General features: G+C 38.2%; 4 protein-coding genes across 6 annotated transcripts; 2 read left to right on the forward strand and 2 right to left on the reverse strand.

Annotated features, from left to right (window-relative positions):
* Positions 1-1,501: 1,501 nt before the first annotated feature.
* On the forward strand, positions 1,502-67,107 carry LOC105390409 (myosin heavy chain, non-muscle). 3 transcript variants are annotated; one of them, XM_048626997.1, is made up of 32 exons: positions 1,503-2,305; positions 30,479-30,635; positions 32,499-32,617; positions 36,263-36,286; positions 38,393-38,485; positions 38,776-39,004; positions 45,195-45,328; positions 45,641-45,707; positions 46,485-47,824; positions 48,194-48,364; positions 48,818-48,985; positions 49,359-49,505; positions 49,977-50,105; positions 50,523-50,643; positions 51,213-51,446; positions 51,910-52,080; positions 53,047-53,209; positions 53,469-53,607; positions 53,947-54,078; positions 54,559-54,724; positions 55,715-55,818; positions 56,319-56,447; positions 56,945-57,193; positions 57,825-57,995; positions 58,673-58,807; positions 59,266-59,385; positions 60,179-60,298; positions 60,744-60,893; positions 61,439-61,621; positions 62,386-62,549; positions 64,422-64,553; positions 66,545-67,107. In XM_048626997.1, the coding sequence occupies exons 1-32, from the start codon at positions 1,961-1,963 to the stop codon at positions 66,555-66,557; spliced, it is 5,919 nt and encodes a 1,972-aa protein (XP_048482954.1). In that variant the 5' UTR covers positions 1,503-1,960; the 3' UTR covers positions 66,558-67,107. The 3 variants fall into 3 exon arrangements, with proteins under 3 accessions (XP_048482955.1, XP_048482954.1, XP_048482953.1); XM_048626998.1 differs by lacking the exon at positions 45,641-45,707 and having other exon boundaries at positions 1,502-2,305; positions 45,195-45,395; positions 64,425-64,553; XM_048626996.1 differs by lacking the exon at positions 45,641-45,707 and having other exon boundaries at positions 45,195-45,395.
* A 6,226-nt stretch (positions 67,108-73,333) lies between these two features.
* On the forward strand, positions 73,334-74,633 carry LOC105390408 (inositol monophosphatase 1). Its single transcript, XM_011561708.3, has one exon. The coding sequence runs from the start codon at positions 73,496-73,498 to the stop codon at positions 74,315-74,317; it is 822 nt and encodes a 273-aa protein (XP_011560010.3). The 5' UTR covers positions 73,334-73,495; the 3' UTR covers positions 74,318-74,633.
* A 313-nt stretch (positions 74,634-74,946) lies between these two features.
* Positions 74,947-84,080, reverse strand: LOC105390427 (peroxidasin). The gene is made up of 11 exons (XM_048626923.1): positions 83,989-84,080; positions 83,157-83,291; positions 82,426-82,765; positions 82,115-82,334; positions 79,301-79,478; positions 78,727-78,854; positions 78,408-78,590; positions 77,978-78,305; positions 77,769-77,900; positions 75,978-77,657; positions 74,947-75,888 (listed from the first exon to the last, which is right to left on the reverse strand). Exons 1-11 carry the CDS (start codon positions 84,078-84,080, stop codon positions 75,732-75,734), a joined length of 3,573 nt encoding a protein of 1,190 aa, XP_048482880.1. The 3' UTR covers positions 74,947-75,731.
* A 36,056-nt stretch (positions 84,081-120,136) lies between these two features.
* On the reverse strand, positions 120,137-122,636 carry LOC125488437. The gene is made up of 3 exons (XM_048626924.1): positions 122,395-122,636; positions 120,869-121,869; positions 120,137-120,273 (listed from the first exon to the last, which is right to left on the reverse strand). The coding sequence occupies exons 1-3, from the start codon at positions 122,406-122,408 to the stop codon at positions 120,137-120,139; spliced, it is 1,152 nt and encodes a 383-aa protein (XP_048482881.1). The 5' UTR covers positions 122,409-122,636.
* Between the last annotated feature and the right edge of the window lie 14,502 nt (positions 122,637-137,138).

Raw genomic sequence — 137,138 nt, forward strand, 5'->3', positions numbered from 1 at the left:
CTCAACTGAAACCAGATGAAACCTACAATCAGTGGTATGTAAACAATGTTCGACTTGGGCTCTTAACCTAGGTTTATCCATAAATGAAGCGTTGGTACTAATAAAAAGTTAGTTATTACAATTTGTGCAATGCTACATACCCGTCATACACGCTGTACGAGCGTAAACATCCTCCGAATTCGACAAAATGTGTCCAGCTTGATGTTCCGCTAAACATTGTATAAAAACTCGATAAATAACTTCACTAGCTTGACTACGAATATTTTTCTTCATCTTCCTAATTGCAACCAAGCGTAAATTGTTGCTTTTATCTAGATTATCCTTATAATTAATAAGAAAATTCAAAAAAACAGCCAACCGCCTATTGACATAAACAATTGTTATGACTTTTATGTTTCTTTTCTAATGGTGCCAGGCTCCTGAAAATTTTAGTTCCTCAAACATTAATTTCAGGACTTTATAGTTTCACTGTATTAACGAACACTAACGAGCATGCGGAGGCCAACGCTAGCGAACGATAAATATCCTTCGTTGGCCTGTCGTTGGCCCGGTGTGTACGCAGCTTAATAAAACTGCTCCGTTAAGGCGCCGACACACTAGCGGACGCGGCTTAAGCCGCGTACAGACCGGCCCAACGAACGTCAACGAACGGTTTTCGTTGACCTTCGTTGCTGCAATCTGCGCTGTATTATGTATGATAAATATCCATCGTTGGGATAACCATTGGCGTTCGTTGGCCCGGTCTGTACGGCTGTACGGCAGCTTTACGGACGCGGCTGTCAGCCGCTACTGATAAGTCTGCACGGTCTTCTGGGACAGTTCGTGCCAAATCGCTCTCGCACATCTGAAAGCTGAAGGTCAGTCCAAGGTTGCGACCGTGAGTTACGTCCGATAGTCTGAACAGCGTAGTGTACATGTACATACATTCCTTACCTAGATACCTTTAAAGCCGCGTACACACCGGGCCAACGAACGCCAACGAACGTTTTTCGTTGACCTTCGTTGCAGCAATCTGCCCTGTATTATGTATGAATAATATCCATCGTTGGGATCACCGTTGGCGTTCGTTGGGCGTTCGTTGGCCCGGTGTGTACGCGGCTTAAGACTCGGCTGACAGCCGCGCGTCCCTAAGCCGCGTCCGCTAGTGTGTCGGCATGTCGGCATCTATACGATGTATATACAGGGTTTCGGCTTAGTATACCCTTTTTGCAACACTCTGTAAATCTATACCCAGCATAAAATCTATAAATACAGAATAGAATTATTGACAGGAGTAAAAAACACTTTTGACGTTTATAACATCGTTCTCTTTTTTGCCGCTAGAGGCGCTGCGGTACATTTAATTCTGTTTTCATTTACTGTTTTGTAGTTTTGTTTCACTCACATGCGTAGATAGATTATGATTGGCTCCCAAAGTAACTTAACTTTAAATTGACCAATCATGATAAAGTTTTAAAACGTATATTCGTTGCTTAGATGTAATAGAGAACAATTTAAGTATCAACAAAAAGAAAAGAGTCGTTAGCTCATGTGAAGATTTTACGTATTTTTTAAGTTATATCGCATTTAAAAACTTATGGTGCAGTGAATTTGTCAATTTTGCCCCCTATTTATAAGCTTGTACAGTTTATTTATATATTTGAACAGAAGTTTTGAAGTTGTTTGCTACTCAGGCAATCTGATCGTCGGGCGTCGACCGGTCCTCCCTCCTCGTCTACCCGCCCGTAACCGCCGTCGCCGCGGCCTGTCAGTCGTTGTCGTCATTTTGTGTGCAACAGTGCCGTGCAAGTCACGGCTACGCGAGGGAAAAAACAAATCGACTTGCGGGGTGCGCCTGCATTCTATGCAACGTTGCCAGTAGTGTTGTGAGCTGAAGTGTCGGTCGGCGCGACCGTTTAATGTGGTATACAGTGCCGGTGTTAGGTTATCGTGAGTCGCGGCGCGCGGCGTGATCGGCGCGATGGTTGACATGGATAGGAACGACCCGGAGCTGCGGTACCTGTCGGTGGACCGCAACAGTTTCAACGACCCGGCCACGCAGGCGGAATGGACGCAGAAGCGGCTGGTGTGGGTGCCCCACGAGACGCAGGGCTTCGTGGCGGCCGGCATCAAGGGCGACCGCGGGGACGAGGTCGAGGTGGAGATCGCCGAGTCCGGCAAGCTCATGCTGGTCCAGATAGATGACATACAGAAGATGAACCCGCCCAAGTTCGACAAGGTGGAGGACATGGCCGAGCTCACCTGCCTCAACGAGGCCTCCGTGCTGCACAACATCAAGGACAGATACTACTCCGGACTCATCTATGTAAGTATGCTCTGCATGCATTGTCTCACTGTCTTCCTTATGTGACTTGTCATACATATCTCACTGTTTGTTTTCAGTATAAGTTATTGTTACTTCATTCAATTTAACACACCAGGTAAATGTTTACAATCAGGTAACTATGTGTAGTTTTCTGTGTGTGTGTTAAAAACAATCACATAATAAATAAATAGTCCTCTACAAGACATGGGATGCCCCCAAGACTGGAGGGTCATTGAAATAATCTGCATGCTTTACAGATGAGTTGCAGATACCGCACAACATAATGCCTGAGAACAAATATCTGTATTTATGTAATAAAATGTAGTCAGTGTCACTAACCACTACTCCTAGCATAAGTAAAGTAACAGACACTTTGTAGTTACTGAAAGGCAACATGTATTGCGTACATCTGAAGGCAATAATGAGATCTACATTAAATATTATTTTGTAAAAGTATATGTAATGAAAAGTACATGTGCTAAATATACTTCATAATTTATAATGTTAGCAAGTATACCAGGGTCTGATAAGTTGTGGCTGGATGAGGGAGACCAAGAACAGAGTGGTCTCCTGAGATCTATGCGCTATGTTGAGTGAGAGATGTAACATATAAGAAAATTTGCTTCTACACTGGTTTGTTTTTCTAATTGACTTATTTTAGTGTTGCTTTAAAGTAACAACTTTAAAAAATATTAAAAAGTATGTAATTCTGTAAATTTCATTTTACATAGAACACTATGTAAAATGAAATTTACAGAATTACATACTTTTTAATGAATCACCATAGTATACTGAGTCATTATCAAATTTTTGAAACAGTTAAGGAAAAACTTGTTCAAACATTAATTACAAAAATAAGTCTTAAATTACTTGCCTCTCCATGAGTTTCAAAATATAATTTAAAAAATACCCAGTAACTTTTTTGGTACTTACCAAACAGAATGTAACAAATGTTCCTTGATACTGACAACAAATGACATGCTTACAGTCACCATACCTTTCATAGCATGTCCCCAATTTGCCTCTACTTATATGGAATAGAATGGCTCATTTAATCTTCTGGCAGCATGTCATAGCTAGCTATTTAATATAATTCCTGAATGACATACTTAAATGTTTGCTAATTTCATGCCTAATATGGCAGGATTAAAATGTCTTCTACGGCCACTTTATGCTTAAAGGACTTATGGCTTATCTTGTAATTGCTTTCCTAATAGCATAATTTTTAACATACCATGAGAAACTTATTTTCTATGCAATTTAAAATTTTGCATTTTATACTCGGCTACAATTTTATTTGTATTCCTATCCGACATTCTTGACATGGCAGGCTCTGTCTATAACAGATAGGGTAATATTTTTCTGGAACAGATTAATTCCATTTTGAGTATACAACAAACAGGCCATACTCAAGTTTGATAATATTCTATATTTCTTATACCTTATCTTTTCTCTGCCATATTTAGCTATCTATTGTATCTTCATGACGTGGTCATCTTATCAGATAAGGCTATGAGAGGGCTGTAAGACTCACACATTGTTATTTTTCCTTAAAGATAATCTAAATTTGGACTCATAAAATGAGTAATCATAAGTTTACTGTCCAGTTACATATATTTTAAACACATATGTTTATATGACTTGAATATGACTAGTTATGCTGAAAGTATGTTTTTAAAAGCATCTGAACCTACAATTAAATATAATTATTGTACTTAAAACACTCTCTTTCATATCATATTATTGGAAATGATATAAATAAATGATTCATTCTATTTCCCACATAGGGACTGGCAGTCTTTGATTAGGTATAAAAAGTTCACTGAATCCATTGTGTAATTGACACTATCATGTTACAATGACGAGCAAGTACCTACCGGGCTGGTAGGTGTGAATATTTCTTTGAAACATTGATAGGTACTTATTTAATTAGTGTTACAGTTACTCTAGTTAAATATAGTCCATGGGCTAACTCCACTAGCATGTTGGATCCTCAGGTAGTAGAAGATCCACAATCAACATTTTGTCCGCTATCTCTGCATGATAAACTCCTAATATAGAGAAGAAGTACTTTAGATCTCTACTACATTGATTAATTATTAAAATACGTTATCGAAGTTCTTGATCGGATCACTGGGTGACGGGTTTGCGAACCTTTTGTTATTCAAATTAAACGGATTTCATGCGCCATTAGGTAGCATACACGTCATTGATTGATGGTGCCCACTCCGGCTGTTACTAACTAATGCTGAGCAGTTTTTTTATCCCGGCCAGTATTGAATGTTGAGCAGGTACTCGTAGGTATTGGCAACAATGACGCCGTAGGTCACGTTTTGGGTATCAAACCATAAGCAGAAACATTCAGTTTGTTCTATTCTGTTGGCTGGACATGTTCGTGTCCAATCAATCGTTTCCTATTCAGGTTGAGCCAATTTCTTTATGTCAGTCTTGTAAAGTTGTAACTGACTCATTCCGAATCATATAACATGTTGCTGACAAACCGAGCCTTTTCAAGACTACTTGCACGTTACGTAAATCGCCATCCACATAATAATGTCTCTGCCTAATTGTGCTATTTCTGCCTAGCCATATGTAGTAACAACGTGTGTTATACGGTGGTGTTGGTTTAAAAAACCTCGCTTATATGGCGATGGATTGGCAAATACATGGCATATGGCTGACTGTTACCGGCTCGCCGTGTTCGTAAAAAATTAAGTGCTATTCCGTCGTCTTTTTATTTTTTTCATGTACGTTATGCCGTACCGGTGTTGGTTTCGTTTGTTTAAATTGTCTGCCCTTTTATAAACTTTCGTAGACAGTCTAAATTTTTCAGAACCGCATGGGTAGTATTCTGTAGCTCCGTGTAGAGTAGCGTTCGTTCCTGTTAGTGTTGTAGAAATTATGGTTCTCCTAGTGTCCGAACATATTTTTTTTTATTTTCGTATGTTCGGTACATAAAGTTGATTACAATTGTTTATTGTTGGCAATCAGAAGCAAGCACCTAGTGGATGTTGACCTCAGCCAATGGATGAGCTCGTAAGCCGTAACGAAATCCGAGTCTAGACGTGGCTACAATACGTTAATATGATTTAGTATTTTAACAGTAACGGCTGCCTAACGGTCTGGTTTTATGTCGGGAAAATTATTTTAACCGTAAATAATATATTTTGAATAATATAATAATGGAGACAACAGTGGTCCTTCCAGAAAGCTATCGGAACCCAAACTAGGCTCTCCTGTGAGTCCGACAGCTGATGTTAAATATTTATTTATCAATTAGTATACCACAGAGCAAACACAAGTTCTCGTAACACCAATGATTTTCCTGGATGGGATCCTAACCCGCGGCTCCGTGCTCCTAAAGTCCTAAAGCAATAGCAATTTAAAAAAATTAAGTACCTATTGACTTATGTAATTAAAAAATATTTTTTATTGTTTAATCATCAACGCACTAAGTAGACATCTCATTCTATACTATACTCCTAGAAAACCAGAAAAAATACAGGAATTCCAGGATCATCATTCTAAATCATGCCCATTTTCGGAAGAAAATACTCAAAATAATCCTAACTTTCAACTCCGAAGAGCGTTTGAGATGAATGTCAAGGTGAGGCGCGCGCCGGCCGAATCGGCCGCCGGTCGTTGACCCGCGCGGGGAGGGGCGGGGGGGCGACCCACGCGAATATACTCCGTCTAACCTTCACCGGTGTTCTGGCGACCTGGTACCTACTGGGTGCTAACTTTGTCTTTCTGTAGCTGTTTGTTTTTTTTCATTCTACAAATTCAAATCAACACGGCCGTTAGAATCTCCTGTGATCTTCTGACGACCTAGTAGGGCACTAAACGATCTTATTTTTTTCTTTGAATCACTTTGTTGTCTCACCAACAACGCAACGGTGATAAAAAGAATTCAAATAAATAGAGCACTTGAGACCATAAATATGAGCAACAAAGCAAATGTAGAGGTGTAAAGTAGTAATTGTTTATGAAAGCTTGCCAAGTGCAAGGCGAGGGGGTATTAGCCAGATCATAACTAACGTTTAGTGCCGCATGAACTTGCATCATCTGAAATATTCCCTATAAATTTGCATAGTCCTTTTTATTATAGCTTTCAAAAATCATATTTCAAGCTTTAATATTGTCTGTGAGATAAGTTGTACATGTTCATATTTATAAATGTTTTATTGTTATCTAAATGTCGGCATGTTGCCCTCAATGACCTCCTAAATTATTGAAAGTGTTTTAATTAAAACAGTTAGAATAATTTTGATTTTTGAAGTAAATAAATGAGAATTTCGGTAACGGATCCGATGCCGAAGTATTTGTGTTATCTAGTCAGCTGTTCTAAGGTCAAATTCGGTGTTCAAATAATCAAACGAGCATTGTTATCAAATTTGTATCATTGGTATCACTTTATTTACGTCCATACATTACATTAGAAAACTTTCGTTTGTCAACTTTTCCTTAACATCGCTCTTATCACTTCAAAGGGAGGAATCACTACAAAAGTCTGGCTGAACTATTATGCTATTGAAAGCTCTCCCCAAGCTATTGCAATGCAAGCCACTTGAAATAGCAGCCTCCATGGCTTCGAGCTAGACGAAAAACCTTAGCCACTGTGAAAATTTCTGTCTCGAAGACTCTGTCGTAGCTACCGGTAGTGTGGAGTGAGTATTCAATGGCGTTCTGGTTTCTTCAATAGGCCCTAGACTAGCTCTCGAATGCACTCAGGTCCCAGATGAGGCTGCGTCGACCGCGCCGAGGAGTTTCGTTAGGGATTTCAGTAATTATGTTGTATATTTCAGGGAAAGACTTGCTTCATCATTAGCATTTTTAATAATTACTGGTGGAAACAATCGAAAAATCTATATATTTTTTGCATTGTCAATATTTTCGATGCTATGACTAATAAAAATAATATTATTGAGGACCCGAAGTATGACATCACAGTCAACATCGGCGGTAGCATACGATACGCATCAAACATTAAAATATCCCATTTCGTCCACCATTATAACTTTCAGACTTCAGGAAAGCGGCGGTTGACGAGGTAACCCCAATGCGGAGTTTAACCCCAAGGGGGGTTTGTGTAGTGTAGAGTGGGGGATGCGGCAGACGGGGTTGAGCGAAACTGCAGACGGGCGCTAATAAATTGTTAGCGCCGGAAAATGTGTCTGGTTGACTTATTTGACGACGTTATGCGACAGGAGATTGAAATCTTACGGATCGTAATGTCATGTGTTTTAAAGGGTTCGTTTTTATAGAATTTAATAATCTAGGAATTATAGGCAATATACCTACTGTACGAATGAAAATATAGACGGCTGCATTATCCAGGGTTAGACAATGTTCCTAGAAGACTACACATAATATGATTATGCTTTATTCAATAGACAGTAAGCCAAGTCTATTAATATATGTATATGCTTGTATTTAACTGAATTCCTGTCCAGGTAGGTAGAATCAGAGTCCAAAATATCTAATACCGGTTGGAGATGTGCAAATCTTTGCGGTCACATTCTTAGATTAACAATATACGAGCAAGACGGTGATTCCCATGCAAAAACAAAGCAAATAACTGTTTACATTTTATTTACTGTCAAACAGTTTTAAGTTCAACCTAATGACAACCATTGTACCAATGAATTAAGTCACAAATTTTCTGACCGAACTAATTCAAAATATGAGCTCAGTGGTAGAAGTGGAGTGCTATTTGTCGACATGTTTCTTTTGGACTGACACTCCATCTAGTTCGTATATTGTTAATACAAGGTCACATTGGACAGCGTGTCGACGTCTCGTCTGATTAAACGAAAGAATATTTGTTTTGGCAAGTGCCCGTGTTCGCTAATGTATGGTGTAACTTTATACGTAATTTGTGCTGTCACAGAGTTAGAAGATTTATTTTAAAAAAAATACTGGCGAAGTTAGGGAGGATGATGAAGGCCGTTGTTACAGTATGGCAGTCTATTGCTTCAAGATGATGATGGGAAGCAAAAATGATCATAGTCTATATCATATTATACACTAACGAGCAATGAAAAAGTTCCAGTGAGAAAAGCACCAACATTCTCCGAATCGGAAAAATGCTAGCCAAAGCAAATGTTATTAAAGTACATTTAACAGTGCGTCAGATTATTACCAAACAAAAACGTAAATATTTTGTTCGAATATCAACTAAATGTACACAGACAATGAAAAGGTTCCATCCCTCTTAAATAAGAAAATAAAGCCTTTAATGCTACGAATGGGCCCAAAGTTTGAAGCAAGTGTCTATTGCAATACGGTTACGCTATTTATAATGCCTCCCCCTATTGAAATTATTTTTATAACAACGAATTGGCGTGGTTGAATTTCAATAAAATATGGTTTGTGTTCCAGCGCGACAACGTATGATTGATATAACATTAACAAACAACGTGGAAATGTTATGCTAATTTGTTTTTGATGAATTTTAAAGGCATTTAATGATGATTCAGTTGGCCTGTAACTTCTGATTATAAAGACGCATTTGCCTAGAAACTAGCGAGACATATTCTAGCTCAATTTGAGATAATTAGAGGCTACATTAGGAATGATGTAAATAAGTACGATTAGAAACCTGTGATTATTTTAAATATCTTAATTGTCGTTAGTTAAAATTCTTAGGGTAGTCTCCTAAATAAACAAAAAACTTGTGGGTATGCAATTTTTTTATTTAGGTACCTAATAGTATAATGAGCATTTTAGTTTATGAATTTATTTCTATCGGTAGTACCTTATTAAATTTAAAGTAATATACTAAAAAAAATTGTAATCGTTTATTATAGGTATAGAATAGTGAGATGACGTCACGGGTCTACTCGCATTACGCTACATCTTCCGCGCGAGTACAATATCAATGAAGCACATTCAACAACAGTGTTGCTGTTGCACTCTGTACAATCATGTATAGTGAGTGAATACACACAAATATAGCACTTGGTTCAAAAATAACTCTATACTCGTAATTATGAGCTTGCAATTCAGATCATAGTGTGTGTGCCGGTACTAAAAAATATGGAAAAATATGGTTACTTGTGCATAAAACAGCCACAAAACATCAACCGTCTACTTTGATTTGATGCATTGCCCAAGACAATTTAATGTACATTTCTGGTACGACTCTTTTCGGGACAGAGAGGCAATTAATCATAAAAACATCCATCTCAGATTGGGTCTGAATTTTCGAAATTAAAATTTCACAAGATTTAAACGCCGAACAATTATCGCCGATTACTCATTGGCGATAAATGAAAGGCCTCTCCATATTTGTGTGAATACTTGTTCAGCTGCATGGCAAGATAATAATTTTCTGTTGATCTAAATGAGACCCGGCTAATAATGTACGTTCTTGGGCCTTCAGACTTATGTTAGTTGTTTGTTGTAGTTATTTTCCTCAAGACACAACGGAGCGACGGTATAAAATCATTTTGGAGATAAAGCTACGAACATGGTAGAAAAAGGAGTCATGGGATCATATTTTAACTCTTACGCACATCAACTTGGAGCTATTATTGTATTTTGAAATTCTATGACATCTGTTATATTATAACACTGTTCCTATCGAGCGAATATTTAGCTTTGGGCAAATTATACATCGACGCGGGAGGTTGGCGTCATCACAACAAAGCATCTGCGTTGCTGATTCCAGAGGGTCTTGACCTGACAAACAAAGCTCCAAGCGATTCAGCCCCTTCCGACCAGGGCATACCCACCCATTTAGCATAACAAGCATTACTCGATGATTTAGGTACAATCAACTCGTCTCTTTGTGTTTCAACATTCCAAAGATTTTATATGCAAGAACTTTTTACGACTGAAGGAAGGGCTATTAAATATGAAATGTACTTTTAATTTGTGCATGCAATCAGAAATTCAATATCTCGATATCCGGTTAGAGTTCTCGTTTGAAACGTAGACATACGGTTTCGCTAACTTTTGTACAGAAAAAAGTAGTCGCCAGTAACAATGTGTCCAAATCCGTGACGTGCGGTGACAGGTCATCACGGCGCGCATATGCGCCGGCCATATTAGGCCGTGCTCTGCGCCATATGCGCGCTGCCCCGCGACTCCACGCTGCGAAGCCTTCACATGGCTATCCATTATAAATGTTGTACAGCATTGATTAACTGTAAACGGCTTTGGATCGCAATCAATGCGCTCATTGAGGCCGTAAAAAGCAATTTTTTGTGGCCGCCAGATTGAAAGTGGACATTTCGTCCTACAAATACCTTGCATATGAATTTATCTGTGGAGCATTCCGTCTATCCCACATTTTATAGCACCAGTTGTTATCAGGCGTTTTATCTTGAATTTAATTAGTCGGCCGGACCGTCCGGAGGAGCTTTTGTAGTGTACTATAAGGATGGTTTTTCCGAGTGCGAGTGCCGGTTTGCGTAACCCTGCACTTCCATACAAGGCGGCGCGGGCTGGTCAGGGGGACCTTCGCGAAGTGGGTCAGCTCCTCGCCGCCACCTGGCCGGCGCTGACGCGGCGGTGGCGTAATGTCTTGATAATCGCCATGTAACGGTGCCTCTTACAGAACACTTGAAAGTTGTAGCTCCTTTAATGGAAGAAATACCAGATTCCTTAAAAAATCAAAGGTCTCTTCGCGTTTTCATAACTGTAACATAATCGTGTGGCTATTTGACCGACAGATTAAAGTTTCTCGGCTAAATTTATTGCACTCGTTAGGTCTTGATCAAGTTTAAAATGGGTCCTCCATGGCCATTTTGGGTGTTCAAAATAATGAGAACGTCGCAACTTAGCGAGATTGTTGTAGTTATAGTGCAGTTGTGTGTAGATGTAACGCACTATCACGTAACACCGGTGTTTTGGTTTCAGGGTCTATAAGTTGAATGTTTTTTTCAGTTATTGTTGATAATGTGATGGGGTGTTACATGTTGTATGTTGGGTGACATCACTGTGTTGATGTTACTATATTACGAGCTCGTTCTCAGCCATTGTGCGGGGATGTGTGAATATCCGTGTTTTATTATTGCCATTTGCCCGCATTTCGTAACTTTCGTCTAGTAATTTTAAAATATTGAATTTGACTACACATAATATAAATGTCGATTCTCCGAGCATTCACAGTCATAAAAATATGCTCATAAGGTTATCAGTTATCAACCAATCTTGATGAGTAATATTTTCCTTTTCAGATATATTATTACCGCTTGTGTGTGTATCGATTTCGTAATTTCAATAGTTTATCTTCTCTTCCAGGTAAGTGAATTATAAGATGACGTATGATTACTAGTGATCCATCATGATGCGTAAGTTATTCGTACCTAAGAACTATCAACACATGATACAACTATAATTAAACGATAGAAGAGATGTATCGAATCCATAATCCTATCAACGTTACGATAAAAATGTTTATAGGTAACTAGCTGTTCCCGCGCGCTTCGCTTCGCCTTTAAAAGTTTTCCCGTGGGAATTCCGGGATGAAAAGTAGCCTATGTTCTTTCTCAGGGTCTAGACCGTATGTATACCAAATTTCATTAAAATCCGTTCAGTAGTTTTGGCGTGAAAGAGTAACAGACAGACAGACAAACACAGTTACTTTCGCATTTATTTATTTATATAGCTGTTCCCGCGCGCTTCGCTTCGCCTTAAAAAGTTTTCCCGTGGGAATTCCGGGATAAAAAGTAGCCTATGTTCTTTCCCAGGGTCTAGACCGTATGTATACCAAATTTCATACAAATCCGTTCAGTAGTTTTGGCGTGAAAGAGTAACAGACAGACAGACAGACAGACAGACAGACAGACAGACACAGTTACTTTCGCATTTATAGTATTAGTTAGGATTAGGATGTAATGCAGTAACAATAAAAACTTACCCGCGATAAGATTTTGCATTAGGAAACATAATATTTGTTCTTTTTATAATTGAATTCTGCTGTTGTTGATGTTATAGGGAGGTTCGATTAAATTAATCTCTCCGCATGTTATCATACTGCCTCACATGATTAACTATTACAACAAAGGTATAAGACCGAGTTACCCTGATTGTGTGTATCGGGACCGCCCCGGCCGGGTCTCGCCGGGACCAACCGGTTGCCGTGTACCGTTGTCCGTGGCATTTCCTTTATGGGTCACAGACTCCGAACCCAAACTCACTGAATAAACCTCTTCTGTACGCACTCAATTTCGGATGACGACGTTACCTTAGATTCGTCTGATCGATAACAAATTTGGCTTCAGATTTAATTAACGGGGACAGTTGCCTTAAAAGGACCTCTTTAAGATCAGACAGCATGATAACAAATTCACAGTGACATTGAATACCAGAACCGTTTAATTTGTGTACTTCGTTTTGAAATTATATATTTTAACGACTCGGCAGTGCCTCGTGTGTGACGCAATTTGTCGAAAATAACTATTGCCAGCTTATCGTTCGTCTGTCTTGCTTACATTGGGTTCCTTTCATTATCGTGACATATGTTTCTTGTCCGTCCAGTCCAGCCGATCCTCCGTTGTTATGTAACCTCATCTCTACTTTTTGTCGAGTATACGCGCACTTGTTTTCATCTTTAAGTTTACTAAGTAGTACTCCTAGTCATGCGACCTACTAGTCGATGACTTTAATAAGTTTAGTTCAGGTAAACCGGAGTAATGCCGGAGTTTGTCATAATTGCAGTGTTCCGTTAGCGGTCATTGTCGCCATTGTGTCGAAACCTCTCGGGTCGGAGGTGGCTCGGCCTCTTCGCTCTTCATTCTCTCCTCGCTCACAGCCTTTGTTTTCATTTCACTCATTTAAATTCCACACAGCCATTAGCGATTTATTACCATCATTAACGACATTCCACATATTATTACGTTTATCACTTACATTATGTCTACTATTTACCTCTTCGACGAAACGACAATCTTCAGGTTTAACGACCGAGCGTATTCCGTATTTAGTTGGGATAGATGTTCATTCTTAATGCATCTGCGTGTACCGAAGTAGATGTTACTAATCCCTTGAAGCATGCGAGGCAGTGTGGCACTCCCTGCCCGGAATTCTAATGTTCGAGGTGCGTCAAGGACGGCGCTTAACATCATCTTGCTCCAACGTTTTTTTCTTTGACCTGTTCGGGGATCCTACCTCCCCCCCACTTCCGAATGTCCTCTAGATGTAAGGTGGTCTACTCACGCGCACGTTCCATTTTCAAATTTAAATTCCGAAGTCCGAACTCCTCTTTAACGTTGTAAATATGGCGGAGATCCGTTGCCGAATATGTTTGACACATTCGCAAATACTAAAATGGAGGTCTTTCAACAAGTGTTTCTTCTGCATTATGGGCTGTAGCGAATTTGAGTATTGGAGGCACGGAGTCAATGCTCTCTATATTGGACGAAATAAACATTTTGCAAGTGTAATTTGTTAAGGGGCTAATGACTAGAGTGCTTGTTATTTAAATGTACTTAGCTGATAGCAATTAAATAATGTGTTCTCGCATTTTGTTGCGAATTGTCGATATATTAACTAGGAACATGTTAAGTGTTTATAATGTTGAATACATTATAGATAATGATTCAATATGCCTAATACACGTTCCAAAATAGTTTTTAGCTTAACGAAAACAGGAAAACTGAAGTTTTTGTCACTTAGATATTAAATTAAGCTATTATTTGTTTTCAATTGTCCTGTTGGCTGACGAATGTGGTGCGCGATGACATTAGCGCATTTCCCGCTGGTTGTTGAACCCACTGCCATCGAGTGGGTGGCCCGATTATTAACTTGTCGATCGGTTTCTCCTTTGAGTTTACTTATCTGATTTTCTGTTTTGACAGCCATTGGTTTATATTTTGAGAGTTGAGATAAATTATTGCAACAAACAACCCACACTACGGTTTTAGAGGTGTAAAAGCTATAGATAACTAGCAAGTGAAAATTGTTAGCTGGAGAAAAATGGTCAATTCATAGAAAAGCTTTGTAGACGATGTGAATATCGCAGTACAAGCTGGTTATTTATGTGATTTATGTTAAGTGGTTTTAGAGCTTTGTTAGACAAGGTAAGCTAATAAAAATTGCTGTGCTGTATAATTGATTTGTAGAACTTCCATATTATGAAACAAGAGAGTCTCATATTATTTATTATCATATCGTCGTGATCTAGAATCTTGCGTTATCTTTGAATCTAGATATCCTATTGTGGCCTTTATTATGATCAGTTTTCCTTATCTCCGCTGCAACAGAGGTGGAGTTTACCTAAACCATCACGTAAGGCACGTAATAGTAATAACATGTTCTGGTTTATTATCGTGGGAATCTGATACAAAATATATGTCTTTGAGTAGCTTAGGTGGTTTTTATTGTTCGCTATGAGTATGCAATTATATCGGAAGCCAGTTTTCCTACGGGAAGTACGGAGTTTCTTTGAATTGGTGATACGCAATAATTATCCTCATGTTCTCGTACTATATCATAGTCCCATTCTCAATTAATTTCATTCTCTTCGAGTCCAAAATGTTCTAGTTCATCGAAGTATTTAATTTTGCAAGCAACGGTAAATGAAAACGCAATTCTAAACCAATCATCGTGATTACCAGTGCCAGGCACAATCCATTCAATATCGAAGTCCAAGAGCAACACAAAGCTGAGCTAAGAACTAAGAACCGTGACCTCAATCCTTAACGGCGCCGGCGAACCTACTAACACACACCCTACAAAGCATTCAATCCAATTTGTCCCTCAACCACACCACAGAAACAGATCCTAATGTAAAGGTACGAAAGACCAAGTTTATGATTTAGAGCTCGACGTAAGGGACAACGGTACGGTGAATGGTCTTATTACAAGTCGGCTAAGCAGCAAGTTCATACAACTGACTGACAGAAGAATTACAATAATTGCTCTCGGCGGATCTTTGTTCTAATCACTTATGCTTAGCGATTGATTGACTGCGATTGAGAAACAGAAATGTGGGTTTGTAATTTTGTATTATTGGCACAGCATTTAAATGATTAAGACCAACTTGATTTAACGTACAAAAACCATGTACAAAACAAGCTCTATTTCGTCTATGTAGGGAGTTCAGTTTCGATTATTAAAAAGTCAGTGCATCGACGAGCCGCGCCTGTCTCCATAACTTATGTGTTGCAAGTCCTGCCAGCTTGTGAACAGAGTTCTGAATATCTTATACAGTTGGTCGATAACTTACAATTTCGTCTTTAGTTTATAGGAATATCAAGGGAATATCAATAACAAAAAAAACCGCTTAAACTTATGAATTTAAATTCTGAAGATCTGTTTCTTTTCTCCTTGTTCTTAGGTAATTAAACATAGCTGTTTACTTTACATATTATACAGTGCAGTTTCATCTTTATGCAATGTGGATGCTTGACCATTGCCAACGTGTGGTTTTTACCAGCTCTTTGTTAAACTTATACAACCATCTTACAATAATGCTGTTATTACTAGTAGCTAATGCTTTTTGTATTCCATTGCTATAAAATGTCTAGGAGTTTCCTGGCTCTACTCTGTATCTGGCAATGTGCCACTATCAAACTCCTTGTAAGCTTTAAAGGATAGAGTTGGCTGTTTATTGCACTCATAAAAAATATTAATCCCTTGAAAGTATTTATACATATAAGCGTTCGTGAGCCGTCTTGTATCGATAAAAAAAGTTTATTTAAACGTTAACATTAGTATTTTTTTGCCTCAGATTTATTTATTTTTATTACTGTATCTTTTGATGGTGTATTGGTGGTTTCTTTGAATGTATCGTGACCCTCCTCCGTAGTGCGGCATCATCATTACCGTCGTCCAAGTCAATATTAAATGAATTCAAAACAAAAGGTTTTCAAATTATCTTTACTTAATACTTATTTTGTTTCAAACATGATAAATCCATTCTTCAATCTTTCATTTACATTTAAGAAATTAATAAAAAAAATATGGTAGAATATAGACCACAACTCGTCTTCAATAATAAGAGTGTATTTTTCGGGTAACGAATCAATCCAGAAATAGATGTTGACTAATTCTACATAAGTATATTAGCAATAATGGAAGTTCGTTAACTATGACTCATTCTATAACACATTTTGTGTGGATGATAAGCTTCAATTAAACATACTTATATATTTTCCTTCATTTGCTATTTTCATGTTAGAAATGAAATCATTATTTAGTGCAGCTAGTATGAAATGTTGCATGTTTAATACTAAAATGATTTTCCATCGTGTTCGAAATCCGGTGAAGAATGATGATGTCATTGTTCGATTATTTTTATCGTTTAATTGTTTTTGAGGTGAAAATGCAAATTAGTAGCTAATTGACCCCGTTTTAGTTGTCACGAAATGGCAGCTCTGCCACAAAGAAGTGCAATTTAGCACATTTGGCACATCTGATGCAAATTTTATACTTGTGGTTTTAAAAATGCGATAAAAATACGAGTTTTTATAAATATCTGTGAATAGTTAGCTTTTCATTAGCAAGGGCGTTAGGGGTCATTCAATTAGACCGTCGTCGCCGCAAAATATGTTGTTCTTTTTTATTATTATTTTGAAAAGCACATATCAATATGGATTTATAGACCACTCTCACACTTATTTATATGACTAAGCCCACCACCTGCACTGATGGATGAGGGGTGTAGAGACAAACTGTTATATCACTCGCTTCTTTAAAGGGGCCTACGTAATGAAGGTTGCACGCTTGCACGGGAAATGAAGCCTGTATTATTATTATTACGTAAAGTGAATTTTTCGCAGCAGAGTATCATTATTGGACGATGGTGCTAGCAATAAGGTATATATCTCTGATCAAAAACCTAAGGTAGCTGTGCTCATTAGTGAACTATAAACAGCTGAAGAAAGGGAGAGACATCAAACACCGCAGTTCACCGGGCAAACGAAAAAATAAGTGCAGAAAGTGCGACAAGTTGTAATTCAATCAGGCAATAAATCAAGTCATAGCTACTGGACTTGGCGCAAATGGAAATATACGACGACTACTACTAAATAGGTTATTGACAAGGTAAATTCGCATAACTATGATTCCACCCGTGAGTAGAACGTAGTGTGGGACACCCTCAGCTGGACAGCCAGTAGTGGGTAGCGGCGTGAGGAAATCTAAGGAAATCTGTGGTGTTACTACTCCATGTGTTGGCCCTTGAAGCTGATAAATCTGATGATAAATACAATTATACGTTTATATTTGCGTGGTAACAAGACATTGCGATTTGGCATTAAATAAATAATAGGCTGAACCAGAAATTACGGGAGTACGTAAGCAGTATTGGATTTGAAATGCTGAAAAATATGTAAATTCAACTAATACGCTTATTGCGAAATGTGACGAAGTCTACCAAAGATTCGTTCTAACATAAACATTGAAAAGATGGTTTTCGAAATCTTTTAAGGTTGTTCACCTACATACCGTTACTGACGTAATTAAAAGGTATATTGAATACTAGCTGTTCCCGCGTGCTTCACTTCGCCTTAAAAAGTTTTCCCGTGGGAATTCCGGGATAAAAAGTAGCCTATGTTTTTTCCCAGGGTCTATACCGTATGTATACCAAATTTCATTCAAATCCGTTCAGTAGTTTTGGCGTGAAAGAGTTACAGACAGACAGACACAGTTACTTTCGCATTTATAATATTAGTAAGGATGTAATGAAAACATTATGTTACCAACTTTTTTTACTTTTTTTCAGTATTTAGTCGGCAGTTGGTGAAGTCCACAGCATGAATAATTCTACAAGACTGTAACTCGAATTTGGGTCAGAGCATAAATTTTTGATTATTTCGTGGCGGACATACGTACCTACGTGCGTAGCTACGTCAGAAGGTTTTTATAATGGTGTCATGTTACTGCGAAAGGCTTCTTGGGTCGCATGAGTCAAATTCCAGTGAGCTGGATCGTTGACCCGGTGAATCATGGAATCTGTTTTTGCTGCGATGATCCTTCCCTTTTCTTTTTGCGGAAAGCTGAGCTATGCAGTTTACGCCCTGCTAACTCTTAGTCATCAGTGGTAGAAAGAGTGATCGTAATCCCTCTTAGATTCGATACTTTAGCTTGTAATATATGTGCTTGGTTTTAAGAATAAAGCGTGTACCTACTCCTGAGCTTGTAATATAATCGTTCTTGCAAATTGCATAATAAAATGTACTGTATCTAAAAAAACATAATCTTAATTAAATTAATTTAAATTCATCTAAGTCCCTACAAGAATTCAGAGACGTTGCGCCTTCAATTAAATCATTGTTGGAATTGTTGTGGAACAATAGGGTCAAATACCATTGATTTGACATTTGAAATGTCTCCTATGCGTGTGGTCTTCGCTCTGCCTTTCTAGATACTGCTATAGTTTTTTTTATTATTTTTCTGTCTACTCCAAATTTTAACACCTGCATGAATGTATGTACACTCACGAGCAAAGAAACAGTTCCACTTAGGTACAAAATGCAGACACCAAAAGGGACCTTATTATTTTAAACATATCATAGGGAATATGAACAAAATATTTACGTTTTTAGTTAATATTCTGATGCACCGTTAAATGTGCTTTAACATTGCAGAAGGTGTCATTAAGTTAGTATTTTACGTTTAGAAATAATTTGGTGATTTTCTAAATGGAACTTTTTCATTGCCCGTGAGTAATGATACTGCATATTTCAAAGTGTAGGATATTTTTCACTTTCATTTAGTGACTCATCTACAGCCTCTTAAACATTTATGATGACGATGATTACGAATTGGTTTCCAATGAGTCATTGACATCCTTGACCACTGCATCACTTTCAACAGTGATCCAGATTCAGTTGATTTTATGACGTCAATCATACTAGAATTTACCGTAGTAATAACTTTAATACAAAATCATAATAACATTATAATAGTAATAACTTTATTAAAAGAATCAGAAACATTGCACAAAATTAAAAACCAAATTCACAGACAACACCAACAGTGAACACTGTATTTTTATAGGATATCCATTTATTAGCATACTTACTGATAATGCAATTCCATCGTACAATACCTGAACCAATTGCTGTAAATAACAAAAACAATATAATAACTGTAATATCGGCAAAGTAATTGGCCATTATAACACTAGTCCTGTTTAATGAAGTCCTAGTGTCCTATTAGTCGGTTATAAAACTTGAAATTCTTCTCTATTGTCTCGCTCAATTTTCCGGTCTGCTGAGAAACCGGTTCCGATTTAGATATCCTCGACTGCAGTGCATGTGAGGAATAAACGGGATGGTTAAGAAAAGGGATAGGTGGCATTTATGTGACAAAGATAATAATATATAATACATATTTAAAGGAATTGTTTTGATCGCCTAAAATATCTAAAGAAAAGAATCCAAATTCCTCAAACAATTTAAACTAATTTGCAAAGGATAACACTAAAAGAGTGTTACAAAAAATAAATGTGAAAACTAAAACCAGTTAGTTTTTTGGCAAATTATTAAAAAAACACGATTGAGGTGACATTAACTGTACCGATAAATCAAGAAGATCTTAATTTGATTCTCGCCAGCTATTTGTTTAACAAGACAGGTTTCTTGGGACACCTATCTAACTTTTGAAACAGATTAAATATGTACTACAAAATGTAAATTACCTCTGGTTTGTACTTTACACTTTGTTCCACAATTTATCCTACACTACAACCTATTGCGTACGTCTACATTCTAATTAAAAGACACTGACTTGAAACCCCTACCGTGGAAAGTATTTTTGCCACAGTTAACATTAGATACTGATGATAAAATTACCAAAAAGCGTTTTAATATAAAACGGCCGTTGCCCGTATTGGCGACAGGTGTTGCCTGGGCAGGTGCGTCGGCCCCCGCACGAAGTGGCTCCAAGAGAATACTCAATTTAAACTTAGTTTAATTTCGGTGGCCATGCACCGTGGCAGTAGAATTTACGAGGGCGATACCGAAATGATCGGGAATAGAAAAAAGTACAAAGATATCATAATATTATTTACTTTTATTGTTTTTCAAAGTAGTCTCCGTGACATTCAATGCACTTTTTCATTCGATTAAACCAATCATTGAAACAGTAATTCCAGTCTGAAGTGGATACTGTCAAAACAGCTGATTTGTAAGCTTCGACCGCCTCTTCTGGGCCGCTAAACCGTTGACCACGTAGCATATCTTTAATTCTTGGGAATGTAAAATAATCATTGGGGCTCAGATCAGGGCTATACGGAGGATGGTCCATCAACGCCACGTTTTCCATATTTAAAAACGTTCTTGTTTTGCGAGCGGTATGAGAGCTTGCATTATCGTGGTGAAGGATTATACGACGATTCGGGTTAGTTTTACGAAGTTCTCTTACGACTTCCGGCAAACAAACTGTTGTGTACCAATCAGCAGTAACTGTCCTTTATTCTTGTAATGGAATCGTAGCCACATGGCCAGTTTTCGATACAAACGAAGCGACCATTTTTTTCGACACGCTGCGTGAGCGAATAACTTTTGTTGGCTTGACCTCACCTTCGAAGACCCAAACTGCCGATTGATGTTTTCTTTCGGGCTCATATGAATAAATCCACGATTCATCACCAGAGACGATATTATGTAGACAGCATTTGAACTGCCTCCATTGAACCGTTGCAGAGCAGATCGACACCAATTAACACGAGCCGACTTTTGTTCCTCGGTCAAACGGTGGGGCACCCAGCGCGAAACTAACTTCTTGACACCCAGTTCTTCATGTAAAATGGTTTGAATGGTTGTCATACCAATGCTGAGAGAAGCCCGAATCTGCTCGTATGTCACATGTCTATCTTCTTTTATTAACTGGCGTACAGCATCGATGTTATCTTGTGTTACCGCTGTTTTTGGCCGACCAGTAGAAGGGACTGTGGTAAGAGAGGAACGTCCACGGCGAAACTCAGAATACCAACGATATATAGTCGTTTTACTTGGTGCTTCAAGTTTATAAATAGAAACAAGCTCGGCGAGACATTGTTCTTGAGATAAACCTCGACGAAAGTTGTGAAAAATTATTGCACAGAAATGTTCCCGCGTAAGCTCCATTTTTTACACCGACTTGTCAAATTCAAATGGTCAATACTCTTTTATTTTTTACTTTTTTTAAAATTCGAAAATGGAATTATGTTTGAAAAAACACTACATTTGATACACCAAAAAGGTTTCACTCTAATTTATTCCTAAGTATTCTATTCCCAATCTTTTCGGTGTAGCCCTCGTAGTAAGGGTTTTTGTAATGAAAAAGTCATCCTGGCTACTACAAGTACAACTACTTGTAGTAGCCAGGATGACTTTTTCATTCTAAAGAAGTAAGTATTCTATTTAATACATCTATTGTTATTGTTATACATCGGCGACAACGGTTGCTCCAAGGTCTTTCTCTCGGTGTGGTCATCCGCCTTCCATCAAGACCCGCAAATAAACCATAGACCTATGACGTCACTGTCGAATAGTACGGGAAGCCATAGGGCCGGTTACATCAGTGATCTAATCTCCGTGATTCGAGATTACGACACCAGCCAACGCATTCGGCAAATAAACATTTGAGACCTTGGCGCAAAAATTAATTTTTTATTTTAAATGAAACTTCTTTCCACCAAAATAAAGAAAATGTAGGAGATTAAACTATGTATTTACTAATGTGCACACCCGCAGGGCCTCAAATGTTTGCTCGAATCTACATATACTGCTATTATCTTTATCAAATTAAAATAACACCAATAAATAAAATAAAATAGCCAAGATTATTTGAAGGCATGGGTATATTTTATAATACATAGATACTCGGGGACTAAAACACAGTACAGTATATTGATTTTCAACTAACTGTACTTGCATCTGTTACGCCAATTCTATGAATAGTTTTTAAACTGCCTCCATTTATCAGTATGGCTCTGAGCATATTGAAAAAGCCATTGTGCTAGCGCGGTTCTAAGAATATTGTATGTAATATCAATTGATTTCTATTTCTAGGAACATACGTAAGTATTATAAAGACATTTTGACTTACGTAATAACTTTAATTAGAATTTATTAACATGCGATGTCCTAAAATAGCAATTCATGTACGAAGTTCATATCAATTAGTTTGTGTTGCTTTTGACGCTCATTTTGCACTTAATCAAGTGGTTGCTCACAATCGAATGAGAGACAGCATCACTGATCGTATCGTAACCAACTTCATCCAACATATTGAAATGTGATTTGTGCTTTTCTCTGCAAAACTCTTTGTTTATGTAAATTTTAATTTACTTACCAAATTCAGTGTTAATTTTGCCATCATCATATATATTCGGATGTTCACACTGATCCATTACTCATAACTCATTATCATTAGGTCCATTAAGCTGATAGTTTTAATTAAATTAAAAAGTCCGATATAACAGAGAGTTTGTTTGGTTCGTTCAACCCTCGGACAGGATGTTCGTCTCGCCTATCGGTGCATCCGTGGTCTGCAATTGTATTTCCTATATGAAAAGTTCATTACCAGTTATTACAGGATTCATATGGGAATTTTCCAATGTAATAATTATATGATGATGATGATGTCCTCTTCGTCGTATCCGACAACAGCGACTCTTGCTACACTCTGTTATGTGCTCTTATGTGGCTGGCAAGTCCGAACTTCGTCTTGAACACCCTGTCACACTGAGCACAGTAGAGCTGTCCCATCCTGTTGTATGTATAGTTGTAGGAGGGCTTAGGGAAATGAAATGAAATGAAATGAAATGAAATGAAATGAAATGAAATGAAATGAAATGAAATGAAATGAAATCAAACTTATATGAAATTATATTGAATGCTTAGGAAACCCTGCGGTGCGATACCCAATTACACAAATACTGCTAAAGTCACCAACCACATCAACATACCATTAAAACTGTCTGAAAACGCGTTTAATCTTGATACATAGCTAATGAGACCTGTATACGGCGTTCAAAGTGTACACTATAACCATTCTGGGTGTTTTCTTTCTGGAACCCAGTCTCACCAATATTGACTCTTGCACATTTGTAGCTCTGGCAAATAAGGCGGTTGCTATATTTGATGGCTCGACTCCACCATTGTCACACATGACTCATACATAGACTATATGCTGGAATATGTATCATGTGGTCTGGGTAATATGAAATGTTTTCCAACAAAACTTAAATCGTATGTGTTCATGTGGGCGATAGATAAGGCTGCACACGATACCTCTACTACACAATTTCTGCTGTTTGAAAGGTATCCTAAACCGGTATACTTTTTTTTCTTTTATCAATATCGTTCTGAATCCGGAGTTGGAGCAAATGGAACCATTAACATAGTTGAAGTTCCGCAGACAGATAACATGTTTATGTGTTGACTTGATATTTTCCCCACAAAAAATATATCAAAATTCTTGTTAACCAGACACAAATTACACATAGGTGCTGTAAAACAAAGCTAAGTATTCAAAGTAGGTAGGTAGGTAATTGAGGTAGAGTTGTGATTTTTAGATGATTTTATACCAATTGCTAGCTGAAAACGCCGTAGCAAGAAAACGGACGGAGTGGCATCATGATGTATAGGAATCCGGAGATAAAGAAAGCGATAAAACGTCGAGTAAGGTAGCTCAGTAACGGTAGGAGAAGTTATGGATGGTTTTATAGGTAAGTGATTAAAAGCGTCGGCCTCGCGCGGCCTTGCGGTGCGTTTGAACAGTTGCGCGCGCGCAGGTCGCCGCGGTGACTCAGCGTGGCGCGGACGAGCAAACTGCCATTTAGATCTTTACCATACCTTCGTAATTACGGCACGCTATCCGAAGGTTTCTTAGAAAGCATGCTATGGAGGACTCTGTAGTGGTGTACCTCTAGGCAAAATGGTTTTTGTTGGTGTAGAATTGATAGGAACATAGGTAGTCCGCAATTTGAGAACCAAAGTAGAAATAAGGGATTCTGGATTCCTGAGTATCTGCATCAATTCTTCGCTAGCGTTAATGGAAATATTCAGAATTCTGATGTAAATGTATGGAGCTGTAAGGTGGATAGTTTTTTCATACAGATTTGACCACTAATTTGGTTGCTACAAGTAATAATAGTGACTTACTCAACTCTAACGATGTTTGTCTTCAATGAGCTCATAAAGACACGAGCTTCGAATTTTTTGTGCTCTTCACTTCAAGGCTACGCGTGTCCTACATGAAAATAGCAATTTTTGATGAATCGCAAGACAAAAATGTATTATGTAGGTATATCATAGTTTTGTGATTGTATAAATTCGTGTATTTATGGTGTTGGAAGCTCCAGCCGGGTATTTTCTAGAGAGAGGATATCTGTTTTCTCCTCCTATATTTTTAATTGAAGACAATAACCTCGTTACTCATATCATTTACCTCTTCGCTAATAGCCATCATCATAGCGTTGCGTTATTCATTATTCAAGTGGCGAAAAACCCAAAATTTCTCGGTAGTGCCGCCAAACCGCCATGTTGTAAGTACCAAGTACGTGCGGTGTATTGCGATGACTCACGCTCTGACTTCCACGACGACGTCTGTTGGATCACATGGTGCGTGCGTATGCGCAGGTTATGGGGAATGGTTGGATCATCTGTGTCTTTGTATAGATTTATGATGGTTTATAGAAGAGTCTGTATAGCCTTGCCAAGATATGATGGTTAGTACTGCGTTAAGTTTCACCTGGTTACCCATTTTAGGTCAAACTCAACCATATGCCAACATAAGTTTCCGTGTAAGCACAAATATTTCAAGAGATTTTCCTTGCGGCGCCAGCACAGAGTTAAGTCAACTTTATGGTCTATTAGCCGCTGCTATTTATTAGTACCTCCAATTGCGGAATGAGCCGTTTCAATAATGAATCGAAGTGGACAAATAAGGTTGGCGACTCGTGGAAACTGTGTCAATGTAGTTTTTGTACAGCGGTCCACCACCTGGCTATGGCTCATTTCAACATCGGACGGAGTGTGTCCACTCGCATTAATCATCCTTTCTTGTATGACGCCTTGACTTTTGAGATGGCGATTTGTCGCCTCTGACGGGAAAAATATGTACGACCTAATATAGATGCTATTTGAGATTTGAGTGTAGCTGTTATGTTCCATCAATGTAGTATTATTCACTGAAGAACTTCGATTGCGTAACGTAGAGCTTTAGGGCAAATGCAGTTCAAATTAAGTTTTGTATCTGAATTCAAATTGGTTTAGCATTCGCCGTTTGAGTAAACAACTCGTGATCTAAAACCTATTATGGCGGTATTAGGATTAGGAATATCACGACGAAATTCTCTTTAACTCAATTACTGTATTGATACAGTAGAAATAGTGGAAATGTGCAGTAATGGCCACAATATTCCAGATATTAAATCTTATTACCTAGTTACCAAGCACCAATAAACTTTATATTCCAAAGCAGTTCAATAATAGACCAAAACTTTGAAAAGGAGACCCTTCTATATTCTTTCCCATAAGTCTGATGTTCAAGTACAGTTTATTATACGTCACTCAGAGATGGCCCCTTGTCCGTCACTATTCAGAAACGAAACCTAAACGGTAATTTGATAAAATCTAACTGAACCAAACATAGAGTCTAGTTTTCGTAGGAACTCACTAATGGGGCGATCCAAAAAGGTTATCGTCAAGTTAAACGTGGGTGGCATAGGTACTCACTAACATTGTAACTATTTGATATGGAAATGTTTGACAAATACCGGCTCTAAGTATCTTTAATTGCGCTTTTATTCAAACCTAGCTCACCTAGTAATCGCACCAATTAATTGAACTCGAAGATAATTCGTAAAGAAGAATATGTAAATTTGTGACTTATTTGGAAGTGTATGTCAAATTCAAATGTAGATACATAATACTTCTTAAAAACTGTTTTTATAAAAGTAGGAACATCCAGAACGCTTTTCGTAGTTAGATGACACGAACAACACACACCCTGAACATGCGAGGCCAAATCTGTTTTAAAAACTATAAGGAAATATTATGGAGCAACTCCCGGTATTCGAACCCCCTTCGATGACACGCAATGAAATGAAAATATTGCTTAACATTTTATCCTTCTCTTTTTCCGAAAAGAAATACATACTAAATACATATAACTCCTGCAATATCTCCAGTAAAAATGCAGTGAAGAAATCTCAGCGGGTGTTTAGTCCGGCGAGACGATACGCCATTACAATATTGGAACATCGGAAGGCTGTATGAACGTGTTCTTGAATAACCTGAGCGGCCGGTGTGACGTCACGACGTGAGCCTCCCAGAACGGATCCAACCGGATTACCGGCGCTGGCCACTTGCGCCTCGTGGTATACTCCGAATCTTGGCTGTGAGAGAAATAAAATATGCTGTATGGTCGATTTGAAGACCTGTAGATGAACAGTTTTATTAAGGCTGGATCAATGGCCAATCAGTTTTCGATGGTGTTAATCATGCATCAATTTAGTACCTGGGTGACGTTTTCGGTCCCTTTTGGTTTCTTTAATTTCCATTAAAACAAGCATATTATTATTATTAATAACAATGCAACCGTATGTTGTAAAAGTAGACTACATTTTATCATTGTTTTCATCAGAAGAAAGTAATTCTTGAAAATTCCTAGTGAAAAGTGCAACCCACCAACATTCTACAACAGTGTTGCGAGACAAAAACGACATTACTTCATAATGTGATTTACTGAACGAGTTTCTTGCTCTCCCTCGTAACTCAAAGGAGAATGTCACGTTTTGTTATGTCTTGAGTCTTTACTTCAGCCTCTTCTTGAATTGTGCGAGCCTTGCACTCCTTCTTATGTAATCCTGGCCCTAGTGTATGTCTTGTATTATTTATAATAATTGCTGTTAGTTTCAGCTCAGATTTTATAAAACTAGGTCCCTTGCTATTGCAAAGACACTGATATTAGTTCTTTATTTTGTTATTTTTTACCTCTTTATTATTTAATTATTTTATTGCACGAATACACTATCCAAGACAAATAATGGATTATCCAAGACAGGACATTGCCACAAATATATTCTATCACGCTTATTAAGACCTCACAGATCTACTGCCTGAGATCCTTGACGATCTGCGTACGTGCTCCGGCGCATATTCCCGACTCTACATTATCACAGCGGCCGTAAATTGCATATTCTAATTAATATTTACAAACATAACGTCGTCCTCTACTACATATCGGCGGGTCAGACGGTTCTAATTGATTATGATTCGCTCTGCCCCCGCTATCAGCTGTTTATGGATATAAATTGCGTTATCGTTGTGTTGGCAGTTTGCGTTTGCTTTGATGTCGCCGCCGTGTGGGTAAACAGTGGAGGGCGCGAGTTGCGTAACATTGGCCGTGCAGGGCGTGTCTGGAGGGCTACTCTATACTGATGAGAAACGAACGAACGAGAGCTGTCGTGCGATCGGCACGTTTAATATAACTAGATAGAGTCGTGGCTCGCACAGCGGCGTTCCGAGACTTGATTTTGCGTCTTATAAAGTGACCTTCTGGGAGACGCTTGGCGCGTCCATCCGAGTCCGATGAAAGTTTGTAATTCGAGCTTTGCGCCTGTCGAAGTCTCCGTTGTGGCATTGTCTTGACGGTTTTGTGGATACAATGTAATTACACGAAATAAGTTCGGTGTAGATACAGGTCACCTTTCTTGGTTCCGTTAGATGAAATAAAAAAAAACTTTCCATCTAGTTGTCGGGTTGTGTCAGGGTAGTAAAATCTACATGACCACAGCTACCCTCTAAACACGTTAATCACGCGATAACTTTTGATTTTAAACATCATTGATGACAATGTCGATCGATACTAAGATAACTTCATTATACCTATCAGCTAACAACTTAAGGTACCAGGCAAGCAGAAGTATATAGCAAGCAAATATGGCGTTCGTTTTGCAAAAGAACAAGCACTTCCATACTTATGCGGATTTTAGATAGTTTTGGTTATTAAAGAGGATCTATTTCTTCGATCACCATTCAAGTAGCGACACAGAAAGGCCGGAATGTTAATCCAATTAAGCCTATTATGAGATATCTAGTTGAACCTTTCCGCAATAAAACAAGTAGTTAACTATGGTTTTATTGCCTCGCACAATCTATCCAATAAGAAAACAATCGTAAAATCTAGATCCGTAATTGTTTACTAATAATCTGCCTACTTGTGGTGACAGTTATCTAAGTACAGGGTGTTACAATAATCTTCATTATCCTTTTTCCTGTAGAAGGGTCGTCAGGGGTTATTTTTCAGTTGTCCTGTATTTTGTTGCCTATAGATATAACAATGGCAACATGCTGAAACAAACTTTGAATAAATACACCTAAAAGTATCTAGAGATATATGATATACTGTGGAGGTGCATATGTCGCAGGCATCTGGTTTAATCTCCTGTTTGATTGAACCGCTAGCCCGTTCATTGGATGACGCTACTCAGTTGAATGACTAAAGAACAACTCGTCAAGTGGTTGACTGTAACGTCCAACGTCTTGACTGAACGTTATTCAGCGAAGTCGTTAAATGGGATATACTCGTAGTATAGCAACTTTGTAATGTCTGGTTAGGATGAACATGACCAGACAAGAGTCAACAAAAATATATGTTACAAAGCTCTCATCTCACAAATTAACTAAACAATAACAATAAACGTACCTTGATATTGTTGTTCATAATTATCCAGTTTCAGCACATTTTTTCCTTTGGAACTATCCGCCGGCGGTGTAATAATAGGTAAATCCATGTTGTCACACTATTTTAACATAAATATCGCACTTTAAAGGTAATTTATTTGCAAAAAATAACAATACAAGTGCTTTTTGTGTCAGCTGTTCGCTGTTAGACGCCATATTTGTTTTATTCACCACCTGACTGATTTTAAGTCCGCTAACTAGTTGGACGTTTTGTGACGCTTGTACAATCAACGTTCGGCCTAGTCATACAACTGAATAGCGTCATCCAATGAACGGTCTAGCGGTTCAATCAAACAGGAGATTAAACCAGATGCCTGCGACACATACATTATTAGCTTCACTAAAGATACAGCGCAAACAAAACCAACAAACCGAACCTGGGGGGTCACTCTATACTGACGTAAAACTAAGTATCGGAGCGTTCCTACGCGTGCCACGACTCTATCTCGTTGTTATTAATCGTGCCGATTGCGCATCAGCTCTCGTTTGTTCGCTTTTCGTCAGTATAGAGTAACCCTCCTGCGCAAGAGCAATAAGAATAACTTCGCAATTTCTTCCTAACAGCGGATGTGATACGATTGTTGCGCGTGATTCACACTCTTGCGCAGCGCGAGGCGGATACGGAAGTGCTTGTTCTTTTGCAATACGAACGCCATATTTGCTTGCTATACATCTCTACCTTAAGTTATAATTCGATAGGTACAATTAAACTTAGTATCGATCGACATTATCATCGGTGGTATTTAAAATCGAATTGCGTGGTTAAGGATTGAGATTGGTAGCGAGTTTGGTGGTTTTCAGGATGAAATCTTTTGAATAATGTGTTAATACACAAAGTAAGTTCACATGATTCTTTATGGGCCATTGGTCATTAACAACCACCCCATTTTGTCAACACATCAATAAAGTCGAATTTGGGCGCATCAATAACTAGAAATTACACTAAACAAGACGGTGACATGTGGGTATCAGCACACAACTCATCGACTGTACTCTTTTTAAAATCTACTTTACATTTTGACCCTTATATTGAAAACTGTAAGGCCCACACATTGAAGAGTTTTTTAAACTTTGCGTCGGAGTTCGATTGAGTCCAGTTAAATGGGAATTTGATACGCACTACAATACTTAGGGTTGATAAAGATGGTGCTTTCATTTATTGGACGAGTTCTTTAGGGCTTAATTTGTTATGGTTCTTGTGTGGGGCAAATATATTTCAATATACTATTTAATGGTCAACGAGAGCTACAAAGCCAATGTAAAAGCGTTCTTGCAGGAGTTATTTAAAATACGGTATTAAAAATACTGTAGTTACTTATAAAATTTTAATCATGCTATAATATGATTTATCGGAACCTATCAAAAAGACCTAATATAAAAAGTAGTTTTTTAAATAACTCCTAGTTTCAAGGTTTAATTATTATTACTACGTCAAAAAATACATTATATCTCTCTCCCGGTTCCCGCAGACACAGATCATCTACACGAACAAACACTGTCTCCATTCTTTCTAACCCTCTCCCTCTCTCTCCCGCAGACATACTCGGGCCTTTTCTGCGTGGTGGTGAACCCTTACAAGAAGCTGCCGATCTACACGGAGAAGATCATGGAGCGGTACAAGGGCATCAAGAGACATGAGGTGCCTCCGCACGTGTTCGCCATCACGGATACTGCCTACCGCTCTATGCTGCAAGGTAATGTGGACAGAGGGAGAAGGAGCTAGAGTATGTCTCGTTTTTACACTGCTTTAGCCCTGCCTTAGATGCAGGAGGCCTTAGCACGTCTAGCCCGTAATGGCTGCAGGACATGCTGGACATGAGCCTCCTCCAATAATGAAGGGTTTTTACATAATCTCCCTCGACCCTCGGACCTCGGGACAGAAGCCCTGTGGCGCTATGGATATCACTGTCTATGGATAGTGATATCCATAGCGCCATTTGGTAAAATTACCCTGCTACAGGCCATCAGAGTTAGTGACTTCGATCATCAAGAGGCGTGAGGTCTCGCCACATGTGATCGATGTACTAGCTGTAATAGGGTATGGAATATTCTACAAAGTTTACAAGTACCTATATTAATTAAGATTTTCATATCTTTCATCAGCATTTATTTTAATGAAGTTGTGGCGTTTTAAAACACCCTATAAAACCAGCGCCACATTTGGTAATTCAAGATAATTACAACGCGCCATATTCTAATGCATATCCTTATTGGTGCCATATTGAACCACGTCGTATCTCTGTGGAAATTATTTACATCGATAACTTTAATTAGTTGACCTCTCTAGATTAATTAACCTACAGGCACTGGCCTTACAGAGAGTAATGGAAGAAAAAGTTACTCTTCGATTTTCAAATTCGGATCATAATAACGTTCCGAACCTAAATATTTCCATCAATGGAATCTGCGGTCAATGAGTTGAGAATATGGTTGGTTGTTGTTTATCGTGTCTCGTTTATCTTCCGTACATTGTGTTGTGTTTGGAAACAGCCGGCTGTGGGCGTTTCCGCCGGTACCTGTGACTTGTCATTAGTTCTGTGTAAGTACGAGACGCGATATCTCGAGATAGCACTCGGGCACCATGGGTTTAGGGTTGTGTAGAGGTGAATGTGTTGTTGGCCTTTTAGGATTGCCCCTCTGATAAGATCCTAAATAATTTATTTTAATAATATAGTCATGTCAGTTTGTATTTCTATTTAGCAACACTAACTTTACCTACTTAATTGTATTTAAGCTTTATTTCACTTGGTACAGACACTCTTCTTACTTGTGTATGCATAATCAATATTTCATGTTCTACTAAAATTATTTAAAACCTGCAGTTTTGGGACTAGGTACATTTTTGAAATATGGTTTGTGTTGTGTCTAAACTCTGTCCCATCCCTATTTCCTAGGCGATATCTCGTCGACATAGCGGGGCCATTTGTCTAATTGTCTCGTAATGGCCGCGATAGTGTTGCCTTGTAAACCTTTGCGGTTTGACGCATTCTCTCGTTTCAAGTCTAATGGCTTTTTACAACACGGAGACGGCAGAGGTGCGGCGTGTATGTCTGGTGTGACTAAAACGTAGCCGTAGCAACAAATGCATAATGTTTTCTTTAAGGATAGTGAATCTATCAACATATATTATGAAGTAGTGTAGAAAGGGTGGCGATGGTGGTGCAATCGTTAAATTATTTTATTAGCAAGTTGATAATACCTACAAATGAATATAGTAGGTATAGGTATATGCTCGTTTAAATTTTTCACCTTCTTTTCACTACCATAGTCATGTAAAAATGTAAATACTGTTTAATAGATATCTTATAGAGATAGAGTTCGAATCCAGCCTAGGGTAAACATTCGTGTGATGAGCACTTTTGTGGTCTATTTACTTTTGTGTCTTTTATGTGGATATAATAAATATCTGTCTATGTATTTTTCTACATTATATCAGCTGCCCGACACCCATATAACATGCTCTGCCTAGTTTATTACCGAAGCCGTGTGTGAAATGAGATGTCCCCACATATTTTTATTATTATTTTACTTAAAGACGTCTTGTAATGGTGTTCCAGACCGCGAGGACCAGTCGATCCTCTGCACAGGAGAGTCCGGCGCCGGCAAGACGGAGAACACCAAGAAGGTGATCCAGTACCTCGCGTACGTCGCCGCCTCCAAGCCCAAGGGATCTGCGGTAAGCGGTAGATGACTCCGTATTCTAAGGTTCAGACGACGTTGTTATGTGTATTATGAAAGAAGAAGAAGTCCGAATGTAGGTAGTTAGAAAATATGGAGAAATACATTTTTGCTTAATCGATCTTTCGAAATTTTAAAAATTATATTATTTAAAGTTTTTTCAGGAAAAAAATATACTTATAGTTTGTTATATATCGTCCTTAATAATAATAAATCATCATTCTCTTCTCTAACACAACTTTTCTATATCATTCCAATTTATAAGAAGATGCCGGGAAGTTTACTTTGTTGCTGCAACAAGTATTCCATTGCCGGCTAGATCAATTCCTACTGAAGCTCTTATGCCTACAACAACAAGGGCTAAATAACGTTCCATATAAAAAACTTAGTTGATTTAATTTGATAGGTCTAGATTTCCCCTCATCCAGACGCGGCGTTTTTAATTAGACTCTTCGCACTTCTAGTCTGTGAAATGACCATATCAGTAGTGTTAATATGGGTGTTCATTATTATTAGCCGGGTAATGATATGCCTGCACGGTAGCGGCGCGCCGTTTATGGCAACTGGCAGCGCGGTGAGGTAATGGCAAAAAGATATACGACCTCATTGGAATTAACCTCTTTGCTTTTTACTTATCTTGTTCTCTTTTTAAATATTGTCGGATGTTTGGCGGCAATTTTTAACATTTTGGGTATTTTGCATTTGTTTTGGGGAAAAGAAGTACAAATACTGTAGTAGTAGTTTTTTAACTGTAATATTACCGAATATGTATCATAATTATTTTTATATAACCTGATTCAGTCAGTAGTTAAACAGTTTTGTAAATAAGGCATTTTAGCTGTCGCTTTCTTAAAATATATTTTATACAATAATTTAATTTTTACATACTTAACTTTTTTTTCAAGCATGGATATTGGTTCGATTACCGCTTGCGGGTAAGAATAGTGCGTAGTGACTGCGCTGACAACGCGATGTCGCAACTGTCTGCTAGTCGCCATACAATAGTCATCAATTTATGTTTATTATCGCTTACATATACATAATTTAATTAAAAAACAATTATACTTACTAGTCGCGACCTAGTTCTTGATGCTAGTCCCTTCTTTATACCTACATTTATTATGTGTATGTGTTGGCTTGATTGTCACAATCATGTATGAGCTAGAGTTAGTTCATTCATTTGTGTAATTCAATTGTCTTGTATGTACATATTATATGTACCTATGCATCATTACATCAATATCAAAGTTAGTTAAAAAGCTTTCGATTCAAATAAATATATAATAAATATTGTAGGGAAGGTAGTTAGGTACTTCCCCTCTGGGAGACAGGCGTGAGCATGTATGTATATGTAGTTCTTTAGAGTTTAAACCTGGCGTTATTGACTCGTGCCTTTCTCAGACATCCTTCGCATTCCTAGCTCTCTTAATGCGCTATCGTTAAATTTACATAAAGCAAATATTGTTGACATTCGCACGGTGTTTGAAGATTCTCACATTCCTGTAATTTTCAGCCCTATTGTTCCGCTAGGTGAGTCACGTTTGAGCGAGTGCCTTCGGGGTGACTCACCCAAACAGTGAAGTCGGTAGTAGGGTAAACATATGTATAGTGATAAGTGTGATTATGTTATCTTTAGGTGTTCGATTTAGGTCTGTATAAGTCGGTATTTCCTTGGAATGTTTGTACAATTATTTTCAATGATCATCATTCAACTTCAAGTCCACCAACCCGCACTTGGCCAGCGTGGTGGACTAGGCCTAAACCCTTCCTTCATTGGAAGAAGACCCGTGCCCCAGCAGTGGGGACGTGATGGGTCGTGATGATGATCATTCAACTTTGGCTTTTACTTGTTAGATTTAAAAGTCGTACGGACAGAAAATAATTTAGTAGAATAGTTCATTTATTTTCTTGAAAATAGGTAGGTACTAAGATTTTAATACAATTTTAATTCTGCTATATTCTATGCACATTAATAATACATTTAAAAAAGTTTCAAGTGAAACTTCGCTAAAGTATGTCTTGTATATTTTAGTACGAAAAACTGAAAACCTAAACAAAATACAATTAATTAATTACTTCAGCAAATACATTAGGTACTTAAGATTTGGCATGAAACAAACATTACCCAATATTCACGTTCAGCAGTTTAGTCTAAACATTGCGAGGAGTTTTATCAAACCCGCTAGGGCCATTGTGCTGCATAATATTCTAATTAATCATACTAATGAGTAATACGTTAGGGAAATGTATTCTAAATTACGAATACATGTTTGAAGAGATCGTAATAGCCTATTTTGCATAGCTTTATTGGAATGCAATGGAATGACGTTCAGAAATAGCTTATTATTCTAAAAGAAATATTTAAGTTTCATTCATTTATTCCAGATATAAAATCCATAAATTGTTTAAATAATTTAATAATTGTTTATAATATGTTTTCACTTAGTTCGTAATGGACAACATTTCATTTTCTTTACCCTATATTTTTATTAGCTATTCGGAAAGGTTATAAAAAATTAGAGGACCCGTATTTTTTTATTTTGTATATACATGAATTTTTGCATGTTATTTTTAACTTTAAAGTTATTATTTTAAAACCGGAAGTGACATCACATATTAGGCTCAATTTTTTTTTGTCTATTGCCTTAGTCTCGAAAAAAAACATAAATGACACTGACAAGTGACATTTAAACTTTGTTTACATGCCAACCAACAAATGGGTCATTTTCAAATGACATTGATATTTCTGATGATACAAAGTAGGTACTTATCATGTAAAAAAATAAGCAGAAGCATTTTTTCAACTATGTAGGCGGTGGCATGCTCTGGGACATATTAAATAGAGGTCATCTCTTAATAAGTACTCACCATTTTATATGATAAGTTAAAAAAATAGTCAGAAAGTGTCAGAACAGAATTTATGAAAATGACCCAAATAAACAACAACGACTCGATAAAACGTCAACGTCAATCAAAAATTAAAGTGACAGTTACTTTGTTTTTAAATCTATAGGCTTTGATCATCAAAATGCATCGCACCTGATGCATGACGTCATCAGCACTTTTTTACTATTTTATGATTTTCTCGAAAATGATACATCCAAAAAATACAAAAACATTTTTTTTGTGGGCTTGAGAGCTAAATCTCGAAATGGTTTTCGATTTATAGCAGCTTTAGTTTTTTGAAATGTTGTCCATTGAAGCTAAGCTGTTGGTAATTAGTAATACAAAATGCGCATAGAACGTAAGCTAAGTTCTATAATAATATCATCTAGCATAGCTTTTTCAGTCATTAATTGAAATATAGAAATTGTTATAAGATTACAAATATAATTATAAAATTTTTGTACGTATCATCCTCATCAGCTAATATTTATATGATTGATTATAAGGAAGGAAGATTCTATAATGTACAGCCAGAATTTTTAATACAAATTACAAATAATTTTTCCTTTTGCACATAAATTATAATTTTTACACTATTCAATCACGAACCCACTTTATCTGCCTCCACTTTGAACCTACTACAAATCCTTTAAAAGCTGAAACACTTTTGTAATATATAATTTGTTTTTCATTTCTATTTCTCCTCTTCACTGCACCTGGTCTCCACTACGACATGACGTCACTCTGGCTGCCACAGGGTCCCACACCGGCGCTGATCATAGTAAGTTACTAGGGAAATATCTCGTTTGTACAACTTTGTCACAGTAACACGTAGCTCGGACATTTGGCTATACAAGTATACAACTCTGCCATCTGGTTCCAGGGGGTCACTCTATAGGGTTCCGCTCATCTGGCATAATCTTTATTGACCAAAACTCATTTCGCATAACTCGTATGGTCTAAACTTTTTTGGCCGAACCATCACTTTGCCAAGACTTATGTGGCATAAGGCTCGTTTCGTCTAAAACTCTTTAGGCACAATCTTTAAACACCTAAGTTTCGTTTGCTCAAATTTATGTTCGTCTATACCTATGTATAATCTTGTTTCTCGTAATGTTATCTTAATAAATAATATATTAAGTATGTAGTAAATGTACAAATTGTGGTATTTTTCTCCTACATCCCGAAAATCACGATATTGTATGATCAAAAAATCGAAAGTTAACGACCAATATAATTATTACAAACCCCATGAGATCGAAACCTAAAAATAGGTGCGACGACGAGCAAAGCGAGGATGAGCGTGTTAGGTGCACATGTTCATCAAAACCAAAGCGGAGCGCAGCGAAGCGGAGCGGAGCGTTTTCCAAACAGCGGAAACAATACAAGGCACCAGTTTGCGCTATGTAGGGAGACGCTCCGTCAAAGTTAAAGCCAAACGAATATTATTACTTTGTATAAACCTATGCCATAGCATTATTAGGCTATTCAAGATTTGACCATACCATTATTAGGCTAAACAATGTTATGCGAAATAACTTTTTACTAAACGAGATTTATGCCATACGATTTTCGGCGTAACGAGACTTTGACCAAACGTTACTATGCAATACGAGATTAGGCAAAAAAATCTTATGCCATAAAAGGTAGAACCCACTCTATATGATGAAAAACAAAGTTACGGGGCGGTGCTGCGCCAATTTCACGACAGCTCTCGTTCGTACGTGTTTCGTCAGTATAGAGTAACCCTCCAATCCTACGCAGATCATCTTGTCCTATGACTTCATGAACAATAAGTACGGTCGGGAAATCGCCCAGCCTTATATTTATGGATTTCCCCGATGGTACATTCATGATGGTCAATTGCAACCAATTTATGTACATAGTCCTCATTATAAACTTGCCATGCATTTTTGGAACTAAAAATGTACTTATTGTCATACATACCTCATACCCAATTACCCATTGCACTACCTAGTCACTAGAAATCCTAGCGCTAGAAAATATTTTTCATATCGTCTTAATTAATTTTGTAAACAAAAACATTTCATTCCACGCCTCCCGTAGAACACCGGTGGATTTGAGGTAAACCCGTACTACACAATCATGTATTATAGTCACCACATTTAAAAAATCATTTGAACTATTTTGGACCTTCCACACTGACTAACGGACAATTTATATGTGTATTGATGTATATCCAGCAAATCATAGAATAACATGCCTAGCGTTTTGCTAACAATAATTGCACAAAACAGATAGCAGGGTGCGTCCAAACTCGTTCAATTTTAAAGCGAGGGAACATGCAAAGTTGGCATAAAATGCCGCACTGATTTACAAATTGATGCATTTTAATTAGACTAATGCAGGGGGTGTGGGCCGCATTGTTGTTAGAATTACAAAGTGCAGGCGAAACCCAGTTTCATCATGTTATAAAGATGTAAATTTGGAATTTATGTTTTCATGAAGTCATCCTTTTGGTTGCTAGGCACTTTGCATGCCTCCTCCATAAAATGAATATTATTTTTATGGTAATAGTATTATTTTTTACTTTGTAAGTAGAGTTATTTTAATGACAATGATAATAATGACGACCGAATGGCGTAGTGGTTAGTGACCCTGACTACTGAACCGATGGTCCCGGGTTCGATTCCCGGCTGGGGCAGATATTTGTTTAAACACAGATATTTGTTCTCAGGTCTTGGATGTGCCCGTATAATGGCAATAGGCCCGCCCCCTATTACATTGGGACTAACATAACACTCTGGCGAAAAGTGGGTGCAGCAATGCACCTCTGCCTACCCCGCAAGGGAGTACATTAGTACAAGGCGTGAGTGCGTGTTTTTTTTTTTTTTTTGATAATAATATTGATTTTTTCAAATTTTAGGGTGAATTGGAACAGCAACTGCTGCAAGCCAACCCCATCTTGGAAGCCTTCGGTAACGCAAAAACCGTCAAAAACGACAACTCATCCCGATTTGTAAGTATTTTTACTTTAATCTTAATATAACATGTTAATCAGTAGCAGCCATATAATTATTGTTTATTTAAAAGCCATATATCGTTTACGTAACTACAACATATCAAATTTTGTATAATATTGGGCTAAGTAAGTATATCAAAAATATTTCATATCTTTTTTTTGAACATTCGCCGAATTCTTTCGACAGCGCTTCCGAAAGAGCTACAGTTTGGGAATCAGAAAGCAGAAGTTTCTGATTCCCAAACTGTAGCTCTTTGCCAACTAAAATTTACCTCCTAAAATTCCAGGGTAAATTCATCCGCATAAACTTCGACGCGTCCGGCTACATAGCTGGCGCGAACATCGAGACGTACCTGCTGGAGAAGTCTCGAGCCATCAGACAGGCCAAGGACGAGCGGACCTTCCACATCTTCTACCAGCTCCTGGCCGGCGCCACGCCCGAGCAGAAGGCCGAGTACATTATAGAGGATGCTAAGAGCTACCCGTTCCTGTCGAGTGGGGCTGTGCCGGTGCCAGGTGAATATCTATGGGTCTTACACCCAGTTGCAGAAACGTCCTTTAAGTTTTAAAAACATCATTAAACCTTAAAGTCCAATTAAGTCGTTGCAGAAAAGCACTTTAATGTGACGTTTTATGAGACTTTTAAAGGAGAATGGCGATTTCTCTATGGCGCCATGACCCAGAGCGGCCATTGATGAAACATACACTGGTGTGTAGTCCGTGACTACAGCATATACTGGTATTAATTTTATTATTATGAGGCATGGGAGAACGAAGATATAGGTGCTGAAAGATCAAGTCTTTCTACTGTACTAGATGTTACCCTCGAGTTAAAAATTGATTTTAAAAGTGTTCCCGTGGGAATTCCTGGATAAAAAGTATTTTATGTTACTTCGGGATAACGAGAACTTGAATAGAATGAAATAATTTTTGAAATTGGTCTCTTTATAAAAATAGGTTTCTGAGTGTGAAATGTGCAAAAATAATTATGATATTATTTGCATAAATAAAATCATGTAATACATTCTGTGATGCGCTATGTATTGGGAATCCCATGATTTAGATTATAAAACTTATTTGTGCTTGTACCATTCATCAAAACCTTAATTAACGAAAAAAAAATCTTTAATTAATTTACTTTTGAACCCTAATATCTCAAGAACCCCATGGTTTAGATTTTTTAAAATATTTTTCCCTGATAACAGTCATTTTTATCAATAACTTAAAATAGGTTTGGTTAGTGGCTGCTAACTTATGCAAAGCGGGTCAGGTTTCGCCATTCTTCTTTATCTAATGAAATGTCAAATTTACCCTAATGAAATGTCAATGTCGCACAGGGGTATAATCGTGACAGTTCTGACATTGCGAAAAAGAGACGCTTAGCTACATTAAGCGTAAGAAAGAAACGGTAAGCTGTAAATGTTTTTTGTCCTTTTTGCTGTGGCGCCTGTTTACGTCAGTTCTCTGTGCCAAACAATGAAACAAATGAAAAATCTGTGCCAAACAAAGGCTGACAGTTACAACAAAATTTTCTAAATGCTATTTATTTTTGATTTGCTAGTGATTTGTGGGTGTTTATTAAGTTTATTAGACTATTATCATCACTTAACGAGTGTGTGACATGGGTGGGTGGATTTTGTTCGGTTGTATAGAGCATATTGAACGAAAACACGATGGAATGATGGATGAGATATATTTTCACATGTAAGTAGATACTATCAAGTTTAACAAGCTTACATTCATCATAGTACTATCTATTGGCTCGATTTTAATATAAAACGATACTAATTTTAATACTGTAAGGTCTTTTAGTATCAGTTTTAAGTAAAAATTACGAGGTACCATATCATAACAAATCACATGGTGTTGCAAGTTATTGAAAATTTATTTTACCCACAAATATTATAGTATGCAAAGAAAATACTAGAAATTGTAACGGACTGGGGTTGGGTTTACAAATGGGGCGCACGAATTCGGTTTTTGTGAAGATTGTATTTTGTAGAAGTCATTCTCCTCTTTCAAATGAGGTGCCTCTCATTGTGAGGAAACGTTCGTTTCGTTTTTTTCTTCTATGTGTGATTTCTTCTGTATAATATAAAGTTTATTGTATTGATACGAAATGCGTGTTTCCTTTAAAAAAAACCCCATCACATATTTGGCCCACGATTATAATGCTCATGCTCATCCATTTATCTCTGCTTCATAGGTTTCCGACAGAAAAAAAAATATCAAGAAAATGGATAGACATTACCGGTTGCACAAATTGGGAACCAAAGAAACATACAAAAATTGTGTTCGGCACATTTTGAAGAGGATTGTTTCGACTGGACGAAGACAATGAATCATACAATCCACTCAGTTTGTGTATATTAAATAATTATATTAAAATCAAATAAGTATGAGTAAAGTTTTTTTTCTTATATCGTCGGTTGACAGGAAAAACTCACTAAGGCTGATTTTCCAATATTCAGATAAATGTTATCTGGGTAATACAAACATTGAGAAACATTGAGACGCAACAGCATCAAAATTATTTCCCAGCAAAATTTTTATCTGGCTATTGAAAAATTAGCCTTTAGTGTCTTTTTCCTATCAACCGACGATATACTCAAGTTTTGTTTTTGTTATTATGATAAGTTAAATTTCCCCATATTTAGGTTTAATTTTTTTGTCGGCAACATCTATGGTTTGAGTGAGAAAGAGAATAGTGCACACGGCGATTGCCAGTCTAGAGGTAGTAGGTCTATGCAATGTCGTTTTTTCTTCACTTTTGCGTTGCACAAAGCCACATTAGCCACTAAAGTGACTTTATTTTGACGTTTGGTCCCTTCAAATATACTTCAAATCTAATGAGCCAAAAAGCATCCATTATAACCAATTTTAAAATTATTTTCTTATAATAATTTATGTATTTGAAACTATTTCAATCAGTGTAGTGTCTTAAACAGAATTGTAATCGTTATTATAGCAGAGGAAAACATGTATGTGCTTGAATCGGAACCAATACACAAGTACTCATTCATTACCAAAATTTCGCAATCTATCTATGCAGTGCTATCTCTTTATAAATAAAAAACAGTATTTAAAAATTGTATTTTTAATGTTTAATATTACTACAATAGTAGGTAATTCATATTTATAACTATGATTGTTGAATAAAAGTTATCTATTCAATTCTCTGCGGGTTGTTAGTGCCTGCACCTCTGGCTCTCTGATGAAACCTGCCCAGCCTGCGTCTGCATATCCACAAAGCGGCTTTCCTGTACTTCTTCAATACGTAAGGCACTGGTCTTCCAGAGACTCTGGGTGTAGCAGCATCTAACATACCAGTTAAAACAGTAACGAATAACGCGTTTTCTTCCGCAGTTTATTTCAGGTCACACCTGCATTTTTCACTTGTTTATCTTCCAGTATCAGCATAATTTTGCAGTTATGTAGTTAAGTAGGTAACACAAAATTGTAATGGACAACATTTCATTTTCTTTACCCTATATTTTTATTACCTATTCGGAAAGTTTATAGAAAATTAGAGGACCCGTATTTTTTTATTTTGTATATACATAAATTTTTGCATGTTATTTTTAACTTTAAAGTTAATTATTTTAAAACCGGAAGTGGCGTCACATATTAGGCTCAATTTTTATTTTTGTCTATTGCCTTAGTCTCCAAAAAAAACATAAATGACACTGACAAGTGACATTTAAACTTTGTTTACATGCCAACCAACAAATGGGTCATTTTCAAATGACATTGATATTTATGAAGTACTTATCATGTAAAAAAATAAGCAGAAGCATTTTTCAGAAGTATTTTTTCAGCTGCGTAGGCGGTGGCATGCTCTGGGACACATTATATAGAGGTCATCTCTTAATACGTACTAACCAATTTATTTAAATAATAAATCCAATAATAAAATAATCCAACAGCAATCCAATAATCAACATGGAAAACTTAAAGGATCACTTTGATAAGTTTTTAGACGATGATACAAGACGAAGCTGCAGAGTTTGACGAGTCAGTGAAAGCCCATTTGGGAGATCTGCCTTGTTGTTCTGCCCCCCCCCCCAACAGTTTAGATCAGTTATGTCAGTCTCAGGCATGCTATACTCCTGATCTCGACCTGTTAGATAACGAGTCTTTAAGATCTACAAGTCCGTCCGTGGCTGATCCACTGGATGACGAAACTTACTCTCTAGTGGGAGATTTGGAAAGAGTGATACTCGGTCCAGAACAGACGGGGTGGGATGGGTCGGCTCGTGTCATCTGGACATCCCCAGGTCCCTACACAGATCCAGGAGAATTTAAACAAGCGAGAAATCTTATATCATCTGTCTTGAAGAATCTGGATCTAACTACATGTTGAATTATGGAAACACTGATGTCTTGTTCATTACTAGGGGAGACTCCTTGACATTACGTCCAAGGCGCAAAAGGTCTCCTCAGAGGGAGGTCACTGTCGACGAGGACACCCTAACATCACTCATAGCTCACTTCCGGCAAGGGATCAAGTTAGACGATCTCGATGAACCAAACAAGCATATGATAATATCCACTGCGACTCCCGGATTCAGCGAAAAGGAGATCAGACAGGCATTCAACTTGGGCCACGTTACGGTTCGGGCTGTGTCCGAATATATACTAAGGGGAAAGAATCGTTGGACCTATATTGCATCTGCTTACAATATAAAATGTCTTACATAAAAAAAATTGTCAGAAAGTGTCAGAACAGAATTTATGAAAATGACCCAAATAAACAACAACGTCACGATAAAACGTCAACGTCAATCAAAAATGAAAGTGACAGTTACTTTGTTTTTAAATCTATAGGCTTTGATCATCAAAATGCATCGCACCTGATGCATGACGTCATCAGCACTTTTTTACTATTTTATGATTTTCTCGAAAATGATACATCCAAAAAATACAAAAACATTTTTTTTGTGGCCTTTAGAGCTAAATCTCGAAATGGTTTTCGATTTATAACAGCTATAGTTTTTTGAAATGTTGTCCATTATAAAGAAAAACGATGCGGTGGTATTGTTTGTTTATTTTTATTTGTTGACATTTCATTTTGCGTTTTGTTATAGGTGAATCAAATCTCAGAATAATGTAGAATTTCTTTGATTATTGTAATTTTATGCCAAACTTTATGATTTTTGCATGATCAAAACGCATTCCTTCACTCACTTCTACTCCTTAGTTCATTCATTTCCTAATGAGCACAGAGTAGATATTTTTAACTGGTCATTACTTAAAGGAGAATTGTCTATGTCTAAAAAAGTTTTGTGCAACAACTTTAAAATAATGGAATCATTCGTCGTAATGACACTTTAGCAAAAGTGATATTTTAATGAAGCTTTCTGCAACTGGGTGTTAGCGCAATAAGTAGACAAATATACAGGGTTATTTGCAAGTAGACCTGATCCTTTCAGGAGGTGATAGAGGAAGGCATTTCCAGTCGATTATACCCTATAATGCATTATCCGAAACTTCTAAGATATTTAATATTTAAAGATTTTTTGAATTTTTGCCAAAATTTCATGTTAAAAACCGAAAATAAAAAAAACTAGCCATATTTCAATACTTTTTTTGTTAGTTTAGCATTAGTAACATCTTAATAAACTAATTAAAATAATCAAATGTGCATTGTTCGACTTAAATTAGACACAATACCTCAAAATAGATAAACATTTTTAAAAAATATTCAAAACCTAAAAACAAATAAGTTAAATTAAAAAAGAATTTCATATAACATTTTTTTGTGCACTTCAGCTTAAAAACATTGTTAACTTATAAGCTTTCAAATGGCATATTTCAATATCAAATCGATTTAGGTATCACCAAGATATGGCCAAAACAATCAGAGAAGGCGGAGAAAACTCAACAGGGGTTTCCATACTAAAGTGAACAGGACTGAAAACCATCACACTTTTTACCTTTAAATTGCGCTAATTTTGTTAGTTTTTCTGTTGAATTTTGTCCGCCTTCTCTGATTGTTTTGGCCATATCTTGGTGATACCTAAATCGATTTGATATTGAAATATCTCATTTGAAAGCTTATAAGTTGACAATGTTTTTAAGCTGAAGTGCACAAAAAATTGTTATATGAAATTCTTTTTTAATTGAACTTATTTGTTTTTAGGTTTTGAATATTTTTTAAAAATGTTTATCTATTTTGATGTATTGTGTCTAATTTAAGTTGAATAATGCACATTTGATTATTTTAATAAGTTTATTAAGATGTTAATAATTCAAAACAAACAAAAAAAGTATTGAAATATGGCTAGTTTTTTTTATTTTCGGTTTTAAACATGAAATTTAGGCAAAAATTCAAAAAATCTTTAAATATTAAATATCTTAAAAATGGTTAAGTTTCGGATAATGCATTATAGGGTATAATCGACTGGAAATGCCTTCCTCTATCACCTCCTGAAAGGATCAGGTCTACTTACCAATAACCCTGTATAAATATAAAGAGATTTTATGTGTTTTAAAATACCACATTTCAATAACACATGGTGTGACGAAAACTAGAGTGATTCTAGTTTTTGCTACTGAAGTGTAAGGATTATCCAGTCAGAATAGTCCCTGACTATCCTGGCTGCGCCGGACGTCATATAAAGTAGTAGTTGGTTCCCTAAAATTTGTGTCTGTTTTATCAACAACAAATAAAATAAAGTTAATAATAACAACCTTTTTCACCCAGGTATCGACGACGTGGCCGAGTTCCAGGCCACCATCAAGTCCATGAACATAATGGGCATGAACATCGAGGACTTCAACTCGATCTTCCGCATCGTGTCGGCCGTGCTGCTGTTCGGCTCCATGCAGTTCAAGCAGGAGCGCAACTCGGACCAGGCCACGCTGCCCGATAACACTGTTGCACAGAAGATTGCGCACTTGTTGGGTAAGAATATATGTTTTATGGGACTATTGACGGTGTTGCTCGGTGAAGCAGACGTGTGTAGTTATGAGCAACAACCAACGTTGTGTTAATAAAATGGAGCCGGATCTATTTCCGTCCTTCGGACCGGACGCTAGGACGCGAGTAAAAATATCTGCGTTAAAACACACCTGTCTCGGCAACCAAGCAGTAGTCAGTGTCGTGTCGTGTCGGCCGTGCTGCTGTTCGGCTCCATGCAGTTCAAGCAGGAGCGCAACTCGGACCAGGCCACGCTGCCCGATAATACTGTTGCGCAGAAGATTGCGCACTTGTTGGGTAAGATATATGTATAATGTTTATGCTATACGGGATTTAGATGAATAGATGGTGCAGCGGTAGTAAATACTCCCTTGTGAGGTACAATATGTTTGGAGTAATGTTGCTGCAATGCATATTCGGTGGACCTATTCATGTCAATTCGGACCGGACATTAAAAGATCGAGTAAAAATATCTACGTTTAAAATAAAAATATTGAGTGTGTTAAGATGAAGGTACCTACAAGATCAAGTCGAACTGGTTTTCAACTACACGTACCTAAAGCTAACACTAACTATAGGCAAAATAGTTTCTTTGTACGGGTGAGTAGACAGTTCAATGCTATGGCAAATGAGATTGACTTTTTTAACTGTAGTTTATTATCGTTGAAAAGAAATTTGGCATCGGAGTACTTTGGTTCCCAGACAAACGATTAGCTTTAGTATTCTTTATTAAAATAACAATATAAGTTCTTATTCTCACTGTTAGCGTAATTTAATTCTTGTAATTGCTTATTGCGTAGTTTTACGAAATGTGTAAATTAGACTTACCATAACTGTTTTTCTTTTTGTAATAATTTACTACCATATGCGAAAACTATTAAATGGCTCTTAGATGCATCATATAAATGTAAACTAGTTTAAGATAGCTGTAAGTTTTCCGAATACGATAAAATAAAATAAAATAAAATAAAAAATAAATATCCGTCGCGGCAATGTACCTAGTCAGAAACAGTCGATTCATAGTAATTTATTAAAAGGGATAAATATAATAAAATGTGATTATTCTGTTTGCAGGTCTCTCAGTAACCGAAATGACGAAGGCCTTCCTCAAGCCGCGCATCAAGGTCGGACGAGACTTCGTGACGAAAGCCCAGACCAAGGAACAGGTGGAATTCTCCGCCGAAGCCATCGGCAAGGCTTGCTACGAGCGCCTATTCCGCTGGCTGGTCAACCGCATCAACCGCTCTCTCGACCGCACCAAGAGGCAAGGAGCCTCGTTCATTGGCATCCTCGATATGGCAGGGTTCGAGATCTTCGAACTGAACTCCTTCGAACAACTCTGCATCAACTACACGAACGAAAAGCTGCAGCAACTGTTCAACCACACCATGTTTATACTCGAACAGGAGGAGTATCAGAGGGAGGGTATCGAGTGGAAGTTTATTGATTTCGGACTGGATCTGCAGCCGACAATCGACCTCATTGACAAGCCCATGGGTATCATGGCTTTGTTGGATGAGGAGTGCTGGTTCCCCAAAGCTACAGACAAAACCTTTGTGGAAAAGCTGGTGTCCGCCCATTCTGTTCACCCTAAGTTTATGAAGACAGACTTCCGTGGCGCGTCCGACTTCGCCATCATTCACTACGCGGGTAAAGTGGATTACTCAGCTGCTCAGTGGTTGATGAAGAACATGGACCCTCTGAACGAAAACGTGGTTTCGTTGCTCCAGTCCTCTCAGGATCCCTTCGTGTGCCACATCTGGAAGGACGCCGAGATCGTGGGCATGGCGCAGCAAGCCATGACCGACACGCAGTTCGGAGCGAGAACCCGCAAGGGAATGTTCAGAACCGTCTCCCAACTATACAAGGAGCAACTGACCAAGCTGATGGCAACTCTACGCAATACCAACCCCAACTTCGTCAGATGTATCATTCCTAACCACGAGAAGCGAGCGGGGAAAATCGAAGCGCCATTAGTGTTGGACCAGCTCCGTTGCAATGGTGTGCTTGAGGGCATCCGTATTTGCAGACAAGGGTTCCCCAACAGGATACCCTTCCAAGAGTTCAGACAGCGATACGAGCTCCTCACCCCCAACATCATCCCTAAAGGCTTCATGGATGGCAAGAAAGCCTGCGAGCAAATGATTGAGGCTTTGGAACTTGATCATAACTTGTACAGAGTCGGTCAGTCCAAGATTTTCTTCCGTGCCGGGGTGCTGGCCCACTTGGAAGAGGAGAGGGACTATAAGATCACGGATCTAATAGTGAACTTCCAGGCCTTCTGCCGAGGGTACATGGCCCGGAGGAACTACCAGAAGAGGCTGCAACAGCTCAACGCGATCCGGATCATACAGAGGAATTGCGCTGCGTACTTAAAGCTCAGGAATTGGCAGTGGTGGAGGTTGTATATAAAGGTGTGTAGAGCTTTATTTATATATATTTGATCATAGGTACTTACACAGTTATTCAGCGTCCCTCAATAATTTGATTGTAGTTTATCACCATTATCAGCCCATAATCGTCACTACTCGACATGGTCCACTCCCATAGAGCGCCAGAACCTTCTGACTATTCTTCACCCGGCCACTTCACTTGGAAGTCTTGGAAGACTTCACATGTGACTGTTTTCTTTTTGTTTATTCACAAAAGCTAGTTGTTAAATGTCTGATCATAACTATCATCATCATCACTGGCATCTACGCCTATTACAGACGATTTATTCATTGTCTGATACACTTTCTTTGGTAGCTGTAAGGTTACTAACACTACCATCTTCTCCCCAGGTGAAACCCCTGCTAGAAGTGACGAAGCAAGAAGAAAAACTAACCCAGAAGGAGGACGAGCTCCGGCAGATCCGGGACAAGCTGGACACGCAGATGAAGCGCTGCCAGGAGTACGAGCAGAAGTTCCAGCAGGCCAGCGCTGAGAAGACACAGCTTGCCGAGCAGCTGCAGGTGAATATAAGGCTGAAGACGTGTGTTTCAGGAACGCTCGTTTTCAGCGCCGTAGATGCTGATTGTTGCGTTTGCATTAGTGATACAAAATAGATACATGTGGACGGGATAAGGTTCATTGTAGACTGCAGATGAAGCGTTCCCAGCAGACACAGCTTGCTGAAAAGTTTCAGGTGAATATTGGACTGATTGCGGAGGAGGTTCATTTTCAACTGCAGAAGTTATGCAAAGCTAGGTGACTGCTTCTAAAGTTTGGTTCCCTCGATACGCTAATTTGCGGATGATCATGCACAGCTGACTACCACGGATGACAACGAAAACATGCAAACGGTCTGTGCTACAACGGGCGACAAGACTATGCGCGACATTCTGCGTAAATACTGTTTTACGATAAATTTTATTTACACTACATTTTTCTGTCCATTCTCATAATAAATGTATGTTTACCCCCAGGCGGAACTCGAACTGTGCGCCGAAGCAGAAGAAAGCCGCGCCCGCGCCGCCGCGCGCAAACAAGAGCTAGAAGAGTTGCTGCACGACCTCGAGGGGAGAATTGAAGAGGAGGAAGAGAGGTGTAACGCACTGCAGCAGGAGAAGAAGAGACTGCAGCTGAATATACAGGTGAGTCTAACAATATGAATACAGTATAAACGAAAAAAATATGATTTTACGTGTTGTGTAATTTGCCGGAAAATGGTTCTGACTCAGCATGTGCTATATGGAAATTTTATACAACGCCAGTAATTCTGCGAGAACCAGTGAGTAGGGTGATACATACGGTAATGTAACATAAAGTCGATTTGAGATCTAATCTAGCCATATGGCTAGTTCCTCTATATAAAGCATTCTTATGTAAAAATCTGTATCGGCAACCTAGTACTTCTCTAAATTATAACCTTATTTGTGACGCGATCACTTATAGACCCCACGTATAGCATTATCCATTCCACTATATTTATACTCCACAAACTGACCCCCTTTATCCCCCTTCCAGGACCTAGAAGAGCAGCTCGAAGAAGAGGAAGCAGCTCGCCAGAAGCTGCAGCTGGAGCGCGTGCAGTGCGACGCCAAGCTCAAGAAGTTAGAAGAAGACCTGGCCCTTAGTGAGGATACTAACCAAAAACTGGGGAAGGAGAAGAAGGTATGTGAAGCGGTTTTTATGGTTTTTGCTGCGTTTTTTTCGATATCGACGTAAATAAACGTTACTACTATATGGGTACTTATACTACGCTACTAATATATGGCGATTCGCAATAAATACAGCGCTGTTATTGTTGGAACGCGTATTATACGAGATTGACGTCGATAACAGACCCGCGGTCTAGGTACTTTGTTATAGATAGGTCATTGTCAGCCAGTGATCGTCCCCTGTTGGATATAGGATTCTTGAAAGAATTACCACAGCAAAGACCAATATATCTCGGAAATCCTCATATAACAATGCCGGCAGCCTGTCTGAAGCTTAGCGAGTCTTTTAAAGCGAGAAACTTTGAATATTTTTCTGCGTCTATATTATTCTGATTGTAGGGCGATTACTCTCTGTAATTTTCAGAATAATTCTAATACACGTACCTAATTTACCGTTCACTAAAATATTATCCACATTTTACAGATACTAGAAGAGCGTGCGAACGACCTCTCGCAAGCTCTAGCGGAGGAGGAAGAGAAGGCGAAGCACCTCAGCAAGCTCAAGGCCAAGCAGGAGGGCGCCATCGCCGAGCTAGAAGAGAAATTGCTCAAGGTAAGCGTTTATTACATTGGGCTAAGGAAGGCATAATGGTGAGGTGTACAGTTTTATGTCATGTCTTCTTTCATCCATATTTGGTGTCCAATCTGGTTTGTCATTTTGTCAAATTCATGAACAAAAAAGCACCTTTACTGTCGTGTTGCTTGTTCAGGCATCGGCATCACTTCTTTGACATATATCGGAAGCCACGCTGCTTCCACGACGCCAGTGGGCGTAGCGGCGGCACCAACTAGTAGTATTTACTCTATGGCGGGGATTTGTGCTTAATTCTCCGCCATAGAGTAAATAAACACTGCTCGCCCGCTGGCGTCGTGGACGCGGCCTAAGAGTTGGTTAGGAGGCTCATAATGGCTATACACAAATTCCCTATTACGTGTATGGGCGGTATATTAACTTGACCATCCCTTCCAGGACCACCAATTACGCCAAGAGGCGGACCGCTCCAAGCGCAAGCTGGAGACAGAGCTGCAGGACGTGCGCGAGCAGCTGGCCGAGCGCAGGGCGCAGCTCGACGAGCTGCAGACTGTACTCAGTAAGTGTTGTACTCACACCGGCAGCGGCAAGAGGGGATTGTACTCAGGAGGAGCTGCAGGACGTGCGCGAGCAGCTGGCCGAGCGCAGGGCGCAGCTCGACGAGCTGCAGACTGTACTCAGTAAGTGTTGTACTCACACCGGCAGCGGCAAGAGGCGGACCGCTCCAAGCGCAGATTGTACTCAGTAAGTGTTGTACTCACACCGGCAGCGGCAAGAGGCGGACCGCTCCAAGCGCAGATTGTACTCAGTAAGTGTTGTACTCACACCGGCAGCGGCAAGAGGCGGACCGCTTACTACCGCTGAGTACCGTTACTTAGGACCACCGGCTCCGAGAGGCAATTGTACTCAGGAGTAACTGCAAGAGCTAAAGTTGTACTAGTAAACTTCCCATGTGAAGATAAATGGACAAGAAAGAGTAGTCTGTGAATGTACACAATGTTCCATCTACTCGTTCGTTATGGGTTCTGTCAAGTCAGAGTATATTTAAAAAAAAAACTGTACTATATTCCGTCTTAGCTAATGTAAAATACATTCCTCTTATGTGCTAACAACCATCTCCCCTTCCAGCGAAACGCGAAGAAGAACTAGCCGCAGCCGTGGCTCGAGCCGACGAAGAAGGCGCATTACGTGCCGCCGCCCAGAAGGCCGCCCGAGAAGCCGAGTCCGCCCTGGCTGACGCCCACGAGGACTTAGAAGCCGAGAGGGCGGCTAGAACCAAGGCTGAGAAGCTGAAGAGGGATTTGAACGAGGAGTTGGAAGCGCTGAAGAGCGAGTTGTTGGACTCGCTGGATACTACTGCTGGTATGTTTTGTTTATATGATTAGGATTACATAGATTAGTTTGATAAGATATCTTTATTTATTACAGCTGTAAAGTGCTTTGGGTAAATCATTTTTAGATTGGTTTACTGTTCTTGCTGGCCTTAGCGTCCATGCAAAACGATTTATCAACTGTTTGTCATACTTATTATTTTATCCCTAAGACGCCTATATCATTTTGGCCATAACTAATATTATCCCTAATATGGATTTCACTCAAGGTCCGGAAGGTACACATCCGGAGGGGCGTCATCAAGACCGGACGGATTTTTAAATACATAGCTTTCCAGGGATGTCATATGGAATTCCGTGTATTAAACACGCTAGCGCCACGTAGTTAGGTCGCCGTCCCTCCCTGCTGCCTGCTTTTCAATACCTTCCAATCACTTACAACAAATGTATCCACTGTTCTAAAGCCCAACCTTAACTACAATTTCTCCCCACAGCCCAGCAAGAGCTCCGCTCCAAACGCGAACAAGAAGTCGCCGTCCTCAAACGAAGCATCGAAGAGGAAGCTGTCACACACGAGGCGGCGCTCACGGACCAGAGACACAAGCACTCGCAGGAGCTGCAGCAGCTCATGGAGCAGCACGAGCAGATCAAGAAGGCCAAGGCTGGTGAGTGCGAGCGAGACAGTGCTAGCTGGTAGCGGGGGGATAGAAGGAGATGCAGTAAAGAGGCCATAACTCTTGATGCTTTTTATAAAGGAGATGATAATTTTACAAAACCTCGACTTTTATTTTCCACAACAGCGCTCCCATATACCAACAGTAGGTGGGTTTTCAGGTTCACTTTGGATTTTTAAAGATTAACGTTATAGTAAAGAAGGTCAGGCATCAACAGGCCTCTTTGGTTTGCGTGTAAACCAGGAATAATCATTCCAAATTGAAAACTGACACTGACATTCGAAAATAGATTGTCAAACCTGTCAGCTGAGAAGCGCATTTTCTGTGCGCATTTTTGTCAGTTTACAAATATTTTGGAGTGAAAATTTATTATTAGTTTATATTTGTATCATGTAAATAAAAGCGGCATATTAAAAATGGCTGCTAACAAGCCTGAGCGGCGGCAGAAGTACGTGAAGTTTGGGCTGTCTAAAGACGATAGCTATAAGGTGGAGAATGCGAGCATCTTGCCCCCCTGCGATGGAGATGAGAGTAACTTCCACTCGGCAAGGGATTACTGGCAACATATGTGCGAGAATGAGCTCGGCCAACGCAACCAGGACTCGTCTATTATTTGTAAATATTACCTACAATTATTGGTAATCTTAGTTGAAATAATGCTTTTTCTGGAAGATACTTAGGTTTTCTAAGCTTATTTGCAGCTAGTAGGGGTAGTCTTTTATAACTGACTCGCTTAATTTTAATACGGTTGCCACTTTTATGCATAAAGCTGTCACAACTACTGCATCAACATACTTGAGAAATTAACGAATTTTTACCTGACCATGACCACCACTTGTATAATTCAATGACGACATATTGAATACCTGTAAAACTTATGGATGCAATAAATGATTGAGTATTGAGTAAATAATACAATCAATACACTAAATTTAACAACAAAATCTCCCTTCGCAGGCCTAGAGAAAGCGAAGCAGAGTCTGGAAGCGGAGAACGCGGACCTCGCCACAGAGCTGAAGAGCGCGGCGGCCGCCCGCGCCGACGGCGAGCGCCGCCGGAAGCAGGCTGAAGCACAGCTGGCGGAGATAGCGGCTAAGTTGCATGAGATTGAACGCTCTAAGTAAGTTGTTAACAGCGGCTACATTACAGGAATATGTATAAAGAAGCGTGAAAGACTACATTGACGTGGTTGAATTGGATATTGATGGTGAACTGCTGGTGCTGCCAAGTTATATGAGCTGTAGCAGTGCGATTAATAGCTATTTGATAGTGGTCAATTTTATATTTGTATTGTGTAATCATCTGTGCACTCTGCTTAAAATATTTAAAAAAGTCCGCTTATATACCCTCACTATACTAACATACCTTTCTACCGACAGAGTGGAGATCCAAGAGAAGTGCGTCCGTCTACAGAGCGAGGCCGAGACAGCTCTGCAACAACTTGAACAGGCGGAACTCAAGGCTTCTGCCGCGGGCAAGCAAGCCGGTACTATCGGCGCTCAACTCACCGAGGCTCAGGTGAATATCGCTAGTGGTTGTGGGTATTGCTGCGTGGGTATGGGGCGTTGGGTTGGAGGATGATGAAGAGGTAGCAATGAATGTTAGGTCGGGCTTCGCATGCACAAGAGGCGCAAGGCGCAAGTGAATATCGCTAGCGGCAGTAACTGTTACTGCGGGCTGATGCATAGTTGATGCACGGTCATCAATTATCTAAATAGCTTTACCTTTAAACGTATACCTATAACAAATAAACGTATATTTAAACAATCTACTAGTTTTTAAGATTACTCTTTACAAACGTTCATGTTATTCTTCTCAGGTATAAAATGTAACTATAACCTTATCATTTCTCTACAGGCCCTCCTAGAAGAAGAGACGAAACAGAAGCTAGCTCTCCAGACCAAGCTGCGTAATGTGGAGCAGCAGCTGGAGCAGGCCAAGGACCAGTTGGACGAGGAGGAGGAGGCCAAGGCCAACTTCGAGAAGCAGGTGAGGGGTGGGGATACTGTAGGATTCACGAGAGATGACCAGGAGGGGGCTAGCACGGGGCGCATTTAAGAAGTAACAAAAGTTCTCCATCGCGCTCCGTCTTGAGGTTGACGTTGAAACGAGAGCTGACCAAAATGGCTTGTAGTGTACAAGGAAGGAATGATAGGAGTCGGAGCGTGTTATTGACAAGCAATTGCGTTACGTTTAGAGAGACATGTGTGCAAGAGGACCTAAACATGCGTTCTGACTGGTCAATATAAAAAAATAACCTGTTATATATCCCTTGCGGCGTAAGCATACATGCTACACTCACTTTTCATCAATATTGTCCCGTAAAGTCTCATCCAACATCGGTAAACCTGCTCTGGCAGGGTTTTTACTTGCCCATTGTTATCCATATCGTAATCATGTTATATTACTATCCCCTTGGAAGACATTCACACTTTTCGAGTAGCTTAAACAACAACCCATCACCCCCAGGTGGTAGCCCTGACCCTGCAAGTGGCTGACGCCAAGAAGAAGGCGGAAGAAGAGGCGGAGGCGGCGGCGGCGTTGGAGGAGCAGCGCAAGAAGCTCAGCAAGGACATCGAGGCGCTGCACCGGCAGATCGACGAGCTGCAGCAGGCCAACGACAAGCTGGACAAGAGTGAGTACAGTGCAGGTGGCAGCCCTGACTCTACAAGAGTGAGTATAGTGCAGGTGGCAGCCCTGACTCTACAAGAGTGAGTATAGTGCAGGTGGCGGCCCTGACTCTACAAGAGTGAGTATAGTGCAGGTGGCAGCCCTGACTCTACAAGAGTGAGTATAGTGCAGGTGGCAGCCCTGACTCTACAAGAGTGAGTATAGTGCAGGTGGCAGCCCTGACTCTACAAGAGTGAGTATAGTGCAGGTGGCAGCCCTGACTCTACAAGAGTGAGTATAGTGCAGGTGGCGGCCCTGACTCTACAAGAGTGAGTATAGTGCAGGTGGCAGCCCTGACTCTACAAGAGTGAGTATAGTGCAGGTGGCAGCCCTGACTCTACAAGAGTGAGTATAGTGCAGGTGGCAGCCCTGACTCTACAAGAGTGAGTATAGTGCAGGTGGCGGCCCTGACTCTACAAGAGTGAGTATAGTGCAGGTGGCAGCCCTGACTCTACAAGAGTGAGTATAGTGCAGGTGGCAGCCCTGACTCTACAAGAGTGAGTATAGTGCAGGTGGCAGCCCTGACTCTACAAGAAGCTCAGCAAGGACATCGAGGCGCTGCACCGGCAGATCGACAAGCTGCAGCAGGCCAACGACAAGCTGGACAAGAGTGAGTATAGAACCCTTAGTGGCAACCCTAAGTGTGCAAGAAGAAGGCGGAGGCAGTGGCTGCTGGTAGCCCTAACTCTGCGTATAGTAACCGCAAGTGGCAGCCCTTAGGGGGGGGAAAGGGATTAGAAAGCTGAACAATTTTACTCAGAGTTCATAGTCTAACTAAAGACAAAGGTCTTTAATCATCAAGGTGATGTAAGTGATGATGACGTTTCAAACGTAGACACTGGCGGTTGGAATGATCAACTCCTTGCTACAAAAGCTTTGATCCAAAGGATCATACCAGAAATGAGGCAATTTATAAATTAACTAACTAACCTATGAAATGTGACCTATTCTCCAGGCAAAAAGAAGATCCAGGCGGAGCTGGAGGACACGAACATCGAGCTGGAGGCGCAGCGCGGGAAGGTCATGGAGCTCGAGAAGAAGCAGAAGAGCTTCGACAAGGTAACGTTGAGAGGCAGGCTATTCATGTAGATGTAGAGCCTGGCAAAAAGAGCAGGACATTTAAAAAGACCAATTTGTAAATTTTACCTTCACTCTTTATTATTGACTGATTGACTGATAGTTAAATAAATATAGAAAATACAGCATTAAGCCCACCTTTTGTGCATTTATTATATATTTGTGCAATAAAGAATTAAATAAATAAATAAATACCTATATAACATACCGTTTCATGATCTCTTATTATTCGGTTTATGGTTAACTTAGCAAAGCGTCAACTGAAAGTTTCTTGTGGAATATGTAATTTAATTTGTGATCAACCAATATTTATCAAAAAAATATATTCAGTATGCTTAGATTGCTTAGAATCTAATCTTATTATTGATTCCGTTTAAGTTTACCCTCAGCATATCACCCCTATCGTAATAAAATAACAAATCGCTACACCAACCTTTTATCACGTTTTCCATATTATTTTGTTAACTTATAACTTTGTTCAGGTTGTTGCGGAAGAGCGGGCAGTAGCTGAGCGGTACGCAGCCGAACGAGACCAGGCGGAGCGCGAGGCGAGGGAGAAGGAGACTCGCGTGCTCTCACTCACTCGCGAGCTGGACGACGCCGCCGAGAAGGTAAAACTACTCTTATATAATATGTTTATACATAACTTACTCGCAATAGTAAATGGGCTGAAGAATGGGCGGTGGTAGAGTGGAGCGCGACCAGGCGGAGCGCGAGGCGAGGGAGAAGGAGACTCGCGTGCTCTCGCTCACTCACGAGCTCTCGCTCACTCGCGAGCTGGACGACGCCGCCGAGAAGGTAACATTACTTTTACAATTTTATACACAAGATTACCTTTTTAGGTGTCGATCTTAAGGCGAGAAGAAGGACTGAACGACGGCACAGCGTAGATAAAATAGCGTTGTAATAGCATTAAATTAAGCTTTGATTACATAATACTTTCACCTTATAGTTTTAATGGACAGGATACTAAAGCAATTATTGATAAACCCCTCCAGTTTTCATAAGACCACGCTTTGTGTTCCATGATAATGCAGGGCATAATACTATTCTAGCTATTCTTAAATACATGAATATGACTAAACTACAAAAAATCTCTCCTCAACAGATCGAAGAACTAGAACGCAGCAAACGCCTCCTCCAATCAGAGCTGGACGAGCTCGCCAACACGCAAGGCACCGCCGACAAGAACGTCCACGAGTTAGAGAAAGCAAAGAGGGCGCTAGAGTCGCAACTGGCGGAACTGAAGGCGCAGAATGAGGAGATTGAAGACGATCTGCAGTTGACTGAAGACGCCAAGTTGAGGTTGGAGGTTAACATGCAGGCGATGCGCGCGCAGTTTGAGAGGGATCTGCAGGTTTGTGTGTTTGGTTTTTATTGAAGTGAGTTGAAATTGTACGAATGTGTTCGTGCTGGATTGAGCGATTATTAAGTTTTTTATTTTTGAGGTTACCTGCTGTGAGCGCTATAGGTTACGTCTTATCAAAATCAGTACGGAAAATATGTTTTTTTAATTGTGTATGTAGAGAAAAATACAGTTTATTTTGTGAAATTTGTTGTTTTAACTATGTTTACGTTAGCAAATGATTAGTAAACTCACATTCATCATCATCATCACGACCCATTACGTCCCCACTGCTGGGGCACGGGTCTCCTTCCAATGAAGGAAGGGTTTAGGCCTAGTCCACCACGCTGGCCAAGTGCGGGTTGGTGGACCCCAACACAAGCAAGCTTGTGCTGAGAGAGTTGTCGGGTAAGTGGGCAACCCGACTGTCAGATGTTTTCAAGCCGCCCGAAGGCCTCTGACTAGGCTTAACGACTGCTGCCGAAGCAGCAACCGGGACCCACGGCTTAACGTGCCGTCCGAAGCACGGAAGCGTCCAGAAAAGCACCACTTGAAGTAAACTCACATAATTATGAGTAAATATCGTTTAGCCCACATAAATCACGCCTATAAGGCTCCTAAATACCCAATCCCAATTTCCCAGGCTAAAGAAGAGCAAGGCGAGGAGAAGCGGCGCGGCATAGTCAAGCAACTTCGCGACTTAGAAGCGGAGTTAGAAGAGGAGAGGAAGCAGCGCGCCGCCGCCGTCGCGCTGCGCAAGAAGATGGAGGCCGAGCTGAAGGATGATGAGCAAGCACTGCATCTAGCCAACAAGGTATGTGTGCCATATAGCCTGGATATAGTACAGTAAGGTGCAGATAAACCTGACCCCCTCAGAAGCATTGTTAGTATGAGAGGGGGGTCAGGTTTCTTTGCACCTGACCGTACATAAATATAAGCACCGTCGCGCTGCGCAAGAAGATGGAGGCCGAGCTGAAGGACGACGAGCAAGCACTGCATCTGGCTAACAAGGCATGTGCTCTACAGGGTGATGCAAAAAGGGTATACTAAGCTGAAAGAGGGTGACTCAGAGGGTCATTCTGAATAACTTTTGTTCTAAGAGTTTTGGAAATTCACGAATATACCGTTTCCTTTCTTAAATAGGGCCTTTAGTGACCAACAACAGAACAAACGGATTTACTAGGTGAAGCCATAATATACACGACCAGTATGTGACATTTGAAATATACTATGCCCAAGTTTTCTGGTGGTGGATGTTGATAAATTTGATAATAAACAAGTTTTCCATATGCATGTACCGTCAGCTGCAGAATGCATAAGTAGATTTACACTTTTGCACTTTGTTAAACAAAGAAACTGTCAATGTTTGCATGAATAGGAGTAATTTAGTGTGACAAGATACAAAAACGGCTGTATTTGATGTCCCCATTTTTTTACATTCTATCCGTCGTACCTATATCTAACAATTATCTCCATCTCTCTTTATTTCAGGTGAAAGAAGACGCGCTGAAGCAAGTGAAGAAGCTGCAGCTGCAGCTCAAAGAGTCTCTTCGCGAGGGCGAGGAGGCGCGCGCCGCCCGCGACGAGGCCGCCGCCACCGCAAGAGACGCCGAGCGTCGCGTTAAGGTAACATTCATCATCATCATCAACCCCCGTACATTGGTTGCAGAATGACCGCTTCACAAATTCTTCTAATCGAACACCCGGGAGGGCTACTCTGTAATGTCGAAAAACGAACGAACGAGAGTATCGTTCGCGCAGTAGCTCTCGGAATCTTAGTTTTTCGTCGTACAAAGTGAACCCCCCCTAGAGAGTGTATATATGCCACTCCCAAGAGGCACCATGAAGTTTAATCAAAATTGTAACCTTGTGCATGTGATTTGTACGACACAGGTTCACCTAGTGTAAGGATCAAATAATAATAGTTATCTTTTGGACAAGAACGTACTAGATATAACAAGAACATATGTTTTTTTAGTTGCCTTCAATTTATAATGTAAATGTATTCCTCTCCCACGACACTTCCGAACTCTAAGAGTTTGTAAAAAAAAAACGTTCATGAATGTTTTTTTTTACATTTACAGGTTCTGGAGGCAGAAGCGATGCAGCAGGCCGAGGAGCTGTCCGCGAGCGAGCGCGCGCGGCGCCAGGCCGAGGCGGAGCGCGACGAGCTGCTGGACGAGGTCAACAACACCAGCAGCAAGGTAAGATATTCTATTCTCTGTGGGGCGAAGTACCTGGAGAGTTACTGTAAACTGACGAAAATCGAACGAAAGAGAGGTTTCGTGTAATCGGCACATTTATTACAATGAGATAGAGTCGTGGCTGGCGCAGCAGCGCCAAAAAACTTCGTTTTTCGTCATATAGAGTGACCCCTCTGCACCTGGCTCTCTCGAATGGAACCTTTGTGCATATCCTCTGGAGCGACGCAGCGGGGAGGGGGGTCTGTCACACTGGAGCCAGTCCTCGCAGGTCCTGGAAGCAGAAGCGATGCAGCAAGCCGAGGAGCTGTCCGCGAGCGAGCGCGCGGCGCCAGGCCGAGGCGGAGCGCGACGAGCTGCTCGACGAGGTCAACAACACCAGCAGCAAGGTATAGATACTTATTTTATAGGGGAGGGCAACCAGTGCCTTTTCGCCATTGCCATTCCCTTCACGCCATTCCCTAAAAGATCTAGGTTCCAAGCATAAACACGCGAGTCCCCAGCTACTGCAGCTAGGCCGACGACGTCAATAACACCAGCAGCAAGGTATAGTTATTTGCAACCAGTGCCTATTCGTCACTGCGAGCTAAAGGATATTGTGACTTTCCTTGCCGAGTCAAAACTCATTCTCCAGGTCCAGGTAAACTTTTGAGGCGGTTTTAAACAGCATGCATTCCGCAAGTAATAAGGCTCCCTTTTGTTCTATTTCTGTAAAATTGCTGAATGAAGAATATTGTTTTGTAATACTTACCTATGTATATGCAACTTGGTGTACTAAAATAACGTTACATTTCAGGGCACCCTCCTCATCGACGAGAAGAAGCGTCTGGAGGCGCGGATAGCGGCGCTGGAGGAGGACCTGGACGAGGAGCAGTCCAACAACGAGATCCTCAACGACCGGCTCAGGAAGTCACAGGTAACGTGACAAGCGGCTTATGGCGAAGGGGATGGGTTAGGAGGCGCAGATGCAAGGTTATCTCTCACGCGCCACATTGGCCATCGATTCGGGTGGATGAGTGAGCGGGATAGATGATTATCATGATAAGATTTTATCGATGACTATCTAAGTAAGATACAGTCTTTTAGGGTCCGTACGCTAAATAGCGAATAGGTGGCTCGCAACACGGTGTAGTCACGCTCTCTCCTATAGGACACCTATCAGTGCGAGACGCGTTTGCAATACGACGTACGCTCAGTTCCATACTCTGGACTAATGTAATTTGTCAAAGTATTAAACCATCAATATTTTCATAGCAGTTTTGAGAGCTTCAAAAGAAAAAAAATGGTATTGGTACTGATGAAGCGGACAATTTTTTTTGTTTTATTCATCACACTATAATACCTCATTTCCCTCCCCACAGAACCAAATCGACCAGCTCACCATGGAGCTGGGCACGGAGAAGTCGGGCACGCAGAAGCTGGAGAGCGGCAAGCTGGTGCTGGAGCGCCAGAACAAGGAGCTCAAGGCCAAGCTGGCCGAGCTGGAGACCGCCACCAGGACGAAGACCAAGGTATGTGGCTACAGAACAGATTAATGAATAGTAATCCTTCAGGGGCACCTGTCCACTTTCCTATTTCGGAGTATGTCTCTCGGACATTTCCGATATTGAAAGAGTGACATGGGTCATAGTAAGGACCAATAGCAATGCATCAATAAATTACGTGGAATAATATCAACGCAGAAAAACTATTTCACTAATTTTGTAATATTTTGCTACATTTACCCTCTGTTGTATGTGGAAGTGACATTTGAAAGTATTAGGAGTAAGAGGATTCAGACGGTTTTTATAAAGCGCGTAATGTAGAACGCATTTAAGCGCGTAGTCTAAAACGACCGTATACGCGATGAAAAATACGCCAGTTTGAAACCGCTCTTAGTGACCTATTCATCTACAGATGTTGCAAAAAGTGGTATGATATACTGAAAGTCGTTTACTCAGTGCCTTATTTTGAACTAAGATACTCGCCTTTGACTAAAAATTACGGTTTTCAAAAGCCATAAATATATACATAATTTACCAATGTAAAATCGACCATACCCCACTTTTACTTACAGAGCATGATAACATCGCTCGAGCTGAAGGTGGCCAACCTCGAGGAGCAACTAGAAGCGGAGTCCCGCGAGCGCCTCGCGCAGCAGAAGGCCAACCGCAAGATGGACAAGAAGATGAAGGAGCTGGCGCTGCAGCTGGATGAAGAGCGGCGTCATGCCGACCAGTACAAGGAACAGATTGAGAAGGTGAGGGGCTGATTGGTGTCTGACCGGATAATAGTAATAAGCGCGGCGATGATTGGTTAATGGCCGGCCAATCGTAACGCGCGAATGCCGCGAATGAAGACATCCGTTCAAGGCGTAAGCACTCCAGCTAGGTAGGTAGGAAAGGCTTCTGCGTTACGATTGGTCACTTGCTTTTTAAATGCGGCCAATGGCAAAGCGTGAACCGACACGCGGGTGTCTTCGAATGTTCTGCTATTCACTGAAGCTATGTATTAGATTGAGCTCAGGAGTAGGCACACTGCAAGATGGACAAGAAGATGAAGGAACTGGCGCTGCAGCTGGATGAGGAGCGGCGCCATGCCGACCAGTACAAGGAACAGATTGAGAAGGTGAGGGGTTCGAAGTGATGATTGGTCGATGGCCGGCCAATCATAATAAGCGCGGCGATGTTTGGTCAATGGCCGGCCAATCGTAACGAGCGAATGCCGCGCTATGTGTAGGGAAAATTAAGAGATCCCTTCAACGAGTAAGCGCTCCAGCTCGGTAGGAAAGGCCTTTCTGCGTTACGATTGGTCACTTGCTTTTTCAATGCAGCCGGTAAAGCGTGAACCGACGCGTGAATGGCTGAATGAAAAGGGTGCGCCAGACGTGTATAAAGTACAGTTTATACGTCATTCGTTAAGGGTCCTTTTGTGTACCCTCGTGTATAGATATTAGGATGAAGCTAAATATCATGTCTACTGCCTCATTCAGATCGTATAAGTAACTTTAATTCCCTCCCACAGATGAACAACCGCGTGAAAGCGCTCAAGCGTCAGCTGGACGAGGTGGAGGAGGAGGTGCAGCGCGAGAAGGTCGGCAAGAGGAAGGCGCAGCGCGAGCTGGAGGACATCCTCGAGACGCACGAGACCCTGTCGCGGGAGTGCACCAACCTGAGGAACAAGCTCAGGTGAGGATAGACATTTGCCCTGAAAAACTGTCAAAACCGCCTCAGTTTTTTGCGATCCGACGTCGCAAAAAACTCGATCGCAGTTTAGTATAGAAGCCCTAAATGCTTGTAGGTCAAAGGGTAGGCGTACATGTTTTGTGTGCTGTTGTAGGCTAACTGTGATGACACTGAGCGCACTTTTAGCAGGAGTGACCATACTGTATGGTAGTCTCTTGATTATCGTTCTCGTGCGTTGACGTACGAACGCGTTGCGTACGCGTCCACTGGTATAGTTTATAGTTGCTTAAGATGCGCCATTTTACATAAGTTCATATATACCTTTGACAATCGTCCTCTTTGGTTCTCATTTACCCTTATTAACCTTTCCTATGCCGAACGGCCGCGCACACATGTAACTGCCGTCTGCCGGCGCTTTTTGACAGAAGAGAGCGCCCGCGCGGGAATCACATTTATATGAATATTTGGGTATTATTGTTTGGTACTCAATAATGTATCGATTGTAATTTATTGTCAGATAGCTAATGAACGTGTTACAATGAATTTTATTGGTTATAATTGTTTTATTTGATTTCTATGGGTCATTGATTACAGATTTTTGCTTGAAACTGCACCCATCACAGAAAAATACCTCTATTTCAATATAATTATAGTTTCAATCCAGGTTTTTTTATATTTATTACTTGGAGAGATTATATAGCTATCAACTGATATCAATAAAATATGAACTCTAGAGTAAATAGATTCATAATTTACATTTTGAAAACTGATCATAATTTGCTTTATTTCAAAAGACTCCATTTTCTGTACATGTGCATGTGTGCGTGACAAGAGCTTGCTCCAGTGCGCCGTGTGACAGATCTGTCCCAAATCAAGGGTGTTCACTTTTGATGAAGTAAAACATGAATGATAATATTTTTATAATGTTTCGTATTTTAGCGTACTAAATTATAAAAACTTAAAAGTAAGTTACTTACTGCATCATATTTAGTTATTTGTTAACCTACTTTTCACAAATATGATACTATAAATATATACATATATAAACACATATATTTATTTATATAAATAGGACAGGTGATCACCCTCTCAGACTCATCTACACATCGATATCATTCTAAAGAGCCTAAACTTCACGTTCACTAGACCGATGATCCTAAAAAATAAAACACGCTGTATAACAACCCAACGCGCTTCGTGTACATACACGAGCGGCGGCCATTTTGTTTGCGTATGTGTGTGTGTGTGAATTTTGGATGCACCTTGATAAATATAGATATTCTCTAATATTTTGGCTATTTATTGAATAAACTGATATAAATATGTATTATCAATAAAATTATCTTTATAAATGAAATAAATTATTTATTGATGTTTTTACATAAAAGACTAGAAAACAGTTTTGAAAGTTACGCACCCTTCAGGCAATAATTCGGTACAATTTTAGATCGATAAAAACTTCATTTTTTGTAATTTTTTATATTATTGATTTATCACTATACCTTCAAAATTGAATAAATAACAAGAAAACATAGTATTTACTTAGCTTTTGACGTTTTTCCATACGAAATCACTATTTTATTACCAACAGTCGCGAGTACAAGGATTGTTCAAGGTACCAAAATTTGAATTTCGCGCTACTAGTAAACAAGTGAAGTTTTTGACTCAATGAATGTTGTCGATGGTTGTTTCATTCATATAGAATAAATTACAGGTGATTTCATACTCTATTTTATGGTAATTAATAACTAAAATCACAAAAATCGCGATGAAGTGCTCTTGGGACAGATCTGTCACTAGGCAGACAAGGGGGGTTGGGACAGATCTGGCACACGGCATTCTAGAGGTTAACACGGCATTAAATCTAATTTCCAGAAGGCAAGGCGCCCCGATCGGCCTGTCTGGCTCGTCCACGTCATCGCGGCTAAAGCGAGGCTCGCTGGCGCCGGGCGCGGGCTCCGGCGACGAGTCTCTGGACGACGTCAACGAGAGCACCAACAGCGTCGAGTAATGCAACGGAGCAACCTCGCGCGCGACGTAAACCCGGGGGTTACTCTATACTGGCGAAAAACGAACGAGAGCTGTATAATCGGCACGTTTAATACAACGAGCAGCAGCGCAACGAAACTTAGTTTTTCGTCATATATAGTGACCCTCCAGAATCTAACGATGCGACGCCATGTTTTTGCAGATGTTATAATGCGCGTGCACGTTCTGTAAAGAGGTTTTGGAGCGCGTGAGGTTGCCCAGATAAGGATTGGATTTGTGCGACGCTGACAGGAGGCAATAGGGGAATTTGTTGCATGATTTATAATTTTAATATACGTTTGCCGGTCCACCGCAAGATATTTTTTTAATAATTTACTCGTTCTTTTTTATGGATACGGTTGCCTCCTGTCATCGTCGTTTATTCAACATCAGTGTCAAATTTTAACATTAATAGGCCAAGTTAACGTCGCTTGAATGCTAAGAAATTGTGGATGTATCAGCCTTGTATTGTATTGTTATCGCTCGCAATAAATTTTACAATAATGGAAAACAATGTGTGATTATCGTAAACTATACTTTATAAATTTCTTGAATAGTATTTAAGTATTGAGCAGTTAGTCTCGTTATACAGTCAGTAAAGCAGACAATGTTAAAGTGAATGGAAATAACCGGTGCTTTTAATAGCATTTATGGATAATTAGAATCTCTTAACAAATCGGAGCATTTTAATTCAGTATTAACAACGAAACATTCCTGTCATTTGAGTTTACAATTTTACCAGCTGACGTAGTCTAGCGTAAAATGATAAATTTACTCATTGGTGATATTATTATGAAATTAAAATTTAAAGTATTACTTATTGTGGCTAAAGTACTTCGTAGAAACACGGTTTGCAAACCAATTAGCCGTTTCGCTCGGCACTGTGTGAACAGTCCAAGCTATAATGAACCTAATGGTGTTTGAACTGTGGTAATAATGGACAACATTTCATTTTCTTTACCCTATATTTTTAGTAGTTATTCGGAAAGTTTATACAAAATTAGTGGACCCGTATTTTTTTATTTTGTATATACATAAATTTTTGCATGTTATTTTTAACTTTAAAGTTAATTATTTTAAAACCGGAAGTGACGTTACATATTAGGCTCAATTTTTATTTTTGTCTATTGCCTGAGTCTCGAAAAAAAACATAAATGACACTGACAAGTGACATTTAAACTTTGTTTACATGCCAACCAACAAATGGGTCATTTTCAAATGACCTTGATATTTCTGATGATGGAAAGTAGGTACTTATCATGTAAAAAAATAAGCAGAAGCATTTTTTCAGCTGTGTAGGCGGTGGCATGCTCTGGGACATATTATATAGAGGTCATCTCTTAATAATAAATAAAAAAAATAGTCAGAAAGTGTCAGAACAGAATTAATGAAAATGACCCAAATAAATAACAACGTCACGATAAAACGTCAACGTCAATCAAAAATGAAAGTGACAGTTACTTTGTTTTTAAATCTATAGGCTTTGATCATCAAAATGCATCGCACCTGATGCATGACGTCATCAGCACTTTTTTACTATTTTATGATTTTCTCGAAAATGATACATCCAAAAAATACAAAAACATTTTTTTTGTGGCCTTTAGAGCTAAATCTCGAAATGGTTTTCGATTTATAGCAGCTTTAGTTTTTTGAAATGTTGTCCATTCGATCGATCCGTGCATTTAATACGACTGAGTGAGAAAGACTGTTGTCGATATACTACTGTAACTCGTTGGCTCAACTGTTGCTACACCATCCTTCACCATGTAAATACATCAGTGTCTCGATCGCTGAACGCTTAGTTGCCATACAAATATTATTGATAGTTAAGTAAGGACATAAGCTATTTTTACTGTAACAGTATAATTTCTCTTCAACTGGTAACACTGTCATGCTTTTTTAACGTTTCAATAACGACTGATGTTTCAGTACAAATTTTCGTAGTTACTGACCGGTTTTTGGTTTAACAGTTCTTGGACGTGACTTTCTGCCGGAGTAGACGGGTGTCCCGCGCCGAATCAACTCAACATCGCAAATGGTCGTATTAATTGGTCTTTTTAATGAAATTTTGTATGTTAACGGCTGTTTCTCTGTTAAAGCTCTTGGGAAGGTATTTAAACTTGTTCGCAATGTAAATACAACTTCGCCAATCATGTATCGCTGAGATGCTGTCGTAATAGCATAGACTTAGGTAAGATTGGTAGTAACAAAACGTGGCCTTAGGTTTTTTACGGACTAGAGGGAAGGCGGCCTAAAACTTTTGTATTTGATATTGAACATTGTGTATCGTGCGAGCATTTTTATCGCTATATCTACCGAAGTCTATTGTAAAGACCTCTTTTTTAATTATTTACCTAGTTTTTTTCTGAATAATAATAATATAAAATTAATGTAAGTAAACCATTGAGCATAAACATATTTTACATAAATATTATATTTAATTATTAACAATATTGATAATTGTAAAATTGGCCATAGGTTGTAACAAGTTATCAGTTGGTATGCCAATTAAACAATTTTTCATGATTTTTAACTGATTGTTTTATTTGATCTCCCCTGACGAACTGAATCCTATCGAAATACGTACTTATATAGGTAGGTTCAAGTACAAGGTACGCAGGGAGACCCGCACACGATGGACAAGTGTCCTTGTCGATAGTTCCTTCTATCCGACTTTTTATTGCACTTATTGCAATCTATTGCAATATATTGTACGTTATACTTACATAATTATTTTCCTTTGTTCCCAGCCAGTCACACCTCAACCAGTCACACTGTTACTCGTTGGGAATTTTATGTTCAAAATTCCCATCAGTCCACACTCTGTTACTCGTTGAAACACCCTTTTCCTTCATTCCCAACGTGTCACATACAACTGTAACACTGTAACTAGTTGGGACTATGAAAATAAAAATTCCCAACAAAAATGTAATCTATATATGCCTGTTTTTATAAATAAATAAAATAATAACAAGTCACAGTAACTTGTTGGGATTTTCAATGAAGAATTTTCCACCATAGACCAAACCGATTATAGAATAGAATAAGTACACTTCATTTGTACACCCCAAAAGAATAATAAAATATATAACTGAACACAAAAGAGTAGAGATTAATGTTTTTGGAACTAAACAGATTTAAACCTGGCAATTAAAAAAAACTTGTGATTTGTGGTCTGTTTCTATGGTTTGAATGTCAAACTCGCCCTGTTCCTGTATAAACAAATCGAATTTTGCTTAATTTTGGAGTTTTGTGGATTGTTGAGTTTGTTCACGAAGTGAAAATGAATAAAACCATTCGCAGCGAAGCTAGACAGATGATTTACAGCGTTTACCTACGATGTTTGGCGGAGAATGAGGCTGGAGAAGTATTAGTCAATATATACGATGTTTATGAAAGAGCAGCGTTTTATACTGGTGAGTAGGTACTTAATTTCTAACCATTAACATACATTGCTTATATTTCTTGTAAAAAAGTACTATTTTGATGTAATAGAATGCCTTTCAATGTGTATTTGTTATTCTTATAGAGGTTAGAAAATACTAGTGTCAAACGTTACATGACATCAGGGTCTGGATGCTAATGTTGTTAAAACATCAGGTCTAGATACTTTTTTACTAAGCCCCGACTCAAAAAGGGTATCGATAAGTTTTACAGCTGTGGGTGTCTATGTGTGTCGGTCTCTCCGTGTTAGAGTACCTATTGTAAAAATATGTGGAAGAATAAAATATGTAATGCCGAGTTGCAGAAAGGGACTTTAAGCTAATGTGGACATTAAATCTATGTCTGTCTCTTTCTGTCCGTATACTGTCAAAGCAAGGCAACAATACATTTAATGCCGACATTAACTTAAAGATCCTTTCTGCAACTCAGTGTAAGAGTCGGTATAAATTCCCCAGACATAATAATTTGCAAGTCACTGCTTTTCTGACCAATTAAATAATTTGTTACAGGAAAATCGGTAAACACAGTTTTAGAAGAATTGCCGAGGCACATTTGAACTTTTTCCTGAGCAAGAAAAAACTGTAATAAAATATTGATGTGTGATTTTTATTTTTATTTATTTTTTTTTTGTTTTAAAAGAATTGCCGAGGCACATTTGAACTTTTTCCTGAGCAAGAAAAAACTGTAATAAAATATTGATGTGTGATACTATCACTTTTCTCCTATAGTAATTACATAATGGGATAACCAACACGTGTTTCAGTGCAAAAAAACATTATGAAATACACAATGAAATAAAAGTTACAGTTGATTTGATTTAATGAAATTCATTCAAAACTGCCCCCCTCCCCCCTATTAATTTCTTCTCTTAACATAAACCTCCCCAAAAAGTAGGATTTAATAATTAGTAAATTTTTGAAACATTTCTCGTTTTGATTTATTCTGCTAAAGTATCGTGATACTTTTGTCCGTTTTCTATACTATAATAGTGTGGCCACTTTCTTAGATTGCCACGCCCTCAATTATTCTCTACTCTTTTATGTTCAGCTAATACAAGTTGTAACTTAATTTGGATGCGGAAAGCTAAATATCACATCCAGTGGCGTGCTTTGGGAGAGGCCTACGTCCAGCAGTGGACTGCTATAGGCTAAAGATGATGAACCTAATTAGGGTACAAAAGGCGGTCCTATCACTAAAAGCGATATCTGCCAGACAACCTTTGGATGGAGCGAATAAGAGATTAAGGTAGATGGCGCTAGTGAAACCTCATCAAGTCTTTTGAGCCAATACAAGAGTCCAATGGATCTGAATTCCACCATATATTATATCATCGAGAAAAGACCCCCATCTAAGTAACTTAAATTACATTTTCTTCTTCGTTTAGAAAATCATCTCGAGATTTAAACGCCTTACGGACTTGAAATAAAAGGCTATTATCCGCAAAAAGTCATCTCTATTCATTTAAAATATTCACAACTGCTTAAAAGTTACATAAAAAAAGTTCAAAGCAACTTTAAAATGGCCGCCATTTCTAGAATATTGAGATTTGACCCCACATATGGGGGTTTTTTCTCGATGAAATTACTCATAGAATCCACCCTTAAGGTTTGTCGGGTCCGAAAAACAACACACTGTATAAGTCACAGTACCTAACTATCACTGGTTAGGCATCATCATCATTCATCATCACTGAACAAATCTTAACGAGTAACGGGAGAACAGTTGGGAATTTTCTAGTTTATGTTCCCATCCAGTTACAGCGGCTGGTTTGGAATTCAGAAATAAATCATTCCCAACGAGTAACACTCCCATCGGGTAACACTGTGACTAGATGGCAGACTTTTCATGAAGAATTCCCAACTGTATACAGTGTGACAGGTTTGATGTGTGACTCGATGGGAACAAAGGATTATTTTCCTCATACAAATTGACGGTCGTTTGCGGGCACCCTTTCGAACATTCGTGGAGGGGTAAAGGGTCTACTTGCACAAGGAGGACAAGGGAGTGTTCTGTGGGTCAGGGACACAAAGCAAATACGTCAGGGACCATGTGGCCTAGTCAGCCGCTCAGAACGAAAGCTACAACTATAAACGCTGACAGTAGGATAGCTATTGCGAGTCAGAGTGACTCGTATAAGGGTGCTTTTCCACCAGAGATGTGCTATGCTACGATGCTATGGATGCGTTTGATATCCACCAATCATATTATTGGTGCACATAGCTTAGCACTGGTGGAAACGGATTCAACTAAGATATGTTTTTTGTATGGAATGATGCGTGCTATGGATGTGTGCTATGGATGCGTGCTATGGATATGTGCTATGGACCATCGCGAGTGATGTAGCTATGTATGTGCAGAGCAGACCTACAGTATGCCCGCGTTAAAGACAGTAAGTATACACACTTTTATTTAAATACATATAGGTAGGTAGGTATTTCGGTAGTAGGTAGGTTGTTAACAACTATTTAAACGCAATATTTGAATATTTGTCATTCAGGAGGTATATTAATTTCTTTGAGCGAGTCGAGATGAAATTCGAGTGTCTTGCCATGACACCCTTCCCTCGTTATTGAAGTACGAGCAATATATATCTCTAACTTGATAACTTCCAAAATTTGATATGTCATTGTTGTAACTAAGATTAGTAAATATTGAGGTATCACTTGTAGTAGAACCACTAAGGTAATCAATTTCTGTTTGAATTAAATAATTATGCAACACACACGATGCTTTTACAACTTTATCTACTGTTTCCACTTTGCACTCGAAATCTTTGCGATACACGTACCATTTCCGCGCTAGTACACCAAATGTTGCTTCGACTATGCGACGGGCCCTTGATAATCTGTAATTAAATATGCGCTTTTGTGGATCTAATTGATCACGTGGGTATGGTCGCATAAAATTTTCCATCAAAGGGAAAGCTTCATCACCTATGAAAACAAAAGGTACTGGTTCTCCGCCTTCATATAATGGTTCGGGTTGAGGAATATTCAGTCTCTTTTCTCGCAGACGTCTTCCAAAACTACTGTCATTGAATATGCCTCCATCACTAAATCTGCCCATTGACCCTACGTCAACCATTATAATTTTTCTCTTAGCGTCAGCTAAACACATAAGGACAATGGAAAATCGATGTTTATAATTGAAAAAAGAGTATCCTGTATTTGCAGGACACGTGATGTAAACATGTTTTCCGTCAAGAGCCCCCAAACAATTCTTGAATTGCCATAGATCTTCAAATTCTTTTGCAATTCTTCTCCAATCATTTTCAGAAGGTTCTGGCATAACAAAAGGCTGCAGTACATTCCATAGGGCCGTGCAAACTTCATCAATAATTTTCGACACGGTTGATATTCCAATTCTGAAATTTTCTGCCAATTTCGTAAATGAGAGACCCGTTGCTAAATACCTGAAAAAAGAAATATGATTTTGATAAATATGAAAATTCAATGTTTTTTTTACTTATTACCACCCGTATTCTTTTAGGTAAAACCGCGAAAAATCGGTGGAAACAGTTGCGAGACAGCCACCGCGAAGTATTGAAGAGGATAAAATCCAAAAAAAGTGGTCAAGCTGCACCTAAAAAAAAAGAATGGAAGTATGATAAACACATGGAGTTTCTTTTGCCTTATATGGCAAATAGAGATCGGACATTAAACTATGGCGACGAAACATCTACAACTGATGAGAGAAATAATGATGATTCTACGCAAAGTTCAGTGCTATCAGATAAAAGCCTAGATCAAAACCAATTTGAAGATCTTCTGTTGAACTCGGAACAAGAAGAAACTGCCAATTTGATGGAATCGATACCACCACCTTCTAAGAAGAAAAGAAGTGACTTAACAGAGTTACTGCAACTTCATCGAGAAAACCAAAAACGACACCAACAACAACGCATTGAATTAAAGGAAATGCTAAGTAGTGCAAAAGATGATTATGATGAAATAGACCACTTTTTCTTGTCGCTGGCGAAAACCACTAAGAAATTTCCCGGTTACTTACAAGCACGAGTAAAAAGAAGTTGTTTCAACGCAGTAGCAGATGCCGAAGATTCGCATCTCTATAGTCAGCATACCTATGGTTATTACACAAACACTGGTGAATCAAGCTCACAACAAAATATTAGCAATTCCCAACAGTTTGAGATGATACCGCCACAGACACTGCCTTTTTCTGAACCGCAAAGCATTCAAGAAAATACGAACAATTTAACAGAATCAGCACCGACAAAATCTTAACTAATTTTAAAATTTGAAACGTTGATTTATCTCTATTTTCTTTAATATTTCTAAAGTATTCTTAGTGTTAAATAAATGATAAAAAAGCTGTATTATTAATGACTGATTATTAAACTGTACTTACTTTAAACAAACCGCTAATCTTTCCTTAGAACTGATACATTTTCTGTAGTGAGTATCTTCCTTCTTGATATATGGTTCGATCAAATTATGTAATGATTCAAATGTACTTCTTGTCACTCTGTAAGAATTCTGGAACGTCTCATCGTCAGCTGTTTGGAATAGTGTAAAGAATTCTGAGTGTATTGAGTGATATTTAATATGATTTCGTAACCAGAATCTATGTTTTCTTCGTCGGAGTAAAAAGCTGAACAACAATTCATCTTCCTCCATGAGTTCTTCTTCGCACATTGCGAGATACAAAATAACTTTTTGCTTCCACGATGGCATGTCTACTTTCAGTGAAAAACGCGGGCATACTGTAGGTCTGCTCTGCACATACATAGCTACACCACTCGCGATGGTCCATAGCACATATCCATAGCACGCATCCATAGCACACATCCATAGCACGCATCCATAGCACACATCCATAGCACGCATCATTCCATACAAAAAACATATCTTAGTTGTATCCGTTTCCACCAGTGCTAAGCTATGTGCACCAATTAATATGATTGGTGGATATCAAACGCATCCATAGCATCGTAGCATAGCACATCTCTGGTGGAAAAGCACCCTAAGGCTGTCGGTATACCTAGCATGGAGCTCACGATGCGCAAGACAAGACGAGGGAAACGACACAACCCTCCTTCCTACATTGAGTATGAACTTGGTATGTATGGTCCCCCGAGCCCGCCTTGTTCTATTTCTATATTCCTACCATGGATCCTACACATAATGCTACACATGCAGAAACAATAGTGGTATGTAGAAGTGGCATAGAAGTGAAAAGAAGGCTCGAAGAAGGGTACCTACGTGAGGGTAGGAGTACAAAAAAAAATACGCACAGATTAGAGATCCTTCCATTCTTTGTCATTGTCAAATCAAATGTCAACCAAACTTCAATGTCAAAATAGAAACTGTCACTGTCACTCAGTTTCAGAATTCAATTATGAAAAATTAATTTGTTGGTGTTTTCCTGTAAAAGTATTAACATTTTCTTATATTACGTGTAATACCTAGTGTAACCGTCATTATTTGGTGAAATCCTAACCAAACACTTACCACAGAATGGGCGATTCCATAGACGAGTACTTCGAGGTAGCACTGGATCTGGTCAAGACCGCCGGAAACCTTATAAATGATCATGTAAGTGGATGTAAAACCTTCGAATTGAAGTCTTGTGATATCGATTTAGTCACAGAAATAGACAAGAAGGTAGAAGACACTCTAATAGGTGGCTTATCTAAGAAGTTTCCAACACACAAGTTCATCGGCGAAGAAACAGTGTCCGCAGGCGGCAAGTGCGAGCTGACGGACGAGCCGACGTGGGTCATCGACCCTGTGGACGGCACCATGAACTTCGTCCACGGGTTCCCTCACAGCTGCATCTCTCTTGGCTTGCTCATCAACAAGGAGTCAGTGGTCGGTATCATCTACAATCCAATCCTTAACCAGTTGTTCACTGCGCAGAAAGGTAAAGGAGCATTCTGCAACGGCCGACAGATCCATGTGTCTCAAACCAAGGAAATCAGTAAGGCTCTAGTAACCACAGAAACTGGCACAAGCAGGGATGAGGAGAAACAGAAGGTTGTGTTTCAAAATCTTCAAGTAATGATTGCCAAAGGGCACGGTATCAGATGCTTGGGATCTGCAGCGTTGAACATGGCCATGGTGGCACTGGGAGGAGCTGATGCCAACTATGAGTTTGGTATTCATGCGTGGGACATAGCTGCTGGGGACATCCTGGTACGGGAGGCGGGTGGTGTCTGCATCGACCCTGCGGGTGGACCATTTGATGTGCTGTCACGCAGAGTCCTCTGTGCAAGCACACCTGAATTGGCTGCTGAGATGGCAAAAGTGTTAGTTCAATTCTACCCTGAAAGGGATTAAATTTTCACCAAAGAATTATTTATGGGTTATCTTATTCAGATTAAATGTAGATTTGTATGCTGCTGTATCTTTCATGACAAGTTAGTGAATGTATTTATTATATCTGAATCTCTTAATAAGAAGTAGAAACTATGGGTATACTTTATGGGTATGATTCAGTGAAACAATTAATCTCTGTTGTTATACAATTTATTGAATCACAGAAAAATATTTAAAGTTTTATGTGATAATGTATCTTACAAAATGTTTACCTATATTACATAGGAATTTATGTACTTAAATATTTAAGTAAATTACATGTATTTATTCTAAAAACTACTTTCTTTATTTATGTTGTCCTTAGTTATTCAGTCTAGTCTAGTCTTTAAATCTAAAATAACTTAGGTTTTTAGTCATAAGTTGGTGGTTTTCTTCTAGTCTAATAAGGTAAGTTTTATATTAGATCAAAATTATTTTCAGATTCAGTGAAAGTATTTTTTATATCTAAATACTTGAGTAGTCATCAATAGGAGATACATACTACAGTATACATTATTGTTAAGTAAGTAATAAAATTGTGGAATATTTCGACTATAAAAACATATTTTAAATAGTCTTATCTCCTATTTGTAAAATCAGAATTTTCCAAGTTAAAAGTCAATAGTCAATTTGTTTGTAATCAGTCGTTTTTTTTGTTCCATTGTCTAGTCAGTCACATCCACATCACATATCTCGACAGCACCCAGCTCTGCAGTAAACAGAGCAAGCATTGTTGTTTCCTTCAGGACGATAAGGCGGTCACGACATAGTTGTTCATTCATTGAAATTATATGTTTATAGTGTAGCTACATATGTATCCTTCATGGTAGGTATTCTGAAGTCAGTCAAGTCAAGTCAAGTCAACTGTGTAAAGTTTTATTAATGAGTCAAAGTTTCAAAGTAGGTTTCAAGTCGTTTTATCAAAATTTCTGGTCATTTTACTACAGTCATTAATAATATTTAGGTAGGTTATACAATTAAGTTATACATAACGTATAGGGTGTCGGTGTATAGTAACACATTTTCAACTATGTTGTTTATTGTCATGTCTTGTTCTAAGTCACGTCATTTTGTCTTGTTTTGTTAGCAGCACCATAGCCCGCTGGGCGTTAACGCATCAAGTTGCATGTCTAACCAATATCGTTGTTTGAGTATCATGTATCATAAAATCAAGCTTTACCTTACCTATCCTATTGTCTGACAAGAAACTCGATGTATTAATCGTTGCGGGGCATAGTTGTGCTCTACGTACGTATCAAAGTAATGAAGTCGTCAAAGTCGTGAGTCAAAGTCGTCGAGTCTTCGAAAGTCTAAGTCATTTTCATATACCTACTTACAATATTATACGTATCAATATTATGAGAAATCACAAAATTTGCTAAAGTTTTCAGTCAGTCTACGCTCTTCCTCGGCGTCTTTTCTTGAGCTTCCTCAACTTCATGGGCCTTGGTATTTCCTTCAAGGAGTAGGGGTCTGTCTGAGCGGTGGGCATCACGTGAGGCAGGCCATCTTGTAGCTCGACGTCTTCTTCGTAAACAGCCCACTGCGTTGGACTGAAAGTTTACAAAATTATGTTAAAAAGCTGAAATCTATAAACTCTACTTTCCATCGATTAATTTTTTATTAAGATTGGGTCTCTTACCTATTCTCACTGGGCATAACTTGGAATGCTACTGATGGTGTCTTTGCTGTGCTTTGTTGTGGCTTCTTTCGTTTGGCAGCCAATGAAGATTTGGCCCCTTGCGCGTCTTCTAGTAGCGCCAGTTTGTCCAACGATGTCCTTTCTTGCACATCCAAGTACGAGGGCCAACCGGGGCTGTTGTAATTCTCTTTCAAAATTTGCTCCTCGTCTACAGCTAGAGTTTTGTCAGTCAAAGTCGAGTCAGCGGTAGGATATTTATGCAATACATTTCTTACATAGTAATATTTGTCATTTGTACCGTCAGTATTTGGTATCGGTTCCTCTTCTTTTCTAGTCGATCTTTGTAAGTTATAAGGTTTAGTCGCAGATTCATAGTGGAAGAAAGTCGATAGTTTCATAGAATTGTCTGAGTCTTTATTAGAGTTAGGTCCAGATTTATCAATGTTATAAGTCGAAAAGTCTCTGCTAATGTTAGAGTCGTTAGTTTTGTCACTATCACTGCCCTTGTCAGAGGGCATCGTAGCGTCAGTATTTTCTTTAGTCAGTGGTTGGTCATGTTTAGTCAAGTCACCTTTATAAGTCCCAACGTAACCAAAAGTCACAAGTTTATGTAAATTGTCTGTAGTACTAAATAAGTCTTTTGTCTTGTCAGTATTTTCGTCATTAGATCTAGCAGACGAATGATTGTCATCGCTATTAGTCGTATATCTGTGAGGTCTTTGTCGAAAGTCAGAGTCTGGAGTCAGTGGTATGTCGTCTTGTCGATTGTAATAGTAAGGGTTGTTCGGTCGTCTGTAAGTGTCGTCGTACGTCTGATAGGTAACTTTAACCACGTCTCTGTCAGTGTAAGTTCGTCTAGTCGTCCGCTCGGGTCGTCGGGTCGTCCGTTCAGGTCGTCGCCAAGATTGTGTAGGTCTTGGGACATAGTTAATTAAATAAGTGTATTTGTCAATGTTCTCTGTCACAGCTATAGGTCTATTGTAAGTGGGTCTGTTGTGTGAATTGGACAAGGAACTCGGGCGCTTGTGGGATAAGTTATTGATAACTACAGATTGTACGCTCTGTGTGTCATCGTCGTCGTCATAGTCGTCATTGTATTGTGATTTAGTCATAGTCGGTCTGTTTCGTCCATCGTCAATTCTGTCTACATTGTCAAATCGTTTACTCTTGTTCTTAAAGTCAAGTTTATCGTCAATTTTCTGTACAGTCCCTTTATGTTTATGAGTCATGTTTGTTTTATCTGTTTCAGTCGTGTTTAGCCTATTAGTAATAGTCGTATTTGTAAAAGCTAATGTCGGTTTAGTTTTTCTTTTACTAGCTTTGTCTGTCATGTTCGTTATTGGTTTTTGAGTTGTTGGTTGTTTTGTTGTAGTTAGTGAAGGTGTTGTTGAAGTCTTAGTTATTTCAATATCCCTATCGTCAGCGTTGTCGTCAGACTTCCGAATGTCATTGTTAGAGTTAGAGTCAATTTCTATCCATGGGGATAGGTCAAAATTATTAAGTATTCCATTGGAACAGGATATTCTTTGGTTTTCAGGGCTGTTGGGGGATAGGAAGACAAAAGGTTGGATGTTGTCTATGTTATCAAGAGTCCTGCATAATACTTGTGCAAAAGTTATTCTTCTTATTTGCTGCAATTGAGCTGGAGTAAATGACGAATCTAAACCTCCATTTTCATACCTGAAAAAGAATAAAAATCTGTTTTATTTTATAACAATTAAATATATAACATAATTATGTAATAAGTATAAAAACTATACAACAACCAAATTAATATGTATAATGTCTCACCAAAATCTGTCTCCTTTGCGCAGATTTGAGAATTGTTGGGCGATGATGCAGGCAAACGTTGGCCCCACCAATCCTCCGACGACCGGCCTCTCTGCCATCCCTCCAGTGAACAAGTCAATATCGTCTACATTTCTGTAACATTTTAAAATTAATATTAGTTCCTCCACATTGCTAGTTTCACAGTTTTTGTTAGCTGATATAGCACTAACCTATAAATTGCCTGTAGTTTCCTAACAGTTCTTGCTGGTATGACCCTAAAAAGGTCCTCAAACTCAGTTATTTGAGTCAAGCCACATGGTTCTCTAAAAGCGGTGTATGGTGGGACTCCATGGTCCCTTCCTCTTTGAATATTAATTGCGGCAAGGTCCATTCCAAAGTCAAATTGTGGGGTTTGAAAGAGGTGATTGGTTAATTCCTCTGTTATGAACTCATCTCGTTTCTGGCTGGGCTGGTTCATCATTCCTAGAAGGAGGCGGTCCACAGCACCCATGCTCCAAATGTTAGAAGGGTTAGTCAATTCGTTATGGAGGGACACATCTGAAAACAAGATTATCCGTTTTAGGTAGGTACTTACTAACGTGGTATGTTTTGGTTGCAAAATTAAAGTCTATTCGAAATGTAGGTATGTAAGGTACTCACTGTTGTTGATTGGCCTGTGAAAGCGGTCATATCGCACCATTGATGGCTGAACTAAACTATGTCCGAATCTGAAAGCAGCTGATCCAAAAGAACTAGCTGGACTTGGATTTATCTTCGGGTTGTAGTTCTTGTAAAAACCTTTCTTTTGGGGGTCCAAATCAAAGAGTCGCATCACATCCACACCTGCAATAAAATAATTATTTTAAAAGTAGTTATAGCCGAAAATAGCGAGCCGGATGTAGCTCTATCAGACATGAATCGCTTACATTGGTAAGGAAATATCAGGCTAATAAAAATAACATGTACGGGTATGGCTTACCTAATACAATCGGCAGGAACTCCTTATAAGTGATGTGTTGCACCATAGCTCCGACAATTTTGCGAGTTTCTTGGTAAATTTTCTCATCGCTCCATTGCGGATTTAGATGTGCTAGCTCCTGGGCCATCCTAAAAAGTAAATATTTGATTTAATAAAAGGTTGCATAAAATGTGGCTTATATTGACTTGAAATAAAATTAGGAAGCTGCTCCTCTTAGGTAGGTACCTACTGTACCATCTTCTATCGTAGGTTGGCTATCACCCCTTGCGGACAGGTCTTCCTTACCCTGTATTTCCCCTTGCAGTATCAATTTCATGAGGGTATGTTTGTCATTGCGCACGATATGACCTAAGTACTGCAGCTTACTTTTCTTAGCTAGTTACCTAATACATACTAAGTGCCAATTTCTCCATAGTCGGTTATCTAACCGACAGGGATTGATTTATAAATTAAACGTCATCGCCATATAAAATTCATGACAGATGTGTCAAAAGTCAACCACTACTCCCTGGTTATGTTCTAACCGACTATGGAGAAATTGACACTAATAAGTATTAAATAATCAATCGCTTACCTGTTGTGCTGCCTTAGCCACAGTATATGAGCAGCCACCAAGCCGGGGTGCTCGTTGACCCTGGCGTCTCCGGACTTGAAGCAGTCGGTGGAGACTGCACCGCCGCGGCAGAGCTCGTCGCGGCGCTCCGGCGGCAGGATCGGGCGGCGCTGCTGCACGCGACCGTATTGGAGCATTCCTGCATGGAGACCAGACAGGGATGATAGTGATGCTTATTTCAGTTGTGAAATGACTTAGTGAAATTAGTACATGTACCTCATGAAGTTCCATTTATCCAAGTTTCACTGTAACTATAGTCAACTTCCAAGATATTACTTATTTTCTTTTGTAGATTTTATAATAATATGCTTAGGCTTAATTTCACAACATTCGGTTAGGTTAAAAATACCTCGGTTTGGTTACATGTTGGACCGTTAAAGTTAGTGAGTGTCCCACCATGCTAAATCACGGGGTTAACTCCCTTGATCGGGTGATAAACTTGATTGCTGCTGTGGGGTTCCGCTAAGACTTGGTTACACAGGGGTATAATCGTGACAGTTCTGACATTGCGAAAAAGAGACGCTTAGCTACATTAAGCGTAAGAAAGAAACGTTAAGCTGTAAATATTTTTTGTCCTTTTTGCTGTGGCGCCTGTTTACGTCAGTTCTCTGTGCCAAACAATGAAACAAATGAAAAATCTGTGCCAAACAAAGGCTGACAGTTACAACAAAATTTTCTAAATGCTATTTATTTTTGATTTGCTAGTGATTTGTGGGTGTTTATTAAGTTTATTAGACTATTATCATCACTTAACGAGTGTGTGACATGGGTGGGTGGATTTTGTTCGGTTGTATAGAGCAAATTGAACGAAAACACGATGGAATGATGGATGAGATATATTTTCACATGTAAGTAGATACTATCAAGTTTAACAAGCTTACATTCATCATAGTACTATCTATTGGCTCGATTTTAATATAAAACGATACTAATTTTAATACTGTAAGGTCTTTTAGTATCAGTTTTAAGTAAAAATTACGAGGTACCATATCATAACAAATCACATGGTGTTGCAAGTTATTGAAAATTTATTTTACCCACAAATATTATAGTATGCAAAGAAAATACTAGAAATTGTAACGGACTCGGGTTGGGTTTACAAATGGGGCGCACGAATTCGGTTTTTGTGAAGATTGTATTTTGTAGAAGTCATTCTCCTCTTTCAAATGAGGTGCCTCTCATTGTGAGGAAACGTTCGTTTCGTTTTTTTCTTCTATGTGTGATTTCTTCTGTATAATATAAAGTTTATTGTATTGATACGAAATGCGTGTTTCCTTTAAAAAAAACCCCATCACATATTTGGCCCACGATTATAATGCTCATGCTCATCCATTTATCTCTGCTTCATAGGTTTCCGACAGAAAAAAATATATCAAGAAAATGGATAGACATTACCGGTCGCACAAATTGGGAACCAAAGAAACATACAAAAATTGTGTTCGGCACATTACAACAAGAGGATTGTTTCGATTGGACGAAGACAATGAATCATACAATCCACTCAGTTTGTGTATATTAAATAATTATATTGAAATCAAATAAGTATGAGTAAAGTTTTTTTTCTTATATCGTCGGTTGACAGGAAAAACTCACTAAGACTGATTTTTCAATATTCAGATAAATGTTATCTGGGTAATACAAACATTGAGAAACATTGAGACGCAACAGCAAAATTATTTCCCAGCAAAACTTTTATCTGGCTATTGAAAAATTAGCCTTTAGTGTCCTTTTCCTATCAACCGACGATATACTCAAGTTTTGTTTTTGTTATTATGATAAGTTAAATTTCCCCATATTTAGGTTTAATTTTTTTGTCGGCAACATCTATGGTTTGAGTGAGAAAGAGAATGGTGCACACGGCGATTGCCAGTCTAATGCTTGGTTAAGACCGGTAACCAGGCAACGGGTTGTTTATATGTCACTCATTCTGTCAAGATTCAAGATGGAAAAATGAACAGAGCCTTTGATAAACAATATACGCACTAGATGTTGTGTGACATAAAAAATGAAGCGAAATACTGTCTGGGTTTTATATAATGTCAAACCGAGATAAAAGTTTTAATTTAATGTCCTAACCTAACTTGGAACCGCAATATAGAAACACAAATTGATGGCCCTACCTGGAAATCGAACCCGGGATCCCTGGGTGATGAAGCTGAGCTTCTACCACTAGACCACAGAGGTAGATATAAGAAGTTAAACCTAATGACTTAATGAGAACTATTGAATTAAGTGAAAAATCTACTAACAAAATATTTTAAAATAAGACCTTACTTAGAAATTGAGGTGTTATTTGTTGAGTCCTTTCTTTTGCACTGACACTCCATCTAGTTCGTTGTATTGTTTTTCAAAGGCCATGGCGTAATGATATTATTTTCAATGACGGATGTCAAAAAACAACCTCGATAGAAATAGTAACCATGGCAACCTCAAAACCAAAAAGTTTGGTTGTTTGAGGTTGTTTGACATTATAGAGACATAGACACCAATTTTAATGAATATGACAGAATATTGAATGAAGTGTGAGTGAATGATTCACATAATGCTTGATTTATGAATGGTCTATTAGATTTTCGTCATGGGACTCATCCAATTAACAAGGGTAATAATCCTTAAACGCGTCGTCAACAAATCCGTTATTGAGACTGTAACTAACAGAATAATGAGAAACCAGGTCTTAGGCTTACTGAAACCTTAATTTAGTTAAACGGGAAAATTACTCGTAACATAATCAAAGCCTATCACGTTTATTCTTATTCTTATAACTTCGCTCACCGTTCCGAAACAGCCTCAGCTTGTCCGACTTCCTCGCCGAGCTCCCATACAGCGGCGACGCGTCGATGTACGCCGACACCTGGTTGAGCTGCTCGCGCCAGCCCAGCGCGCAGTCGTCTCTGGGCGCCGGAGACGACCGCACGAAGTCCAGGCACCGCACCCCGCGCGGCCCGTAGAACGGGTCTGATGCTGGCACCGCTATTGGCAAGCATTCTGGGTGCTGGGAAAGGAGAAAGAAGTCATCTCGATTTGTTAGACCAGAATACACATGTCAGATAATTTTATCTTACGGGAATGGTGATTCCACTTACCATAAACTCTTTCGGAACAAAATCCCTCCCTCCGTCTTTACAGCACCGCGGCACAGAGCCGTTGAACCCACGGGACTGAGAGGACGAAGTGACGTCATGGTCCAAGAACTGCCCCCACTGCATGAGCAGATGCGTGATGCCAGGCGCTTCGATGTTCTGGTCCTCGTGTATGAGAGAGCTGATCTCCCGCGCTGAGGGTAGCTGGGAGCCGGAGACGGAGCGCCGGGGAGCTTGGAGACCGTCGGAGTAGACCGGCGTCAGGAACCGCTGCACGGGAGTCATGGTGGAGCCCCAGCGCGGGCGGTTCAGGTTGTTGCATGTTCCGTCGTGGGTTCGGTATCTGTTTATGAAGATAAGACGCATTTTAATACCTATAAGCTAGAGCTTGGCTAAGAAGTGATGCTAGGTAAGTGGCTTATACATATGTAATCTTCTCAGGTACCTAAGTATGGTTACCTAGTTAAGATCTCCTTACCCGATATTGATGCTTTATCAATACGGTAGGTATAACTCGCGAGACGCGACTGATCACGTGAGTGTAGATTTATACAGCGAAAAGCGGGTGGCTTGCTTGCGAGTCACGTCTGAATTCCCTTTGGGGATTACAATCGTGAGCAGTGTATAGTGTATGTATACTATATGTACCTATGTATAATGAGGAGTTGAATATTACTGCAGAACATAAGAATCGACATTCACTCGCAACAAACTAGTTCAGTTAAAGTGCTCACCTCTTCGAGGCCGGAGGACACTTGGGCGCGCCGCGGATGGGGCAGTGCTGCATGAGCGCCGACTGGCGCAGCGCGCTGACGCTGGGGAACTGCGTCTCATCCGTGCGACCCTCGAGGCCATCGGGGCGGCTGGCGCTGGGGACAACAATTGTAGTTACTACTCGTGCGAATTAACTGTGCACCTGGCCAGCAAGAACCAGGGGTCACACCGGGTACGCAAAAGCTAGTTAATATGACCTCTGGTTTTTGTCCCTCAGGGTACAGTTATTTCGCACAAGTTGTAGATATGGGTCCACGACCCACACTAGGCCAGCGTGGTGGACTAGGCCTAAAAACCTTTCTTCGTTGGAATGGGACCCGTGCCGTGATGGTTGTGATGATGATGGGTAACTTAGTAACAGTAAGTGGTTGTGTAGAAGAGAGGATTAAGGTTGTATTTATTTATTAATATTTTAATATACAATCAGGTGGACTGTATGATAAGCGCTTTCATGGAGGTTCAAAAATACCTATAGGTACACTTAAAATACCAAAGTCTGCTGTAAAACACTAGACTTGTTGTTCGACACCAGTCCAACATTTTTAATATTTGCATGTGCAATCAATCTAGGTACTCCTTTTCGTACGGTAGTTAAATATTACTTTGACAAGATATCAGTTGTTGTCAGTCTTCGTCGTGTTGTTCTGCCGTTGTAATTCGGCACGGTCGTAGGTAATAATTATCGGAATTATAGTGATTTTCGAAAATATCGATTAAATATTACCAGCTGCCATTAGGCATTGTATTTGTTGAATATATTATAAACAGACGAAGTTAAATTTGTGAGTGCACCTCAAGATTCCTTCGGATTTCTTATTCGAGTGGGCCTCCGCGCCGAGTTCTGCCAGGATTTTCGAGTTGCGTAGGTGAGCAAAACCTATCATATTTATCTATTTCTTATTAAGTATATCATATCACACATTTGTGAAACTCAAATACCTAGAAAAGTCGGAATGTAGCAAGCTACACAATGGACAGCATTTCAAAAAACTAAAGCTGCTATAAATCGAAAACCATTTCGAGATTTAGTTCTAAAGGCCACAAAAAAAATGTTTTTGTATTTTTTGGATGTATAATTTTCGAGAAAATCATGAAATAGTAAAAAAGTGCTGATGACGTCATGCATCAGGTGCGATGCGTTTTGATGATCAAAGCCTATAGATTTAAAAACAAAGTAACTGTCACTTTCATTTTTGATTGACGTTGACGTTTTATCGTGACGTTGTTGTTTATTTGGGTCATTTTCATAAATTCTGTTCTGACACTTTCTGTCATTTTTTTTATTTATCATATAAAATGGTTAGTACGTATTAAGAGATGACCTCTATATAATATGTCCCAGAGCATGCCACCGCCCACACAGCTGAAAAAATGGTTCTGCATATTTTTTTAACATGATAAGTATAATCAGAAATATCAATGTCATTTGAAAATGACCCATTTGTTGGTTGGCATGTAAACAAAGTTTAAATGTCACTTGTCAGTGTCCTTTATGTTTTTTTTCAAGACTAAGGCAATAGACAAAAATAAAAATTGAGCCTAATATGTAACGTCACTTCCGGTTTTTAAATAATTAACTTTAAAGTTAAAAATAACATGCAAAAATTAATGTATATACAAAATAAAAAAATACGGATCCTCTAAATTTTTATTAACTTTTCGAATAGCTAATAAAAATATAGGGTAAAGAAAATGAAATGTTGTCCATTACGGTTTAAATGGGATCGTAAAATTACCCTACAACTGAAAGAAGAGTGAAAACCATAGTTAACCTATGAAGAATATTATGAGTGACATTCGAACGCAACATAATTTTAACCTCACCAAGTGTTTTTTTACTAAGTTATTCACCGGGAAAGTGGAAAGTAAACGATGTTGTTTCTGTATTTGCATTTTACCGGAAACGCGTTATGCATCAGAGGTTACTGTTATAGTAGCGTGAACTTGACTTCCGGTCAAGGAAACCGCTTTTTGTTCATATACCTAGGCATCATATAGTTCTTACTGCAGCATAGGTGTCGTATACCCATCTACATAATTACCATATAACGAATTTACAAGTACAGGACCACAAGACAAGACCTATCCAACTGCAACGTGGAGTGAGACAGGGGGATGTGATATCTCCGAAACTGTTCACCAATGCATTGGAAGATGTCTTTAAGACGTTGGACTGGAAAGGACATGGCATATGTATAAATGGCGAGTACATGTCACACCTCCGCTTCGCGGACGACATCGTTATTATGGCAGAATCTCTGCAGGAACTCAGCTGGATGCTAAGTGGCCTAAATGCTGCTTCCCGACGTGTTGGCCTCGGTATGAACTTGGACAAGACGAATGTCATGTACAATGCTCACATCAAACCGGAGCCGGTCGCCGTTGGTGAGGCAACAATCGAAGTTGTGCAAGAATATGTCTACCTCGGCTAGGCAGAAGCAACTTCGACAAGGAGGCTGCAAGGCGCATCCAACTGGGTTGGGCTGCATTCGGGAAACTTCGTCACATATTCTCCTCGGCCATTCCTCAGAGCCTGAAGACAAAAGTCTTCAACCAGTGCGTCCTGCCAGTGATGACGTATGGTGCAGAGACGTGGACACTGACGGTAGGACTGGTCCACCGATTTAAAGTCGCTCAGCGTGCTATGGAGAGAGCTATGCTTGGGGTTTCTCTGATGGATCGTATCAGAAATGAGGTTATCCGTCAGAGGACTAAGGTTACCGACATAGCTGTCAAAATATGCAAGCTGAAGTGGCAGTGGGCTGGTCATATCTGCCGAAGAACCGATAACCGTTGGGGTAGACGAGTTCTCGAGTGGAGACCACGAACAGGCAAACGCAGCGTGGGACGCCCTCCTGCCCGCTGGACTGACGACCTTAGGCGGGTGGCGGGTAGTGGTTGGATGAGGAAGGCCGAGGACCGAGTGTTGTGGCGCTCCTTGGGAGAGGCCTATGTCCAGCAGTGGATGATTATTGGCTGATGATGATGAATTTACAATATATATATATATATATTTTTTTGGTTAATTTAATTATTACTTAAGTTCTTACTTACTTAGCTGTTTTTGAAAGTAACTGTATTTTTGTTTTTTTTTTGCTGTGTGTCAAATAAATGATTTCTATTCTATTCTATTCTATTTCTAATTAATATTTAGACTTAAGGGCCCGTACAAGGTGACGTGCCGCGCCAATTTTGGGTTTTCAATGCTCTTCACACAGCACACGCAGTGACACGCACACATGTAAGTTTGCACAGTGGGTCGATAAACTTTTACTCGCCAACTTTATTGACAATTATTTTCAAGTAGTGATTTGAGAGTAAGTTTAATTTTTAATTACACTGGTAAGCACCAGGAAAGAGTAGAAATTAATAGGGGTGCCACTTTTCTCCATACTCGGAACCCGATTACATTTCTAAACAAATGTGGTATTTACTTGTAGAAAGGTAACTACAGGTATTAAAGTGTAGATAATAAGTTATACTAAGGGTATACTAAGCCGAAAGGGGATGACTCAAGGGGTCATTCTGAACAACTTTAGTTCTACGAGTTTTGCAAAAACGCGAAAAAAAAAATTCGTTTTCCATTGTAAAAAGTCACGTGTCAACAAAGTTTCTATGATAAAGGTTTTTTTTGGTTAATTTTTAAAACTCGTAGAACAAAAGTTCAGAATCAGTCTCACTTGTTTTAACCCGACTGCCAAACGAGGAGAGTAATGTTTTTTGATTGTATGTATGTATGTTTGTAAGTATATTTTTTGGTGGCAGAATAATATTTTTTCATATTTTTAGAGTTTCGTACCTCAAAAGGAAAAAAGCAACCGTTATAAGATCTCTTTGTTGTCCGTCTGTCTGACTGACTGTCTGTCACTGCCCTTTTTCTCAGAAACGGGTAAAGATATCAAGCTGATATTTCGCATAGATATGAGGAGTACCCAAAAAAATTGGGGTACTCCCTCTCCCATACAAGTAAATTGGGGCTGATATTTTTTCCGGTTATTTTGATGGTGTAGGTAGGGTATCGTTGAATAGGTCTTTTAATATAATAGGTATAAAAAAAGGTTAAAATATAATTATTTGGCTTTTACCCTTAAATTTGGGGACCACACCATAGACAAATCCTAATTTAAAAAATGATTTCAATAGATGGCGTGATTTTATGTTGGGTTACTCAGAATAAGAAGTGATGATATCTCAGAATAATAATGGTTAATGGTGCTATTCCGCTGAGCATCGAAACCGGTGGGACGCTAATGAAAAGTGGTCATGGAAATGCACCAGGGTAGACCCTGCTCCTAGAACAAGGCATGAGTTTGTGATTTGTGTGCGTGAAAAGCGAGGATGGAAACTTTGAATATTTTCTTGATTTTTTTATTATTGATGCAATAACATATAATTAGTATTATTCTGAGTTACCCACCGAAGTCACCCCGTGGCAGGTTGACTAGATAGGTACTTTTGCAAATCACGCCATATATCGTTGTTTTTATTAGTGGCTACTGTCTATAGAAGAAATTCCGTCATTGACAATTTTACGTTACGAATGAATTTGGTAAACCCAGTAAACCTAACTAATCCAGAGGAAACCTAAAATATCTTTCTCTCTTTGAAAAACATACTTAATAGCCCAAACTCGATTCTATTCTATTCTCTGTGGGGGTGTAAGTACCTGCACCTGGCTCTCTCGAGTGGAACCTTTGTGCATATCCCCAAGGTCTAAACTGCCTTCCTAAGCTTGAACCATTTCCCACCACGCTGGTCCACTGCGGGTTGGTGGGTTCACATATCTAGATGTGCTAAATCTAGATATGCAGGTTTCCTCACGATGTTTTCCTTCACCGTTAGAGCGATGGTATACATTGTACTTAAGTTAAAAGAACTCATTGGTACATGTCAGCGCCGTGATTCGAACCCGCATCTCTTGCGTGAGAAGGGGGCGCTTACCCGACTGAGCTACCACCGCGCCCAAACTCGATGCTTTTAGCTATTAAATCTTTGAAATAAAATTCAGTCACCTCCGTGTTACTGCCCTCATCAGATCCTCACGAGACCATGCCTCAACCAGCACCATGAGACTGTGTTTTTGAATCCTAACCTAATCTTCCTACGTATTGTCATCACTTAGATCCATTCACTATATTCCTGCTCCTCATCCCAGGGCCGTGGGGAGGCACGTCAGCTTTTTAAAGACATCAGCAGCAGACTAATAGAAGTCTCAAGGGACCCTAGGGCTGGCACTTACCTATCACAAAGGCTAAGCATCGCTATATAGCGGGGTAACGCGGCCAGCGTCTTGGGTACCCTACCCGACAGTGGCAGCGATCTGGCCAGCATCTTCTTTTTAGTTTAATTTTAATTTTATATTAGTGAGTTTTAGTTAGGCATTAATAATTATAATTTAATCAAGAAGTACCATGGACTTAACTAATAAAAAACATTATCATTTAATTTATTGAATATAGTATAAGAATTATGCTTCCTCAATTTCAAATCAAATTATGTTGGTGTCATAAAAGTTGAAAAAGTGCAATGACAACCAATGTGCAGTGATTTTGTGTCTGTACACAATTAGATCGCGAGCTGTCAGTGCCGCCTAAACCGACGTGACCCTTCTTTGGAGGCCACCGGCCGACTGAGTCAAACGTCGCTTGTGTTTATGATTTTATAACACAGAAAGCCGCCATAGATATTTGTATGAAGATTTGAGGGAAAAAAATTGCTCAAGTTTGGGATTAATTTACACAAAATAGGTGTGTGTTTATTAAAAAACAAGGTATTTAGCGCCTAGTCCAAGCATTTATCTTTATAATTTGATAAGAATCATATGAAAATTCTTGATAATTACGACACAGTTGTTACAATACGGGAGTGTGATTTACTGGTTTTTCGTAATTAATTTACAGTTATCCATAAGCATTTGCTTAAATTCGAATGATTCAGCACCTAGCTAGACTCTTCGGCTACCTGTGTGATTTTTTTCAAGGCTGTAGAGCATCATTTACTACATAATTCTATGACAATGCCAACCCTCGATTGCCTATTGCAGACCCTTAAGTAATCATAGGTCACTTTCACTTCGGCCCTTTGCTCCCCAGCGGAGATTGGGAATAGGTAAGTAAGTAATCATAGGTCAGTTAGGTCGACACATAGGTACCTACCTACATAGGGCGCATAGGGTCACTAACGACTAAATTATAATTAAGATGTGGTTAATTATAGAGGTAGTTCCGTTAAAATGGACATCCGAAGGATAGTGACATAACTCGTTATTCTAAACTTTTAAATATTTCAGAATATTTATTTTATTTGTTTTGTAGAAACTTTGTGGGTTACGTATTTTGTTACTATGAGGAGTAGATTTTTTTCTAACTAATAAATTACTATTAAATCCAAGCCTAATAATAATAATCAACTAACGTTAAACATTTAAACACCCATTTAAACCCTTCATTAAAAACTAAAAGTAGCACATTTTTTTAACGGCAAAGCCGATTTTGATAAAATATGCCTAGGAACACTCGGGGTAACATTATCAATGAAAAAACTGATCAAAAATCGGTTTCGCCGTTTGGGACTTAAGCTACCAAAGACAGATTCACAAACACGCAGACACGTTAAACTTATAACACCACTCTTTTTGCATCGTGGGTTAAAACAGCCGAATAATATCCAAGTATAGGCGTCTACTTCGAACACCCACACCGCATATCGCCTCAATCAGCTGACCTCAGTGAAAGCGAAAATAACACTTTCATCACTCTCTTATACTCGTATCGTAAATAAAACTGTTATAATGGCTTGACGTTATGTGATATAATGGTCATTACTATGTGATCACGGAATATTTTGCGGCTATCGTGATGTGATATCAGCTTTGGTCTATCGGTAAGTTGATAGAATCTACGAGTAGTTAAGTATGTAAAAAGAAAGTTATAAATAGTACTTACTTAGGTAAGTGCTTAGAGAAATTATTGTGTGGGTGACAGTTTGGTATTTTTGGTATTACCTAACTTTGATATCTGTCTCCACTAAACTAGATAAGAGAAGTGGATGTAGCTTTACGGGGCAGTATCAAATATAAAAAAAATATACCTACAGGGTGTCACGTGCGTAACTATGGATCAAACAAAAGGGAGTAACTCGGGTAGGTACTCTATGAAAAACTTTAGTTCTACGATCCTTGGAAACTTCAGAAATAAAAATTACAAGTTATACGTGACTAACAATATGGTTAAGTAACCTATTAAAATAACATAATATAATAATATAAACCTGCGTGTAATCCCTGTTGGGGTACGCAGCGGGGCATTGGTTCGGTCGGAGTTGTTTTACAAGTGGAAAAGTGCATAAAGTGCTTAACTGTGCCCGCTAATTAATGAATTTTCTAAGTAACTAAAACTTTTATTTCAGCTAATTGGGCCCGTTCAAATATTAGGTATGGCACTTTAATTCTAACTCAAGTTTATATAGCAACTCAAAGTGTGGTTTAAAAATTATACAAACCTGCTATCTCCACTCCAATCTCTAATAGTTCCACTTGTCAAGTCATAATTATCACGGTCACGTCATAATCCACTGTCATGTCATTATCAACTATGTCAAGTCATAATTAGCACTGTCAAGTCATAACCAACACTGTCAAGTCATAATCATCACTGTCAAGTCATACAAAAATGGCATCCCATTCGTCGCATTGTCACCGCAGTCAAGTCACAGCTCCGTAAAGACGTGTCAGAGTCAAAAGTCATAGCTGGCCAGTCAGAGCGCAGTTAGAAAAATAAAAGTTTGAATTTGGAAGCGTTTTCCGCGCGCGTTTTTCTTTTGGCGCGATGTCGGGGCGCGTGGCTTCGCGCCATACTGCCACAGCTCAACTGCTTGCGGGGGAAAGCCGCTCAGGCTCAAATACTACCACTTCTCTTCGTCTTCCAGTGGCGATGGAAGCGCGTTGGTAAACAGCAGGTGCAACAATACGCTTGTGTCTTAAACTCGTGACGAATCAATCGATTGCAATTAGCCCGGCAATAAAGCCGTTAGCCATTGCGTTTGGCTTTCAATGCTTTTATTGGCGTTTAAATCGGCTTTTATACAGGAGTTTAGTCTACTTTTGAAGTTTTTTGTAAAGTTTTGCTATACTTACAGTCTAAGCACAGGTTACTATTACTAAATAATGCTTTTAAGTTAGACTGAGCGCACCGTAAATAGTATTATTATCAAATGTTTCCTATTGTAAAGCATGTTAAATAAAGTTTTAGTACTTATATTATTAGTTCCTCCTGTTTGAATCGTTTAATCCAAGGTATAAACTTGCTACTCACATTGAAGTTAAAGGAAAATAAACGAGATCGAATCTATTTCGTTTAAATAATGTCTGTGTTTATACCTAAGTAAGATTTAGAAGGTAAGTATCTATGTAGTAACAGATATTTCGCAAAAGTCTGATTCCTTCTTTGAGCTCCGATCAAGTGTTGTAAATGTACGTTTGCTATTGAGCCGTGGCAAGGTCTGGTAGTCAGGGAACCTATCGCGAAGTAACATTTACGAAGTAATTAGTGTCAAATTCAATTTGTCAATCTGAAAATCGTTGTCAAAACTTTGCGATAGGGAGCCTAGCTCGGTGTCAGAGCGTAGGTAGGTTGAAACAAAACTTGAAATTTTAATTTAAATACGTAAATAAAGAGATCATAAATTGTAGAAAATCTTACTTTATTATTAGCATTATTATGTTGTTGTATATTATTAGTAGAGGACTTATATCATTTTTTGGTAGAATGTAAACAATATAATTCGGACAGAGCAATGTTATTTCGAAAACTTCGAGTCAATCTAATTGACGTTGGTGCATTTCAGACTATCCTTTCAAATCCATGTTCTATTGAGGCCAAAATATTGTATAGTTATGTAAAATATTGTTTAGACTTAAGACAACCATAGTTTAGCATTTATTTAAATAGTGTATGTCTCGATGAGACTGACATGGTCACAGTTTATTGTAAGTGACCTAAGTCTCTTTAATAAATAAAGATTAAAAAAAAAATAAAAAAAAAATGTTGTTGTTTTTCCATCTCGGGACCATGGGGTCCCGGACATTTGGAAGGCGTGCATGGGGCCGAAGCCAACATGTAGAGGCCCTTTTGACAACATTAATCTATATGAAATGTGACACTAACCGACGATTTTCCCTGTGAAAACTATAGAAGTAAACCCAAGGAAAACCCCCGGTTAGTGCAGGACTATTGTAGGATATAGAGAAAACTAATACAGGGTTATGGAGTGGGGTGCTAAATGGACTGGGTAACTGGGACTATGGAAGGACTATGGCCCCTGCTCGACCTATATGTTTCACACACCGATAAAAAGGCAGGGGGTGACTCGCACACACATTAAATGGGCCCCTCAAGACAGTCGCTAGCACATAACAGTGTCGTAGCAATAAGGGGGCAACATGGCATGAGGTGCTGAGGGTGGAGAGGTATACCAAGGCTCTCAGAGCAATCGCGGATGCCGGTCAAGACCCCTACAAGCACTTACTGGATATACTTCCTTCCCCCGAGCATTTCTGCTCTAGCGGTACACCACTCAAGCCAGCCAATGAAGGCAAGCAAGAGGTGGGAGATTCTGTTCCTCGTCAGTGTTCACTCTGGACAACCAATAAAGGTAAGCCAGAGATGAGGAACAGGGGTTCTCCCCGGCATCGGGTGGGTGGGGTCGCTAATGCCCAACAGCTCGCCACAAGCTGCCCTGCCGCTGCATTATTATTATTATTGAATGAACAATCCTAAAAATACTAGAAATACCTATATTGTATACTATGTACTTATGTCTACTTTCATTTATTTTATGATACTTCATCGGCCTTCGTCGAGAACAGACGTACATGGCAAATAAATAAATTAAATAATCGCTTGCAAAGTCGTGAACTAGATTTGTTAAATGTGTTAAAAAATAATGTCTCTTGACATAAGTGCACTATAGACAATAAAATGAGTGCGTCGACGCCTCGCAGCCCGCCGGCTGCGCCTGCAGCCGCGCCCTCTGCTCCGCAGCCAGTGACGAGTCCACGCAGGGAATGTGCCCAGATACTGTCCACTCCAGAGATCCAGGACTACATGAACAGGATTGACTGTTGTTTAAACGCTATCTGTGCTATTGCTACCGAGGGAAAACTAAATACTGACCAAAAAATCAGAATCCACAATTTATGCAGGAAAGTAGGAAGTGAGACCTCACATATAGCGGTTCTGTACCAGGCTTTGGGGCAGAACACTAGACAAGCCTATACCGCACTGGACGCAGTTCAAGATAAAAATAACTTGTCCCAAAAACTCGAAGACCTTAAGTGCATTATAAGTGAAGCCCCAAAAACTCATCCCGGAACCTCCACTTTCGCCGATATCCTGAAAAAAGGCCCATTGCCCCATATCCAGCCCAACCACTCAAGTTCCATAGCTATCTACCCTAGTGACAGAAATAAATCAAGTGAAGACACTAAATCTCTAGTCCAGACAATTATTAGCCCCAACGACATGAAGCTGCATGTCACGGGGTTACGAAAGACGAGAAATGGAGGTGTCATCATCAGCACTGACACGAAGGAGGATATCGAGAAGTTAAAACAGTCGAAGCAGTTGGAGACCTCTGGTCTTACCATCGATGAGCCCCATAAACGCAAACCCAGAGTTGCTATCATAGGAGTTCCTGTGAAGATGCAGGATTCAGACGTCTTCAACTACCTCTACCACCAAAACCTCGCCGACAAACTCCAGGATACTACACAAGAGTCCTTTATGAACAGCATTAAATTAAGCCATAAATCTGGTAAGAGAGATGCTAAGACCTGCAATTTTATCATCGAAGTTCCAGCACTGATACGCAACGCCCTCATATCCCAAGGAAGAGTATTTCTTAACTGGTCATCCTGCCCTGTAAAAGATTTCACAATTGTGACCAGGTGCTACAAGTGCCAGCAGTATGGCCACGCGGCCAAGTCGTGCCGGGAGACGGTCGCTACGTGCGGCCACTGCGGGGAGAGAGGCCACGTGCAGAGTGAATGCACCAAAAAAGCTGAGCCGCCAAAATGTGCAACCTGCCTCCACTTCAACAAGCCCTGCAATCACAAGACGGGGGATGCCGAATGCCCAGCTAAGGTTATAGCCCAAAAACGTTACATTGCGTCAATTAATTATGAAGACGTCTGAAGGCGCCTCTTATTAAGTAGTCAAAATTTTTACTTATTCATGTGTAATATTATATACTGTCTTATATCTTAATTTAATGAACTAGATTATTTCTACATAGGTATTAGAACTCACGGAACTGTCCTACTAACGATAACAATTAACCCGTACCTAAGCTAATTTACTCATAAACAATTATTAAACTAAATCTAGACAGACTTGAGGAAGAATTTTATAATGTACCTACTTAATACCTATCGATCTTGACCCACTTTACTAATAAATGATGATACGGTCACCTCTGCACGTTGTACATATTATACAATTATTCAGCAAACAATTTTATTTCTACTTTGCACATTCTTTTTTTACATAACTTTGCCTTGTAAACTTATTTATAAGATGTTTAGTAACTAAGATTATTTAATTAGATGCTTAAGTTCTTCTATGTAAGATCTATTTAATCTGAAACACAGGAAAAACTCTGTTATTTCCTAGTTCAGAGCAGTATTTCACCTACCTTTAGCATTAAGATTTGACCTATTTTTAAAATACTACCTATAGTTTTCTGAATAAATATTATTCTTATTCTTATTCTTATTCTTATTTGTAAGCATACATACTTACCAGCTACGTGCAACGTGCATATACAGTATGTTAACATGTGGTTATACTTGAACCTTTATTGAATTACTACCAGATTGTGGTCTAGCTTTTCTCAGGCTGGTTTCAGTGTATTATGTACTTATATAACTACTCATAGGTTGCTGTACAATCGAGAGCTACGAGCTTTTCTGTATTTTAGATGTGTCAGAATAGAATTTACTGGTTTGAAAATGAATTTGGAAAAAAATATGTAAGTTTAAGTATTACAGTTAATTATTTAATAACAAGAGTTTAAAAATGTTCAAGTACTTATAATGTAAATAATCGTGAATAAATACATGAAATTGGATAAATAAAGAAGGGAAATTTCCCTACGAAAGAACTGAAGTCGACCCAAAGCTTTCGCTACGCGACGTGAGAGCGCTTTCCAGTGTCTACAAGTACCTACACTGCAGTTTCTAAACGAAATAATGGCACTGCTGCTACCGCAAGTATCACCTTTACTATCATCGCCATAAGAGATAGGTGATATGTCTTTTGTATGTAATTGGTGTGAGAACGACCTTGCAATAGGCGGGGGCAATAAGTTTGGTGCGTCTGAAACTACTATGTTACAAATAAAACGTTATGTTTCCCCACGATATGGTATAGTAGATAATGCTGTTAAAAATGAATTTAATCATTAAATTTATGACGACAATGTAGTTGTTATAAATAATTGTAGGTATATTAATAAAAATAAAAGCTTAGGGTGTCCGCAAACTTCGTAAAAAAAAATAATTAGGTTTTTGCCATAAAACATGACATTTTCAATTAGATCAGTTTCATACAGCCGCTTAACAAAACTAAACCCACGTTTAGTTCTACATACATCATTCACTGGGTGTTTCCTATAATTATTTAACATAATTCTAATAACTCTGTAACTGTAACTAGAGAAAAACTAGTGCTAGAGAAAAACGCATGTCTATCGAAAAACTATCATGTTCATGTATAGAGTTATAGTCAGTGTAGTCACGCACCACTACATTATTTAAACAAAATTATCCATTTCTTATAGAGGAAGCGTTGAAACTAGCAGTAAGAGGTACGCTTTAGCGGTGACTGATCATCATTGATCAATGATTTACATTATTAATTTATGTTTTATAGAACAAACAACACACATATACCGTTGTTTATAAAGTGATTCAAGTAATATAGGTTAGACCATTGAAACGGTTAACTGGGCGTTAGAAGCTTAGCGGAATGATTTTGTTTTTTTGTTACAATATGTGCCTGGTTAGTTACCTGATTTATTATTTTAAAATTGATGATAAATGTGTAGACGGTTAATTTAGTTTGGTAATACACTCGCGAGCAATGAAGACGTTCCACCTACAAAGCCGACAGCAAGTGGTCCCAATTTGGCACTAACACGTAGTCTACTTAAGAAAAAAAATCATAAAAAATATACGAACACATAAAACAATTTATCTTTATTTTAATTAATAACATAATATAAGTGGGTAGGTATTTAAGAATGTTAGATAACAATACATAATGTGCACTAGCACGTAATTTTGCAGATCCTATCTTCAGCTCATATTGTTCTGAAGCTAGCGTTAGGCATTCGTAAAGAATGAAAAGAAAGTTAAATGGTAACCAGGTATAAGTAATACTTTTAATAGCTAACTCTTTTGTTCAAGTTTCATTGACCTGACAAAGCATAGGTACTAACGTCTTTTAAATAATACTCGTATTTAATATAGTTTTTTTTCATCAAACGTAAAGTTGTTGAATTAGCTTAAATGCCTCTTACCGGCATTATGTTGAATAATGGGATACCCTGATTAAACTTAACATAAGAACCAGCATACAAATAAAAAAATGTACATAAAATCTGAAGAAGATGACGACTTTCACGCAGCATATTATCAAAGATAGGTGCCAATAACCAACACAATGGTGGATAATAGAGCTGTATACTCCAGGCAAGCGCCATTGTTAGTCATCATATAAAGAGAAATCTAAAGTTTTACTACACTTTTATTACACGAAATGTGTCTTAATAAGTTCATATCGAAACAGGGCTTGATAAAAAAGAGTATTGTTATTGATCTAAATGATATTCTATTCTATTATATTCTTGCTATTTAAGCTCTAAACTACTAAAATAATAGTTCTACGTAGTCCTTAAAACGTTTTATGAACTGATGTTGATAAATTTTGAGTGGGCATGGATGGACTAATAATGGAGCCTAAATAAATAAAAATGTCACAATTTTCTTGTCTGGTGTTATTAACTCTGTTTAAATCATAACACGTCTTTTTGGATACTTCAGTAAAATAATAAACTTCCTTCTAAATCGGAAGCTTGAGCTAAGCCCCAGGATATAAAGCAGATGTCTATAATTTGTCTTTTAAGTTGACTAACTATTCGTATCCGGCGAAACTATAGCCAACGGCCTTAGCCGCTTCACAGCGCAAATATTATTACACCTATTTATTACCAGCTATTTACCCACCGATTCTGTACTCAAATAACTCTTATATTAACACCACTAAAGAGTACTAAAGACTGTTTTAACTCGTGGCTAGTGGGCGGTATAATCGCAGTTATTACGAGCGTCCATTGGTTGAATATTATGCGTCTGCGCATAACGTCACTTTCACTGCGAGCCGTGAACTTGCGCCTTCCGTCATACCACGGACCGTATTGTGTCGTACGCCAATTACACGATACATGGTTCTGGGTGTAGCTCTTGAGGTCTTTGACTTGTATATTGCCATTGTGGTGTATTGGTATATAAAAGTACGGTCAATACACACTATATTGACCGTAAACTTTCTATTCAGGCAGAATTCAAAATCACACACCACAGTTTCAGGAATCTCTTAATAGGACTTTAAATTCTTTGAACCTTTTTGATTGATGATACTCTTAGTAATATTATGTCTGCATCAGATCGTAAGGATAAATATTATAACTATTATTGAGTTATTTCACCTAAATTCGTATCATCGACCAGTACGGGACTACAAATGGCTGTTCAAAAACGACTGCTATAAGAACTTGACAACCAACAAATATTCCCAAAAACAAATATTCCTTGAAATTTGATAAACAGCCTACATTTTTTGGCGGTATGAAAGTGGTAAACATCGTGTTTACAACCTCACCAGTGAAAGCGCATGCCTGCGGAATAACCTAACGTGGCGAATATGCCGCTCGCATGCACCTCGACGATTATTCAAGTGCACGTAGGTACAATCAGCTGCATAAGTAGCTATACATTTTTGTACTTTGTCAATCTAACAAACCGCCTATCCATTCATTGTAACATTGACGGTTCCTCAGTTTGACAAGGTACAGAAGTATAGTGTATAGCTACTTATGCAGCTGACCGTACCTACAGATTGTCACGCAGATATATGACCCCACCCCAATAAAAAATTGGCAGACTGTAATATTGAATAATTGTTGATAGTTTATCACGAGAGACGAGCTCGAATAGGTAATGAATATGATTTCTCGGCCCGAAGCGGTTTATAAACTCGTGAGTAATACTTCATAAGCGTTTGTACTTCACTTTACTTACTACAATTCAAAATAATATTGCAAGGTATATCCACCTACTTGGGTAAAATATATCGAAGAAGTATCAGTAAAATGAATAAATTACTGAGTAAAATTATTAGAACTTACTTTTGATACTAAATTTTCAACGCGTTGATGTCTTTTGTATCAAACTAGAAGAAAATACTAAATATGTTAAATCGTGTTCTACGAAAATGTCATTCTGATAAAAGTTTGTATCAAACTAGAAGAAAATACTAAATATGTTAATTATACATTATTATTATAAAGAATGCAATGTTCTATAATTTCATCATTTGTATTACATATTTTATTTATATAAAACATCGTATAGTAAGACTAAAAATAAATAGAAAAGTTATTGTTCGAGTTTATTTCGCTTTACAGATAACGCTACAATGAAATCGGCTCCAAGAAACATCGATGCAGAGGTAGTATCTATAAATATAGCTTCTGCTATTCTGGTGTCTTGTCCGTAACTCTTCATAACTCTCGCATCACCCACCAGACAGGTCTGGGAACAGGTTTCTGGCGACGCGACTGTCGTATGTACCTGTGTATTTTCTTTTTCGTAAAAGAGAAATCAAGTTATATAAACTCTTACCGGATATGGATCCAAATAAGTCATAAATAAAATATAAATTCTATTATTTTAATCTTTGAAGGATAAAAAAATAGCGTAATATTTTAATTATACTAATAAAATTCATCCATGATGTAACTTGTTTATAAAGTATATTATATATATTTATAAAGTATATTAATAGTATGTAGGTATATCAAGATGACTCCAGTGAACTCTATCTAGGTTAAATTAATATGGATAAAACTGCTACAACACACTACCACTTAGCGCGGTAAATTTTTCAAACTCTATTGAATGTATAAAAATACGTAGGTACTTACCGCATTTAGTTCATAAAATAATTATCATAATTATTGTATTTTTACTAATTTACAAAAAAATTAAACGTGCTTATAGTAAACTAAGATTGTTATAGGTAGATCTAATAAAGAGGCATATTGTCATTGACTGCAGATATTATGTAGAAAGCTCTTTTCTAAGCCGCAGTTTGGAGCGAAAGTTTATGTTCGGTGTAAGTTACAAGCTGATACAGAGCTTCCGAACTCAATCACAGGCGGTAAATTTACTATGAGTAGGTATATTAGAATAAAAAAATATAAACAGTACCGTATAATGCAGTTACATACAAGGGAACTTTCTTTTAGGCTTCGCGTTGAATTCTTTGGTATGAAAATAATTTTGTGTTATTTTAATCATATATTTTGTATGTTCCAACCTTGTGCGAGTCTTGATCTATCTTTCTGGCTGTACTCTCTATAAAGTATTAATTGTAAACTTAACTTTACAACCTTGTATCCTACATCATGAGAGATAAAATGATAAACTAAGATATAGTATGTACATATCTACTAATAAGTAGATAGATGTACCTATCTACGTGTACGTGATAGGTATCGTATAAATTTATATGCGAGTATGTACCTACATAAAACCTGTTGGAATACATAAAAGAAAAAAAAGGTTTATTTATTTAATTACGTTGACAATGTTAATTATATGAACCTAGACCTCTTTGTAGTTAGCGAATATATTTCCAAATGTGACACTGACTATAAAAAGCTAGAAAATGCAACTGGTTAGTATCATTATCAGTTACAATGTAATGTATTGTTTTCACATATCACCGATATAGCTTTTAAAATGTGCAATCTGAAGTGGCACTAGTGGCAGTTGGCCCTATACCTATCTATGCCGAATAACCAGTGACCAATATCTCTAGTGGACACTACGACTGTATGTGAACAACTTTCGGAACAAATTCAATCAAATCATTTTTTGAATCTAACTTCAATCCAAATGTTTGTTAATCCTTGGATATAATGAACCAACGCTTTTTAAAAACTTTAACAAACTATTAATCTATTCAAACCCTTCTCTAATTAGTTTCGTCATTAAGTATGTTATTAGTTACCTTAGAATAACAGAACCACTCTCTTTTCGTTTTCAACGCAACACAACAAGCCTGACTATTTAGAAAATATTAAGTACTACTCGTATAGCTTGGCTTTCCAAAAGGGTTTGCGTCAAAAGGTTATCAATCATGACGACGAATGGTAGGTATCTTCTTGAAGTGGTTCTTTTTCCTAGACCCTGTTACGTAATCTACTTTTGACAAATTATATAACACAATTAGTCCACTGCTGGACAAAGGTCCTTCACAAGGAGCGCTACAACACTCTGTCCTGGATCTTCTTCATCCAGCCACTACTGGCTACTTGTCTAAGGTTGTCGGTCCAGCGGGCTGGAGGGCGTCCCCTGCTAACAATTATTCAGTAACACAATTTTATATGAAAAATCCAGCTAGACATCTTAAATAAATTATCTCGTTACATAAAACGGATCTCGGTGTTCCGTTTTTCCTGATTGCCGCAAAAAATATCATTTTAAGAATGATGATGATCATTTCAGAAACTCACATAATGATTGTAATGACGATGGTCACGTCAAGCCGTCACCGTCAACAAAGCCTTGCGTCATCTTGTCATTATTAATTTCATGCCCCGTTATTTCTCTCTCTCTCTCTCTCTTTCAGGCTATGTATCCCATATTTCAGGATATATACTTAATACGGTGGTGGAGGCTGCCTTCCTTGTCAAATTCCCGTTTGAAAAATCATTTAGGTACAGTTCTCCCATATTAATAATGCGCATGCAAATCTTCGCAAACTGTCATATTCCCGGGAACACCCGAATCATTGAATCGTAAGAGCTTTAAACAATGCACATGGATTTTGCACCTTGTTTGAAAGAAATAGGAGTCAATATCATAATCGAAAACAATTCGGACTGTCGGCGGCGGCTGTCACCAATCACTCAAAGGTCCTTCAGTTCTCTTGTCAGTCAGTTCTGTGAAATTATATGTATAGAGCTGTTATTACACATCGTTCTTGGTTTTGTTTTCAAATGTGAATTTAATTTCAACTTTAATAAAATTATTGTTGATGACGCCTAAAATATGTCACATTGATAGACTTCACTTTGTAAATAAAGCCACACCCAAAAGACCAAGTTTGTAATTGTAGTATTAATGTGAAATGATCAGTGCTGTAAATACTTTTAATTGAGATTTTTAAATTTTAATGTATACCTGTGTTTGAAATCCATTTCTTCTTATAATATATACCTTGTATTATTCAAACCTTCTTTCATCTATCTTTACATCAGCTTCAGTAAGACACTTGAAAGGTACTGTAACATTTTCGAAGTAAATTTTTAATATTATGACAATATTATGAATTATCGAATCAAATTTCGTTACTGATAAATCAATATCTCTTTTAGCACTAAATAGGTACATAATTCTCCTAAAAATGCATGAAGAAAATGCACTTGACCACTCTAAATACCTACATATAGTTTTCTAACGCTCGGGAATACGACCGTTGCCGAACAATGACGAAGATTTCTATGCGCATTATCAATTTTGGGGAACTGTATATTGTTATTGTTTTCTTCTATACCTCGTTTCAGCCAAGATGATTCTTGTGACGTTATGGAGACGTTTATAATTTTATGGTTTTGGAAATATCCCATAGTTAAATTCTATATATTTTGTTTGCCGACTTATTGTATACAACATATTGTATACTATACACCCATACAAGCGTCGTATCCAACCAATGTATATAATACTAATATGTAAGTTAAGTTACTAAATGACAATGGGCAGATTGGGACCACCCTCCAATAGCATTAAGACTAACATCGTTGGATAGGTCTTGTCAATAGGAATAACTTTTGCTATGACAGCTTTGTTGTCACAGTTGTCCGTTCAGAGATATTTGACTTATAAGTTCCGATACTCGTCAGTTCATCTTACTGCTATTGGAGGCTGGACCACCCTCCAATAGCATTAAGACTAACATCGTTGGATAGGTCTTCTCAATAGGAATAACTTTTGCTATGACAGCTTTGTTGTCACAGTTGTCCGTTCAGAGATATTTGACTTATAAGTTCCGATACTCGTCAGTTCATCTTACTGCTATTGGAGGCTGGACCACCCTCCAATAGCATTAAGACTAACATCGTTGGATAGGTCTTGTCAATAGGAATAACTTTTGCTATGACAGCTTTGTTGTCACAGTTGTCCATTCAGAGATATTTGACTTATAAGTTCCGATACTCGTTAGTTCATCTTACTGCTATTGGAGGCTGGACCACCCTCCAATAGCAGTAAGACTAATGTCGTTGGATAGGTCTTGTCAATAGGAATAACCTTTGCTTTGACAGCTTGGTTGTCACAGTTGTCCGTTCAGAGATATTTGACTTATAAGTTCCGATACTCGTCAGTTCATCTTACTGCTATTGGAGGCTGGACCACCCTCCAATAGCAGTAAGACTAATGTCGTTGGATAGGTCTTGTCAATAGGAATAACTTTTGCTTTGACAGCTTTGTTGTCACAGTTGTCCGTTCAGAGATATTTGACTTATAAGTTCCGATACTCGTCAGTTCATCTTACTGCTATTGGAGGCTGGACCACCCTCCAATAGCATTAAGACTAACATCGTTGGATAGGTCTTCTCAATAGGAATAACTTTTGCTATGACAGCTTTGTTGTCACAGTTGTCCGTTCAGAGATATTTGACTTATAAGTTCCGATACTCGTCAGTTCATCTTACTGCTATTGGAGGCTGGACCACCCTCCAATAGCATTAAGACTAACATCGTTGGATAGGTCTTGTCAATAGGAATAACTTTTGCTATGACAGCTTTGTTGTCACAGTTGTCCATTCAGAGATATTTGACTTATAAGTTCCGATACTCGTTAGTTCATCTTACTGCTATTGGAGGCTGGACCACCCTCCAATAGCAGTAAGACTAATGTCGTTGGATAGGTCTTGTCAATAGGAATAACCTTTGCTTTGACAGCTTGGTTGTCACAGTTGTCCGTTCAGAGATATTTGACTTATAAGTTCCGATACTCGTCAGTTCATCTTACTGCTATTGGAGGCTGGACCACCCTCCAATAGCAGTAAGACTAATGTCGTTGGATAGGTCTTGTCAATAGGAATAACTTTTGCTTTGACAGCTTTGTTGTCACAGTTGTCCGTTCAGAGATATTTGACTTATAAGTTCCGATACTCGTCAGTTCATCTTACTGCTATTGGAGGCTGGACCACCCTCCAATAGGAGTAAGACTAATGTCGTTGGATAGGTCTTGTCAATAGGAATAACCTTTGCTTTGACAGCTTTGTTGTCACAGTTGTCCGTTCAGAGATATTTGACTTATAAGTTCCGATAGGAAGTTAATTAAATATTTTCTTGGGAAATAATACACGGTGATTATTTAATTATTTATTATTATAATTACACTATCAGACGACGTAACAGAAGTTACGGGCAGAATACACCTCCACCGCTGCCCTATTTGTTTTTAATCGTCAGTTATTGTCATCAAATATGCCCAGCTCCCGTATTTTGTAACTTTTTGAGAGTTAGCAACCGGTGATAATTGGTATCAACTTAGAGACTTATTAACCGAAAACACCAAAAATCTTAGTGAAAGAAATATGTAAGAAGCCTACCAATATATCCTTACATTCAACATAAACGTTTGTGAAATCAGATAAGTCAGTAAAAAGTTATTAATTAATAATGCTCCAAGTTGTCAGCCATTTTATACCAACCAACCCCACTCGGAGTTACATAATACGGGGGCAGATCTCGTCTGATAGTGTAGATAGTGTAATTATAATAATAAATAATTCAATAATCACCGTGTATTATTTCCCAAAGAAAATATTTAATTAACCCCCTATCGGAACTTATATGTCATATATCTCTGAACGGACAACTGTGACAACAAAGCTGTCAAAGCAAAAGTTATTCCTATTGACAAGACCTATTCAACGATGTTAGTCTTATTGCTATTGGAGGGTGGTCCCAGCTCCCATATATTTTTGCCCATCCTCTATATACTATTTATATAATTAAGATGAATTTTTATGCGAGTATACGTAATCATTCTTTCTAATTCTGTATTAGATTATATTAAGAATTATTTTGTTAAAAATTCAAATAATTTCGCCTATTTTTATTTCCGCAGAATTTTATAATGAATGAGTTTTGCATTAATTGGATTACGTTATAACGTTACGAATTACTAATTAGCTGCAAAGTATAAAATGCGATTTCACCGAAATAATCCTACGAAGAATTTTGTTGTTACGCACTTTTTATTGAAATGAAACTGTGCACTTTTGTGGCTGCTAAGATTTCCCGTAAATAAATTTCTTGCTGAGAACAGTAGGTACAGCTTAAATACCTACTTTTGAACCTTATTCAACCAACAAATCTTATATTCATTCATTCAAACATTTGTGGTTTGGCGAAATACCTACAAAAATGTCTATGTAGCTACTTATTATGAAGCTGACCGTACTATTAGACATAATAAATCCAAGTGCAAAGAAAACCGTTCATATCTATAATTAACATGTAAGTAAAATGTTGACAGGAAGTGCTTCCTAGCTCCAACCAACCACATAGCTCAAGCTACAAGTTATGTACAAACTAACTAGGAAAACCCTAATTACGTAAAACATGTCTGCATATTTAATCACTCATTAGTTGTAGAGAAAATACTTTCACTGTGACAGTGTTTAAGGCTGAGGTTCACTGAGAGGTTAAGGAAAATTGTTTTTATTTTAACTGTCAATCTTTGTCAGTATATTCCGAAATGTAAATGTACCTGGATTGTTTCAGAAACTGTCGGTAAATATTGAAAAATGTTAAAGTTACAAAATATCGAAAATGTATTTCATTCTAGGACGTAATATTTTGTTGACAAGCAGTTTATTATGAGTCAATCGATATTGGGTGAATATTTGGAGAGCTAAATTTGTCAGTTTTCATCGGGAGAATCTACTTATTTATTCGAATTTTGAGGCTATATTTGTATGGTACATGTAAAATGAAATTCTCTATCAAGGCCTATTTACAGTTTTACAACGATTCATATAAAATTAAAAAAAATGTATGACCAGATAACACTCAAATCCCATTTATATGGCGCGTCCAAACTCCAATTTCGTATACATTTTAGTTCATAAGTCTTACAATGTTCGCTTTGAAAACATTAAAATATAAATCCTTTATATTTCAATATATACTCGTGAAGTCCTTAATATTCATTGTCCTCTAAATATAATACAATAAAAGTTATTAAGCTTTTCAAAACGTCCGCACAATAAAAACTAATTTGTCTGGCCGTGTCTTTTCACGAACGCCACCATTGAAGGGTTGAATATTTTTGAACTTGCGTTCGAGTTCAATCAGATCAGTCCACCGCCCGTCTGCCGGCAGAGTGCACCGTCCGCGTGCGATTTGTGACGACGATAAATTGTGATAGCAAGCAGATAATCTGGACTTTGTACGGTAAGTGTCCTAATTTATATGTCCTGCCCTACATGCTTGCTGATGATACTTCTGTTTCGTTACTTAACCACATACGTGATCACACTGTATTCTACCTTTTTCCATAACAAGGTAGATGATTAAGTTCACAATTTAATTAATAATTTATTGTTTTTATGTAAAAACTCATTTATCTGCCACTCATTTGTCTGTTTTTATCTGGTACATAATGCCAGATAAATTTGTTGATGCCAGACCAATTATAATTAAAGACTTATGTCTACGCTAGGCTGGTTTGGACACGTACTCAGGCGTACTGAAAACGTACCAAAGGAAGCACTGACATGGCATCTAGAAGGCGGTAAACGAAGACTCGGCAGACCGCGAGTCGAAACATGGCAGCACTCTGTCAAAAAGGAAATATGCCAGGTGGGGATGTCTGGGCGGATGTAAGTAGTTGGCCTAAGATCGTAAAGAATGGTGGCGCTTCACTTCGGCCCTTTGCTCCCCAGCGGAGATTGGGAATAAGTATAAGTAAGTAAGTAGGTTGGTTTGAGCCTAGCGAAACTAGACCAGTCAATGCCATAAATTGACGTTTGGTAAATAAAGAAGAATCGGAGTATACAGGAGAAGCAAGCGCAATCTTTATGCACAATAAGTGACTGCTTGAGGCATGACATTTCTGCGGTTTGGGCTCATATAATTCGTATTCTTGAGTACTTATCCGAAATCAAACCAGAGATTCGAACACTGCATTTCATTTCTGATTCTCCGTCCAGTCAGTACCGAAACAAGAAAATATTCCACGTGATTTCATTCCTGCACATATACATAAAATCTGTGAAAACTATCACACACACGCACTCACGCCTTGTACTAATGTACTCCCTTGCGGGGTAGGCAGAGGTGCATTGCTGCACCCACTTTTCGCCAGAGTGTATGTTAGTCCCAATGTAATAGGGGGCGGGCCTATTGCCATTTTACGGGCACATCCAAGACCTGAGAACAAATATCTGTGTTTAAACAAATATCTGCCCCAGCCGGGAATCGAACCCGGGACCATCGGCTCAGTAGTCAGGTCACTAACCACTACGCCATTCGGTCGTGAAAACTATCACTTGGAATTATAGTGAAGCAGGACACGGAAAAGGTGCACCAGACGGCGTTGGTGCTGTACTAAAACGTACTGCTGATCGAGATGTATCTCAAGCTTTACCTTGAGATACATCCATATTAAAACTATAACTGATTTTATGGAAGTACTAGAACAAAACATAAAAAAACATTATACTGAAAAGAGTATCTGAGTATGATGTTAATGAAAAAGACTTACTTTTTCCCCAAGAAGTAAAATGCTTCCCGGGCTGTATGAAAATGCATCAAATTATTTGGAACAAGAATTCTGATGTACTGGCTGTCAGAAAACAGAGTTGCACACAAAAGGAATGTCTGTACACACCAGTAATGTGTAAGCATAATAAGCATCTTGGATACTATCGCATGGATACCACTAAACAGAAAGAAGTTGATGTAACGCCATTAAGTGAAGCACGAAATGTAGAAGTGGGAGCATCTTTTTGGACAGGGAAAGTGCAAAATAGAAAACTAGACGAAGAGAATAAAACAACTAAAAAAAACCGAGGTATTATGAAAGAACGAACAATCACGAAAGTTGATGCTAATAGCCCACAAATAATCAGAGGTCGATGGAATGTACTCAGAAATATGCGATTACCATATGGAAAAAACAAAATTCATCCACGACAGAAACAATAGAAGCGCAAAGTGCAAAAAACACAGGAAATCTCACGGAAAATTATGATATCGGGGAAGACCATGTTAGTGTTGACCTCCAAAACATAAAATCTTATTGGCTTGATGACGATGACTCTGACCATGATTAAAATATTTTTACATAATGTTTCTGCATCGTGAATCCCTGTCGTCATCCCTGCACTTTCTCATCTCTGAAGATTGTTATTTATTTTGTTAAGACCAATGAAAGTTCCTATTCGTACATTCCCATGTTTGCTATTTTTTATATTAACATGCTGCTTACAATAACAGTCTCTTAAATATATTTATTTCTTGGTAACAGCATGTTCAAATGCTGTACATATATTTAAGAGACTGTTTTAGATTGATAGACATAGAACAACGCGGACTCGGTCGTACTCAATGTTGATAGATAATCACTTACCTTCTTCGCTTTAGATTCTTCGAGTATTACATTTGTTTTTAATTTCCAATGGGTTGAGAAGATTAAATTTGATTGAGTGACGTTGAGTTTGTGTTAAAAGACTGAGTATTGTAAAGAATTTAATTTACCTCGAAACGATTAAATATTGTGTTATTTTTAAGAGCATGTTACCTAACTATCTCATATTATTTTTAATTATCCTGACTGATTTATTTTAAAAAATGCTGGTTGTGTTTAAAATAATGTTAGAAGATCTGTATTTGATTTTATGTTTAAAAACATTTTTTACTTAACTTGATTGAATAAACATTTTTTGAATTAGACTTTATTTATTACGAGGTAATGAATAATTTATAATTGATCTGGCCGAGCCTAATTAATATGTCTGCATGTTCTCATTGTTCTGGCTTATTCCTCATTCGTTTGGCAGGCTCATTAATTCACTTACGGTATCTCACAAACTACTCGTCAAAACATGAGGCAAATCACATTATATAGGTAATCTTCGATTCCCCTAAGCACGAGTTTACAGCAAAAGGGCTAGAGTTCAATTTTGAAAAATGCCAGGTAAATGAGGCAAAAACACTCGTTTTCAAATATTCACCCTATTGTTTTTTCATGATTCGTTTCCGACGGCACATAGGAACTTTTAGATACTCATTAGTATATTGACAAAATATCTTATATTTATTCTATCTTTGAGTTTCAAAGAAGAAATTTACTAACTAGTCAAAAATTACAAAGAAGAAATTTATATGTAAAAAACGGGTGTGCATAAGTATAATATTTTACTAACTGGGTGTTATAGAATATTTTGAGATTTTAAATGAATTCTAGCTTATTTTTATCGTATAGCAATAGCTAATAAGAAAATAAATTAGTAAAAAAAAACAATAAATGCGACAAAATGTTTATCAGTGCACGAGCAACTTTTGATTGATAATGCGGAATGATCGGTAGCAGTCGCGACGCGATCACGCGACCGATTCGATCACACGCGAGACGTGAATTACGTAATACGGCTGCGGAAGTGTGACGAGTAGTGACAAATGCGATCACACTGTGACGAATACCGTGGAGAGTTTTGAAAATAATCTTTAAGATAGATGATACTTAGATGATGATGAAATAGTTTATTTAATTCTGAGAGTTTGTTTTTACCCTCACGAGAAATGAAAAAGATTCACTTACAAAATACCCATACCAAATGGCCCCTAGAAAAATTGTTATTTTAACTAAAAATATTTACGTATTTGGTTGGCAAGATTCTGATGCGCTATGCTCGTGAATGTGCATATTTATACAAACACAAGCAATGAAAAAGTCCCATCGTCGCGTCGGCCAGAAAATGGGCATCACTTTAGTCGGAAACTCTAGCTATTAGTATGTTAGAAATCAAATGAAAAAACAACGGTAGTTAAATGTAATTTACCAGTAACTGAGTTTTTTGTTGTATTTTATAGCAGATTGGTCGATCTGTAGCTTTCATTGGAAGATATTTTTGATAACGATACATAATGTGGTCCCTAGATTTATTTATTTTATTTATTTATTGATGTTAGGGAAACAGACAGTATCATAATACTATAAATTAAAGTTCTTAGTTAATACATAGACCAGTAAAGTTTCCACTATTAGATATAACTTAAACTAAGGTATTAGGTTAATTCTTAAAAAATTAACAAAGTTGTAAATAAGTAAGTACCTACAAGTAACTTTTACAAAAACAGAAACTAAATTACATCTAAAATTAATTTCTTAAATTTTCAATGATTTGTTTTTTGTAAATATTAAAACTGAAATGAAGTGGATCTAAATGGTTAAACTTATTATTATAATTCTTACAAGCTCTATATAAAAATGAATTAGCAGCGTAATTAGTTTTGACTGCAGGCAGACTAAAGAAGAGTTTACTTCTAGAGTTAACGCGGGGGCAACGGTAACATATATGTATTATTTAAAAGATATGATGAATCAATTTCATTATTAATTAATTTATAAAGAAACAACTGATCTCTCATATTGCGTCTATCGGACAGGCTATCAATTTGATTTGTATTAATATTGTTAAACCTAAAATTAATAAGCTTCAAAAAAATATTTTGAACCCTTTCCAAAATATTTGTATAAATATCATATTGTGGATTCCATACAGTGGACCCATATTCAAGAACCGAGCGGACAAAGGAGTTGTATAGTTTTATCAATGTAGAGGATTGTTTAAAGTCTCTACCAACTCTAAAGATGAAACCAAGCATTCTATAAGCTTTACCTGATACTGTTTCAATATGTTTATTAAAAACAAGTTTATTATCCAAATAAACACCCAGATCTTTGACCTCTGTCACTCTAACCAATGGTTCATCTTGCAATTTGTAGTTAAATAATATTGTTTTTTTTTTCCCGAAAAAAATATAATATTACATTTTTTTGCATTCAATTTCAAAAGATTATTACTACAATAGGAACATAATGCATCAAGATCATCCTGAAATTTTGTGCAGTCGATTTCACTATCAATAATTTTAAATATTTTGTTATCATCGGCATATAGCAGAAAGTTCGAATGTTGGAAAATTTTAAATATATCATTAATAAACACATTAAACAAAAGAGGGCCAAGATGCGAACCCTGTGGGATTTCATAGAGTCATAGTATCTTATGGATAAATAATTGTTATTCTGCTATACAACCTGCAGGTATACTGAGCTATAAAGGAACTTCGAATTTGTGTCATGTACAATATGATATCCTCCGGCGGACACGGCTACGGAAACTGCTGCTGGTTGGGGTTGCGCCTTAGGATCGCACGGAAATGGCTGATATAGCCAATCTTCTTGGAGAACATGTACAATATACCCTATCTGAAATGTAGAGCCTATAATATCGAGTGACATGTGCGGTAAGCTTACGGAAGATGCGTGTCAGCTAATGTAGTGTTCTCACAATCTCACAGTAACGTGTCACCAGGAAGTCGCACGCTTTACGTCAACGCGAGGGGAAATCTCACTTGCACGGTGGCACGTGATGGTTTTAGCCGGAGAATAATGTGAACTTTAGTTTTTTGCGTCGCTACAAGATTGGTGAAACTCTTGAAATGAGCTGATTATTAACCTTTTGCGTCCCAAAGTCCGATATCATGCCTTACGGCATTACATTTATATTGTTGAGAGGTGCAGTCATGCGACCGATTAGTGGGAAGACCTGATGGAGCAGTGGTTAACTCTTACTGTAGTGCCCTATGGTGGTCATGGGTTTAATCCCGGCCAGAACGAACACATCTTTAAAATAATATTTTGGGATATCTTCTCCCGTTAGGTTCCCTTGGCTTAAAACTTTGGTTTTTGTGATAAACCAGATACTTATTCAGCTTCTTGTATACGAAATAGTGTCAAAATCTGTTCAGTCGTTTTTGGTGAAAAGTAACAAACTACTAAATTATGTTATTATTGGAGTTTAGGAAGTGTTGTTATATGTATAAATAAATATGTATTGTTCATTGTATGAATCCAGTTGCATGAATCAATTGTCAACGCAATAACTAACGTACATTACTTAACGTTATAAAAACTTCAATTGATACCTAATGGTACGATATGTTCCCATGAAAACCGATCGATAAAAGAAAGAAATAGATTTCACGCAATTTACTAGTAAAAAACAACTGTGGAGTAAGAATTCATTGACATACATTTTTATTTGATACTCGGAAAGTGTGGAGAAATCTTTCCCATGTGTCCCATGAGTATAATAACATGATACAATGAAAGCCATTGTTTAAGTAATGTTACACCTATTATGTTGCATATATGTATTGCTGCAGTTTTGTTAGAAAGGTGACATGTATAATTTAATAATTAATAATAGGTGGGGATATCTCACACACGGCCATCCAACCCCAAGCTAGGTGGAGCCAGTATTATGGGTATCAGACTGCTGATATAACTACTTACCCAAGGGTCCAGTACAAATATGTGTGTTTAAACAAAGATCAGCCCCGGGCGGGAATCGAACCCGCGACATTCGGCATAGCAGTCAGGGTCACTAACGTCGTCAATGTTAGAATTAGGGGATTAGTCAGTCATGAAATTTAATTGTAAAACCTTAGTTTTACCTTCGGCTGGTTTAGTTTATATTTTATATTTATGTAAGTACGTCTGCCTCTGTTCCTACTGTGAGGTAAAAAAAGTAATTTTTACACAATGGTGGGACTAGAAACCGATGGAAGCTGCTGTAAGTTAAATAATGTACAATGCGTTGAAAGTCTGTCACATTAAACGCGATTTAATATTAGAAAACGTGTATACTTAGTAGATCCATGTAAGAAAAAAGGTAAATGGTACTCTTCATTCTGCTAACTTTAGAATTATGTATTACCATTTATATTTATTTTGTAAAAAATATTCTATACTCCTAAGAAGTATTTTCTCTACTTACCAAAAAGTCTCCTGCAACAAGAAAGTTTTTGACGATATCATATTATTATAAACTACATAGAAAAGGAGGAATAAAAATGAATTTAAGTAACCACTTGATATAATTTGGGTCATGTGGCAATATTGTACTATTGTTCTGCAATCCGTATCAGGCTGGCTTGCTGCCAGTTTCAGTGACTCTATCTATCGATGATTGCGGCAGATATAATATTATTATCCCGTAGTATGCATACTATTGCATACTAAATACTAATAAATAAACAATACTACCCGTTGCGAAGTTTGCGATGTCGGTCTTATATACTTATCGTTATTTGTATGTTGTATTGCTGGATAGATTTAAAGTTCACTTACTTATTTAGAATCTCAGTAGGCAAACTGATCATCCTATTCGCTCCAAATAGGGTAGATCAAACTATGAACACTAGGCATACCATACTATCTCAGTCGGAGGCATACAGCCTTACTACAATCACCTTACAATAAACTAAGATCATAGCTTTACACTCGGAGTACTCGTACTGTCAACAAATGTGGCATAGCAGTTGAAGTTACACACAATATAGAAGGAAATGTATCAATATCAGAGGGGATCATAAGGAAATATTGGATTCTTTGTTACGCATCTACTAAGATTTCCTTGTAAATATGTAATAGGTACTTATTATTTATAGGTATTGCATGTTTTAACTTTTAGTAGTGACACGTCTAACATGAGCACTTTCTAACACTTTACTATAATTTGTTACTGTACAGTTTCATTTAATACATCCATAAACACTAAATGAAAGATTTATGTAGGCACCATAAAAATATAGTTTGAAACTTTATTCTGTAGGTATTTTTTATAATATATTATGTTATTCATGGTGTCCGTTATTGTACCTATAGTTACATATCCAAACATCATAATAATTTTGATCAGTTTGACCTTTGACCAAAATGGGTGTCTTCACATAATAATATGCTATTCATGTAAGTAATTAATAAATCAGTGAGACAACATCAAGTCAGTGATATGAAAACCGAAAGTGTAGTCCTCGCCACACTCGGGAGAAAGCCAGACCTTGCACTTGAGAAGCGAAAGTAGACAGAGACGGGGGTCACTCTCTAAATCGACGAACGGACGAACGAGAATTGTCACTCAATCGGCATGCCTAATACAAAGACATAGAGTCGTGGTTAGCGCTGCAATTTTGTTTTTCTAAGCTTCGGAGCGCTGCGCTAACACTGCTCTATCTCGTTGTATTAAGTGTGTCAATTGCGTGACAATTCTTTATCGTTCGTTCATAGATTAAGAGAGTGACCCCCAGGTGCAGACGTATAGTTAACTGATCTATTCTGTCTTATTACTTACGCCGTAAGAGTAAAGTTTCAACGGCAACGATTGTGTTCTTGTTTTTGATTGTACTAGGCCTGTACTTTTACAGCCTACTGTACTATACATTGTTTTATACCAGTTTCCCGACTTGCCAAGGGAATTATACCACGGATAAGAAAATGAGGTATAATTTATAAGTATCGAAGTAGGTACATACTCAATTACTATGAGATCGTGTTACTGATAAACAGGCAACAGGCACTTTTGACAGGCAGTTTTTTTTTATTCTATGATTTTAAATATAAAAATAAAGGATTAAAAATTAATCAAAACAATGTATGTTTAGCATGTCTTATGCTTTACTGAGGCCACGTAACACATACACATGTATGGTTCGAAACTTAGAGTTTTCCTAACCATGTTTCAGCAAGATGTACATTATAAATTATACGGCACGGCAGTACTTACCTACTTAAAACACACACACACACACACACACACACACACACCCACACACACACTCACGCCTTGTACTAATGTACTCCCTTGCGGGGTAGGCAGAGATGCATTGCTGCACCCACTTTTCGCCAGAGTATTATGTTAGTTCCAATGTAATAGGGGGCGGGCCTATTGCCATTTTACGGGCACATCCAAGACCCGGGAACAAATATCTGTGTTTAAACAAATATCTGCCCCAGCCGGGAATCGAACCCGGGACCTTCGGCTCAGTAGTCGGGCCACTAACCACTACGCCATTCGGTCGTCTCAAAGTCTCTCGCCTACTTAAAAATAAAACAAAATCGAAGCACAACACAAACTACTTACCTAGTTATGTTGTAAATTGTAATAAAGAAAAAACCAAAGCCATAGATTTATTGACAAATTCCATGAAATTTTACATAACTGATCGAGGCGGTTGAAGCGTAATATTTGGTAACAACGTTAATCTAATTTGGTTTGCGATGACTAAATATCTGTTGTTATCTAACCAATATACTATTGCAGAACCTATTTTAATTAGATTCTTAGAAACATACTGATCACTAATCATTATTTTAATTATTCCTTTAGAGCTCTTTAGTACACTTTGACCCCTCTTTGATCATAAATATCCTTCCACCCTAAGGTTGTCTTGAAAAAATCGCTTTAAGCGATAAGACCGTCATTTTTGTACATATGTGTTAGTATTTAAGTTAAGTAGTTAAGTTCAAAAAAAAAAATTACAAATAACAAGCAAGCACATACCTACTATCATTCAGGTTTATGCCCCAACATCATCGCACACTGACGAAGATACTGAAATGTTCTATGATAGCTTAGACAAAGCTTATGACGAACATAGAGGTACATGGACGTTGGTCATTGGTGATTTTAATGCTAAAATTGGCAGCAGACAGCCAATGGACAATGACCAAATACTTGGTCCTTATGGTCTAGGAAACCGAAATGATCGCGGGACGCGTCTGTTGCAATTCGCTTTTGGGCAAAGCTTGAATGTGAGCAATAGTTTTTACTACAAAAAACCACAACGTCGCTGGACCTGGATCTCACCAGACGGCCTCACCAAAAATGAAATAGATTTCGTACTGTCATCAGACAAAAGTGTAGTCAAAGACATAACTGTTTTAAATCAATTTAAATATAGTTCCGACCACAGACCAGTCCGCGCCAAAATTTCATTGAACGTTAAAGCCACTCGTAAAAAGCTATATGCCAAACAAAACACAATAAGTAAAGACGATTTGATTATGAATGCTGAAATTTTTAACTTAGAGTTGAGTAACAGTTTTAAAGAATTGAGTAACGACACTGATAATGTAGAACAGGAATACGATAACATTCAAACAGCCATCAACACTGCTAAAAATAAAATTAAACAAAAATCACACCGACGACACAGTAACAAATTATCCCCTGATACATTGTTATTATTAGAAGAAAGAGAATCCCACCCAAAATGCTCACGTGAATACAATAACCTAGATAGACAGGTGAAGCGTGCTATAAGGAGGGACATTAGATCATTTAACACGGAGGTTATCAAACTAGCATTAGAGAACAATAAATCACTTAGAGCAGCAAAAAATGGCATAAGCAAAGGCAAATCGTGGATAACAAAATTGACAGATGAAAATGGCAATGAACAAGGAGGAAGGGATAAAGTCATTAAAATTTGTACTTCATTTTATAAAGCCCTTTACTCAGATCCCGCCAAAAATAATAATACAAATTTAGATTCAGGTAAAACATACTCCCGCCCCGACTCTATCCCATTTATAACAGGTTTTGAGGTTCATCGCGCCATTATGAGCCTCAAATGTGACAAAAGCCCAGGAGATGACGGAATCACCTCAGATCTGTTAAGAGTGGGGAAGTCGGTCTTAATACCCCATATAGCAAATCTGTGCAATATTATATTGACGACTGGAAAAGTTCCGAAAAAGCTATGCCACTCTAATATAGTACTACTTCACAAGAAGGGAGATAAATCCGATATTGGTAACTACAGACCTATCAGCCTGATATCCCACATTTACAAAATTTTTATAAAAATAATAGAAAGTCGCATTTCCCACATACTGGACGCAAATCAACCGCCTGAACAAGCTGGATTCCGACCCAACTTTTCCACCACAGATCATCTCCACACCCCTTAACCAGATAGTTGAAAAGTGTTCCGAATACCACACACCTTTATATTTAGCCTTTGTAGATTACAGTAAAGCTTTCGACAGTCTATCTCATTCTTCAATTTTCGAAGCTCTAGAAAATCAAAAAATTCCCAACACATATATAGACCTCATCAAAATCATTTATCAAAATAGCACGGCAAAAATAAAATTACAGTCACCTGGACCACTTTTTGACATAGAAAAAGGCGTGAAACAGGGAGATCCGCTATCTCCAAAGCTATTTACCTGCACGCTCGAAGAGGTATTCAGAAAGCTCGCGGTTTCATGGGAAAACAAAGGTATCGACATCGGTGGCAGAAGATTAACCAATCTTCGCTTCGCCGATGATATCGTGCTGTTTTCCCCGTCGGCATCAACACTCGAACGCATGCTGCAAGATCTCAGCGCGGCAAGCCTTCAAGTCGGATTGTCGATGAATCGGTCCAAAACGAAGATCATGTCTAACAGCGTGAAACATAGGGTCACGGTAGACGGTCAGGATATACAATATGTCAACGAGTACATTTACTTAGGCCAGCTAGTCTCATTCGAAAACAGGCAAGACAAGGAGATCGATAGACGCATCGATAACGCCTGGAAGAGCTACTGGTCTATGAAGCAGCTGATGAAGGGCAACCTTCCACTGTCACTCAAGCGCAAACTCGTTGACATGTGTATCTTGCCCGTCCTAACCTACGGCGCACAGACATGGTCACTGACCGAACATCAAAAGACCAGACTGAAGGTCTGCCAAAGAGCGATGGAGCGTAGTATTCTAGGTGTAAAATTGACAGACCGTGTCAGGAACACCGCACTACGCTCCCAAACCCGCATAATCGATGTTGGTGTCGAGACCGCGAAGCTCAAATGGAACTGGGCCGGCCACGTCTGCCGAATGCACCCGGACCGGTGGGCCAAGATAGCGACCGAGTGGGTGCCGGGCGACGGGCGCCGGCGGAGAGGCAGGCCGAGAAGGAGGTGGCGGGACGACCTCGTCAAATATTTGCCGGATTGGGAGGTAGCCGCATTGGATCGGGAGAAGTGGAAAATTAAAGGGGAGGTCTTTGCCCAGCAGTGGGAAAACACATAGACTATTAAAAAAAAAAAAAAAAAAAAAGTTAAGTTTATTTTATGTGTGTGTACAAATAAAGAATATTCTATCTATCTAATCAGGCCTGTATTCGTATTCCCATGGGTTAACTTCTGAACATGGCTTGTCATAATTACGCTAATGATGAATCCATATCGATGTCCGTTTGATCTACTTACCAGTCTGCAGGGATTTTGTTACAACCTTGGCAGCCTAGTTGGAAATAATTCTAAGAAAATATATTATACGCAACTATATCATAAGTAAAAGAGACGAAAACGGAAATGGATCCTAACTTATTATTTTAGTCGCTGTTAAAATAAATTTACCTTTATTTAAATAATATAAATATTTGAATAAATTAAGAATTTTGTTTTAAACACACAATCGACAAAAAGAACAAAAAGATCTTTATTTTCATAAGTTTTATGTTTTTATCTATTTCTATTTACCTAATCATCTTGGTGGTAGTTTGTTAATATTTAATATATTTTTAAGAGGATAATTTTGAGTAGTTATAATATGAATTATGAAATAACTTGCGATGACCGGATATGAACATCCTGTATGACCCTTGAGTGCGTATTTAAACTTTAAAAGTCAGTCTAATGCTTATACCTAACTAATACCTAAGTATGCAAGATTTTAAGTGAAAAGGAAATATAAATTTTGTGATAATATTGCGAAAGCTATGGAATATCTTGATGTAAAGGTGCTTTTAGTTACTTAAAGTTGTTAGTATATAAAACTTTCTGGAAAACACATTTACGCAGTAATTAGTGACAAATTCATTTACATTTCATTCATCAAATTACATTTTGAAACTGAAAATCGTTGCCAAATAAGCTCGCGTTAGAAAAAGGACATAGGTACCTACTTGTTACATAATATATTATTATGTGAGATGATGAGACCGGTACAGCATAAACGCCATAATTATCATTGTACCGAGCAGCAGTCTTGAGAAAGAAATGACTACCAACCTTCGATAGGAGACCCGAAGAAGAATTTCACATACAATTTTATATCTGTGTAGGGAGCGGCAGTGGAGGGATAGCCTAATAATATATCCTTCATAGTCTGTGTCCTATTTATAAAAGTAGGTAAAGACATAAGACATTCTTATGTACTTATACTAAAAAAATGCATCTTATTTACTTAAATGGTTATTCGCAAGAGCTACAATTACGTAGGACTTCAAAGTACTAAGTATGGTAATGTAGTATTTGGGTAAAGGTTGCTAGAAGTCTTGCCTTGAATACCATAGCTTTAGAAAATATTAAATTCGCTTTTATTTCTATCTTATTAAAGATGAATATTCCTTACTATTCCATTTTCAGATCTTATCGTGGTAAGTGGATTCTTCTTAAACTTAATTGCAAAGTGCACAAAGTATGATAATTGTAGTAATTTGGCAAACATTTTAATTCATTTTCCTAAATAATTAACTCAGGAATAGAAATACTTAGCTTAGGTACCTACGAGTACTTAGTCTACATTTACAGGACGCAATCAAATGTTGAAAATATGCTAGATACGCTTTTCTATGGCTTAATTACAACGACAAGTTATGTACTTACGTACCTACTACGTATGTTTAAAAGAAAGAAAGAAAGAAAGAAAGAAAGAAAGATACATTATTTATTTGACACACTGGGACACAATAATAAGACAGAAAAAGAAACAATAACAAAATAACGAGAATACTTTATACAGAACAAACAAAACAAACAAATAAAGGATGCTGTTCAGAGTGTCAAAACGGCACCAGCTCAGCATATGCTGTGGACAGTGAGGCCACAGCGCGGGTTTTCAGCTGGCCCTTGAGTTGACCTCAGTCACGAACGTTTAACGTTTCCTTTGGCCATATTTAAATGATTACATGTATCTACAGCAATTGAAGAAACCTGATACTCAAATTTCATACATGTCGGCGTCGTCGCGTAAAAAAAGCCAGGGTGTTATACACTCACGACTCTCACGAGCTATGAAAAAGGTCAAGCGACAATAGAACCAAATTAATCGTAAACAGAAAATACGACTTCAATGACGCTGTGTGCAATATATAAGTACTTTTAACATCGCATCAGAATATTACCAGCTAAAAACGTAAATATTGAAATCCAATAATGAAATGTTATAAAAATTAGAGCCATTTAATGTCGGCATTTTGTGAGTGGAACTTTCTCATCGCTCTTGAGTGCATTATATTGTACTAGCTGTTCCCGCGCGCTTCGCTTCTCCTTTAAAAGTTTTCCCGTGGGAATTCCGGGATAAAAAGTAGCCTATGTTCTTTCCCAGGGTCTAGACCGTATGTATACCAAATTTCATTCAAATCCGTTCAGTAGTTTTGGCGTGAAAGAGTAACAGACAGACAGACAAACACAGTTACTTTCACATTTATAATATTAGTTAGGATTCCTCACCTGGCCCGCTGCCGGAGGCGGGCGGCGGCCTGCAGACTCGCATACCCGTAGCGCGTGAGCCGCGCCGCCTCCTCGGAGGGAGCACTGAACGCCGCCACGTAGCGCGCCGGGTTCGTGTCGTCCAGCCAGAGACCTGCATGGTATTATGCTTGTGAATATATCTAAGAACACTTGGGGTAACAATACCTATGACCCAAAAAAAAACGGCGAAAATCAGCCCAGCAGTTTAGGAGGTACGGCTACGTTACTACCGAAAAAGAGGGGTTTTATACACCCCTTTTTTCGTCGGGTCTTAATAATTATTTATTTATTTAACTCTTTATTGTACAAATATTACAAATAAAAGTACAAAGGGTGGACTTAATGCTAAAAGCATTTTCTGCCAGTCAACATTATTGATTATTTGTAAATGGTGGAAATCATGGGCGTGAGATTCAGAAGCAGGTTTAACATAGAGATTGTCAAATTTTCAATTGTACGCTTGAGGAATTCTACTCAAGCTTGCACAGCAACAATCCAGCCAGTCAAAGTGCTGTATTTGATACCTACTTAAATTGTGCTTAACTTTACCATAAACAATGTCAATAATGTATTTTTTGTGTAATAATGATTATTTTATTTCTATTATTTAACCTTTTGTAACGTAAAATAAGAATGTAGGTATGCGCTTTATGTACTTTTAATTAAGGATTTAAGGAACTAATATTTAAAAGTTGTTATTAACTTACCCATAGAATACAACTTCGGCTCCATAATACTGTATAACTCATGCATTTTTCTCATTCCATAATCCGCCGCCTCCATTATGTCTTTCTTTTCCTCATTAGTTAAATTTGTTTCAGGTATGTCTTCATCCTCATAATCATCATCGTCAAAAAATTGTGCGGATATCTCTTCCAAGAAGTCGTCATTCTTTGTAGAATTTGCCGGTAGTTTCACATCAGTCTCTGCTCCAAGATCCGAGGTAGGACTTGCTTTTGTCAAGTTTTCTTTATCACAATAGGTGACGATTATAGTCGAGATGTTTTTGACCTCGGAAAATGAGTGGTTCTTACTGCGATCTCTTTCTATGACAGTTATGTTGTGAAGTTCTTTGGTCAACGTGCTGTTGAACATCGGCATCAAATGTTTCAGGATTTCTATAATGTTATGTGATGTTGAATTGCTTTTGTTAGCGTTATTCGGTTCTATGGTCATTATTTCTACATACGTTGTTTGGTTATTCTCAGTCTGGTTCACTTGTTTATCGTAATCCTTTTTTATGTTTTCAACTGTGGCATTAAAATTAATTATTTCTGTTGCATGGTTTTTCAAATTTTCAAAATGTTCTAGAAATATATTTGTTTTATTAGTTTTTTCATTAGTCTTAGCTTCTGACACAGTATCACTTTTAGTTATATTGATTTGAGTTTTATTGAAGCTTTTAGGTAAACTGAGGATTATAGCTTCATTCAGCTCATCTTTATCGTCATGCCTTAGATTTTTATCTGATGTTAAATTATTTTTTATTTGATTGATGGATTCGATTATTGCATTTATTTGATCATCTTGTAAGGATCTGTTTGCTGTAACATTGGCAATAGCTTCAAGATATTGTTTGGCTTTTTCTTTATCATCATTTTCAATTGTTTTATTTATGTTAGTAGTATTTTTTGTTATGGTCTCAACATTTTCGTTGTAAGCATTCTGAACGAAAATTACTAATAATATCGTTAGAACTAGTTTGTATCTGAAAAATAATAAACTTCATAAATTAGAATGGAGTTGAGAGATTAAGAGTCTTCGAGTTCGAGTATTGTTGAGATTAAGTCTTGCCTAATTCGATAAAGATAATTTATGTAATGACTTTATTGAACTACATAAACTTTTAATATACACAAATAATTTGGTAACTACCTGATAAATGGCTAATGTGATGATTAAATTTCACTATCACTATAAGAGCCTATTTAAACGAGCAATTAAATCGCTTAACTAACCAAGTGCTAATCGGGGTGACCTTAGTGAGTACATCTATACGTTCATATTGGCTTTCTCACATTAGCCTGTCTGTTCGTCTGGCAGAAAAGGAAAGTCGACTTTCACTCTATAACTCCACAAACAACATAATATCATGTCATTTCGAATTCCGATAGCAACGATAAACATCGCGCTATGCTATTGGAGACAAATATCCAATCATTAGGTTCATTTTATTATTTACTAGTACTACTTTATAGTAAATGGGCTTGTTACTTTATAACCTGTTACTAACCTGACAACCTCCATATTTGTAGTCAATTGTTTGTTTTCATATTTTATTACAACTGTACCTTAATCCATACACAAAACAGCGGTCAATAACACACACAATAAAAAAAAAAAACAAAACAGAAAAAATATAGAATGCACTCAATCGAATTTACTGTTTTGAATTTCGAGCTAGGTTTTTCTCGTTCCGACAGACGAGTCGGATTTAAATTAGGTTTTTCAAGGCCCCGATATCCCGTGGATCGAGGTGGGATGGCGTGAGAGGACTAGCTCTTACATAAGTCGGAGACTCTGGTGTGATCAAAGTACTGTTATAAGGCCTCGGGCGAACGATGATCTCGGGTCGGCCTGCTTGTTTTGTGGCAAAATGAGCTTTTTAGACGCGTTTACAGTCGGCGAGCATCGCCACTTATTGGACCTGAAGCTGAGTTAAACGAGTATTTAATCATCCTTCATTGGAAGAAGACCCCTGCCCATGGGTTGTATTGTAATGATGAGTATTAATGAAGGTTACTGCGTTCCCTTATCGGTGCCCCATTACTTACGGAATTTCGACGAAACCAAGTAGTTTTCCCAGAAAAAAGTACCCGTTCCAGGGTGTCAGCTGCTTCTTCTTGGCGTGCCGGTAACAAACACCTGGTAGTCAGCTTCGTACATACTAAATATCATCAAAATTCATCCAGCTGTTTTACCGTGAAAGAGTCACAAACATCCATCCAACTTACAAAATTTCACATTGATAATGTTTGTCTAATCGTCTTAGTACGCAGTTTGAATCCAGTCTAAATAGATATCAGTAACCCTTCTTATACATCTCGGTATTAAGATTTCTAACAGTTTAATGACCATGTATCAAACAAGCAATATGCCTTCTTAACTTCTACCAATAACCAGTTCATAAATTCATAGTGCAGTCCGGTGTGAACGCTCCACGACGAATGCTCTCAGAGCAGGTTCGAACATTCGCAGCGTCACCGGTGTAAACGCGCCGACGCCTCAAGCAAAAATCATTAGATCCAGTTCCCGCGCCGGACATCAGCAATTTCAAAAGCCGGTTAAAGACCTCTGGCGTCTAAAAAACTTAATAAATAAATAACTTGCTCATTGTATACCCAGTCTGTCGCATTATGTGACCAAATTTGGCGTTAAATTAAGATGTTTTTCTATGCAGTAGACTCTGGTTCGTGGAACCGATCACGACGTACACTCGACTCCAAAATAAAATTAATATGCATAAAGTTTTCTAACTTATTTATGAATAATTTGTGTAGACAATTGTACCTAGAGCTTTTTCAGATAATATAAAGCTGTTGGCTGATACCTCTATGCTTCACTTTCAGAATGATATATTCCATTTAAGCAGAATCAAAAGCTTGTAACTCTAGTTGCAAGAAGGGCATAAATGTGTATACTTACAACTTGTGAAACACCCTCTATAAGCAGCAGGCGAAACTGGCATCGAGGAGGCTCTATCAAAATTCACTGATTAATTTCCACCATGTATAGAGTAGCATCATTATCAACATCAGCCTAAAGCAGTCCACTACTGGATGTAGGCTTCTCCAAATGGACGCCACTAAAAAGAACTATAGCTTTCCACATCCAATCATTACCAGCCACCTTTCGCAAGTTGTCACCCCATCTAGCCATGGGCGTCCAACGTTTGCTTAGTCGCGGTCTCCACTACAGAACTACCTATAGCGTAGCAAACCCTCATGAAATATTCTGTTCACAGCATGGTCATACGCTCCAATATTGGCCACAATTACTTCGCAATAGACGATGGCAAACCAGGCTATGGTCATGTCGATAAGGGCGAATATCCATTCCAGTCACGCGTAAACTACGTGGCGGTCCCGCTGATGCAACAAATCGATTCGACCTTATGAGCGCGCGCCATGCCGGCGGAATCGTTGATAAACTTGGATGATCCTTTACTCCAAAAGGGCAATGTTCTTTTTATATTACGTTTGGAAAATATACTTGTCTTTTTGCCGAGGTAAAACCACCCAAACACCTAACCACATTTTTAAAACATATCATAAGTATATAGAACACATAGGTATAATAAGTAGATAGGTACCACACAAGCATAAACTAATAAGTATACAAAATAATAATATTTTACAGGTTCTCACATAACTCACATAATAAGGGAAGGGGACTAATAATAAAACTTTAAAATATACTTACGTATATGTAAATCACATTATCAGAATCATTTATTATAAAAATACAAAAATAAAAATCTACTTCCACCTTCTTAATTTTTAAGGACGTTGGACAGTCTCAATATTATTTGAAAATGCATTTGTTTGATATAAATTCATACATCATCATCGCATCAGTTCACATTTATGTAAAAAGAATAACTTATTTATACTTAAGTAGGTAGGTATATGAAAAACATGTAAAACAGTCATTATCTATTCTATAAAATAATTGTTAGTTAAATGTAGGTATATAAGTAAGTACATATATCAATAATTTTTACTGCCTACTACTAGTAGGCTACTACTACCTACTTGAATCACCTCGAAAGGGTTGCCTGTAGTTTTAGTTTTTATCGGATATACTTACTTATGGAGTTTATGATTTTATTGTCTAAAAACTTAAAAACTTTAAACTTCCTCTTCAAAATGTTTCAAATTGTAGTATAATTAATAGTAGGATTTATAACTATTAATAACTATTACTTATAACTATTCATGTAAATTCTGAAGCCAAAAAAATAATTGTCGCATTATCACACTAGAATTTTGTCCAGTCCAAAATAAGATTTAAGTAACTATACAAAAACAAATAGTGTTGCAGTTATAACAAAGAATTTATAGTTTTGTCACAACAAAAAAAATGTCATTATCTAATTTAATATCTAGTTTATAATATTACTTGGTTAAAGTTAATATTAACGGGAATATATATTTTCATATCTAATTATTATATCACTAGTAATAGACTATTAAATTTAAATAACATTAGATGCCCCATAATTTGAGAGATCATACCATAGCTTCTTATTTCAGTTTCATTCTTATCACAATTTTCACCTGAAAAAAAGAAAAGTAAAATATTACTAAAGCGCCATCTAAGACATTTACCGTTAACTATTGTGTCAGTTACCTTACGAGCTTAACAAAATGTGCTAAACCGTTTGATACAACTAGCGCCATCTAGGTGAAAAACAACGTAACTATTACTTACGCGTACGTCCGCAAGATGTCGCTAGCAGCTAATGCGTCCGTCGCGCCTCCCTCTCTGCGTTTTCCTTCACTTTGAGGTCGTTGATCGCAGTCATACTGCCGAATAGGACTTTCGCTGTTACTTGCTGTGGACAATGCGAAAAAAACCTCACTTAGTTTATTTTTTACGTCTGGCTGGATTCTAGGTGTATGTACCTATTTTGTGTAAAAATAAATTTGGCAAGAAATTTCCTGTAGCAGGAGGAAAATAAATGTAAACTTAGGGACTGTGTCACGTTTTCTAGTTAATGGCTAACTATATGGAATAAAATACCTGCTGTCACTGTCTAAAACCTAAGCACATGTAGCCATTAAGCATACCTCCATTATGAAATAGGCCCTTAGTGTAGGTACATTTGTTTTACGGGGACTTATAGATAATAGATAATATGTATAGCTTTATTAAGTAAAATAAGACGACCCACTATCCTACTGGACCCAAGGAACGCTATAAAGATCTGAATCGTCTTATCCACCCAGGCTACAATGCCTAATACATAGTTAACTAGAATTGTTTAGTTACAAAGGAAAGGTGAACTAAATTAGTGATCGAGCTGAAATGGATGACATGACACATCACTACATTCAGAATCACATACGTATTATGAAAGATTTACTTGCATACCTAAATATCATAGCTACATTTGTATCTATCTTTATGGTGGCCACGCACACTCATCCCACAGGAGAGGTCTGCCTGCGCAGGAATACGAGAATTGTGTAGGGATACCCCTGTGCAGTATTTTTGGACCACCCCACCTGCTGACCGGAGCAAAATCGAAAATCAATTCAGGTGAACCCTTCCGGTATACCGGAGTCCCCCACACTCATTGCGACAAACGCTATAACTTCGCAGGCATACCTGCACAAGTGCACAGGTAGACCTCTCCGGTACACCGTAGTGTGTATGGCCTTTTAAATAAACAAAATCTGCTAATTAAAAATTCCGAATCCTCTAGAATCGGACCATAGATAGAATGCGTCGCTTGGCTCGTGGTCACATCTCACACGTTAGATGAGACCACAATTACATTAATTAACTATCATCAGTTATAAGTGTTACAGTTATAAGTGTATCTATTTTATCAAGGTATGTAGGTACAATGAACATTGTATAAAACAATTATGATCAATAAAGCTCATAATTAAAGGCAATCACAGACACAGTACATTTTGCGGTTAAAATATTAAAATATTCTGGTCCAATTTTTATTGCATTCATTCGCCAAGGCAGTCTGGCTACCGGTTTCATAAAAATGGGAAATTGCTCCAAATGACTGTAAGCAGAAATTCATTAATTATTTTCAAAAACTGCGGCTACATTTTGTAATTTGCATATTTTGTTTAAGTAAGAATCTGGTAAGAATACATTTTAATAATAGGTATATATAATAATTAATGGTGGTCAGTTTGAAGATTTAAGATATATTTTCAAGTCGGCCCTCATTTGTGAGGCCTTAGAATCCAGCCATGCACCAATGGATTTTTAAGAAATAAGGAATTTAAGTACAATTATATGAACTATATCTGTTACGGTGAAGGAAAACATAGTGCTGGGAAATCTAGATTCTACTTTGTGTACCCGTGTATAGTACTACAGCGAATAGCGGATGGCTCGCTTGCGAGTCACCTCTGACTACCCCATCGTCGGTCGTGAGAAATTAAATTAACAAATAATTTAGCATTAGCATATTTGTGGCTTCGGCGCTCTTTCCGATCAACAGGCTTTAGCTTCGGTAACAAGTGTCAGTTTTTTCCCAATCGCACTGGACATCGAGTATCGTGTAATTTGTACAACTAGTTTGGTAAACTGGAGCAACATTCTTGTGTTGAAACGGCGGGTCGCACGCAAAGATTGCGGGCGGCTCGGTGGGTGAGGAAGAAACCGTGTTAAGGCGATGCTTTTGTAGAGTCCGCTACATATTTACCCGAATAATTATTTTGCCCACCAACCCGCACTAGGCCAGCGTGGTGGACTAGGCCTAAATCCTTCCTTCATTGGAAGGATACCCGTGCCCCAGCAATAGACGTGTTATGTTGTGATGATGAATTATTATGCGGAGGTGACTTGCACAAGCGAGACGCTTTTAGCTGTACTTACATATTTTTTCTTAGTCTGTGACAAACACTAAAGATCTGGAATAAGGTTCAGCACCGTGGTGAAAAGATTAGGCAATCCGATCAGTTGTTATTAGTGGCATAAGATAATTATGCTGGTACTCTGGAAGGATGTAAGTATTTATTCGTATTGATATTAAGAATTTATATAAGTAGTTGTAAATGTAATGGTATAAAATTTAATATTCTTTGACTTTATTCCATGGCAAAATGTATCTTCCCTTTAATTTATTTTAATTGAAAGTGCATTGGGTACTCTACATTCGAAATTTTACGTTCATTACTTTTCCCAAACTTGAATGAATAAAAATTTTACTGGTTAAGCAGAGCTGGGCATGCATAATATAGAGGTTGCTGCATGGTCATACCATGTCGTAACACGTACCACTCAACTTTTATCAGTTCATAAAATACATAATACATATACACATGTATAATTGTATATGTGCTAACGACTGTAAGGCCTGAAGGGGTAGTCAAAGTAGACTCAATATAAGCACTAATGTTAATCGTCACCAAAAATTAGGAAAGTTAAAGAAATTTATTTACTATTTTTAAGGCCATCAATTATTTATTATCTGTCGTATTTTACTATTTTTCCCAGTAGCACCCAATATCATTATCATGATTCAACTGAGATGACGATTAATCACTACCGGCTAAAGGAGAATATAAATTAAAGGGCTGTTTGAAAAGTGGTATACTTAGTTAAGCCGAAGCCCCCTAAAGCTAATATTTTTTTTTGTATACTATTTAAATCGTATTATTTTTTCTGTGTGTATTTGTGCAACACCAAATAAAATCATCTTCATTATTTCACATAATTATTATCACAGAAAGATAATAACACACACACGCACTCACGCCTTGTACTAATGTACTCCCTTGCGGGGTAGGCAGAGATGCATTACTGCACCCACTTTTCGCACCCAGAGAATGTAATAGGGGGCGGGCCTATTGCCATTTTACGGGCACATCCAAGACCCGAGAACAAATATCTGTGTTTAAACAAATATCTGCCCCAGCCGGGAATCGAACCCGGGACCATCGGCTCAGTAGTCAGGGTCACTAACCACTACGCCATTCGGTCGTCTAAAGATAATAAGTTACTAATTAATATTACCAACGTCACCAACTCGTCTACCGTTGGGGTAGAAGAGTTCTCGAGTGGAGACCACGAACAGGCAAACGCAGCGTGGGACGCCCTCCTGCCGGCTAGACTGACGACCTTATGCGGGTAGCCGGTAGTGGTTGGATGAGTAAGGCCGAGGACCGAGTGTTGTGTTGCTCCTTAGGAGAGGCCTATGTCCAGCAGTGGATGATTATTGGATGATGATGATGATGATGATTTAAATCGTATTATTGTTTCTATGTGTATTTGTGCAGCACCAAATAAAATCATCATCTTTCTGTTACATATTATCATAGAATAATAAAAAAAAAAAATTTTTTTTTCACTAATAATATTACCAGGAACCTTTGTGGTAGAAAATGGCTAAGAAGAAGAAGAATATCACCAACCTGATAGTTCCCAGTGGGCGGCGTGTAGCGGCGCGGGCAGGCGGGCGCGCCGGCGTGATACAGGGTGTTATTGTTGGCGTCCCGCGCCGGAGACGCGCTGTAAGTAGACTTGCAGTTCTGAGACATGGTCTTGTCGCACCTGGAATAGTGGTATAAGGGGTGTTACTGTAGTTATCGATAATAGGGCTTAGGGCACCTGGCAGGGCTAAACGGGTTCGTTATCCACGTAGATAAACGTCACTATATCGCAATTTGCACATAAAAACGGCGCTGTGATTGGTGGAACGCGTATTAAACGAGTTTATCGACGTGTGATAAATAACCCGTTTAGCCCTGTCTGGGACGAAAGAAATTGTAATAATAGTTATCTAGAAAATTTGGATGTAAAAGTAGAAAGGGCTGGAGATGAAAAGCGTCAAAGCTACTACATAAGGTGAGGTTACAAAACTACGAATTACGTCTCCAATAGAGTTGTACGTTATAACTATAACAGGCTAGATATAACGAATGTTAAGGGATGTTAACATCGAGGCGTGATGTTATACGGTCGGTCGCGGGTGAAATTTATTCGGAATAAATGAATAAATAAATTCGATCTACCCGCTATTATTCACTTGGCGAAATGTTATGTGGTGGTCCCATTTTACATCTTATTCATAGAAGTTGTAACACTGTAAGCTTACCAGGAGCTTCATTGTTAAAGTGTATTACATACACTGTGTTTGTCAAAAAACATAAATGACAGTATGTATACTTAACTAAGTGCATTATACTAATTAAAAATCAACGATACGGCTCATGACCTATCACGTGAGTACAAAAGCACGGCGAAAAGCGGGTGGCTCGCTTGCGAGTCGCTTCTGACTACCCCATCAGGGATTACAGAAGTGAGCATATGTATGTACCTATGTATACTTAACAAAAAGAACCTGCATCACGTGTCACCGCAATAATAATAATAAAAAGTACAATGCGCCACCCACACAAGAATTTCACCGAATAATAATTAAGTGTTATTAAAAAACCGGAGCTGTCCGAAAGTCGAGCAAACTGAGTACAGTTATAACAGTAAAATTAACGAGAGATGTTCCGAACCTACCTACTGGCGTAGAGTACCCTCATGCAGCCACTACATCATAAGTATATTTAGGTTTTAGATCCGTAGTCAAAACCGTGAGTCAAAAATCACGTCAGGCATGACAGCTGCATACGATTTTTGTTGGTTTTTAACCAATGGTTGCCATTAATTTTGACCAATGGTTAAGTCAACTACGGATCTGGCCCTAAGTAAGTTACTAAGGTACTTTTATATCCTTCGGCAAGTTAACCTTACCGTTACATTTCACTCAAAACATACAGTCTATTTCTCCTGGAATTCTAAACAGAATTGGGCATTGTTATTGCAATCTAATATCATCTACCCCGCTCAAACTTGGACGGACAGGCGACAGGCCGCAAACAACAAGTTCTTGGAACAATAACAACTATGATTATTGTCTATAGTCTGACTGTTGAAAAAGTATTGTATCAAATCATAAGCTGGATCCACATTGGAATTATCGGAGAGATCAGATGCCTCGTGTGGACCCAGCTTTAATTGAGGCTTTTTCTTACCATCATGGTTCTACAAGAGTAATTTTATGTCAGCTAAAAAAGTCAGTTATCAGTTGTTATCATACAGTAGAAACTTCAAAAAATACATAAAACGCTGTTTTAAATATTGAAATTTCAACGACCACAAAAAAACATACGTATAGAACGGAATTTGACAGACTTATAAGGCAGTTGACAGTCTTTTGAAAGCGTTTGCACGGGTCCATAAGTTTTAAAGGTAAAGCCCAGTCAATTTTTGAACATTCGAAAAACCCACTGTATTGATGCAAGTCTGTAACTGTAACAGCTTATTAAAGTGTAGCGACAGGGCACGATTTTGGGAGCACTTTCCTGTTTTTTTTTATATCTATACGATACGATTATGTCGCCATTTTATAAGCATAATGGACCCAAAGAGAATACGATTTATGAACGAGAGGAGGTGCTTTCGATCGCGAAACTGTCCCAGGAGCATCCCTAAGCTTTTTGTCGAGAGAATTGATAGGCTGGGGCGTGAGCATCACTCGCTGTTTCATACAGATCCGATTTTGGAATTGTTTAGGTTTTTTAATCATAAGCCACCCTGTCATAAAAAGCATACTAAAGATATTTCTGGTTTAGAACCGGCTATAGTCCAGAGATTTCATAAAAATCAGTAGTCCAAAGTTGAGTTTAAACCAGATCTATCTTCATTCTTACTAAAAAATGAGAAACTGGTGAAACGCATCGTCTTAAATATTATGTATGTTTTAATATTGTAATTACAATAAAATAGTGCAAATTAATTGCTGCAAAATGGTCGGTTTAATTTTTTCAAAGTAAGTAATTTACTTGACAGGGTTCACCTTGGGAAAACTACCAGCTGAAATAATATTATATGTCGGTACATTCATATCTTTTTATCACCTCCTACCGGCATGTCGTTGACTAATGGGACATCCTGTATGTAGGTATCTATAATCTAATTTGACTCCTATTTCAGTTCAGACTCTAGTAGTAAAATCTGACATCTGCAGACATCCCATAAAACGATTTTCCACGTAGAACTGAGACCTAGTGCATAGAGAAAGTACTAGGTCTATGAACTTGTAGAAAGCTGGCATCTCACGAGAAAATGCTTATGAGAAAATGTGCTAGTGGGTCTTTTTCTTTTTAATAACTTAGCAACAGGAACTTCCAAAGTTTGTTTTGAAGTTTGTAAGTCCTCGTCCTCCGTTTCGTATTCTGTTTATGTAATTGTGTAAGTACTTACTGAAAACTTTCAAAATTTTCCAATAGTGAATACCTAAACACAATCTTTTGATTTGTAAACTATTACTGAAATAGAAAATAAAATGTTCCAGTTTAACGTCTAATAAAGGTAAGCGTCCAGCTATCGCTATGGTACGTATCTGAACAAACGAATTTTCATTAATGTATATGTTACTGTAAAAGCCCGAACAACGGTAAATCCTAAGATTTACGCGTAAAACCTAAGATTTACCAACTCTTAATGGTAAAATCCCGAGAGATTTTGCGATTCGCACTTTTACCACTATTCACTTGGTAAATCTAAGGATTTACATTAAGGCACGGTAAATGTTGAAAAAGCCAGGTTATAGCTTATAACCTCCGTAGTCGAACAAAGCGTCCGTAGTCGAGCGGGCTTCAGTGATCGTAACTGATCACTGAGGTTTAGCAACAACCAGCATGGTCAGCCATTGGATGGGTGACCGATTTCAAGTGGTTCTTTTCTGGATGCTTTCGTGCTTCGGACGGCACGTTAAGCCGTGGGTCCCGGTTGCTGCTTCGGCAGCAGTCGTTAAGCCTAGTCAGAGGCCTTCGGGCGGCTTGAAAACGTCTGACAGTCGGGTTGCCCACTTACCCGACAACTCGCTCAGCACAAGCTTGCTTGTGTTGGGGTCCACCAACCCGCACTAGGCCAGCGTGGTGGACTAGATCGAAACCCTTCCTTCATTGTAATGAGACCCGTGCCCCGTGGGGTGGGGAGGGGGGGGACGGGGACGTAATGAGTCGTGATGATGATGATAACTTATAACTAACCGAACTTAAGAAATATTTATTATTGCAATCTACTTTACTCGACGTCAACAATAATAATACGTGAAAATTATTTTATATTTCGATTCTGTTATGTTTTTGAGAAGACATTTTAATAGTTTTAATTATAACTATTTAGGAAATAATTTAGAGGTGGTTTTAAAATGACTGTTCATAAAAAATAATATAAATTCTGAAAGAAAATAATTTAAGTTTTTGATTGAAATAAATGAATAGGTAATAATTAATCTTTGTTTTATTCCCAAAACCAACTTTTACTAGGTGTCAGTGGTAAAACCTAGCATTTACCAAATTCTAATGGTAAAAGCCCGAAAAAATTACCCATTTTCACAAATCCTTACATTTACCAACTCAGGTTGGTAAATCCTAAGATTTACTGGTAAATCCTAGGATTTACCGTTGTTCGGGCTTTTACAGTAACATATATACAGGTTGTTGCAAAAATGGTATACTAAGCCGAAACATAGGCTTAGTATACCTTTAGCCCTTTTTGCAACATCCTTTATAAACGGCGTTGGCAATGCCGATGAAGGGGACGCACTTTGGTGAATTTCTATACAAAGAATACTGAATGCGATGCGTCCGATGCCGAAAGGCAGAGGCTAACCATAAAGCAGACTTACTACCTCAATTGATGTCTTCAGGTGTACTCAAATGCCAAAGATCACGAAGGTGCAACAGCTTAAGTTTAAGTTTAGCTATTTAAACTATCTGGAGTCTAGGTTCTGACCTCTAGGGTCAGACGGGTCACGGGGACCATCGGTGAATAGGAAATGTGGCCCGTGGAAAGGTTATGGAGGAGGCCCGCTATGTCTTCCTAGAGGAAGCAAATCCTCTTTTTACTGCTGGCTGGTTAGATTTGCTGTTACTGCTTGGTAGTTATATCCTTAATAATAATATGTGGGGACATCTCACACACGGCCATCCGACCCCAAATTATACCGAGCCTAGAGATAAAGAGTGAGGGATCCATTATTTATCCGTTTAACAGTAAGTAATTACTTTGGTGCTTTTATAACTGGAACTTCTTCATTGCTCGTCAGTGTACCTTACCTTATGTTACTGAGGTTTATTCATTAATGTGGGCTTTAATTTACAGATTGAAAAAGCTTAAAACATCATTTTCACTAAAGATGTTATGAAATACATATACTTAATTTATTACGTTCAATCGGTGCAACTCTTCATAAATCTGCATTTTTAAATATCTCCTATATTATTCATATCCTCTCATAGTACACGAAGCATGTCGCCTGCCCGTGACAAAACTCTGTATTATCTGTGGTATTCGAACGTATGCGAGAATTTAATTAAAACCTTCATGTTCAAATCGATATTTATATTGAGTTCATAAACCTGTGTCCATAAGCTTAAATATATAAATTTTAATACAACCAAGGTACATTAAACTCTTCAATGTAGGTTGTATTTACGGCATTTCTAATCATGGTTGCCTGTAATTTCTAAGTTATGTTCTGACATTTAAACTTGAGTTCTGCAATAGAAGGTAGTAATTACACAGTCGTGATTTAAAGCGGAATCTTAAATACTAAATACGTTTGAGACCATAAAAAGGTGCGCTCGTAAAATTTCCTACAGTTTAGAAGAACATATCGTCAGTCGGGAACACGAGATCTCGACTTTTAAGTGTTACTCCGCATACTTAATTAAATGCTTAATGATCTCGCTTAGGTTAACGACCGGCAATTAATGCTGAATGAGAAAAAAACCAGCCGCTTATCAAAACAAAACAAATTAAACTCACCTTTACTTCCTTTAGAGCAAAAAAAGCCTGCAAACACACAGTGTATTTTTTAAACCAACAAAACACTTAAAAAAAGTCACAAATGGCGCCAAATCTGACAGATGTCAAAATGAAACACGAGCACGGCGGGCTGGCCGGTCGCGCGAAAGTAAAAAAGAATACTGGCTGGTTTTAATTTTGTGAATTTAAATTTGGAACGCTAGTGTTGCGCGTGCATCGCGCGGGTAGAGCCAGTGCGGTGTCGTTGTAATGAATGGGTAGTGAGGCGCTATGCGGAGGCCTTATCGGTACTGTGTTCCTTCAGCGACTACTCAGACGGACACGCATTGACACTTGCTTCATGAACATATTGTAATCACAGCACAGTTGAGTTAATGTCAAGTGTTGTGCGAATTTAGTTTACATTTTGTGAGCCAGTCATTAATTTAAAGTAACGTTTTACGTCAATAGCTTAGTAATTTATATAGGTATAGCTCTGCCTAACAAGGCAGAGTTAGAGATAATCAATAATTTCTGTAAAAATCATATGTTTCAGGTAAAATATATAACCCTAGGCACTTTAACTGTAACCAATAAAGGAAATAATAAATCGGTTTACATAAACTTGCGAAAATACTTTATGCCCTCGGTCTTTGTATGACAAATGACGCCTGCAGAAGGCGATATACGTGGCACAGATCCAAGTGAAATATTTAATGATGCCAAACAGATAAAAGATGATAAACTTCTGTAGCTTGCAGCACAACGCCATTACGGGAGGCTACACCTCGTCTGCAGAAGCTATCCAATGCCAATTAACAAGAAAACAATATCTCTGTGGTGTGCAATATACCTCATGTTATACAAGTGAAAGACTTCTAGGCGCCTGGAATGTAGGATAATATCAAACAAAAACAAACTCATTTTATTGGTGTGTATAGAAACTACTACTTAAGTAGATATTAATTACTCTCACTAATAAGGCTGCCAAATTATACCGTCTATGTTGTGTATTTGTTTTTGTAATTTTTGTGTTTGTTTGCTATAAGAAATATATTTGTCTACCTGGGTACTTAATCAAAATAATTTTCCTTAATTTTTATCTGGTTGAAATAGTAAAGATTTATTTTAATTAGTCAAGTATCAAGACGCGTCGCGCCGCGTAGTTAATAGCGGCTTTGCGTAGATTCGCTCAGCGGCATTTCGACAGACAAATGTTGGTTCGGTTAGAGCTACGTCTGTATGGAAGAAGGTTCTATTAAAGTATTAACTTTACCAGGCAGGGCTAAAATTGGATTCGTTATTGACGTTGATAAACTCTATTATTTAAGGCGAATTATGATATAGTGACGTTTATCTACGTTGATAACGAACCCGTGTAACGGCATCTGAACTTTAAATTCTTTGCATGCATAGTTTGCATCAGGACATAGGTGTATGACTAGCATTATGACGGTGATAAATTCAGTAGCTGGTTCCATGGAGCAATTAATATCAACGGTGTGTTCACCCTTCAGCTCTTATTGACAATCACTTTGCTAAGGCTGTAATCTTTTAAATAAATAAAACTAATTTATAAACCATTCATCTTATATTATAAATCTAAATATTTCAAAAACTTTCTAGTCATATATTTCTTACTATACTAACACATTTTTTACAGCAATAATGTTGATACAGTTTACATCATAGGGTAGTTTTTCTGCCAGTTTCTGATAGTTACTTTCCTATGATTTTTACACTAAACAGTTACAAACAATGCATTACATTCTAAAGATAAACGTCTCTACCTTTCTGCATCAAAAGTCAAAAGTTTCATGTAAGTTTCCATTAGAGGCGCCACTTAGTATGCAAGAAAACTTTTATAGTTTTCGACAAACTATATCAAACCTGCAGAACGGACTAAACGAATTCAAACCGACAAAGTGGCATCGGCATTGGCGACGCCCTTTCTCCATACATTTATGACAACCGTTTGGTGCAGATACGTACGATATTTTTACCTAACTATTTTTTTGTTTGTATGCATAACTGTAGCAGGGGTGTAGCTGAAAACCAGCGCTATCAGTATCCTTACTGATAGCTTATGCTGAGTCTACGTCCAATTTCGAGTATAATTATTTTTTGTATTTTTTTTTTTCATTGTGTATGCATGTCTATAAAGTGTAATCTTATCGACATAGTGATTAAAATAATTATAAGGTTTTGCTTTACTCGAAATAAAGTTTATTATATTTTTATTTATTATACCGATTCGTGGACGCTTACCTTCTCCACAAAGCCGTTTCCTCACTAACCTACCGCAGTTCAATATGGTATAGGTAGGATTCCCACGGGCCGGGGTACAAAGGTGATGCAATGCTTGTGTCTAATGTCAGATTTATTTTTTTATTTGCCGTTAGATATTTTGCATCGCGAACTTTGCTCTTAGGTGTAGATGTTTGATTGATAAAAATAAATGGTTACGAC

Source organism: Plutella xylostella, chromosome 17 (assembly GCF_932276165.1).
Source record: "Plutella xylostella chromosome 17, ilPluXylo3.1, whole genome shotgun sequence".
NCBI lineage: Eukaryota > Metazoa > Arthropoda > Insecta > Lepidoptera > Plutellidae > Plutella > Plutella xylostella.

Excerpts from the sequence above, each read along its gene's own strand:
- LOC105390427 (XM_048626923.1), bottom strand. The coding sequence starts at position 84,080 with ATGATAGGTTTTGCTCACCTACGCAACTCGAAAATCCTGGCAGAACTC. Across the intron at positions 78,591-78,726 it reads GTTCCTGCCGATTGTATTAG|GTGTGGATGTGATGCGACTC; the intron begins GTAAGCCATACC and ends ATTTTATTGCAG. Across the intron at positions 75,889-75,977 it reads GTTATGCCCAGTGAGAATAG|TCCAACGCAGTGGGCTGTTT; the intron begins GTAAGAGACCCA and ends GTAAACTTTCAG.
- LOC105390409 (XM_048626996.1), top strand. The coding sequence starts at position 1,961 with ATGGTTGACATGGATAGGAACGACCCGGAGCTGCGGTACCTGTCGGTG. Across the intron at positions 54,725-55,714 it reads CAACGACAAGCTGGACAAGA|GCAAAAAGAAGATCCAGGCG; the intron begins GTGAGTACAGTG and ends CCTATTCTCCAG. Across the intron at positions 59,386-60,178 it reads TCAACAACACCAGCAGCAAG|GGCACCCTCCTCATCGACGA; the intron begins GTAAGATATTCT and ends GTTACATTTCAG.
- LOC105390408 (XM_011561708.3), top strand. The coding sequence starts at position 73,496 with ATGGGCGATTCCATAGACGAGTACTTCGAGGTAGCACTGGATCTGGTC.
- LOC125488437 (XM_048626924.1), bottom strand. Across the intron at positions 120,274-120,868 it reads GCCGAAGTTGTATTCTATGG|GTCTCTGGCTGGACGACACG; the intron begins GTAAGTTAATAA and ends AATACCATGCAG.